This window comes from Spermophilus citellus, assembly GCF_964194105.1.
Source record: "Spermophilus citellus genome assembly, chromosome: 17".
Lineage (NCBI taxonomy): Eukaryota > Metazoa > Chordata > Mammalia > Rodentia > Sciuridae > Spermophilus > Spermophilus citellus.
In genome coordinates, this window is record NC_138199.1 from 61,759,100 (window position 1) to 61,882,942 (window position 123,843).

Here is a 123,843-nt window from a genome sequence, read left to right on the forward strand (position 1 = left end):
CCAGCTGGTTAGCTGGTATTTTGTTGAGGATTTTTGCATCTGTGTTCATGACATGTTGGGCTGCAATTCTTTAGTACTTTTAAAATGCATATCGCTTATCCTCTCTAAAGAGTCTATAAATAAAGGATAGTAGAATTAATCTGACATTATTACCCTATGTACATATATGATTATATGACTGATGTGATTCTACAACATGTACAGCCTGAAGAATGAGAACTTATACTTCGTTTATGTATGATGTGTCAAAATGCATTCTACTGTCATGTATAACTAATTAGAACAAATAATTTTTTAAAAGTCCATTTGCTTAAAATTGCCTTTTGACCTCAAAATGTGACATGGCTTCAAAACATAAGCCCAAATAGTCCTAATAAAATTGTAATTATCCTCCCATTTTAAAAAGAGTCTATAAATAACCTAAGTGCTGAGACCAGGTCTTTTATTTTTGTAAACATCCCCAATCTACTTACCTTCCATCCCCAACTTCCCCACTTCCCACTCCTATTTATTATATATATATATTAGTGGAATAAAGTAATTTTTTACCAGTTCATTAAGAATTTTTTTTTAATTTGGTAGTACTAGGAATTGAACCTAGGGGCTACACCCCCAGCACTTTTTACTTTTTGAGACTAGGTCTCACTAAATTGCTCATACTGATCTCTACTGTAGTCTACCTGCCTCAGCCCCCTAAGTAGCTGAGATTATAGGCATGAGCCACCACAGAAAGCAAGTATCAAACTACTAATGTGTGAGAATAATGTTGGGTTCAGAGTGTGTGCTGATCAACAGAATGTGGAGGCTTACCAAATCCTGAATAACTGTAGTTTGGGGTTCTAAAGTTATTCATGAGTTACTTTGTTATGTATTCATTCCACACCCCCCGAAACCACCAAAGATGTTCTTAGTTAGGATAAGTTAAGATTCAGTTATTTTATCAATAACAGAAAATTTCTACAAAATCGTGACCTAAGATGTGAGAGAGAATTTTACTTCTCTCTCACATTCAAAGCTTGAGAGACAGTCACTCCAGAGCTGATACTATGTGCCAAGAGGCAGGAGACAGTGTTCTTGTTTTATTGGTCCACTGGCTTTCATCCCAGTGGTGTTTAAGGATGGTATATCAGAGTCGTCTTCAGACAAAAATCCCTCCAAAATTTTTCAAAGTGTGCCCCACAGGTCCTCTTATTCACATAATAGGGTTTCTAAGAAGTTTATGGTCTTTGCCCTTTAGCAGAAGTCCAAGGTAAAGAGAGTCATGTATCTCAAAATGATTTGTGAGTCACATTTCTACATGCATGAAGCAGGCTGAGAAAACTATTCAGGTGCAAATATAAACTACCTTTCATGAAAGAAAGATGACTTAGAGGGTAAAACCAAGAGTCAAGGGTGAAACCACCATAAAGAATTACTCCCAGATTTTGAAGGAGGACTGCAAGCCTGTAACCAAGTGGATTTCAGAATTTGCTACCGACCAGTAACTTCTGTACACCATCTTTTCTTTTTCTACCTGTTGGAACAGGAGCTTCTAGCAATTGTCCCATATGCCCTATCACTTTATATTGGTTATTGTAGGAGAGGAACATACAATTTTTTCTTTAGTCCACTTCAGATTGATGAGTATGTACTTAAGTAGCTGTACATAAGTAATTATACCCAAGAAACTTCATCTGCCCCTGCCCTATTTAGAGGAAAAGAGTCTAAACTTTTTTTTTTTTTTTTGGTACTGAGGATTGAACTCAGGGGCATTCGACCACTGAGCCACATCCCCAGCCCTATTTTGAATTTTATTTAGAGACAGGGCCTCACTGAGTTGCTGAGCACCTCGCCATTGCTGAGCCTGGCTTTGAACTCACAATTCTCCTGTCTCAGCCTTCTGAATTGCTGAGATTACAGGCATGCACCACTGTACCCAGTAAGAGTCTAAACTTTTTTGAGTTAATACTATAATGGAGTAACATCTTGAGGCCATAAGACTGGTGAGTTTATTTTGTATGTGGGAGAACTATAAATAATTTGTGGACAGTGACAGTTTTAAATATATCCAAAAATACTTGCTGCTGTTAAAAAAAACACAAACTTAGTGGCTTAAACAATGCAAATTTGTTATCTTAGCATTTGTGGAGGTCAGAAGTTCAAAACTGGTCCTACAGGGCTAAAGTCAAAAACTGAAATCCTTCTGGAGGCTGTAGAGAAGTATTCCTTATCTTTTCCAACTTCTACAAGCTATCTGCATGCCTTGACTTCTGGCCATATCACTCTGACCTGCTTTTATCATCTATCTCCTATGCTGATTCTTTTACTCTGACCCATAAGGACCTTTGTGATTACTTTGAACCTACTTAGACAATCCAAGATAATCTCCTTATCTCAAGATCATTAATTATATCAATAAAGTTCTTTATTCCATGCATGGATTCTGGGGGATAGGAAGTGTATACAATGATTCTGTCCACAGTGTTCCTCCTTCTATAGGTAGCATCCCCTTAAAGATTGGCTGGTAGCAAGTTACTTATAATGAAGTACATCAAAAGTGATGGGGTGACACTTATAAAAAGTAAGTTATGACTTAAAAACTAAGTCATAAAAAAAGTGTGGCTTCCTCCTTGCTCTCCTTTGGATACTCACTCTCAGAGAAAACAGAGTGAACATGTCATGCAAACACCCAAGTGTTCCTATGAAGATATCCAACCACCATTTGGATATTGGCCTATTGCCAATAGCCAGCATGGAAATGATGCCTCCTGCCAACAGCCATCAGAGTAAACCATCTTAGAAAAATATTCTCCAGCCCTTTTGAGACTTCAGTTGACTTGCAGTCCTAGTCAACAGTTTGATCTCAGCCTCATGAGAGCTTCTGAGTCAGAACTATCCAACTAAGCCATCACTGAGTTCCTAACTGCAGAAGCTATATAACAATGTTTGTTAAATTGTGAGGTAATGCTGTTTGCAATACAGCAATAGATAGATAACTGATATAATTCCCTAGGTCACATCTTGCTCCATCATGATTGCTTAAGTTCTAGCTATTAGCTCTAAATTCCACCTTCAGGAAGAAGGAAAGGGAGAAGAAAGCCATGTTTCTGCCCTTAAATGGCATTATTGGAAGTTTCATGCACCTCTTCCACTTAAATCTCGTTGTCTATGAGCTGGACATGGCACATCGAGCTGCAAGAGAGACCTAGAAGGAGAAAGCATATACTGGGCTACTTATCAATCCTTGTCACAACGGTGATTGTAAGAATCAGGAAAAGCAAAAAAAAAAAAAAAAAAAAAAAAAAGAATCAGGAAAAGCAAAGTCCAGCCTACACCCATCAACATTTTTCTTTTTTTTTTCCTTAACTAGATATTTCCATTGGCCTTCAAAGCGATAGTTACCCACCCATTACTATGACCTCTCCAAAGAATCATGCCAATTATGCATGAGTCACTGGAAAACCCAGCTAACACATTAGGTAAAACACAATTAATTGTGAAACTTTTTCCTGTATTATGTAAAGGCTCTTAAATTTTCTAAGTGCTGCTTTCTGTATGCATTGTCAGAAAATACAGAACTGACGACAAGTGCTTCCTCTATGCAAGAGGTTGGAGGAGCTTCACAATGACATTAACAGCTTCAAGGACGGCAAACACAATCCTGACCTCTCAATCTCCCTTTGTCATACAAACTGTTTTTAGGAAGCCACATGGAGTAGAGTTTTGAATTTTTATTTACTAATATACTTAACCCTAATCACAAATATCTAAGATTGTCTTCTTTGCATATATTAGCCAAATTAAACAAATTGGGAATATATATTTTCAGAAATATACTGTATTAAAAATCAAATAGAAATATTTTTAAATGGCTTAACTTGCAAAGCATATATTATCATTCCGTTATATCAGTGTGAAAACTGAGTGCTCTGTAATTACCAATCTGCTTGTAATTGGCCCCAATGGTCATTAGATGGCTCTATTACTGTAGAGTTCAGATAACAGAGGCCCAGAGCTAAAGTATTACAAATGTGTTTGACATGCAAGAGTCAGGAAAAGCAGAGTCCAGCTAACATCCTTGCACATCTTTCTTTTTTCTCACAAGGTCTCCACTTCTATCCATTTAGTTGCCTGTGACTAAGATATAAATTTAAAAATCTCACAAGATTTCAACATAAAAGGATTAGGTCTATATTCATATAATCTTTTTATAATGTTGTTCATTGTGTTACTTTCAAAATGTATATTATGTAAGAAATTTAAGACTCAAAGGCAAAAGTGATGGGAGTGTTTTGTAAAGTTGTTCAATCCCACACTGTCAGTGATCAATAAATTGTAAATAGCAGAAATGAAGTTATAAATTCTACCATCTTATTTTGGCATCCTATAGGATGATAATATTAATAATTAGATTTTAATCCCAACTCTTGTGAATAAATTCTGTGATAGCCTGCAGTTTGATACACAAAAGAAGTTTTCTTAGGTGCCTTCCAAGTATGCTGTTAGTTTTTGTTGTTACAAGATTCCAATCTATTACCGCTTTTAGTTTTTTCATGGAAATATGTGGCTTTGAATGAACTCAAGAAGCCAAAATCACTTAACTTGAAAAATGGATCAAAAGTAGAATTTCATTTTGTGTGGGTGAATATTTGGTTTTCTGAATCAACCAGCCAAGGTATTTTCTTAACAGTATAGTGACTGAGCTTTCTATAACCTTCTTTCTAGATCTGTTCTCAAACATAAGCATGTAGCCGAATCATTAAAACACAGATTGCTGAGTCCCACATTCAGATTTTTTGATTTAGTACAGCCATGAGCTGCATACCACATCTTGGTCAATGACCAACAGTATATATGACAGTGGTTCCATAAGATTATAATAGAGCTAAAAAATTCCTGCCACCTAGTGACATCATAACCATAATAATGTTGTAGAATAACACATTAGTTATATGTAAACAAATCTAATATACTGCCAAAGTAGCACGTAGATTATTAAGTACATATTCTGTATTAGGTACAAAACACTTAATGATGATAAAGTACTGTTATTAGTTAATGTATCAACTCTACTATGTATTTTATCATTATTTTAGAGTATACTCCTACATTGACTGTAAAATACAGTGCCATGTTACATTGGTAGTAGCCTCATATATCTTGTGTTTACTATGTGTCCTTTTTTTTGGTACCAGGGATGATTGAACCCAGGGACACTTAACCACTGAGCCACATCCCCAGCCCTTTTTGAGACCAGGTCTTATTGAATTGCTTAAAGCCTCACTAAATTGCTGAGGTTGGCTTTGAACCTGCGATCCTCCTACCTCAGCCCCCTGAGCTGCTGGGATTACAGGAGTGCACCACCACATCTGGCTCAATATTCATGTCTCACAAGTTTCCAGGTGATACTGATGTGGCTGGTCCTGGGACCACACTTTGACACCCAATACTTGAAGTAAAATTTGGACATGTAAATGGCCCTATAAATAATTTGCCATCAAGCCTTTATTGTTCATGTTTCCCACAAAGGAAGCATGACAATCTGTTCTGTTGAGGTTGTTGAGGTTGAGGTTGTTGCACAACTTCCTAAATAATGTCAATTTTTTAAAAAGTACTCGAAACTGTTAGAACAAACTCTTAGTAATAGCCTATTCATTTTGAAAATATTATTGTCTAAAGAAAAGCTCTGGGGGCTGGGGATGTGGCTTAAGCGGTAGCGCGCTCGCCTGGCATGCGTGCGGCTTGGATTCGATCCTCAGCACCACATACAAAGATGTTGTGTCCGCCAAAAACTAGAAAATAAATATTAAAACTTTCTCTCTCTCTCTCTCTCTCTCTCTCTCTCTCTCTCTCTCTCTTTAAAAAGAAAAGCAAGGCCCTGGGTCCTGACGGAAACTTCAGTTTACATAGTACTCGTCATTCTGTTACACTTGGAAGCATGCTTACTCTAAAATAATCATTTGTGAGGCAATGACACTTATTCTTTTTTAACCAGAGGAAACAGAAATAACAACACAGGAAGCACTGGACAGCCTTAGGCCAGTTCTTTTTGGAAAACACATTTAATTCACTGTTGCACAACTCAGAGGAGGTGGTGAGGAAGTCAGGAAGGCATTTAAGTAATTTCAGGAAACTTAACAAACAGAAGTGTCTGGACAGTCTAGGAAGGACTGAGAGGTAAAGAACTGACTCCTGATACAGCAACTTGTCAGGAATGTTCAGTTTTCCAACTCTTGTCCACAGACCCTGAGACCGAACATAAAATTACCCCCAAAAGAGCTGGGTACAACCCCTTTGCACTATATTGTCTGATGCCAAAATACTATTTAGATGTTCACCCGATGCCAAAACTAACCCCTAGTCTCCATCTGGCAAACAAGCAACACGGGTCTTCAAGGCCTACAAGCCTTGTCCCAGAAGCTCACACAAGAGTTCACAATATTTTTCATCCTTGGGATACACTGCCTTCCTCCTTCCATAGGGTTTCTTCATGTAAACCATCCTATCTAAAGAAAATGTCCCACTATTACTCTCATAAAATCTGTCTTGATAGCCAAAGGTTATCACAATTAACTTCAGAACTTCTTGGATTTGTGATCATCCTTCTCTTCCCTTATTTGTCCCTCTACATATTCCCATCTCTTACTGTGAGGGTAATTTACCAGTGAGAAAGGGCTCAGTCATCAGCCTCATTAGTAATTTCAAGGCTTATTCTCAGTGTTAACATCTGGATCAGCTACTTCTTATTGATATGCAAAATAACTAAGAAATAATAACTAAGTGAAACTTAAGTGCTACATCAGGAGACATACCTGCTAACAAAAGTTGGAGAAAGGGTTCTGAGATAAGATAGAATGAGGATGAGATTCTCATTGAGAAGAATGATAGGGATTAACATCTATCCTTCCCAAAGCCAGGGCTCTCAGATCTTCCAACTAAAAAGCAAACTCTAGCAACATCCCTCAGTTTTGTTGTTGTTTTTGTTTGTTTGTTTTGCTGTGCTTGGTATCAAACCTAGGGTCTCACACATGCTAGACAAGGGCTCTACCACTGAACTGCACCCCAGTCCCATCCCACACCCACAGAATTTTGACTTCATGTTTAATACCATTAAGATTCTGGCATCTCAGAATGTTACATTGGGCCTTCATGGTTGGCTTGTCCAAATCCATACTTTTTACTACTAGAGAACTGAGCCCTGGGGAGAAGAAAGTGGCTTGCCCTAATTAGCATTAAAGGTTCCTTATCTGTGACACCGAATACAGGACTCAAATTTTCTGCTTATAAATCTTTACCCGTTTCTAGGGTGCTAAGACCAGTTTTCATGTGGGGTAAAAGTCAACACCAATGAAGCAACTGCTTTTGCTGGGACAAGAGAACAGTCCTTCTCCCTCAGGAAAGGTCCAGCATGTCCATACATCTATTCCCACAGGCTCCCAAGAATTGAGGGTCCTTATAGACCCAGCAACTGGGCAGCAAATTCCTATGAATGATGCCAAATGGGTGTGTCTGCTTCCCACTCATGTCTGCATGGCTTTTTATACTTTCCTTCTTTGTCATCAAATAAAATTACAAATATAAAGTAAGAATGTTTATAGACATGTCCCTTTAGAGTAAGCAAACCTCATCATGATTTCAGGTGCTCCCACGAACAAAATAAAATAAAATTGCACTTGTGACCTCTCAGATTAAAGACTGAGTTAAAATGAGGCTGTCCTTCCTGTAGGAATAGAGGCCACACAAGCTGATACAACTGGCCCATTGTGCCATCCTGGCACTTAGGTTCAATAGACTCATGGGAATGACTTCTTCACAAGACACCCATGAGGTAGGTAAATGCAGCCACCCCTGTGGGTGGATGTAGCACACAGAGGCCCGGGCTTAGGTTGTGGAGGTGCCTCGGACGTGGAGCAGAGGTCTGAAGGGGAGGACCTCTGGTGCTCACCATAGCACCCGCCATTGGTCATGAGAGAAGTCTCCAGTACGCAGCAAATATCTACCACAGCCAGGGTGTGGAAATGGGAGGAAAAGAGAAGGGGCTGGTCTAAGGATGACATTTCTGAACAAACCTCCAGCGCAGAGTTGCCAGGGAGTCAAATCTAAAGGGTCGTGATTATGAACTAGGGAAAGCTGGCACATCCCCCAGGCCATGCAGGACCCTGAGTGGCCCTGCCTTCCTCACTCTCATCAGGTCAACGTATATTAGGTGGCAAGGACTTCCCTTTCAAGAGAACCACAGCTGATCCAGGTGGTGGCAGAAGGCACAGGAAGCTCTCCCCTGACTCTCCCTTCAGCCTGAGGGAAATGTAAGGACACAGAGACACAGGTGACAAAAACCGGGCTGCATGGGCCAGCAGTTCCTGAGAGTCAGACCCGATGCCATAAAATTACAAACTCAGGACAGAGCCGGGGCTTAGCATCCCTTTCTCTGAAATGAGAAGCCTCAGCCCTGCCCTTTTCTTGAGGGAGAATGGCCTACTAAGGAGAGCTGGCTTCTCACTGAGGTAATGAAGAACAGCTGCTCAGCTCCACGTCACCCTCAAGCTAAGCAGGACACATCCCTGCAGGAGGCATTGGAGAACAAAGGCCGAGGAGCTGTGCTCTGGGGACACATCACACGTTTTAAATTAAACATTTCCCCACGTGTAACACACACACACACACACACACACACACACACACACACGCACAAATACTGACATTCTCCCAGCCCACCCCACTCCAAGCCCCAAATCCCACCCCACAAATACTGTCCTCTGTAAACATGATGGCAGAGACGCCCACAATCCTGGCATAGTCTGATAATGATCTGATGATGACGTCTTGTCATTAAGTGCCCCGATAGGTGATATTGGTGAAGGTGGACGTGGCCTCTTTATACAGTGGGTTGTTGGCCTGTGGAGAGAAGAGGAGAGTGAGTGTCACACAGTCAGTTCCGGGGTCCTCTCATGTCCCAAAGGCTTCAATTTCACCTGAGAGGTTTGCCCAAGACACCCTTCTCTGGCCTAGACTGGATGAAACAGGCTAGTGCTCATTTTACTCACACTTTCACTTTTAGAATGGGAATGGGCAGGAAATGAGAGGAGGAAAAATGATGTGGCCACCTTGTGGCTGTTTTTAAAGGGTTAAAATCAGTCCAGCACTTTTTTTTTTTTTTGGAGGCCCATCATTCTTTGACAATCCCAAAACCTTCTAGAATAGCTTTCACCCAAATCTGTCCTGTTTTCTCCTCTCACCCTACTCTTTCTTTTGTTTTTCTCCCCTTTTTCTTTCGCTGTGACAGTGCCAGCCAATGTGAGGCAGAGAGAGAAATGTAGTGGTTGATGGGTGAAGGTCAGAACACAGAGGACTGCTTTGGCTGAAATAATTCTTAATTTGTTTTCATCTCTTCAATGATTACCTACAAAACTGTCATATTATCAGGGAAAAATAAGCCCCTCACTGGGTTTCTCAAATTATTTTCCAACAAAAAAATGACAAAACCCATGAAGTTAGGCAGTTCTTTCTCTTTTTTTTTCTTTTTTCCCCCCTTTGGCATTAGAAAGTGAACCCAGAGACACCTTACAACTGAGCTACATCCCAGCCCTTTTTATTTCTTATTTTGAAACAGGGAGTCACTAAATTGTTGAGGGTCTCTCACTAACTTATTAAGGCTGGCCTTAAACTTGTGATCCTCCTGCTTCAGCCCCCCGATTGCTAGGATTATAAGTGCACACCACTGCACCTGGCTAAGTAGTTCTTAATGGTAACTGCAAGAAGCCCAGCACATTCTTCTGTCCTTTGGAGACTCAGCATGCTCTGTATGCTCTTAACAGAAACATCCAAGGTTCTTGGAACTATTGGGTACAAAGTCCTGGGATCACCACCAAATGGGATCAAACTTTTGGCCTAACCCTGGACATTTAAGGAATCAAATGTCATGTAAAAGGTCCAGAAAATAGTTAAGATATGGAAGATGAACCAAAGGAGAATACAGTAAAATTAGTATATAAAAAGTTCTCAATAAATGCTTGTTTGATTGGCTTAAATCAAGATAAACAACAGGGACCATAAAGAGCCTGATTTGGAAACTACCATTTCATCATTTGGGAGCAAAGAAGAGAATGAGGTAGATTGATGTCCTGCCACTATTCTTAAGTGGCTGACCCCAAAAGGAAGTCCTATAGTTACCTAATTCCCTCCCACAATCAGACAAGCACTGAACTCCCTTGCACTCAGTTCTCTTACTTATAAAATGGGAACACTAACACTCCCCACCACAAAGGTTGTTTCAGGGATGAAATAAGCTAATATATAAAAAAGCATTTAGAACAGTTCCTGGCACATGGCAAACCCTCAGTCAGTGTTAGCTATTCTCTTTTTTTCTATTTGTTTTTAATGCTTTGGACTTCAATACTATATAATGTATTATTGTTCTCAATATAGGTTTGTCTTGTCTCCCTCAATTGAAGAGTAAGTTTCTTTTCCATTTCTTTACACTGTTGGAGCAGAGCTGGGTCCTATTTGTTCTATCAGTACTCAAGACATGGCCCATGGTCACCGTGTGGTAGAGGATCCGGTAGTTTTCAGGAAGCTTAAAGACAACAGTGAGACCATCTCCCAGTTTCCAGAACAGAGGATAATCCGAAAACTGCAGTACTGGATGACCCTGGCCACTCTGAACAGCTGCTGTTCCCACTTCAGGTTCTCGAACCAAAGACTCAAGAAAATGCCCAGCCCAACCCAGCCTCTTACTGTGTCCCATTTTGCTCTGGCTCGTTCTTCCTCAAATTTAGCAAACTCTTTCCGGTCGTGGATGGTGATGAGAAGCTTCCAGATGAGCAGAGTAGCAAGGCCGATGAGCAGAATAGCCCCCATCACTGACAGCAGGACCACAAGGATGTCCGGACCCTTGGGACACTCTGCAAGGAAGAAGCAGAGAGCAGGAACCACTTGAACTGGCCATGAATGTAAGACCTTGAGTGTTATTTTTTTTTTTTTTTTTAAAGAGAGGGTGAGAGAGGAGAGAGAGAGAGAGAGGAGAGAGAGAGAGAGAGAGAACTCTTCTAATATCTATTTTTTCTAGTTCTCGGCGGACACAACATCTTTGTTGGTATGTGGTGCTGAGGATCGAACCCGGGCGGCACGCTTGCCAGGCGAGCGCGCTACCGCTTGAGCCACATCCCCAGCCCATTGAGTGTTATTTCAGAGGAACAATGCACTGGAAACGCCTCTGAAGGAAACAGGACAGTTTTAAAACAAATTCATTGTTTGTTTGTTTGTTTTTAAGGGAGCAATCTTTAGGGGGGTAATAAGCTGTCCTGAGTGGTTTAAATCTGAGCTCTCAAGCTGGTCACTCCTGCACAAAATCTAGACCACCTGATATGGGTTAACCAACTGTTTTTTTGTGTTTTTTTTTTTTTAATTGATTCTGCTGGGTTTGGTGGCACATGCCTATATTCCCAGCAGAATCAGGAGGCTGAGGCAGGAGATTGTGAGTTCAAAGCCAGCCTCAGCAACTTAGTGAGGCCCTAAGCAACTCAGCAAGATCCTGTCTTTAAGTAAAATACAAAAAGGGCTGGGGATGTGGCTCAGTAGTTAAGTGCCCCTGAGTTCAATCCCTAGTACAAAAAAAAAAATCCATTTGGCCACTATGGGTGTAGCCCAGTGGTAGAGTACTCCACAAGGCCCTGGATTCTATCCCCAGGCCCACACACAACAAAAAGAGAAAAAAAAAGAATCAAAAGATTTGGAAACTCTAGAACAATATCCCTATGAAGTGGCCACCAACTACAGCTGAGAGCAGTTGCTCCTTTTACCTGGGACACAGTGTTTTCTATTTGTGAGAGTCCTCACCACTCTCCCATTTCTTCCCTAAACAGAGGCAAAGTGTGACTTGTCCTTGTGTCTGTACCACTGTGCACTCTGGATTTAAATCCTGGCTTAACACACTGTACGATGTGACATTCAGTAACTAATTTTTCTGGATGTCTGTTTTCTATTTTCTTTGTCTTTAAAATGGAGAAAGTATTCACATTCCCTTTTAGGGGTGGGTGGGTGGGGTACTAGGGACTGAACCCAGAGCCTTGCACAGGACAGGCAAGTGCTCTACCAATGAACTACACCCCAACCCTTCAAACTCAATTTTAAAAATTGCAAAGAGTAATAATTAAATGAAATATATTTAAAGAACTGAAAGCAATGCCTGGCTCACAATAAATAGTAGGGGCCATTATTACCAGTGTTCTTCTTATACCCAGCGTTTTTATTTATTTGCTAACTGAGCCCCGGTAGACATTAGTGTCTGTTAATTGTGGTTTAGATATTTATATCCTTAAGGGCGATGAACCTTTTTAGCATGCTTAGAGACCAGGAAGCCTGCCAGCCACGATAATCTTAAAGGTTCTTTCTCAAAATATTTAGTCATCCAGAATCCTACCCCATTGTAAGCTGACTTCCTGTTCAGCCCCAGTCAATAACCAAAGCAGACAGAGGTCCGTCATCCCTCTGAGGGTCAGCTGATTATCCTCTGCAGATCACTGCTCCCATAAACTGCAGGTGTCTGACAAATGACCTCACTCTGGAACCTCAAGTGTTATGAAACCAGGTGTCTGTATGTACGGGTACTGATGAGTCTGGAGAGGAAGTCACACCCACTTTCCACACTGTCTCCCACCTTCTTCTCTAAACATACACTCTATGCTCACCACACATTACACAAACACAACCACTACCACAAACCAAGTTGGTCCTTTTCCAAACCACCAAGTTACACCCTATCTATAATTAAAGGGACGCCTGGAGAGAGGCTGCGAGGTTCCAGCGTCTGAATTCCCAGGAGTGAAGGGCCCCAGTTTTTCTGGGAAAAGCAATTATGAATTCCCTGGAAGAATGGAGTAGGGCTGACCTTCAAACCCCAAGGTGAAATCTCTTCCTTCTGCATGTTAGTCTGGGCAGGACAGGTAGAATCCCGGGAGGTATTCAGGTGAGATCAATCTGTTACTCATCTGTCCCAACAGGGGTATGTGGCTTCCCAGAAGCAGAAGACAAGATCAGGTGGTCTCTGAAAGGCACCTCCAGCTGCAGCAACAGCCCCAGATTGAGTGACCCAAGGTCAGAGGAGTCTGGGTAGGGTTGGCAGGTTTAACAAACAAAATTATAGGAAGCCCAGATAAATTTTATTTTCAGATAAACAAGGAGTTAGTTTTAAGGGTAAGTATGTACCAAACAGCGCCTGGAACGTACTGTATTTTATCTGGAAACTATCCGGGAATGAACAGGCCCCAGCTCAGGAGCCCGTTCCACATGGCCATTCCCCACATGGCCAATGCCTAGCCATGTGACATACTCCCTTTTACTGCCCTGCCAGGGCTCAGCCCTTCAAAGAGAGCATCTGAGAGGCCATGAGAAAGAGATATCTCCTACTATCCTCTGGGAACCCAGCTGCTACAACCTCCCCAAAGTTGGAGTCCCTAGAAATAATTGGGGCTGGGGCTAAGAGGAGAAGCAGAGCCAGGACAAACAGAGAGGAAATGAGGGGCCCATATTCTTTTTATTTTACTTAATTTTTGTTTTGCTCTTTTTAGATATACATGACAATAGAGTGTATTTTGACATATTATACTAGAGTCCCTTATCCTAACGTGGAGGAGTGGGTCTCCTGACAGGGCACCAGCATTACCATCATCTCTATTCCCCACAACCTGAGGCAGTAGATTGCAGTCTCAAAATCCCAAGCCAAATGATTTGGATAAATGATTCATCAAAAGTACCAGCCAAGACAGGTGTACAAAGAGATGAGATAATGTTAGACCCAAAAGCAAAGACACAATGCCCTTCTGAAATTAGTAGGGACAAAATCGCAGCTAGGGTGGGTGGGATGGCGTGAGGAAATCGTGGTCAAACCAGTCCACCCCTGCTGGCTCCTGGACACATCCCCAGACTCTCCTCTCTCCTTCCTCATGTCAACTGCCCTTGAAGTGGCTAAATAAAATTAAGGTTATGCCCTTTCTTGACCTTCCTTTTCCCATATAAAGGGCAAAAGCTCTGGGAAGGGCTAGTGGACAACATTCCAAACAGGACACCATGCATTCCTCCACCCATGGACATAGCAACGCCCTGGGTGACGTAGATGTGGCAGCTCTTTCCTAAGGAAGGGAGACCTGGGGTAGCTCCTCCAGACTTTCCTGCCTCCTTTTTCAAACCACCTCATTTTCTTCCCTCCCCAAGCAGCCAAAATTCTGGTTAGCAGATATCAAGATGTACATACACTCACTTTTCCTCTAGGAATAATCAAACCTAGAAAATCATTCAAAACCTCTTTATTAACTAACTTCTTGGTAGATGTACAGGGATATAGCAATAGATAAGACAGGCATGGTTTGTGTATCCGCACAGCATATGATCTGAGCAGATGAGCTGATTAAAGAAGCAATTTAATTCTAGTGAAATGAAGGCCCTTCTAAGGAAGCACAGATGCTATGCGAGTCAAACAGAAGAACCAAACCTAGTCAGCAATATGGAGGCCAGGGGAGGACTGAGAAGGCTTCTTGGGGGAAGTGGTGAGCCTAAAGCAAGAGGCTCTCAAATATTGGGGTGTAGCCCAATTGCCAGGAACACTAACAGCACAGAGGTGTGGTTTGTGGAAGTAAGACAGGGCTCAGGACTGTTCTTTGTTGCTGGGGATTGAACCCAAAGTCTCACACATGCTAGGTAAGTACTTTATTACTAAGTTATGACCCCAGCACTGGGTTTTTTTTTTAAACAGGAAAATATGCTAAAGTTTGAGAACCCCTGCTCGTGGACCAAGGGCTAGCAAACAATATAACCCATGAGCCAAATGCAACTATCAACTCTCTCTGTAAATACAGCCATGACCACTTCACAGAATAAATATGAATGGCCAATAAATACATGAAAAAATGTCCAACATCTCCAGCAATTAGAGAAATACAAATCAAAACTACACCGAGATTCCATCTCACTCCAGTCAGAATGACAACAATCAAGAATATAAGTAACAATAAGTGTTGGTGAGGATGTGGGGGAAACGTACACTCATACATTGCTAGTGGGATTGAAAATTGGTGCAACCGATAGGAAGGGCAGCAGAATACAATAGACACTAGTATGGCTGTATGTATAAACGTGGCTGTAAAACCAATGTGATACTGTAATCTGTACATGTGGAAAAATAAGAATTCATACTCCATTTGAATCAAATGTATGATATGTCAAGATCATTGTAATGTTTTGAGCAACTAATAAAAAAATTTTAAAAAAAAAAGAAAATTGGTGCAACCACACTGGAAAGTATCCTCAGGAAACCTGGAATAGAACCATTAGACCCAGTTATCCCACTCGTCAGTACATACCCAAAGGACTTCAAAGCAACATACTACAGTGACACAGTCACATCAATGTTTATAGCAGCCCAATTCACAATACCTAACCTATTGAACCAACCTTCATGCCTTTCAACAGATGAGTGGATAAAGAAAATATGGTATATATACACAATGGAATACTACTCAGCCATAAAAAAGAATGACTTTATGACTTTTGCCATAGATCTGGAGACTATCATGCTAAGTGTAACAAGCCAATCTCCAAAAACCAAAGGTCAAAAGTTCTCTCTGATATGTGGATGCTAATACACAACAGGGGGTGAAGAGAAGAATAGAATTTCATTGGATTAGACAAAGGGGAATGAAGGGAAGGGAGAAGGATAAGAATAGGAAAGACAGTAGAATGAATTAGACATAACTTTCCTATGTTCATATATGAATACACCACTAGTGAAACTTCATTCTTGTGGCACAACCACAAGAATGGGATCCTAATTAAAATAAATTATGTACTCTATGAATGTACAATATGTCAAAATACACTCTACTATCATGTATATCTAAAAAGAACAAATAAAAATATATAGCCATTGTCCACAAGTTTACAGAATATCTATGGCTGCTTTCCTGCTATAATAGCAGGGCTGAGTAGCCACAGCAGAGACCATATGGCCCTTGAAACCTAAAATATTTTGGTCCTTTGCAGAAAAAAAAATTCTGGTCCTTTGTCTAAAAGATGATTTGAAGAAATTCTTACAGCTATGAATATCAGGATACCAACTGATTCAAGTTCAGCCTTCCAAGGTTGTTCCTTCGTTCTAGTGTTTGCGCAGCCTCCACCATTAACAGTCCTATCCCACTGCAATGACGTTATTGATTTCCATGCCTGTCTCCCCCATGGCCTGCGAGTACCACATCTGCCTATTTACTGTTAGTTTCAGCACCTAGCATAGTATCCAGTATATAGTAAGTATTCCAAATTATTTTCTAATGATTCATATCTTAATCTGTTGTTTAAGGGCAAAGAAGGTATATGGTTTGGATATGCTTTGAGTGTGTCCCTGAAGCATTCATGTGCTAAAAGCTTGGTTCCCAACATGGGAATATTGAAGTGCTGGAACCTGTAAGAGATAGGTCAAAGTAGTTAGGTCATTGGGAGCATTGCCCTTGCAAGGGATTAATGTAGTTCTCACTGGACCCCCATTCGTTCCCAGCCTGGGTGAGGGTATAGTTCAATGATAGAACACGGGCTTAGCACATGGCCCTGGGTTCAACAGTCAGCATTCACCATGTGGTGATGTAGCCCAGGGGGTCCTCACCAGAGGATGAACTGATGAAACCACTGATCTTGGACTTCTAGCCTCCAAAATGAACCAAATGAAACCTCTCCTCTTCATACATTTCTCAGCCTCAGGTATTTTCTTTATAGCAGTAGAAAATGGATGAAGACAGAGGCCATGATGGTGGTAAGGTGAAGCAAACAAATCCAACTGTTGGGTGGTAATCAACCTGTGGTTGGTCTGGTTATGGCAGGGTGGACTCCTCCTACTTCCAAAGGGTCTTGAGAGCAAGCAGTATTTTTAATCTTTTCGGTGTTCAATGCAGCCTTGAGTCAGTGCCAGAAACCTATCACTATATCCTGCCATAACATGGTAGGATTAGTGCCTCCCACCGTCAGGCCTTCCTCTTATAGCAGCAGGCAGGGTACTCATTGCAGCTGTCCTCAGTAGAACTTATGCCATGTGCTATAAAGTTCTAGAATCTAAATTCCTTATTTCTTGACCTTATTGCCTCCAAAAATGCAATGATAGGACTGCAGATGTACCTCAGTGATAGAACACCGGCCTAGCATGCATGAGGCCCTGGGTTCCGTCCCCAAAACTGAGGGGAAAAAATAGTCACGACATATTTTGTTCCTTGATGACATCCAAACCCACCTTCTTCCTCTCCTTACCCACCTTCTTATCTTTCTGTCTCCTCAATTAGAAAGTCACTTTCTTGCTGATACTTATGTTTATACATCCCCTCACCAGGGTGACAAACTCTCACATCACTTTTAAAGCCAGGTTTAACCTGTTCAGTTTAAGAGGAGTGGTGGGTAGAAATTCCTGCCTAAGATTGTTCTCTCTCCTGGGGGGTAAAGAAAGGACTTCAGGAGTCACTCACCTGGCTCTTCTACCACATACAGGATGGACTTTCCACTAGAGTCTTCATAGTACTGGAACCTGACGACGCAATCTTCCTCATTCTTGTAGGTACAGTTGACTGCATCCTTGCCAGTGTCCTCTGGGGAAGGGAGAGGAGAATATGGAAGAATGAAAAACAAGTCAATTCCTAGAAGATGACAGATTTCAAGACCTCTGCCACAGGACTTCTAGAAGAACATGTGACAGGAAACCCTGTGTCTGATATTAGGCCAGATGCCTAGGTTCAAGATAGCCGGCATGCCTGGCAGTTGCCACTCACTGACCCTCACGGATGTATTTTGTCCCTCAAGGGCCCTTATTGGTTCTTATTCCTTCCTCTGGAAGGGACATGACATAATAACATTATACATTTTGATTCAAATCCTGGCTCCGCTTCCTACCAGCCATGTGATCTTGGGTAAGTTATTTGACCTAACTCATTCTCTCTTTCTTCATCTATCTATAAAAGGGAGATGATCTCCCCACCTTACAGAGTTGGTGGAGAATTTTATGCATAAAATAAACAGACCTTAACATACAGTAGGCATTTCCTCCCTTCTCTTTCTCTGCTTGCTCAATAATTCTCCATAGTTTGTTTACACAGCCCTTTTAGCTCTTCCATGTCTGTTTCTGATCTAGTGTGCCTCCCACAGTGTGTCATTTAACTCTCCAACCTGTTATTCTGTTGGTGACACTACGGTTACCCTCCACCAGTTGCACTACATCCTATACTGAGGAACCAGATGGGCAAAACTGATACACCATGAAATTAAGCAAATGTGCCAAGATTCCCACTGCAAATAAGTGATGGAGAGGGACTAGAACATGAGTCTAAAAATACATTCCAGTGGACCTGAAGTCAACAGGCCATCAGTACTGGTACCACAGCACAAAGGAAAGAGTAAACCTTTCAGGATTTAGTTCTCAATGCATTTCTCCCTTGTGTGGGCAAGTTAATTTTCTTGAGACTCAGTTTACTCATTCACAAAATAAAGGTAACAATAGTACTATAGTTCTACTTCATTAGGTTTGGAGAAAAATATGTAATGAATGAGTAGGAAAGAGGCTTTTTTTAAATTTTCATAAGTTATAAAATTCATATAGGTAAGCACTTACCCTTATGATGATTATGGTGACAAAGGAGGTGGGTAAAGAAATGCTTATCAACTAATGCCCACCTGGTCTAGATGATAAAAATACCTTGACATCTTAGCATACCCTTCCTCTGGGCTAATTATAGAAGTATAGCCCCCTCTAGAAGAAAACTCCCTCTTCAAACTCAATCCCCAAATCACCAACCTCACCCCAGCCCACTTCTGATATTAATCAAAAGGTTCAGAGATCTCACTCTTTTCCATAACACTCCCACCCAAAGCTGACTGCCTGGCCATCTCACAACGGATCTCACTAAAAACGAATTTCCTGCCCTTGTGGGCGATTGTTATCTTCAGAGAGATGGCATCTCCCTAGCACCACCTAGTGCCTCCCGGCCCAGATAACCCCCACATCAGCTGTGCTGACAGCAGCAAAGATCATCTTTAAAATCAAGATGAAGTAAAAGAAAAATAACTGCAGGCAAGAATTTTGCTCCCTGCTGTGTTCATATTTCTGTCTTATCTCTGGGGAGCTCCAGAAAGCCAGAAGTAGGGCTTCAGGATAAAGAGATTTGGGTAATGACCATCAGGGTGAAGGTTTTCCTCCAAACAAGCCTGAGTATTGCTTAACTTTTAATAAAGTGAACTAGCCTACTAGGCTAAGATGAGGCCCACCATAGGCAACCACTTCCCAAGTGTGTGCCTCTGGTTTTTTATCTTTAAGTAGAGTACATTATCTTTCTTTCTTTGGGGATGGGGTGAAGTTAGGGTTGTCCAATTTATACACCCTTTACAAGTTACGCACAGGTTTTTGCTGGGTCTGTGTGCTTCAGGAATCAGAAAGGGGCACTCTGGAGGGGTCAGAGGAGGTCTCTCAAGAAAGTTAGACTTCATTTCATGCCTGCTGTGCATCAGGCCTGCATGACCAGTTCTTGAAGCAGGAATTACTCTTCCATGTTACAGATGGGAGTTGGGCAGGTTCTGAGATTGAAGTGAAAACATTCAGAACCCAGACGAGTGAGACTCTGAGGCCTGCTGAACTTACTAAGCTCTTTCACAGACTCAATCTCATCGCGGCAGTAACGGGTGCAGGTATTTTCCTCCTGTAGGATTCCCCGGTCAAACTTCTTACACTCCACACATTCCCTAAAGGAGAGAGGACGCAGCGATTAAAGCAAGGCAGCAGCAAGCTGAGGCATGTCCCAGTCCACCTCTGACCTCTACGTACCCAGAAAGCGGCTCCTCAGTTTAAAAAATTTAATAACACAACACACACACACACACACACACACACACACACACACACACACACACTGTAAAATCATCCTAAGGCCCCAAATAGTCAAGTGTGGAGTTCAGGAGTAAAGGTGTCCTCCTCACCCACAGGCTCCTCATCCGCAGCCAGAGGTCCCCGGGTCCCTTGTTAAACTTCATGTACCAATCAGGATATGTGAGCCCTACACACTTCTGGGAACTTTAAAGTCAAAACTTGTCACAAAACTGGGGGGCCCAGGACAAAATGAAATTATTGTTCAAAAATTACGAAGAACTGTGACAGAAGAACATGCAAAGGCCCTACTAAGCATGGGGCCCTGTATAGCTGCACAGTGCACGCCCAATACTCCAGCCCTGCTTAAAGTGGTAAGAAGACTGGCAGAGCTTCGGACTTGGGGCTTCCTCTGACCCACAAACAGGTGAAGTGTGTACTGGCGAGTTGCCCCTGTCGCACAGTGTCCTCCCCAATTCCAGCCTCTGCAACTCCTATAGAATCAGAACATCAGCACTGGAATGTTCCAGAGAATATCTGGCTTAGCCTTCCTTTCTGAATTTGGGAGTGTTCGAGATGCCACCCTAGGAGAGAGTTTGCTCCAACTAGAATCCAGCTAGTGCTACTTTGGCCCCTTGCTGTTGGCTCTACCTCCAACTCCCCATAGTTTTCATTGGAAAGAGGAGAGAAGCCATTTGACAGGAGCAAACTCTTCTTCCTAAAGCTTCAGTGAGTAAGAGGTAGAACTTTAAGACCTTAAGAGTTGAGGATTCTAGTCCAGGGGACCCTCTCCCCACTCCCAGCCTCCCAAATCTCTCCAAACTGCCCACTCACTTTTTAAAGGTGCAGGCATCCGGGCAAGTGGGACATTTCTCACAAGTGTCCCCATAGGAGCCTGGCTGGATGCAGATGCAGCTGCCACATTCACACTTGCCCCGGCCGCTGCACAGAAGCCCATTGCTGGACATGCAGGTGTCAGTACGGGTGGTGCAGTTGCAGTAGTAGCCAGTCCAGTCGGAGTCACACAGGCAGTCCCCGCAGCTGCACTGGCCATGCCCTGAAAGCAGACAGCCCAAGAGGGTGGATCAGCTAGTGACTGTCCCACTCCCGTGGCAGCCTGCCACACACTTCCATTCTGCTCTCCCAGCCAGACAGATAATAATCCTCCAGGTCAGCAGGGAACTGGCCCCATATCAGGGGAACCCTACTCCACGGGGACACACTCTCCAGATGTTCCAAGGTGTGGAAGGTCTTGGTCTGAATCCCTACAGGACAAAGGAGTCTCAGGAGCTGAGTTTCCCAAGCCTCCTACCTTCCTCTTGCCCTTGTATGAGGACAAGGCAGATCTTCAGCCTTGAGAACTGGCACAGCACTGAGCCATAGCTTGCACCCACAGAGAGTACCCAGGATCCTGGATGATGTGGCCTGAGACAGCAAAGTGACCCTCAGGCCCCAAACTCTCTCCCTTTGATCTGGCATAGACTGCTCCTCTCTCCAACCAGACCTTTATCATCATTGTCTTCTCCCAGCTGGGTTAGACACCCACATAGGCTCTGATTTGAATGAGCTGGTCCCTCCCACTAACAACTCAGCCACAGATGTCCGTTATTCTTTTTCTCAAATTGGCTACGTGCCACCTTGCCAGGTGAGCAGCTGCGATCTGAGAGCGCATAGCCAAGACAGGAAAACCTCAACACAGGGGCCATGGAGGACAGGGAAGGGAAGATACACAGAGTGCCCCAATACATGGGGGCATGGGGTGGGGCATCCAAGGGGCAGACAGAAGGTACCAAGAGCCCATGGAGTCGGCAATGGAGTTAAGTCAGCAGAAAGAACAGATGTAGCCTACCTCACAGCCTGCTGAGGTCTGGAGTTCTTAACTAAATCCCACAAAAAGACAGCAGAGAACAAAAGAAGATGAACGAAAAAAAAGAGAGATTTTCCTAAGGACAGCAGTATGGACGATCATTAGCAATGACCTTGCATAGCCCAGCGGCCTTCACCAAGCCTCTGCTGGCTCATCTTTGTTCCTCCTCTGCCCTCAAAAGTTGCAGAATATTCTCCACAATAAATTGTTTTTGAGTTGTACACACAGTTCAACTGTCCCTAACATCACCAACACAACTTGTCCTTCTTATCCTGGTCCTCTTCTCAATTCAGAATATGGTGTCTTGGCAGTGAAGGAGGGAAGCCTTGGAAAGCATTTAGACAAAAGAACTGCATCTGTGTTCCAAACCGACCAAGGAAGTAAGTATTTCCAGTAGGAACAAGCGCCAAAAATAACCACTACAAGGATAATAATGCCCAAGAACACTTGTTGAGCATTTAATATGGGTCAAGTTCTTCAATATGTTATCCTATTCATTTCTTATAACCCTGTAGGACCAAAGAGGTTAAGTAACCTGTCCAAGGCCACACAACTTGTAAATAGCAGGAGCAGGGCTCATATTGAAATCACTCTGACTTTAGGTCCCAAGTACTTAGCCTCTGTGCAATATCATAAGTAATGACTTTCCCTTTTTATATTCATATAGTCTTTCTAGAAGTCTGCTGTAACATACAGAGAAAGTGGCTTGAACAGTAAGAGATGGAGTCCAACTGGTTAAATTTGACCAGTTGATTCTGATAAGTGGATGCTGATCCATAATGGGGGGACATGGGAAAGATGGAGGAACTTTGATGGGGCAAAATGGAGGGCAGGGTGGGGAAGGGACATGGGGGTGGGAAAGATGGTGGAATGAGATGGACATCATTACCCTACATGCATGTATGACTGCGCATATGGTGCAACTCTATATCTTGTACAACCACAGAAACGTAAAGTTGTGCTGCAATTGTGTACAATGAATTAAGATGCATTCTGCTGTCTTATACACCTAAATAAAACAAATTTTAAAAAATTCTACCAGTTGAGGAAGAACAGACAAGTCCAGTAACTGGGCTTGACACCAGTGAGAAAATTCTAGATGAGAACATTTTAGGAATTCACATTTACTGAACTATTTGAGTGGATGTCACAAGAAGGGAGTTTCTCACTGCTGTGTTTATGGGCCTCGTTGAAGATGTTTCCATCCCTGGTTCCTAGCGTGGTCCCATCCCTAGGTAACTCTAATCATCTCCCTCTCCAGGTCATCCTCAATTCAATCCACCCTTCCTCTATAGCCATGATTCTCCTTCTTTAAAGCATCGTTTCTCAAACTTGGTGCTTTTTGTTTTGAGGGACTGTCCTGTACCTTGTACGATGTTTAGCATCCTTGGACTTACAAAGGCTCCATCCTGCCTAAAGGATTAAGTCCAACTTTTTAGCAAACACCCATGACTTTGACAGTGAGCACCACAAACTTCATCCACCTGACCTTTCCACACATTAGCCAACACACAGAGATACTCATTTTCTCCACTATCCTCATTTCCTTGTGTTTCTGTTCAGGCTGTTCCCTCTTCCTAGCTGCTCTTTCACCCTGTGACCTTTACCAAATTCCCCCTCACTCTCAAAGGCCCAACTCAAATCTTTACTCACTCAACAACTTTTTTCTGATCTCCTCAGACAGAATAAACCGTCTGCTCCTGGGTTCTCCCAGCAAATCTACCTCTATTTCTATCCTTATTTTATGCCCATTTGCTTTCCTGTTTCTTTCTAAATGGTGAGCTCCTTGATGGGAGGGAATAGGCCAAATTAATTTTTCTAGTTACAGTGATTATCATGAAATCTGTTACAGAGCAGGCACACCATTAATGTTTGGTCACTTATCCATTCATTTATTCAGCAAATAGTTATCAAGTTCATACCACATGGTGGGCACTGGAGATTCAGAAGTGAATAAAGCCAAGTCCCTTCTATCATGGAGCTTACAACGTAGCCAAATTTCTGGAAAACCCATGCATATCAACCAAGAGATGCTCTGTGTTATATTATTACAGTATTGCAAAGAGCTCTCAGCCCTGGTGGGGAGAACTATTGTCCTCTCTACTGAGGGTAGGAATGGGAGGGAGCCTGGGGTCAGGGGTCAGTCTGCTTGAAGGCAATCCTTAACTCAGAATCATTGACTGCATCCCCCTGATTGTCATTTCATAAGACTTTAAAAGTTGGCTCCTAAACCCCACATAAGGTGACTCATTCTCCAGCATTCTCAATCAGGAAGAAGCGTGATAAAAATCCGATTGTTAATCAGAGAAAAGGCAGGAGCAAAGGGGAAGTAACTTGAACTGCTCTGGAAGCCACATCACTGTGTGAGTAGGTGGCCCCAAGGAGTTGGAGGAGGGATGGTACTGGGCCTGAGCTAGCTGGCACCAATTCTTCCAGTGAACCCAGGGGGTGCAACCAGTGTCTCTTGGCCGCTGTGGGTCCCTTTGCCCATGACCCCACCACCACCCTCTAGAAACCACATCAGCATTCAAGATTCAAACACACCAAAAATAAATAAATACATAAAGAAACAAAATACGACTCAGCCACCTCTTTGCAGCCTTGGAAATAAAGGCGTGTTTCCCGGGAAGGATGGATGGGGAACAGAAGCCCCCCTCTGGCCAGCTGCCACGTATGTCTGGAGGTGTGGGCTGGCAGAAGGGGAAAGTAGACAGCCTCTGAGTCTTGAGGTTGGGTTCCCTCGAAGGACAGCGTGTGGTGAAGATTCTTGTTCAAGCAACTCACTGAGGGAGTGGAGGGGAGGCAGGATGTAGTCTAGGGCAAGAGGCAAAAGCCAGCAGAAATATTGTCTCAGACAGAGACTGCCTTCAGTCTGAGCCCACTGTGGGCTCTGGAGCATGAATGGCACCACACAGCCAGGCCCACCTTGAGGCAAAGGGACTGGCCTTGCCCAATGCCTGAGGGCAAGGCCGTTCCTGTGGGTCCAGGGCCAGGCTATGGAGAAAGGACAGCTGTGGGCTATCATCACAGCAGCTACCTCACAGCAGCTGGGGGAGGGGTGTGACAGCCAGCAGAGTGAGGCCCCATAGCGTCCACTCTGCCTTGCTTTTGGCTATGGCTCCTGGACTGGGGAAAGACCGACACCACAGTGGCTTGGCCTTACTCAGAGGCCTCGGCCTCCTCAGAAACCCTGGGCCCACAGTGTTTCCTTTGTGAGGCAAAACAAAGTGATCTTTGACAAGACGAGGTGCAGGGCCAGCCAGGGAGTGAGGCTGGGAGTGGAAGTGGGCAGTCAGAGCCAGCGGGCTGACCCCAAGCCCTGGCAGAATCAGCCCTTGAAAGGCAACCACAGTGTGGTAATGTCACAGGATTGGCACCCCTCCAACAGACAGACGAGCCAGGGTTCACAGGAAAGTCAGAGGAGGGAGACAGATGAGAAATGAGTGGAAGAGAGGAAGGTAGGGAGGAAGGAAGAGAGCAGGGGAGCAGGAAGGAGCAAGTGTTTCAGGTCAGAGGGAATGTGATCACTCTCCCTGCGTAGCTGGACTTCCGGCTGACTCATTGTTCCACTCCGGTATGACCCAACCTTCCTTTGAGACTTAGCACACGTCCCAGGCCTCCCCTATCCACAGGGAGTCTCCCCAGGGTGGAGTCCTATGGGGTAGACTTCTGTAAGACTCCCCCAGGACAACCGACCTCCGCCAGATTCTGCCTCATGCTGTGAACTAGGCCTAGGTATGTTAATGAAGCACAAAGCTCTTATTAACACCTCTCTACCCTGCACCAGGGCAGCACAAAACCTGCTCATGGAGGGTGCCTGATAGACCCGAGCTCATAATGTAGGAAGTGGAAAAGAACCTTGAGGGCTGGGGCTGTGACTCAGTGGGTACTGGCCTGGCATGTGTGAGGCTCTGGGTTCAATCCCCAACACACACAAAAAAAAAAGAACCTTGAGGGAAAGGATGCACTCCCCGATGTGTAAGGCAGAGGTGCTGAGAGTGGGCAACTCCGCAGACCATTCCTATGGTAGGGAGGGAGCAGGCCAGGAAACCAGCTGCCATGATCAGTGGCCAGGCACTAGGAAAATGGCCAGGTCACATCAGTCCTGCCTCATGAGCCCCTGCTTGTAGCAAAGAACAGGCCACAGAGCCAACAGCTCAGGTAAGGGACAAGGACAAGCTGGAGTATAGCTCTGAGAGGTCAGGAATCATGCATGACCCTTATTCACCCGTGTGGACCAAGTGCTGAGACACAGAGCAGGTGCAGGATGAACATGTGCCCCTGAGTCCTGTCACTAAGGATGTGATGACAGCACGGCAGGGTCCAGATGTGAGGCTGGCCAGGCACCTGACACCCTGGCAAGAAGTGGTAGAGGGAGGCTGCTGAGGCCACCTGGGGTTCCCTGACGGATTAGACCGCAGTGCACGGGGACGAGCTCTTCTTGCATCCACTTGGCAGGAACCAGGGCTTCTGACCCAGGCAGCTTTCTTTTGTGGCTTCCGTGGGGCCATCAGCCAAAGGAAACACACTCTGACTGGAATCCCTCTCACAGCGCCTCACACCAGACCAGGACCCAGAAGAGTAGCGGGCGTGCCCCTAGCAGGCCCTCTGCAGGCCTCTCCGGCACCAAACCCCCGGCTCTCAGTTCCAACCTTCTCCCCTTGGATCTCCCACCCCAAACTTGCCCATTTCCTTTGGTATTTTAAAAATGATGTAAGTACTGTTAAATAGTAAAATGAGCTGAGGTTCCTGCCTCACCCCCTAGTTTAAATTGCCATTATGGCAGGTGCGATGGCGCACGCCTATAATCCCAGTGGTTCAGGAGGCTAAGACAGGAGGACCACGAGTTCAAAGCAGCCTCAGCAAAAGCTAAGCAATTCAGGGAGATCCTGTCTCTAAATAAAATACAAAATAGGGCTGGGGATGTGGCTCAGTGGCCAAGTTCTTCTGAGTTCAATTCCTGGTACCCCCTAAAAAATTTGCCATTATGTGTTTTCATTTTGTGTACCTGATCTCTCTCTCCACAGGCCCCCCAATCTCTCTAATGTTGGTATCATTTTCCTCCAAGCCCTCTCTCAGATTTTATTGCCATAGTAGGGGAAATATTGTTTCAACTTTAGTCAGAAAGGCAATTATCAAGAATACAAATAATACCGTGTTGGTAAGGATGTAGGGGGAAAAGGAACACTCATATACTGTTGATAGAACTGCATATTAGTGCAACCACTCTGGAAAGCAGTATGGAGATACCTCAAAAAACTAGGAATGGAACCACCATATGACCCAGCTATCCCACTCCTTGGTATATGCCTAAAAGATCTAAAATTAGCACATTATAGGGATGCAGCCACATCAAAGTTATAGCAGCACAATTCACAACAGCTAAGCTATGGAACCAACCTAGGTACCCGTCAATAGTCAATAGATGAATGGATTTTAAAAAGATGTTGTTTACATACAAAATGGAGTATTACTCAGTCATAAAGAAGAATGAACTTATAGCATTTCCTGGAAAATGGACAGACCTGAAGTACATTGTGCTAAGTGAAATAAGCCAGACCCAGAATGTTTTCTCTGATATGCAGAAGCTGTTCCAAAATAAGCAGGGAGTGGGGGGCAAAAGAAAAGGAAAGAGTTCCATCAAAATAGAAGAAAGATCAGTGGAGTAGAGGAAGGAGATTGAGACAGAGGGAGAAGGGATAGGATAAGCAAAGAACAGGGAAATAAATCCCACCTAAATTTCCTATGTACCTATATGAATACACCTCAGTGAATCTCACCATTATGTATCTCCACAAGGCACTAATTTTAAAAAATAAACTATAGTTAAATAGCAGAAGCATCAGTACAATAGAAGAAAAACAATGGGAAAAGGAGGGGAGAAAGGGGGACTGAATTAGGGCAAATTATAATCCATGCTTTTATAATTATGCCAAAATGAAATCTAATGTGATATATAACTAAAAAGAACCAATAGATAAATAAAAAAGAAAAGGAGTCTTTTTTATGTTTCTAGGGCATGTGAAGAATGGCACAGATTATTCTTTCTAATCAGGCTTTTTTTAAGGGCCAATGTTAATGTTAAATTGAGCATCTGTGTCAATTAGTTCAGCTGGTTAAACTCCAATGCAGATGAAGCCAGTCTGGGTCATGGATCATCACAGGAAGCAACTATAATCCCTATGTTCAACTGGCCATAAAAACATACCCATAAACTAGTTCCAGCCAATTTGAAAATGTCTGCAGTTTGTCCATTGCAAAAAAGGATTAAATCAAGATAAAAATCCATCTCCAGAGCTCAAGGAAAAACTCAGACTGCTCATTTGCCATCTAAAAGTGTTGTCAGCATATCTACAAATAAAGTTTAACTTCTAGCTGGACAAGTACCCCAAGAATGGTCTTTAAGGCAATGAGAAACAGTTTGAGATTATTTGCAGGCCTCAAGATTTTAATGAATTTTGTAGTGAGGACAATTCAGCACTCAGCAGGTAGAAGGACTCAAAATGATAAACTCCATATTTGTACCCAGGAACTCTCCTATGGTGACCCTATCCAGTAGAACTTTCTGTCCTGTTGAAATGTTTTATATCTATGGAGTCAAATACAATCACCACTAGCCTACCGACAAAAGAACTAAATATATTTTCAGACTCAGTTAATTTGAATGGCCTAGTGTAGCTAGTGGCTACCATGTTGAACAGTGTAGATCTGGCATCAAAAAAATAATAGTAAAGGGCTGGGGCTGGGGCTGGGGCTCAAGGTAGAGCACTTGCCTGGCACGTGTGAGGCACTGGGTTCGATTCTCAGCAACACATATAAATAAATAAATAAATAAATAAAGGTCTATCAACAACTAAAAAAAATTTTTTAAAGTAATAGTAAGGAAACAAAAACAAAAGCAACAACACTGGTAACAAAACTGGTCTAATATTTAACAAGAAAGAGCATACTATCTTCCAGATATTGTCCTAAGTATATTAGTTCATTAAATATGCTACAGTGTCTTGCATATACCAAGTCTCTTGGAATACTAAAAATTTAATTATCATCACTCGGTGATTTGGGGGGAGGGGGGCGGGCAGGAAAAAAGTGTTAGTCCTTATACTCAAAAAGATTAGGACCTTAAAATATTTCCAGAGTAGGCAGAGGAAAGAAAAGAACAGAAATATATATATCTTTACCTTGAAGTTCCTCCACTTTCCTACCCTATTCCAGGAAGGAGAGAAACCCTAGAAGCAGAGGATGGTTTAGGTTTCTTGTATTCTACAAGGAAAGAAAAGATCAATTTGCCTCTCTTCCTCCTGGGTTCTTTGGCCATTGGGGTGGAAGACTACCATCTGCGCAGCTCTGCCCACCCTCGCCTGTCTCGGGAGCCACCAGCACGTGTGCAAGTTTGGCCACGCTGCTTCGTGGGCACGTGGCGGGGCCGGACTTCAACTCACCTGAGCACATCTCCCCCTTGTAGCGGACACAGGAGAAATCATCGCATTCGCAGTACTTGCCGGTGATCTTGCCAAAGTCACTGCTGTGGCAGACACACTGGCCACAGAGGCACTCGCCCCGCTGGCTGCAGATGGGCTGTCCCTCCTTGGGGCTGCACTCATCCTGCTGAGAAGGGCGGTAGTCCTCTTCCGAGCACTCGCAGTGGGACCCCAGCCAACCAGGCCCACAGCGGCACACCCCACACTCGAAGGTCCCATTGCCATTGTTGCAGTGGCGGCTGTAAGGCTCAGCTTGGGCCTGGCAGGTGCAGTCACAATCGAAGGTGACCTGGACGGTGAGGCTGTCCTTGAAGCCCACAGGTTTGATGGTGAAGGACTTCTCCTTCTCCTGGGGGCAGCCTCGAACCTTGGCCTCAATGCTGAAGCTCACCTGGATGGAAAGCCAGACCGGATTCAGATATAAGTATCCCAGTTAACACTCAAGCCCCGGAAGAGAAGAAGTGTGTGTGTGTGTGTGTGTGTGTGTGTGTGTGTGTGTGTCCTGCCAAGGAGTACCCAGATTGGGTGTCTAATCCTCCTGTGATCTGGAGTTCCTCAGCCTTCCCAACACCAACGTCCCGCAAAGCAAAACCAAGAACACAGGGTAGTTGTGCCATTGTGACATATCTGGCTAAACACAGTCACATAATATCAGCAAGGCACACAAAGCACAATTGTGCAGCACACAGTGTCACAGAGTAGTCAGTCATAAGCTGAAGATCTACTGTTCAATTTTCATATAATATTTCATAACTGGCCAAAATTTCTTATATGGGGTATATGCACATGTGCCTAGAAAACCCAATGATAGAAAGATCAATATATAGATCTATAGAAAGATGGGTAGATCAGAAGATCTATTTCCTTCTCTTCCTTCTTCCCCTCCCCTTGGACAGAAGCAAAGGAGAACCAACCAATAAGGAAAAATATGGAGGGGCAGAATGAACATCTGCATCCTCAAATTCCATGAGGGCAGGAATTTTTCCTGTTCCATTTGCTGTTAAACCTTCAGCAGCTAGAACAATGCCTGGCACATAGTTAGGCACATAAAAATTCATAGACAATATTGTCATTTTACATTGTAGAGAAAAGAAAGGTATTACCTTGGAGGAATCTGGAAGTTGGATAGAGTTTGAAGGTAAAGAAATATTTTTGATTTGCAATCAAATGTGCATATACAGACGGACCAAAATGGAAGTTCTTGGAAACCCTGGCAGGGAAGTTCACTTAGCAGATGAAGAAAGCTTAGGCGACAGAAACTTCAGAGGAAAAGCTTGGCAGCTCCAGCACATCTCATTTGTAATAACCTTCAGGAAGAAGGTACCAAAAAGAAGGAGCTAGGATGCCCACAGACACTCCAGGGCTCAGGCCAGGGTCAGAGCTGCATCTTCAGCCTTGCCCAGCCCACCTCACCGTATCTCCAATCTTGAGTCCCACACAAGACTTAAGGCCTGGGATGACCTCATTGTTGAGGCAGGTGGCATTGAAGGATAGAGACAACTCCTCAGGGAGGTCACGCACTTCCAGCTCTACTTTAGAGCGGATTTTCTGAGCAGAAAAGAACAAAAGAAATGAGCTGAAAGGAAATGGGCAAGTGCCAATTTCATCCCAAGCAAAATTTACTGGGTGGCCTTGAACTTACCCTGGCAGTGCCAGGTGCTGAGGTTAGCGTGGCAGCTACTGGAGCACCCTGGGAGCCTATTTCCTGCTCTATTTCCTGCCCAGGAATCTCCTCCCTCTTTCTGTCCCCACTTGTGTCCAGATAAATCTGGGTAAAATCTAAATCAGCCACACCCTTCTGAAGGCCTCAAAGGCATACAATAAAGAAATGTCAAAATGGGTCATCTTGGGTAGTAGCACTTTTCTGCCTAATTTTGCTTTCCATTACTGGAGATTGAACCCAAGGTCTTGCACATGCTAGGCAAGTGTTCTAACACTAAGCTACACCCCCAGTCATTTTTTATTTTAATTGAGACAGGGTCTCCCTAAGTTGTCCAGGCTGACCCCAAACTGCCTTGGCCTCCCAAATATCTGGAATTATAGGCATGTGCCACTGTGCCCAGCCTCTATCTGATTTTTTTGTCACTCTTACCCTGCCCATGTTTCAGATCCCTCTTTTCTCTGTTGTTGGACCTAAGCTGTGCCCCACTCAGCACCCCACAATTGCTTCTCCATCTAATCCCCCTCACTATCCCCTTCCACCTTCTTTTAGCTCTTTACTCATTGTCCCCACTCCTCCCTGCCTCTCTCAGAGGCTGCATCCCTCCCAGGTTGGTCATCCCCTGGCCTCTGGGAGCACAAGAAGAAGGCAGTTTGGCTTCATGGTGGACTGGCAGCCAGGACTCCCAAATCTGAGTCCTGCTGCATAGCAAGCCAAATCAAGTGGCCAAGTGGCAGGTCATTCCCAGCACAAGATACTTACCCCGTAAGCATCCACAATGAGCTGGAGGACATTGCTCGAATCAGTGGACAGAACCCCCACTGTGGTCCCTGGGATGAGCTCACTATAGTTCTAGAAAGAAAGGTAAAGATATCCAGAGTTTACTGAAGGAAAGGAGGGATCTCCTAAAGCACCACCCCCCAAATCAGACTGATTCTTAAAATGAAAATTGAAGAAAAGTATAGGATATTTAATTTGTCACTTCCAGAAATATATCTAGCAATTTTTAAGGCCTGAGCAAAATTATAGGAAATCCTCCTACTCCTCATCTCATTGAATTGCCTCCCCTCCATCAGATCAAACATTAACACACACTAATAGGTTGGAGGTTGGAGGGGAAAGGCCACAGAGAGGAATCTTAAGCTTCTGAGGAGTGGTTTGAAGAAAGATCTTTCCTTATTGGGTCCCCAGTTGACAGTACCATAGGCTAGCTCCCAATAACAGGACCGTCCATCACAGGGTCCACTCCACAGAGCCCCAGAGGCACAGTTACCTGGTAGAGATGGACTACATTTTCAGTCACTGCAAAGATCAAATTGATGTTTTTCTCAGATAGTTTCTCAGTCATCAGCCCCAGAGAGGGATAATCCTGGAAAGGGGGAAGGACGTGGAGGTTAATGAAGATGTCTCACATACTCAATGGATTCTATGCCTTTGAACTTGGCTGACTTAGGCTGTGACCAAGACTTTTTTACTCCACAGGCAAAGAGAGATGCTTCTGTGTTTGGATATGGTTAGAGTATGTCCCTCGAGATTTCATGTGTTGAAATTTGATTCCATCGTGAGGTATTAATAAGGTGGAAACTTAATCCAACTGTGTGTGGTGTTTAGAGGTAGGTAAGGGCCTTTGGGAGAAAATGAGGATTAGGGTGGAGCCCCCCATGATTAAATCCTGGTGGCTTTATAAGAAGAGAAAGATCAGAAGAGACACATACATACTTGTGCTCTCTGACCCTTGAGATATGACTCTCTGCACTGCTCGGGACTCTGCCAGCAGGAAGACCATCCCCAGATATGGCACCTCCAGAACCACTAGCCCAAATAAACCTCTTTGCTTTATGATTTACTAATATATAAGCAAGAAGGATAAAGTAGCAGCACAAACCTAGCTGTGAGCTCCAGAGTTAAATGAAGGTGACATCAAAGCTAAGCACCTCTTTTCTTCTTACTCAAACTTAATGCAGCAAAACCATAAACTAACTCCCTGGGGTCGGCCCTGGGTTAGGCCTGATCTTGGAGCAATGGACAAACACCTTCACCTGGCTCTCATGATCCTTCACCATGTGGTCTCAGCCTTTCTTTCTAAACATTGCTCACCTCCAATCCACTTCCACTCAAGCTTGACCTGGGCCACGCTTCCTTCCACCTGGAATGGCCTTCTTTTTAGTAACCCACCTCCTTCCTTAGGAACTAGCTCGAGGCCCACCTTCTCCAGGAGGCCTTCCTTGACCATCCCAGCTCTTGATGAGCTTTTTTTCCTTTGGATACCGGTAGCCTTTATTGACTACGCCACCCATTTTGCATTCATCATGCATTTTGTGTTATTAATAAATATATATGTCCTTGCCTTTCAACTAAACCAAAAACTACTAAGAGTAGGATCTTGGGATAGTTTTTATGTCCCTCAGCTCCAGTTCCCTGCATAGAGTAGTGTCAAAGGTGGCTGACTCGCCCATTGCCTAGTGGTACTTGACTTGGATATGGCTGACACCAAGGACCTCCAGCCACACTGGTGAGGGGGTGAAGTGTGAACATATCCATGGGCTCCTACACCCTGTAGGGAGCTCATGAGATCATCCTGTTCAGTCTCCTGCCTTTACACAGGGGTATACCTGTAAGCTACCTGATAAGACAGTTGCTCATTAATAAATTTAGAGATGAAGAAGTATCAGGATTCTGAGCATCAGCATATTTATCTTATGGTTTACAATGATTTCTCCTGTTTCAATTTAAACATGTTTCCTCTTATTTAATGAATTGTGCATAGTTAATTACTAAAACATTTTTTAAAAAGTGTAAGAAGACTTCTTGCATATCAGCTCAGTCATCCACAGCCCTTCTTTTCTTCAAGCTAATGACTTTAAGCCCTTTAATGTTTCCTTATAGGACTAGCTCTCTGTGTTTTTGATTTTTTTTTTTTGTCTCTTTTTCCTCTGTCTTCTCCCAATAACCCCAAATGAACATGGTTTCCAAAACGGGGGCTCATCTGCACAGAGCAGGAGGGGAAGACCTGTTTTCCAGCTAGGCCCATGAGAGTCCTTTGGATACATTCTGGATGCCATGGTGCTGCCGCTGGTGCTGATGACAGGGGAAGCAGTGGGGACGCTGACCCAGTCAAGGCTCTGTCATGGTTGCAGGCTGTACTCTGGAGGGGGATGTCCAGCTGACAGGAGGCAGGAGCTGGGGAACTGCTCACTGCCCAGAAGAAGGGCTGTCATTTTCCTATTCACACAAGGACTCTGCCTGGGTTAGGACAGCCATAATAGATAGGGACCATGGGTGGTGCCAGACATCTCACCATGGTAGTGGAGGCAGAGTAATGGTTGTCAGTGCCAACATGACACTGCCCATCATTGGGCTGGACGATGCCTGCCAGCCTTCCATCCAGTGCTATGTGGGTCTTGGCATCAGTGGTAAAAACCAGCAAATGGGATGCATCATTCCTCCAGCCAATTTTTTCCTGTTAAAAAAAAAAAAAACAGGTAAAAGAGCAAAGCAATTTCAGCCATATCATTGATAGAGAAACAAGATCTAAGGACCTCCCTGCCTGACAAGTCATCTTGGAGAAGGACCTCAGCCCTATCCCTTGGAATCCAAGTTAGAGCTTCCTAATTCAGAAATTTCTTAGGAAAATAAATAATTTCATAACTGATTAATTCAAACAGCCAAATGACTCCCTCTTCAACTCCAAACATAACTCTTCCACTGATAGTCATGTTACCCACCTACAGCTGGGCTGGGCTAGAAGAAATTCCATCTGAACATCTACCCACATTGCTGAGGTTAAGTTAACTCAGCCTTGATTTTGAAAGAATACCAGAGAAGGTAAGATGTTCTCCCCAGAAAACAACTGGAACCAGTGAGGTTCAAAGAGTTCTCTCTTCTGGTCAAGGAGTAAATATAAGCAGGAACTGCATACCAGGAGCAACTTATTACTCATACTGTGCAAAGTTCAGCCCAGTTCTTATCTCAGATTGCACCAGAAATCCCCAGGGTGAGCCACTTCCCCACTTTGATCTGTGCCAACCACGATTGGCACCCAAACCCTCCAAACTCACATCACAAACTGTAGCCTGCATGATGGCATCAAAGCCACCCTCTGGGGCATCTCGGTTCCGTGACACACTCTGCTTCTTCACTTCCTCATTGAAGCGGGTTACCTGGTCTGTTAGTGTCAACACGTGTTTGTAGCCAAACATAGGCAAACAGGCATTCTTCATACTGAGAAGGAACAAGAGATAATGTAAGCAGACACCCTGAAGGAAAAAGGCAGCAAGAAATTGGAAGGGAAAGAGAATGGGACAAATATGGATTGTGGTATGCCCAGGCCAGTTTCACACAATCACAATTGCCCAGACAGATCAGATGCCAACTCTCTCATTTCAACCTCATCTTCAGCTAGCCTCGCAGAAAAGACAGTGAGCTGTGAAACCAGACTGCCTGAGTTCAAATCCCAGCTTCTCCACTTACTAGTCATGCAAACGTCAACATACCCCTCTAATCCTAACCCAGGAAACCAGGGACATGATAGCACGTATCTCATAAGAGCTGTTGTGAAGAGTAAGCAAGTAAGAATTTAGGCCAGAGTAAGGCTTGAGTTGTTGTTGCTGTGACCTTACAATCAACACTTCTCTATAGTAACTCTACAGCAAAAGTCCATCACAAAAGAAAGTTCCTAAACTATCAATAAGTTGATATATCATGTCCAGACAGGAACATTGCTGTCCCCAGACTAATAGTTTGCTTGTTTAATTAATAGATGATGTCTTTCCTGTAAAAAATACAACCCAGACAGAAGGTTAAAAGTGATAACAGTCCAGCACAGTGGCACACACCTGTAATCTTATCAGCTCAGGACGCTGAGGCAGGAGGATTGCAGGTTCAAAGTCAGCCTCAGCAACTTAGGGAGGCCCTGAACAACTTAACAAGACCCCGTCTCAAAATATAAAATAAAAAGGGATAGGTGTGTGGCTCAGTGCCCCTGGGTTCAATCCTTGGTATGGGGTAGGGGTGGAGAAACTTTATCATAAAACTTTGAAAACTAAAAAGCAAATTCACACCTTGTCAGGCACAGAGTAACCATCATTTTTAATTACCATAATACATGGATTTGCATAGTATTCACCAATAAAATAAGTCATTCCGCCATAAATTCAAGTGTGAAACCAGGGCTGGGGTGCTCAGTGATAGAGTGCTTGCCTAGCATGTACAAGACCTTAGATTTAATCCCCACCACCACACACACACACAAAAAAAAAAAAACCCTATTCATCAATTTATACCTTACTAAAGGGTTCAATATCTCTAGGATTTAATTTCTTGCATTTTAATCCTATAGAATCCATGCCCGCGATGACAACAATAAAAGCAAGCCTTCGGAAAGCATAACTCCTCTGCTTACTTATCCACGAATTTCCCTCTGCTTTGGACCTCACTGCTTTCCCATTCTCTTTCCTCCTATATATTTGTGGCAAAGACCAAGAAGTTGATGAATTTTCTTTCTAGGTCCCCAACTAGCCTTGGACTCTATTGGCACAATACTCCAGATCCACAGGCTAACCCGTGTGTCAGATGGGAAAACTAAAGTAGAAAGGAGCTATGGGTTGGCCAGAAGGCAGCCGACAAAGCAACCCTAGAGCTAGAAATGGGAACCAGGACTTGGACCTGCCTGGGACAAAGGGGGAGGGGTGCTTCCCTGGTTTCTGGAGGAGAGACTTACTCATAACAGGGGTTTTTGAGGGCTTCTGGTGGGGAGATGTACATGTATGGTGACACAGGCTTGTCCACAAAGGCCCCGAAACCAATCCGCAGGTTACTGGTGAGCTTGCGCATTTGGGAGGCCAGCTTGGTACCCAGGTTCTGGATACTCCACAGATCATCTTTCATGGAGTAAGACAGGTCCATTAGGTAGTAGATGTCTACAGGATAATCCTCCACCTGCCGCACTTGGATGGAGAAATTCTTCGAGTCATCTGGAAGCCATAAAGATATTAGTTTATCTCCTTTTCTTCCTCCAAGATTGAATAAGTAATTAAGCCACCGTTGGGAAAAAGTAACTGCTTCATCAACCAAACTTGAAAGCCCTGGTTCCTTCTCTCTTGTTTTACAATTATGTTCCTTTTTCAAACTCTTGACCCTCCTGTTTTTAAGTGTATGATTTTTAACCCTCTTAAAATTCTCATCTGTCTAATCCTTCGGATTCCAAGAGTCTATCATCCTGAGTCACAGGAGTTTGAGTAATTACCACACTCCAGAGTGTGTAAAAGACAGGAACTTTGTCCTACTCTTCTCTGAATCCATAGCACCTGACACATGCCTAGCACATAGTAAGTCTCTCTTAAATTCTTTATATATAGATATAGATATAGATAGATTTTTTTTAGTTGCTGATGGGCCGTTATTTATTTTATTTTATATGTGATGCTGAGAATCGAACCCAGTGCCTCACACATGCTAGGCAAGTGCTCTACCATTGAGCCACAACCCCAGCCCTCTCTTAAATTCTTATTAATTTAATCAGAAAGTCAAAGTCAGTGCTTTCAAAAAGCCTGTCTCCTAGCCTCATCCTCCTTCCTTCTGAAGGTCTTTTGTCCCTACTTTGTCTGTCCCATTCCTGTCTCTCTCCCCATGGAAAAGGGCCTCCCAAATTGCTTTCTCATTCTTCATCTCAGTCATACCTCAGCAGGGAATTACACGCTATGTAAAATGGGCCCTGGGGAGAACAAATGCTTTTTGAGCACCTGATATGTCAGAAAAGTTAAGTAACTTGCTCAAGGCTAAGTACCTAATAGGTGGTAGAGTTGAGATTCAAACTCAGATCTGCTGACTGAAACCCTAATACTTCCCATTGTCTTCCATTCTCCTACTTAGATCTTCCCTCACATGCTTCTCTTCCCACTCCACTCTGAGATACTCCCCCAAGATTTCCTGCTCAGACCTCCACCTCATGCCTTATGCCCACCTTTCTCAGGTTTCTTCTCAAAAATAAGCCCCATGCCTACCTGGCCGTAGCCGGAGGGCAATCCTCTGGGGACTGACTTGAGTAACCTGGGAGCCATCTCCGGAACCTTTGTCACTGAGAGGTCTGGCCTCCAGGACTTGGGCCTCACTGACAGGAAACTCGATGGACTCGGGGGCACAGTTATCCTTCAGCAGATTCTCCTTCAGGTTACAGCGGGGTGAGCCCAGAGGCAGGTCCTGTAAGACAGAAGCCCAAGAGGAAGCCCTATAAATCAGAGCCATGATGACTTAGACCTTATCCCATACTTTGGAGCTAAAACAGCGTAAAGGAACCAGCAAGGTCTTTCCTGGGATAGTCCCTAGGACCTAAATCAGCATAAATGAACTGGTACGGTACTTCCTAGGATAATCAGAAGGGAAACTGAGACATCAGAAGGGCTATTCATGGATTGGTAGCCAAGAAGCAAGCCAACAGATGACTTTGGACCAGCATTTTCCTGACTATAAAATACAACTCATTTGTGGGTCTCAAAATCAATGTAGTAAGTGGATCTCAATCATCATCTCATGAAATAAGATGCAATAGAATAAAATAAGAAAAACAAAAGTATATAAATTGTAAAAGTTAAGTGTTATTTCATGAAACTTTTACTTCTTAGGAAATGAGTTATAACAACTATAACAAATAATAATATGAAATGTATTTCTTTCTGTAGGTAAAGATCAAAACCATTTGGAAGTTGGGAGACCATGAAAGCAAGGCTGTGTGTGTCCTGTTCCCTCTCTGTTCCCAACATGCAACCCAGGTCTAACAACAAAGGTGGGGAGGTAGTGAAGCATAAAGGACAACAGCCCAGGAGTAGGCTGGCTGAGACTAAACCTCAGCATTGCTACTTACTAACTGGTTACTAGAGGGAGTCACCTAAACACTCCCAGTCTAGTTTCCTCAACTGTAACACAAATAGCCCTTTCTTGGTACATAGGGCAGTCAAAACCCTGGAGAGTAGAATGGTGGCTGCCAGGAGCTAGGGTGGGGTGGCTATGGGAAGTTGCTGTTAGATGAGTACAGAGTTTCTGTTTTTTCTTGACAAAAAGAATTATGGAGTTGCTAGGAACTCAGGGGTAGCTCAGCGGTAGAGCGCTCGCCTAATACATGCAAGGCACTGGGTTCGATCCTCAGCACCACATAAAAATAAATAAAATAAAGGTATTGTGTTCAACTACAAACAAGAAAAATTTTTTTTTAGTTTTCAGCGGACACAACATCTTTGTTTGTATGTGGTGCTGAGGATCGAACCCGGGCCGCACGCATGCCAGGCAAGCGCGCTACTGCTTGAGCCACTTCCCCAGACCAAGAAAAATATTTTTTTAAAAAAATTATGGAGATGGATGATGGTGACAATTTCACAATATTGTGAATGTATGTAATACCATGGAACTGTACACTTGAAATGGTTAAGATGGTAAATCCTGTTATGTGCATTTTACCACAATAAAAATTACTTTTTAGAACAAATAATTAAAATAGTAGTCGTTTCTTCCTCAAAGGGATGTCACCTGGGACTAAATAAGACGATGCATGCAGTAAGTGCTCCGTAAGTGTCAGCTACTATTATGAGATGCTTCATTAATTATTCCTGGATAAATTAATTATAAATAAAATCCATACATTTGGGAAATAGTATAATGCCAGTCTGCTGACCAGATCCTGTCCTATCACCTTCCTCCTTCAACCTGGACAAAGAACAAATTAAACCCCTTCCAGAAACCCACATTTGTATCTCGTTGCCCTGTGGGACCCTGGGTGCATTTACACCTAAGTATTGAATGGAGGACACGCTATACTAGAAAGACTACCAAAAACCAGGAAGCAGGCTCCGTCTTAGGTCTACCACGAGTTGACCATGAGACCTCAGATGAGTCATTTTGAGCCCCAGTTTCCTCACCTAACCCAACAGAGAAGGTAGACAATTTTTCAGTCCCTTTAGCCAGCACTGTGTGGGCATATGTCCATGAAGTCTCCTTGCCAGCTCAAAGGGACCTACCAGAAAACTAGTAAACCCATCTCTGTGTGATAATAGCCCTTCTGGAAAAGACAGAAGGCAACATGGCACCACCAGTATCCATGTGCACCTGCACAACTCTGTTGCAACCCTATAGTATAGAACACCCAATCCAAAAGTACGAATGATACCATACAGGGGAGACAAAGGGGATAACACGCAAAGGGAAAATTAACAGGATCTATAAGGCCCTGTTGCATTCGGGGCTCAGACTTTGGAATCAAATTTGGATTCAAATCTGCTGGGCCAGTGCCAGCACTAATAAACCTGCTTCCTGGATGAAAATCTTGATGTCCCTTCTCTCTATAAGAATCCAACAACCTGGACCTATTTCACAATGTATAGGCCTTCTGGGTCTCCTACCTACCCCTCACAACCACTTCTAAAAATCAGATGGATACCCCATACCAATATCCCAGAAAAGCTAGCGTTAATGTTAAGGTAGCTGGCGCTAATATCCACAAGAGACACAGCTCTGAGTTCAAGCAACAGTTTGTTGATGGAGAATATCTGCCAGGCTACCCTTCTGTAAGGCACAGCAGCCAGTCACTTGAATGGAGGTTTATATAACTTTTTTAAACATGAAATAAGAGCAAGCTAGAATTGACCTTGGGTGCAGGTGGTTGGGTAACAATAGATTTTTCTATTCAGGGACCCTTGGAAGGGAGAAAGGTTATGGGAACAGGGTATCTTAACTTCTTTTTCTTGGCAGCTTGTAAGTTTCAGTTTCAGGTTAAGATGGAGTCCTAGAACCAAAATGGAGTTACTAATGTCTAGAGACCAAGCAGTTAACATTTATTGATCACTTACGCAGGTACTGTGATGAGCACTTTACATAGATTATTGCAATCCCCCTGACGATTCTGTAATGCTGGAACTATTATATGTAATTTTACAAATGAGGAACCTGCGACCTGGAGGCTTCACAAATGAGGAACCCAATCTTACAAGTAAGAAATACAAAGTTGCAGAGCTAGGAAGGGGCACAACTGAGTTGCCAACTAGATTGTCTAGTTATCTTCATAAAACAAATTTTATTTAATTCTGTATAGAATGGGGATCAAGACAGAGCAGTAGGGGTGTGGAAGAGATGGTCCTAGGAGGAGCCACACCAGAGAATGCCCCAGGTAGGGAGCAGGATGCAAAACAGGGATGTGTGAGATATAGGGAAGAATGGGTAATGTCCTTCCTCCTTGGTCTGCTCATGAGATCTGGTGGCCATATCAGGAGTGGAACTGAGCCTCAGCAAACCACCATGCTCAAGAGTCAGCAGCCCAAACCTCCTGATGCTCAAAGTCCCTGTCCCTCTACCTCTCCAACCCAATCACTCAGATGGGCTGAAAACCCATCTGTGAAACCTGTGAAAAACTCTCTCCCAACCCTTCTCTCTCAGGAAATAGTCTCTTTCTTACAAAAACAAAACACACACACACACACACACACACACACACACACACCAAAAAAAAAAAACCCTACCCTTATTTCTGATTGCAGCTCCCCCACAAAGCCCTGAGAAAACCTTCCCCAAAAGGCAATGATTGGATCACCAAGATACCAAGGAAGCTGATCCCTTACAGGACAAGGCAGATGCTGGAGGAGAGATCTGGGGGTGGGGAGAGCAGAGAACTGAATGAGAACTGCAAGCCATCAAATGTCTTCAAGCTGCTTCAAGTGAAGAAGAGAATGTTCTTGAGGGAGGTTCTCTTACTCCCATTTTCTACGATGGCGGTCCTCATTAGAAGAGGCTCTCAAATGCAAAGACATGCTGAGGTCCTTAAAATTTAGTATGAATTTCCTTAGAAAAATAAACACGGGAAAACAAAAATGGTTTCCTACCCTCCCGCCCCTTGACATCAGAGGCCTGCTCATCGACCCAGCTCTCCCTGAGAGCCTCCGGTCCCTGGAGGACACCAGAGCAGTGACCTCAACACCCTTGAGCAACATTCCCTTCCTGAATATCCAGGCAGAGATGGTAGAAGGGATGTCTCCAGGTTACCTGGAGAGAAGACTAGAAAGAAGGCAGATATGAAAATTGCAGTTTCCAGTGGAACCAAATTTTATACAAAAAAGGGCAAAAATGGACAGGACCCAGGGAAGATGCTGAGCACAGAGGTGGGAGGTGTGGCTCCATGTGCTCTGTGAGCTGGTGAATTACTTTCCTTTCCTGGGAAGGTGACACATGCTTTTGGTACTATTCCCCATTAATCCTGTTTTGGAAATTGGGAAAGTACAGCATGAATAATTATTATGCTGTATATCACACAGGATTTGGTCAGGGGATAAAATAATTTTGTGAGCATGAAAGCCTTTCAGAATACAAATACCTCAATATAAGTCAAATACTCTCAAATCCTTTGGATATGGTTTAAACAAATAAAATTGAATAGAAGGTGACTCTTTTCTACAATTTCCATTGTAACTACTACTGTTTTTGCATATTCTCCTTAGAGAAAAGCAAGGGGCAACATGCCCTAGTACTTTCCTTCACTCCAGGGAACTACAAAAACATCTCCAATCCAAATAAATTAACATTGCCATCTTGCCTGGTTCATCTGGCAAAAACAAGAAATCACTTGAACATGCAGAGATGTACAGAGAGAAGAAAAAGAAGGAGAGGAGAAGGAAGACATTGAACTTTATAGTTGTGGGTATTCATACTTCCTTGTTTACAAGGAAAGAACTCTTAATTTTATCCCGTCATTGTTGATGTTTTTTTATAATAACAAGTTGAAGCAAAACTCTCAAGATGGACATTTATCCTCCAGGTTAAAAATAAGCAGAAAGAAAGAACAGCAAAGAAGTGAGAACAAAATTGTGTTTGTAACTAAAAAGAACCATAAAGAGTGGCCCATGCCTTTCCACAGCTGAAGAGAGGATAATAAGAAGGAAGTCCTACTGGAGTCTTCTATTTTTCTAGACCCAAACCTAACCTTCTTCTTTCACCCCTGGATGTCAGATTAAAAGGGAGCTGGTCCACCTCCCAGCATGTACTCAGGCCTACATACCAAGCACTAGTATTTCCTCCTGTGAAGTCCTTGCTTTAAGATGGATGGCCATCTTAAGTGACAGCCGCCATTTTAAGAAAAATTTTGCTTTCCCACCCAAGGGCCTTTCTGAGAAAACTCACCACTCCCTCATACCAACTCCACCCTTAACCTCTTGGCTCTAATCCCTGAGCCTACTCCATAAAAGCCCCGAACCCCAAGCCTGTTTTGCCTCTCTCCATCTATGGAGAGATAGCCTTTATTTGACAACACTGACAAATAAACTCTCGTGTGTATCTCTGCCTGGTCTCCGTCTTTCATTTGTCACTCGCCCATCTCCTGGTTCCTCGCTTTCCTTTCACCTCCACTTAGGGTTGCCAAATTTAGCAGATATTTGGGACATACTAATACTAACAATTAGTTGCTGTTTAATCCATATTTAATTGGGTGTTCTGTATTTGACTGGAAACCTCAATTCTGCCTCCATTCTCCTTGATCAACAATCAGTTCTTCTGATGAGCAATGTTTGTCCAACTTGCTACCATGACAACCCATTCTGGTGCAATAGGTCCAGGGTCCATCCGGCAAACCTTTATTTTTAACAAACACCTCAGGCAATTTTCACCACCAGGTGAGTTTGGAAAGGTGTAGGCATCGGCATGGTGCCACTGGGACCAAAATGACAACATGAATTTCTGCATGAAGCTGGCCTTTTGCTAGATGCACCACTAGGGAGAGCACACCACCCCAACCCCAACCCTCCAAGAACACACCCTATGCAGATGGGCCCAAAACACTACGCTCAAGCACGTTGGCTATGTTTTCCTATTACCCAGCCAAGCACTCGCTACACACCCAAGAGCTGCTGTCCTCTAAGGACCAAGGGAAAGCAGAGCCCAACCAGTTGTTTTTCCAGGCACTGCCAGCATAGCCCGGAACAGTCAAGGCATGGGGCGCAGAAGCACCAAGCTACACCCTCAGCCCCATCTTTGGCTGTGCAGGGGACAACACAGGCAAGGGTTACAGTCTTGGATTCCCATCTCTTTCCTCCCTGGCTGACACATTTTTGCATCACACTGGGGTCCTCCACCCTTTGCTGTAGTCATTCACTAAAGCTTTGTGCTCCTCTGCTTCCATTTATATTCCATCCTCATTAGTTTTCTCCATTCTTAGCTGTTCCCATTTCCTATTCCTGGGCTGGCCTAACCTCATACTTTGATCCTACCCTGCACACACCCCTTCCCCTGCCCCTGACTTCACCCAGCCTGCCTCAGAGGTCACCATGGTCACCCATAAATATTCCATATTTGCATCTCTGAAATCTGGTCACATGTTCTGAAGGCGGCACCTGGTCAGACCTCAACCCTGGGAAGATCAAGAAGAGTGAAAAATGGGAAGAAAAGGGGTACGGGACAGACTTTCCAAGAATGTTTCCTTTTTTTTTCCCCCTAGACTTTCTGGGGCAGAGCTGCCTGCCTTTTCTTTTGTGTTGGACTGAAAAGGAGGGAAGGAGGAGGAGGAAATGAGGGACACTAGGGCTTCTACCCCAGTCCTTCTCTGCTCTACCAGTTTTAGGCCATCCAACCCAAACCAGACACCTCTCTCTGCATTAGCTCCCACTTTCTTATTAAAAAAGCTTCATTTCACTTGAATCTAATGTATGAAACATGATATGTCAAGAGCTTTGTAATGTTTTGAACAACCAATAAAAAAAAATTAAAAAAAAAAAAAAAAGCTTCATTCATGGTGGTAACCGGAGGAAGGAGGAGAGGGCAGATGAGAGGGGAAGAAGCCACCTCAACACTTGAGCAGCCAGTTCTGCCCAGAGGGGAGGGGCACCTGAGGGGGTGGAGGAGAAGGACTCACCCTCCCCACACACCTCCCACTCCCAGCCCCAGGGAATGTTTCATTTACTAAATGAAGTCAATGTGGCCCAGATGTTGGGCAGCTGCCTCGGGAAGCAGTTCCCGTGCCTGACGGCACAGAGGCCAAAGCAGCATGTTGAGCTGGCCTCTGGGCTCTGGCAGCCTCCTCTTGGGGATAAACACAGCCTCCCAGCCCCCCCCCCCCCCCCCCCCGCAGCCTGCGTGGGAGGTTGCCTTTTTAGGAAAATCAGTGAATCAGGAAGAGAAGTAGACAGGGGGAATGAAAGGCCCAGTTAGAGCAATCTTAAAACAGTAGAGGGCAGGACAGAGGATGCCTCCCTCTGGTAGCTGAGTAGCAGCCAGGCCAGGAGCTCAGGTAACCACCTGCCAGTGGCCAGTGACTCAGCCTCAGACTCTGTAATGGCTGGGAATCTCTCCATCCAGGTCTACCTCTCCCCATCCCCAGCCTAGCCTGCTCCAAATTGCCAAGCCAGCCACAAACATAGCATTTGCTCAGACACACTCATTCCCTAGGGCCCCAGACACAACAAACCCTCCTCATAGACACAGCTAACCCTTTCCCATCACCCTCCCATCCTCACCAATGAGCCCAGCTCCTTCTCTCATTGACACCTAGGAGAGGGAAGAAAGGAGGGAAAGAAGAAAAAGAGGCCATCAGAGAGAAGAAGAGGAAAGAGCCTCCAACTAAATGCCCCACACATGAGCAAGATTCCTCTTCTATTTGCCTTTTTGAAGTTCTAGAAGAAAGAAAACAGTTACCCCTCCATATCTATACCCCTTCTGTCTCTCCTTTGGGACTTGAGGCCCCTCTTTCCTGGAATATCCCACCCCAACAAAAGGCAAGCAAAGGTGGTAAAAGGTAGCAATGGTTACAACCAAGCTAGAGGCTCAGCTGAACTGGCTGGGTGGGGGCTTCCCAGAGACTCTGGGTGGCACTCCCAGCCATGTTCCTGTAATGGCTCTTCAACATCCATCAGTGGGAAGGCTTCACCCCAGTCTTGCTCAGAAGGGTCTTGCTATGCATTTAGGAGAAAGGAGATAACCTAAGGAGTCTGTGTCTATGTCAGGGAAAACAAGGTACAGTGTCTGTTCCTCACCTCATCAGAGCACCAAGCACACACAGGACTCACAGCCAGACATTGCTGGCAGGAGCTCACACCTCTTGTGGCGCAGATGTTGGGCCCTGCAACACAGAGATAAGGGCATTAGTACCTGATTTGGCTCAATGAAGTAACCAGCCTGCCCTATCCTTCCCAACTTTCCCAAATACCCAGGTTCATAGACCTCAAGTGCACACACCTTACTCATTTCACAGGTTTTTACCAAACAGGCTATTGATAAGGAAGAAAGAGAATAAAGACTTAGGAGAAACTCATCTCCACCCTCAGCTGATGAGGTCACAGGGATAACAAGTGACGGGATGTGGCTGAGACATGGGTCCAAGTGTCTGATTACAACTGATGGAAAGGCTTTAATGAACAACTGGCTTGATGCCTACGTGGTGCAAATGAAAATACAAGGGCTCCATCCTCAGCACCATATAAAATAAATAAATAAAACAAAGTGGCAAGTGTCCTCTTCAATTACCCAAGTGATATTCACAGCCACAACACATCCCAGAGGCACTAACATTAAGCATAGCCTAAGTGTGGTGGGAACAGGGAGGGCAGGGTGACTTTAGTGGCAGTGTCCCATTGGCCTGCTAGAAGAAAGCAAATCTGAAAACTTCTTAAGCTTCCTGTGAGGATGGCCCTAGGCCTCAGCCTAAGCAACTCCATTTTAAAAACTCCAGTTTGAAACCTGCAGTCTCCCCAGGCACACCCACAGAGCCCTCCAGTATGGCCTCAAACAAGTGACTTCCCCTCACCCTGATAAACAGAGTGAAGCCCCTGGCAGGCTGTCTTCGCCTGGTAAGAAGAAAAGGTGAGAAGATCAGGGTAGAGACCACCAGACCAGATGTTTCTGACCCCAGGGTAAATGATGTCACTGAGAAATCCAGTGGTAGCTGATAAGGATTGTAAAGGGGGTCAAAAAAAACCCAAATTTAGTATAAATGATAGAACAAATGAACAGGGATTCAGCCAGCTGAAACAAGGATGCACTCAAGCTGCAGAGCCTGATGAGGACCTGACACCCCATCATTTGTCATCATTCCTGAGCCTCTGCGTGATCCTCACCGCTTTTAAACTCTACCGCCTCGTCTGGACCTTGGTGAGAGCTGCAACTTCTCCCTATGACCCTCTCCTCAACGGGTCATCCACTCCACACCAGGAAAAGCCTGCCTTGGTTCTGGACCTGGTCACTGTGGTCTGAGTGAGTGTGCATCTGCTGGCATAAAGCTTAAGGCTTAAGACTTTTTTTTTTTAGCATGCAAAGGAGATGTCTGTCATTAGCTTATCATGATTAAGTGTATTTTGCAGTGCTTAGAATTAATCTAGAATTGTTTGCTGTGAATTGATTATGTCTATTGCAGTGCCTAGCATTAAGGATTGTCGTTTTCTTGATTAAGAACCTATAGAGTGAAACTGTATTGAGTAATTTGAGTGAATAAAGCATTAAAAAGGGCAGAAGTGCGGGGACATTCTTTAGTTCTCCCCTTAACTGCATACGTCACAATTTTGCCCCCTCGCGACACTTCCCATATACACGTATTTTGGAATCCAAGCATGAAATGCTCCAGAGAACTATAGAAATGTCAAGAAAAAATCAACTGGTCAGAACTGGAAGATCATGGAATTGGGGCATTGGAAGTAAGGCCTGTGCTTGAATTCCAAATGTTCTTTGTACTATAGCTTTGGGCAACCTGCCTATTCTCTACAAAATGATATATCTGCCTCACAGGATTTGTCTAAGAATTTGGTGAGCCAAGGGGTACCCGAAAAGATACCATTCTAGTGTGAACAGTCCTCAGACTGACAAAGGACAGGGGAAAGCCTGGGGATGGGGGTGAGGAGTGGGGACAGCAAGGAGCACGAAAATATCCCTGAGAAACCCAGCCAGGAAGCAAAACCCAGGCATCTGCTTGTGCAGAAGCTGCCATGCTCCCTGCTCCTCAGCTCAGCCTCCCTGGCCTCAGCCAACTAAACCCCTCTTCTTGCGGGGACTCCAGGGAGGCCTTTTCCAGTGTAAGACACAGAATGAGGAAGGCCCATTCCTCCCTAGATCAAAGAAAGATCCATTCAGTTATCCTGACCATTTCATTATCCAGGTTTCTAAAGGGCCTTCTTTGCCCCCAGCTGTAAAGACCAGCAAGTCTGTGTCTTGGGGAAATTGACCCCAGTGAGTACTTTTCCATTATCTCCAAAGCTTCTCACCAGACAAAATCGCCCAATCTATTTTATTATAGTGTGACAAAATGGCCCAATCTATTTTATTATATTATAATCTATTTCTATTGATCGAGACACTTTACAACTCTGTGAGAGTATCGGGTATCCAATGACAATGTAAATGATTTTTTATGAGAAACAACCTGTATGATTCTTACCCAACAAAAATGCAAATAATTTCTGTCTAGGAGAAAAGGTAACCTTCAAACATTAGGATTTACAGCTTTGTAGGGCTGGGTTTGTAGCTCAATGGTACAGCGCTTGCCTAGCATGTGTGAGGCACTGGGCTCCATCCTCAGCACCATATAAAATAAATAAATAAAACAAAGGTATTGTGTTCATTTACAACTTAAAAAAAATTTTTTTAAGATTTACTGCTTTGTAAACAGTGGCCAATTCTGAATCTATGAGCCATAATTCATTCCCACCTTTCTTTGACCAAGTATTAATCTCTCTTCCTTGAATTTTCATTTCAAATAGTCCTAATATTTTACTGGTTCTCTCTTTAATTAAGCTAAATAAATCTTTGACATGCATTTACTTTCTATTTATATTAGAATTATATATTTAACTCTTTGAAATTTACACTAATCATGCTTACCATGTGCAAGACCCTGGGTTCAATCCCAACATAGAGAGAAGAAGAAAATTACACTTTATCAGTATTTGTAGGGCCTCACTAGGAGCAAAGGGATCTAACAGAAGGGTGCATGGGCCATCAGAAGACTGTGATCCTGAGTTACCTGCTAATAGTGTGGCCTTAGGTGAGTCATTTAACTCCTCTCAGCCTTATTTTTCTCAACTCTAGTATTACTACCACATTATTATTATTATTTTTCTCATCTTAATGACACTGCCACCCAACATATTTAGGTTCCCTTCAGGCCTGCCCTAGCCTGCCCAGACAGGACCCAGTCCGTGTTCAAAGATGTTCAGTAAATATATATAAAGGTATTACACTACATCAGTTTTATTTGTTTTGGTTTTTTTTTTTGTTGTTGTTGTTGTTGTTGTTGTTTTGGTTTTTTTTAAAGAGAGAGTGAGAGAGGGAGAGAGAGAAAGAGAGAGAGAGAATTTTAATTTTTTTTTTTTTTTTTTTTTTTTTTAGTTATTGGCGGACACAACATCTTTGTTGGTATGTGGTGCTGAGAATCGAACCCGGGCCGCACGCATGCCAGGCGAGCGCGCTACCGCTTGAGCCACATCCCCAGCCCCTTGTTTTGTTTTTAAGCAAATGAATTCATTTCTCAAAATTACTCATAGAATTCTAAATGGGTCCCTCATTCAATTTAGACCTTCACTGTTCTCCACAAAATGTGGAATCCTTGAAGTAACTCCTAGAAACTCCAGGTTTCTTCATAACCTGAGTCTAACAAACTTCAAGGGCCTTTCTTAATCCTAAAATTCAACAAGAGGGATGCTGGTATAAGCCCATGAGTAACTTCTAGAGCTCTATCTCTGCTTGACTACAAACTTAGCATGTATACCTCGGACTGTGGGTGGAAATTATGGCCTGGGTTCCAGGCCTGGCCCTAAAACATCAAGGTCACCTCTAAGGTGGGGTATCCCTCAGCCAGACAAAAAGCTGTAATGGAAAAAAGGAAACTAATCTTCCCAGAGCCATAGTCAGGATATCTCAATCTTCAGAACCAACAAGGCAACCCAAGGCTTCTCCCTGCCAGGGGCTGCCTGGCCAAGTCTGGGCCTCCCAGTTGCTCTCTCCCTGGGCAGATGTGGACATAGCCCCTCTTTATTGTTCTATCAGAAGAGTTCAGAAAGGAGCCTCGCCTGAACTATTTTAGGTATCTCTCTTCCTTTTGGGAATTGCCATGAGGACTGGCATCCAAGAAATAATTCTGGATATAAATGCTGAGGAGGTTCCCGAGGAGAAACCCAAAGCAACTGCAGAGAGTCGAAAGGCAGAAGAGAAGCGTGGGCAGCATGGGAAGCGTGGGCACTATCAGATTGTTTTTGGAAACTTTTCCCAGTCTGTCCATGTATCCAGCCATTCATTCTCAAGTTAGCATTTCCCTAGGAGTCCTTGATTCATAGCCACAAAAGAAAGCCTTGCCAGATGTGAAATACAAAACAGCAGGCCCCTCCTAGTGTATGAGTCGTCCCTGACCCCAGATGAGGAGCTGAGCTGCTGGGATTTGGTCTTTAGGAAGTCATGCCTTGGAGTCATGGTTACCCACTCCCCTTTATCCCTTGTTTTTAATGAATCACAGGTTGATTTCATGAGAACCAATGATCCTTCCATGATCTCCCCAACCAAGTCCTGCCACTTAGGGCAGGTTCCTGGAATGCAGTGGTTCAAAGTGACTGACTCACATCAGAAGTCTCCAAGCTGGGCCCATGCTGATTCAAGGAGCTGCTGCTCCGAGAACACCCTGCCAAACTGAACAATGAGCAAGGAGTCTGAACCTACGTTTTCAGTCATTCATAAAAGCCTGTGTTCCTGTTCAGCCTCTGGGGCCCAGACATGGCCCTCGGAGAGAAGTGGGGATCTTCATCACAATGTCATTGAAAAGGATGGACAACTGCAACAGCCTCTTTCCTCTGACAGTTTAGCCAGAGCAGGAAAACAGCTGGACTGGGCCTGGTCTTCACGAGATAGTTGTAAGAATTAAAAGAACCTGGAATATAGCTGAGCATAACAGCTGGCACACAGAAAATGCTCAATAAATGCTGTTGCCATTGTTTTTATTGTTGCTGTTTTTATCCTTAGTCTCAAGCTATTCAGGACAAATGAATGTTTTTATTTTTTCCTTGAAGATATTATTTTATAGAACACTAGACACAAAGCCAAGTACGCCCCAAACAGAGGGGGCAGGGGTGAGAACGTGGAGCAGAAAGTATCAGGCTCGGGTCAAATGACCAACTATCAGATCTGGCTTCTACATGGAGTTAGGAATATCAGCATTCAAAAATCCAATCTAGGAGAGACGGCCAAGAAAAGAAGGCCAATAGAAAAGGTAGGCAAGGCCAGCCAAGATGTTTGCCTGGAAAGTAGAAGTCGAAGGCTGTGGTTTGGCACATCAGCCTGGTTCACAGAACCAGAGCAGAGTCAGAGGGTGGGAAAAATAGAGAAAAAAAAGGAAACAAGGAAGGGAGTTGGAACCAGTGGAAGTCATATGCGTCAACGAGGCTATTTCGGGGACATGGTGTCCAATCAAACAGGATGCAAGAACAGGCCACCCTGATGAGGCCAGGGGACTTCAGAGAGGGCCAAGTTAGAATGAACAGTGTTTAGAGGGCAGTGTTTAGATGTCCACAGTCTATGGACATCTCTCTCACTGTCTATTGGAGGGGAATTCTGGCCTGGATCCTCAGCCCTGCCACTGACCTTTGGTCAATTCCCAGTAAGGTCCATGGGTGATTCAATACCTGATCTTCCATTGCAGTCACCTGGCTGGGTGACTCATGGAAGAACAAAATTTCTCGTGCTAACTGCCCTATGTGTGCACAAGTGGTTTCTATAAAGCATATTTCAAAGGAAACCTACTTTTGTTCCTTTCTTAAAGGTAGCAGTAGTTCAGTAACCCAAGGAAGGGGGAAGGAGAAAAAAGATGGAATTCAAGACAATGCACACCTCTGTGCTCTGAGCAAAAGCTCCAGGAAGCATCGCCCAAAGCATAAGTAATCCAAACTGCCACATTTCACCGAATCTAAGATTATGGGTTTCAGAGATTCTAAACTTTTGAAAAAATAAAGTGCAGCCAGGCGCCCTGTAATCCCAGGGGCTCGGGAGGCTGGAGCAGGTGGATTGCAAATTCAAAGCCAGCCTCAGCAACTTAGCAAGACCCTGTCTCAAAATAAAGTAAACAGAACTGGGGATGTAGTTCAGTGTTACAGCGCTTGCCTAGGATGCTTGAGGCCCTAGATCAATCCCGAGTATAGCAACAACGACAACAACAAGACCCCATGACCATCAAAAGGTAAAACTGCCTGGCCTTTCAAGAATAGGTAGGTAGGAATAGGTGCACATCTCAGTGGTAAAGCACTTGCCTAGCATGTTCGGAGCCCTGGGTTCGATTCCCAATACCACAGGAAAAAAGCAATGCATCAGAGTCAATTAAATACGGTATTTAACTTTGGAAAACATTTGTGATAATTTGCCTCCACCAATATTAAAATTGCTATGGATTGAATTATACTCTAAAAGATTTGTATGTCCTAATCCCCAGTGCGCAGAATTGAGAAATAGGGGCTTTGCAGAGGTAATCAATGAGATAATTAAAGTAGGCACTAATCCAATATGTCCTTATAAGATGAAAGAAATGTCATGTGAAAACAGAGACAGAGAGAATGGTGGCATGTGACAACAGAGGCATATTACAGGTGGCAGTTAAGGAACACCAATGATTGCAGCCACCATCAGAAACTATGAATAGACAAGGAAAGATTTTTTTTAAGAGAGAGAGAGAGAGAGAGAGAGAGAGAGAGACAGAGAATTTTAATATTTACTTTTCGGCGGACACAACATCTTTGTTGGTATGTGGTGCTGAGGATCAAACCCGGGCCGCACGCATGCCAGGTGAGCGCGCTACCGCTTGAGCCACATCCCCAGCCCCGACAAGGAAAGATTTTACCCAGAGTCTCAGAAAACATGGCCTTGCTAACACCTTGATTTCAGGTATCTATCCTCCAGAGAGAATAAATTTCTGTTGTTTTCAGACATCCGATTTGTGGTACTTTGTTACCAAATCCCTAAGAACCTAACAGAATGGATTTTCATTTCCTTAATATTGTATGACATAATTTTGAAAAGTAGTGCCCTGAAATAAGTCAGCCTGGACTGAAAACTTTGCTATATTTAATCAGCAAAATGGTTACTTTAGCCTTATACCTTTCTTTATATATATATATATATATATATATATATATATATATATATATATATATTTTTTTTTTAAGAGAGAGAGAGAATTGTTTTTAATATTTATTTTTCAGTTCTTGGCGGACACAACATCTTTGTTCGTATGTGGTGCTGAGGATCGAACCCGGGCCACACGCATGCCAGGCGAGCGCGCTACCGTTTGAGCCACATCCCCAGTCCCAGCCTTATACTTTTCTACCAATATATCTCAGTGGTGTCAGCATTCACTGATTCTTTTATTCCCTGCAACATCTGCCTATACCAGGGACTCTCCTGGGCGCTGGAGGCACACTGATGAACTAACAAAGCCTTCATTCTTGTGAAGCTTATATGTTGTGAGAAAATTGCTAACAAAAACATACACAGCACTTCTGTCACATATAACTAATTAGAACAAATTTTTTATTAAATACTAAAATAAACCCATAACAATAAAAAAATCATAATTTCAAACAGTGGCAAAAGCTTAAAGAAAATAAAGCAGGATAAATGAATAGCAAACAAGGAGGGGATGGCATCAGGAAGGCCTCTCCAACAAGTTCACATTCCAAAATGATGTTAAAGAGTGAACCGTGGGAAGTTCTAGGGGACTAGCACTCCAGAAGGAACCGAAACCCAGTGCTGGGTGGACCTCAGCCTTTTGAAGAAACAGCAGGAAGAGAAGTAGAGGAGGAGAAGGCAGAGAGGAGGGTGGAGAAGCAGGGATCGGAACACTTAAAAGCCACAAACCAGGGAAGCGCAGGTGGTCTTCAGTCTCTACACATCCTTCAGTGAGAGCCACCAGAGGGATTTGAGCATAAGTGAGCAGAAAAAGCTCAGCCTGGCTGCTGAGTGGAGGACAGACAGCAGGCAGGCCAGAAGGCAAAGAGACCAATAAGGACATCATTAAGATAATCCAGACAACAGATGGCAGTAGTCTGGACTTGAATGGTAGTGGAGTGGATGAAGTGATCAGATGCTGGACGTGTTCTAAGGACTTGATGAAAGAGGCCACTTGGGGTAAGAGGGAAGGACAGGAAGGACTTTGGCTTAAGCAAGTGGATGCCCTTTGGACAAGGCTCAAATGTTTTGACTACTGTGCCATCCCCTTTCACTGACCCTTCAGCCAGTAGGCTCTGTCCTTATAAATGAAGCCAGATCATGTCTAGTTATTGCCTCTGACGGGGTTAATTAGATAGTCATGTGCCAAAGACTACCTAAAGCCCATCCTTGGGCAGAGTCCCATCTTGTGAATGGCTGTGGTCTAAAATACACAAGCAGCCTGGAGAAACTGAATGAGGCAGGGGCGGTTAAACAATGGGCATGGTGATGTGGTAAGAAAAGCTTGAAGACCAGCAGGAGACCAGGGGTGTCCTTCCCACTGGCCCTATGACCCCAGGCTTGTCCCTGAATCTCTCTGCTGCTCTCTCTGAGGCCCAGTCACATCTCTATTCAAGAATTTGTAACCACTGGGGCTGGGGTTGTATAGTTCAGTGATACAGCAATTGCCTAGCATGTGTGAGACACTGGGTTTGATTCTCAGCACCACATGTAAATAATTTTTAAAACAAAAAGGTCCATCGACAACTAAAAAAAAAAAAAAAAAGAATCCGTAACTTCTCCCTAGTGTTTATCAGATTTAACCCTGCCACATCAGCCAAGCTAGATGCCCTTCAATAGATGAATGGATATAAAAAAATTACACAATGGAATATTACTCAGCAAGCAATAAAAGAGAATAGAATCATGGCATTTGCAGATAAATGGATGGAGTTAAAGAAGATAATGCTAAGTGAAGTTAGCCAATCCCCCCCAAAAAACAAATGCTGAATATTTTCTTTGATATAAGGAGGCTGATTCATAGTGGGATAGGGAGAGGAAGCATGGGAGGAATAGATGAACTCTAGATAGGGCAGAGGAGTAGGAGGGGAAGGGAGGGGGCATGGGATAATTAATGATGGTTGAATGTGATGATCATTATTATCCAATAATGAAGACACAAATTGGTGTGAGTGTACTATGTAAAAACCAGAGATATGAAAGATTGAGCTCTATATATGTAATAAGAATTGTAATGCATTCCATTGTTATATAAATATAAATAAATAAATTTTTAAAAAAAGAATTGTAATGCATTCTGCTCTCATAAATAAATAAATAAATGTCCATCGGCAAGTAAAACATTAAAAAAAGAGAGAGAGAATTTGTAACTCCTCCCTAATATTTATCAGGTTTAACCCTGCCACATCAGCCAAGTCTGGAGACCTCAACAGTTGTTTCCTTTACTCTGTGCTCCCAAATATGGGCACAATGCTTGCCACATGAGTTCTTAGGATTAAATGAGGTAATGTGTGTGAAAGAGCAATTTATAGTAGATGCTCAATAAATGTCCAGTTCCCTCCCCCTTATCTTTAGTCACTTCTTGCACCAGGAATGTCCATCTTCCCCTCTCCACCTCAGTGTCAGACAAGAGAGGATACTTGTCTCAGACAGGATGTAAGGAAGAAATCAGGAGACAGGAGCGCTCAGGGCTAGATCCCACACAATCCCAAGAGATCTAGGGGAAACGCCTTTACCTCTCAGGAATTTCCTTTCTGCTTTTCTATAAGACAAACCAAGTTGGATTAGATGACCTTGAATGTTGGCCCCTGAAGTATGCAGTCTTTCAAACACCAGAAACATCAACATGTTGACTGGTACTCTAGGAGGCCTAGCATCCCAAGGTCCAAGCCCCCTTACACCATGCACAAGGGGCCATTTCTTCCTAATGGCATTACTGACATCTGAAATGTTGCATTTTAGAGTTCTGGAAATTTTTATTAGCACCAGCCCCACCTCCCATCTGACTCATGCGGAATATGAAAGAGGCAGGCCGTACCAAGCTCGGTTTAAGGCCCAGCCCAGCAGAACCCTGTAGGGGACCTTGGCATCCAGCTTTCCAGCTCTGGGATCTTCCTCCCCAGCTCATGTCTCATGAGTCAGAACAGCAGGCAGCAGTGCTGTCACCAGCCCTAACTGCCAGCCAGTCTTGGGAGGAAGGCAAACTGGTTTGATTGTTTTAGAAGACAATTTGTCAACATCCAAAATTTAAAATTTAAAATGACCATGCTAGGCTACTCGGAAGCTACTGGGAAGACCGAAGCAGAAAGATTACTCGAGCCCAAGAGTTCAAGACCAGTCTGGGCAACAGAGGAAAAAAAAAAAAAAAAGTTGCAAGTGTGACTCAGTGGTAGGTCACTTGCCTTGGGTTCAACTGCTAAATAAGTAAATAAATAAATATCCATGCCTTTTGACCCAGCAACTTTAGTTCAAGTAGTTCAGTCTGTAGAAAAATTTAAACTAAGGTGCATAATAAACGAATAAGGTTAGATCCCTGCAACTTTATCTGTAACAGCAAATAATACTTCATCTATAGTCATTGGGAATGACTCCACTGACTGCCAACAGGAAGTTGGTTAAATAAATTCTGATACAGCCCTATAAGAGTCTGCCTCTGACTAAAATTATATATCTCTTAGAATAAATAATGGAAAGTCATATACTGACATAAAAAAGATGCCTAGAATATATTATTAAATGTCAGTGATCCTATTGTTATCTCTAAGAATGACATTATAAGAAACTTGTATTTTCTAAATTACTATATATCTTCTTTTTTTAGTTGTAAATGGACACAATATCTTTAAATATATATATATATTAGTTGCTGACAGACCTTTATTTTTTATTTATTTATATGCGGTGTGAAGAATCGAACCCAGTGCCTCACACATGCCAGGCAAGTGTGCTACCTCTGAGCCCCAGCCCCAGCCCCAGCCCCTGGACATAATATCTTTTTATGTGTTTGTCTTTATTTTATTTTTATGTGGTGCTAAGGATCGAACCCAGTGCCTCACATATGTGAGGCAAGCACTATATCACTGAGCTACATCCCCAGCTCTTTTTATCTTTTGTGAAGGTCTCACTAAGTTGTTGTCTCCCTGTCCAGACTGGCTTCCAACTTGGGGTCCTCCTGCTTCAGCCTCCCGGTAGCTAGAATTACAGGCATGCCGCCACCGTCCCCAGCTCTACAGGATCATATTTCTGTACTGCCTTTTTTTTTTTTTTTTTTTTTTGCAAGACAGAAACTTTTATTTCCAGAAATTGTGGATAAGTAACAAGTCAAATTTAAACCTTCTATTTGAAAGATGGGCAGGGAGGGGGATATACCAATGTCACTTAAGTAGAAATTCCTACAATGAGCAAAAGTTGCTCAGAAGCCAGTATGACCTTTAATGTTTTGTCACCCTGAAAGATCTATCCTGCTGTACAGGAATTTCTGAAGAAAAGCACAACCTACTCAACTGGGTCACAAAAGTTAAGCAGTGTCACTTATGGCATTTTGGGGTTTTTTTATTTTCTAACCCCCAGGCTGAAATACTGTCACTGTCCTACTCTATTCTCTCTCCCACACTTCATCTTATGAAACACCCATGCCATCTAAATGTTCTCTTGTTCTAACCAAAAGGCGTTCTGCAACATAAGCCAGGTCTGCTGTGAGGCTAGAAGACAGCCAGCCAGGATTCCAGGATTCCAGGATTCCAAAGCACAGGGACGCTAGAAGTAGCATATTAAGTCAGCCACAGGCCAAGATCTTGGAATATTTTCTCTGCTGGAAATATTTCCCAAACCTGGCTGGTCTGCCCTAGAAGGGGACTCTTGCATGTGCCTCCAGGAGTGCTTGTGAAGGTGATGTGATATCAGAAAGGCTTGAAAAGCAACATGGGAATATCAAACCTATTTAAATTGTTCTGGTTAAAATATTCAAATCCAGAGTAACACTGAGAGACATAAGAGGAGAAATGTGTGCAGAAATGGTTCAATTCACCTGCGTGAGTCAATCATATTTGGTAAGTGGGTGGAACTAGAAGTGAAGCAGTGAGCTGGGGGGGGGGGGGGGGACAACAATCAAACAGAGTCAACTCAAAGTTCACATGAACTGATGAGCCTCAGTTTGTACTCCTGCAAGATAATGACACAGTGCCATGCTTAATGTGCCATGCTGCCTCTGGTCTCCTTATGAGGAAGTAGTGAAGGACCCAATATTTCAGTGCTTTTCAGTGGTAATTTCAACTCTGTGGCTCCAGCTCCTAGACAGTAGTACTCTGATTCTGTCTTGTCCTTCTTTTGAACTTTTCCCACTCTTCCCTGGTTTGGGTGGTTCTTTCTCCTTCTTGGTTTTATTCGGCATGGCTAGTGCGGGCCGCCGCCGCCGCTCCTGCCCCGGCCGCCGCCTGACCCCGCCGCAGCAGAGCCCCCGCCCCGGCCGTCGCGCCGCCCCGGGCCGCCACTGCCGCCGCCGCCGCCGCCCGGGGACTGAGTCGTTCGCTCGCTCTCGCTTCCCCTTTTCCAGGCTCTCAGAGGCGGCGGCGGCGGCGTCTCTCCCGGCCTTTTTTTTTTTTTTTAACAAGCTGAATTACTTTTGTAAATTAAAAGAAAATTAAAGCTAGTTTTAAATGACCTCTGGTCTGCCTCCTTTCTGCATTGCCATTCATTAGCGCAGGCTCCCTCCCGGAGTCTGCTAGGTGTTCTACGGTGCCTTTGGCATCCAAACCCCAGAGCCTCTTGGAACCCCAAAATTAGGTTGGAACAAGAGGATGAATTCTGGGGGACAGGGTGAATGGGAAGATTCTGAATAAAGGATACGAAATTTCAGTTAGACACAAGGAATACTTCAAGAAATCTACTGTGCAACATCGTGAGTAGTTAATAACTGCTCATTTACCTAAAAGAGCAGATTTGAAGTGTTCTCAGCACAGATAAATGGTAAGTACATGCGGTAATGCATGTGTTAGGCAGCTTGATTTAGCCATTCCATGATGTGTACATGTTCCGAAACATGTCGTGCATCACAAACATGCAATTCTTGTTTAATAATAATAATGGATAGAAAAGAATGAAAAAGAAAAGAAGAGTAAACTTTGACAGCCTGCTTCCACAGCCTTCAGGAACCTCCCAGAGGCTGGTCTGTTCCCAACTTTGGAAGCTCCAGGAGGAAGATACCAAGCTCCCCTCTACCTCAGAGGATCTGGTCCAACACTTCTGAGGCAGACAGAAATATGATACTGTAGAGCTGGGGACAGTGGCACAAGCTCCTGGGAGGCTGAAGCAGGAGGATCCAAGTTGGAAAGTCTAATTTGGAGCCATCCTGTGTGGTGGCTAATGGAAGGATTTAGAACCATCAGTGGATCTCACAGAACTAGGTTTCTGCTACCCAAAAATCCCATTAGCAAAGAGATTTTGGGTAACTACAGGGACTTTTAAAGTGACTATTGAATATGCCTTTTGCTAAACTTCTGGAGTCCTCTCTAATGCAGGACTCCTCTCCCCGCGCCCTAAAGAAACCCTTACATGAAATTCCAAGTTGCTAATCAGTTGAAGAAGGAACTGCTCCAGTCGGAGGAAGGAACAAGAACAAACAGAAGACTCTCCTTCATCTCCTCCTTCACTTGCTTTGCAGCCCCTGAGACTCCAAGACAGAGGCCTAGAGGGAAGATGACTTGTCAGCCAGCAAGTTCATGAAAAGGCCTGCAGAGCCATGAATCAGACGTAGGGTCTTAAATTCCAGACTCACACTTCTTTTTCCTGAGGTTGTTGGTTTTTTTGTTGTTGTTTTTTCCCCCCATATAAAAGGAAGTGGCATAGAACACAAGTTTAGGTAAAAGAGCACAAGCATGCACACATGAGCACGGTACACACAAGGGGACCTGTCTGAGTGGAACACACCATCTGGTTAATTATAATTAGCAAGCTGATTCTCCCTCTTTTGACTTTCTTAGGATTCCCATGCAGGGCTGGGGCTGGGGCTCAGAGGGAGAGCACTTGCCTAGCACATGGAAGCACTGGGTTCGATCCTCGACACCACATAAAATAAATAAGATAAAAGGATTCACATGCATCACTTCATCTTTCTCTCCTTGAGTGTTTGAACGTCTTCACTAACCAAACAAAGAAAATGAACTACTGAAATAAAAAAACAGGGAGGGACAGCAACATTAATGTTTATAGCAGCTCAATTCACAATAGCTAAGCTATGGAATCAACCTAGGTGCCCTTCAACAGATGAATGCATAAAGAAAATGTGATATATATATATATATACACACACACACACACACACACACACACACACACACACACACACATATACACACAATGGAATATTACTCAGCCATAAAGAAGAATGAAATAATGACATTTGCTGGTAAATGGATGGAAATGGAGACTATCATGCTAAGTCAATACCAAAAAAAAAACAAAAGCTAAATGTTCTCTCTGATATGCAGATGCTAACATACAATAAGGGGGAGGAGAATAGAAGTTCATTGGATTAGACAAAGGGGAATGAAGTGAAGGGAAGGGGGATGGGAATAGAAACGACAGCAGAATGAACTGGACATGACTTTACTGTGTTCATATATGCATACACCACCAGTGAAACTCCACATCATGTACAACCACAAGAATAGAAAGTTAAAGTCCATGTATAATATGTCAAAATACACTCTACTGTCATGTATAACTAAAAAGAACAAATAAACTTTAAAAAAATAAAATATAAGGGAGAAAAGAGGGAGGGAGGGAGGAGTCTCTTTGTGGAAGACTTCTAGTGGGTTGTTTCTTTGGAGATGCAGTCAAATATTTAAAAAGGTAAAATAGTTCCAGGTTTATTTTACAAATTTTGGCTCTAAGAATCATGACATATTGTCTTTGGCCACAAAATATCTGTTGCTGTTAGGACTAAGAATTATAATACTGTTTGTTGCTGCAAAATTCTCATCTTTAACTATTTGGCAGCTGGAAAATCTAAGGACTTAATCATGGCCCAAATGCAACTATCCAATTAGAAAATATACAGAATGAAAGCAGAACTGCACCTCCAAGGTTTCATGGGCCTAGCTCCACTGATTTAGGGATAACTGTCCCAACACCTGAGGCAGCTGGAATAGCCTGGGGTAACCTCTAGAGTTACCTATACTTGCAACAACATGGATGAATCACAAACACATGACAATAAGTGAAAGAAGCCAGACTTGAAAGGCTACCCACTCTATGATTTCATTTAAATAACATTCTGTAAAACACAACTGTAGGGACAGGAAACAGATCAGTGATGGCCAGTTACTAGGTTGAAGATAGGAAACTGATTATAGGGCAGCTGAAGAAACTTTTTAGAGTGATGAAAATATTCTGCATCTTGATTTTGGTGATAATTTCTTGACTGCATGCAATTGTCAAAATGCATAGAACTGCACACCTAAAAAAGGGAGGGGGTGGATTTTACAGCATATAAACAATACCTTCATAAATCTAATGTCTTTTTAAAAATCAGTGTTTCTGAGGATACTGTGTGCATAGAGAGAAAGGTGCAGTTTACCATCTTTGCAGGACAGTCCCAAGTTTCAATAAATGCCAGCAGTTTACACAGAGAGAACAGGTGGTTTCCGTAGACAGTGTCATTTCTCTGCTCCCTGCTCATTTCCACTAGTGACCTGAACTGCAGCGGCACACTGCTCTTGCCACTCAGGGAGGACCAAGGTTCAGGAAAAGAAAGACGCAGCATGGGGTGAAGCAGCAGGCTGAGGAAGCCAAGCAATTTATCCCCGAAGCTGCCCAGTCACTCCCCCAGTTAATTATCTGTCTGCTGATTCAGGAGTTGTGGTTCCTGTGGGCACGTCTCCCGGCCACTCCTGCCAACAAGGGCAGGATTCCTGGGGCTGGGAGGGGATGATAACCAGAGATCTTGAGTGGGATGGGGAGCTGTACAGGAAGAATTCCTATCGGGAACTTCTGGAGTCATATCCAGGTCCCCCCACTCACACTGTCGCCTCCTGGTCCCATCTTAGGATGGCCCCAGGAAACCTCTACCCTTCTCACCTTTCTCTCACACTCACAAGTCTGAGGGGAGTAAAGAAGAATGCTGCCTTCTTCGGGGATCCCCGCAAAAGAGGGAAAAAGGCAGACATTTCACCCGGGGTTCCCTGAGTTTCCAGCACCCTCTGATTAGAGGTCCAAATAGTGCACTAGTACAGAGGTCCAAACATTAAAGAACTTATGGTATCTTAGCACGCAGGGGACACAGCTCATTGGTACAGTGTGTGTTCAGCATGCAACAAGGCGCTGGGTTCAATCCTCAGCCATGCACACACACACACACACACACACACACACACACACACGCACACGCGCGCGCACGCACACGCGCACACACACACACACACACGCACACACACCAAATACCTCCAGAATGTCCAAGTGGAGCACTAGAGGATATTTTATGAATGAATGAAAGTATTTAAATATTGGGTTTCTTAAAGTGAACCACATCACCTCTAGATGTCTTTTCATAGCATTCCCTAGATACTCATTTCGCTGCCTGTGTGCCAGGCACTGCACACAATGTTCAACAAAATAGGCGTGTCCCTCTCCTCGTTGAGACTGAAGCCTTGTGAACACTTTCTACCTTCCTCTCTTCCCAAAGACAGACTTGAAGTTTGCTCCTGGATAAAGCAGGTGTCTGGACCTCTCTCCTTGGCCTCACCCATGCATTCTTGATGGACCAGAGGAGCTGAAATATGCCGTGCCACCAAAGAGGAATGGGTTGAAATAAGAGGGACCCCCTGTCAAATAGGTATGAAAAAGGGACCCCGTCAGTCTCATGCTAGAAGCCCATATTGCACTCATGCATGAAACCGCAACAGCTCTTTCCTCCAATGTATGCATGGTAGATAACCATGGATAAGAAGAATAATGACAACAGTATTGCCATCTATTAAATACTTATTTTGTGCCTTTGTCTACATTAATTCTGCATAATAACCATAGAAGTATTGCTTTCTCTACTTTACAGATGAGGAAACTGAGGACCTTTGAGATTAAGAAATTCATCTAAGGTCACATGGCCAATCAGAGGGAAAGTCAAGAATTAAACCTACATCCTACTTGCTTAAACCATAGCTGTCCCTTCCCCTAGCTAACAAGCCTTTCTCCCAAGTCTCTGCAGGCCCGGATGATTCCTACAGAGGGCTCCAGTTGGAGAGTTTCTAGGATACAAATTTGAAAGAGAAATAAGCACCCCAGCCCAGAACTAGTTAGGCTAGAACAGAACTCGAAATATGAGGAAGCCACTGAATCGAATTTCTTATGTAAGAGATCATCTTTGCAGATAAAATCTGAAACCAGGCTCAGTGGTAGAGTGCCTACCCAGCATGCACGAGGCACTGGGTTCAAACCCCAGTACTGAAAAAAAAAAAAAAAAAAAAACCTCAGTGTTACCCCTAGAACCTCTTTTCTCCCCATACCAGAACCTCTTACTCTGAGCAGCCTCTCTGTTCCACTCCCACCCCTTTCTGTACCCCATTCTGTATCCCTTCAATACTGTGTGTTCTAATACTACTGTCCTCCTCTCATCCCACCATCTGCTTCACCAGGGATCTAATAATGTCTTCCACCAACACTGGGGTAGAAGATGGAACTATAACAAAAAATGCTTTTACAGGCGACTGATGCTCTGGAAGGCTGTCTCTAGAGTCCCTACTCTTAAACACTGCTTAGACTTAGGTATGAATGTGCAGTGTCCTGTGTGGATCATTACAACTGTGTGAGCCAGATCCACATGAGTTAGGAGAGAGGGAGGGAAAGACAAAAAAAAAAAAGATACATACTCTTCATCTTCACTAACATTGAGCCACACTCTGTGCTAGGCACAATCTTATGTCTCCTCACTATTTTCTTCTAAAAATATAAAGATTATGCTCACAAGTGAATTTAGAAAGCTGTGGATATAAAAATAATATGGCAAAATGTTTAGATGTATTCCATATCTCAAAATAACTAAGAGAGGAGTTGGAAGGTTCCCAGCACAAAGAAATGCTAATTACCTTGATTGGATCATTTCACATCATATACAAGTACAGTGTACATAAACATACACAATTTTATTCTGTGTCAGTTTAACAATTTAGAATAGTAAATTTTTAAATGTTTTAAGTTTATGAAAACAGTCAATTGTGAGGTGACCTGTGGATTTCTCCATCTCCCCATCAACAGCCAGCAGCAGCAGACCTAGGCTCTAACATCTCCAGGACAGAGTGCTGAAAATTCTGATTTCTGTTCAATGTTCATCAGGCTGTTCTCTACAGCTAGAGATCATCTCTGCCACATGGAAGCTTCAGCGGTAACAATTTTAAATGCCCCTCCACAGAACCACCTCAAGTCCGGGGAAACATCCTTGTCCTATCCAGAATCTATATATGTCTACATCTACATAGAAGAGTTTTGAAGGCAGTCACCAAAATATTTTTGAATAGTTTATATTTGAAATGGACTTAATAAACCTTCCCCTTTAAAAAAAGAAAAGAAAAACTCCCACCTGCAGGGTCTAATTTGTTTATGAGTACTACTGTATTATTTTGAAGTACATATGTGCACTCTTGTGTGTCCTCTGCAGTAGGGGAAGCCGCAGCTCACCGAGCCAGGGTTTCTCCACCTTCAGCAAAATCACCAAGGGCTCCCAACACCAAGGCCAAGGCTGACTGCTGGGGCAGCTAACGGTGTGAGCAGCAGCAGAAGAAACGAGGCCAGGGATCCGAGCCTCCCCGGAGCGCCTCTCCGCATACCCTAGAGACTTTTGGGGTGGGAGGTCTGTACCAGAATCAGCAGCACTGCTGCCACCCAGAGACACGCGAGGGAGCAGAGCCTTCATGCTGCTCCCAAACCATCCCATGGGGGTGCCGCTAAATTTAAAAAGTTGGTAGGGGCGCGGGGCGGCGGTGTGTGTGTGGGGGGGGGGGTGTTACACGGAGAAAGAGGAATTGGCAAGCCAGTGCGCGCGTACTCTGGCAGAGGCTCTTCCCTCTACCAACGCGGGAACAGTCCCATCCAGCCTGCGCTACTTCTGAATTGCTACCACCCGCAACGTGCGCAACTCCAGCTGAACGCAGGGCTCAGTGATGCGAACCCGCGCGGCACATACAGAGGCCGCCCAGGGAAGGCGCCCCACTGGCTGAAGACAGGCCCCCAAGCACCAGGGACCTCTCTCTCTCTCTCTCGGCCCTGCCATCACCAGGCCAGGAAGGTCCTCAGCTCCGGGATCCGACGACCCCGCGCACTCAGACTGCAGAAACTCGTTACCCGCCCTCCCGGGTCTGCAAATCAGACACTGGTGCGGGACCCCGAGATCTGCGTCCTGTGGCGCTGGTGCCTCACTCACCTCCGACGCCCACGCCGACGCCCGCCAGCGCCCCCAGCGCCAGCAGAGCTGCCCAGAGCGGCCGGGGCCGCGGCCACCGCCGCGCTTGCATGGTGTCCTCCGCCGCTGCCGCGCTCTGCCCACCCCACAGCTAAACGCGAGGTCCGCGGCTGCTTTTCCCGCAGCTACAGGGGAGGGGACGCGGTGGGTGGGACGCAACGGGGCGGGACGTGGACTCGCGCTTCCTCCCCTTGGGCCCTTTTCTGGACCCTAAGCCTGAAAGAGGGCGGTGGGAAACCGCGGCTCTTCCCTGGAGGCCTCGCCTCCGCCCACGAGGATCCGCCTGTCAGCTAACTAGGCGAGGCGGCGCCGGGAGGGGGTCGCGAGCGCATCCCGGTCCCAGAGGTCGGTGCCTGGACTCTTGGTATGCTCAGAAAGGCCAGGAGCCTGTGGCCGCTCACTGGACATTTCTAGTCCCACCTCCTCGGGGACACCCACGGGGCAATGTCACCTGGATTCCTGGGGCGCTTTTTCTTAGTATTTCGAATATCATTCATTCGCGCTTTCATTCATTCAATTGCCAAACTTCTGTTGAATGACTTTTCTGCACCTGTTCAATCCTTTATTATTCACTGAATTTCCCCGCCTTGGGTTAGTTTGGTTTTCTGGTAGAGTGTAAGCGCCTTGAAGACGTGTTAAGCGGAGATGGGCCCATGAAGTGTTTCTCTCTACAAATGCTATTGTGTGTGTGTGTGTGTGTGTGTGTGTGTATTGTTTAATAAATGTTTCAGGACACGGTCATTTTATTTTCAACAAACTCCAACTCGTAGTCTTTAAAGCTTTATTATACTTTCCTCAAAAAGCCACCTTCTCACTCCCCTTTCCATCCCTTACCCCAATTCCTCCTCTAGGGTCCTTGGATCTTCCCCCAGCTAGAAACCTATAGAAGTTCAAGAAGGGTAAAATACCAGAGCTGAAAGCACAAGGTCATCAGAAAGTGGCTCTGCAGCCTACTAGAATAAGCAGCTCCGGTGGTGATAAAAACAAGACCTGAGCCTCTCTAGCTCCTGAGCATGCTGTAGCCTGACAACTGCCCCTGACCCATCTCCCACCCATAGCCCAAGAAGATACTTCTCATTCCCAAACTTTCCATACCTTTCTATCTGACTGATTTTCCTTCCTTTTTCCACTTGGAAAATTCCACTTGTCTTTCAAAACATTTCAAATGTCATCTCTTCCATGAAGTCTAGTCTGATCTCCTCGCTCTTCTAGCCCAACCCTCTGCAAAGGTGGGCATTTCCTCCTGGGACCTCTCAAACACTAGTTTACACCTTAGTAGAATACACACAGCAGAAGTGACACTAGCAATTTACAAGGAAGCTGGGGAAGAGCCAGCCAACCAAAAGGAAGCTGAACACTGACCTGTGCTTTGAGACTCCAGCTCCCATCTACTTCCTCTGGCTGCAAAGAGCCTCTAGGCCAGAAGTCATTTCAATTGGGTGTTGTTGAAGTCCTGGAGTAAGATCCAGGTAACACCTAGTTAACCTCTGCCTTTGATATTTACTTATTCGCTCAATTTCCATATATATAACCAATAACCAGTCACCTAAATGGCTCCAGTCTAGCCCTACTGGCACCAAACACTCCTGGTGGGCACTGGCCTCAGCAAATATGCTAAGTCCCCAGCCTTAGAGCAAACCTCAGCAAGCCTGTCATGGCCATGTAAGTGACTCCTCAAGAAGTCCCCAGCCCCAGGGAAAGGAAGGAGCTAGTCATTCACATTTATATTTGTTTATATTTAGTATAATAATTGATGATTCTCTTTACATCCACCATTTTTTAAAAATCTGTTCCAATCTTTTTCTCTTTTTCTGCTTTCTTTGCGGATAATTCATTTTTCCCCTCTGCTGACTTTCTAGCTACATCTCTTCCCTGTGAGACATGTGTGCATATACATGTGTGTATTCTCTAGGGATCACATTAGTATTATAACTTAGTTTGAATTAGAAGTGTGAATTAATATACATGAATCGGTATTATACCATTTCATGTAACATATAAGAAACTTATATCTATCAAATTTTATTAACACAATCCCATCCTCTATACTAATATCATATATTTAACTTCTAAATACATAATTTACAATATAATATTTACAATATAATATTGCTTCTTAACAAATTAAAGAAAGCAGGCACAGTGGTGAATACCTGTCATCCCAGTTACTCAAAAGACCAAGGCGAGAACATCATAAATTTTAAGCCAGCCTCAGCAATTCAGTGAGATCCTGTCTCAAAATAAAAAATAAAAAGAACTGGGGATGTAGCTCTGCAGTAGAGCACTCCTGGGTTCAATCTCTAGTACCACACTCACAAAAAATAAATAAGGAGATTTAAAAAAAATAGCTTTCGAATTTTACCCACATATTTACCATTTCTGCTGTTCTGTATTCCATCTTTTAATTCCGAGTTTCTATCTGGAGTAATTTCCCTTCTGCCTGAAGAACTCCTTAAATTTAACAAATCTTGAAAAGAATCTATCCTTGAAACAAATATGCTCAGCCTTCCTTGGTTTCACCCTCATTTTCATGATATTTCTTAGAAATAGATTTTTAGATTGACAGGGATTTTTTTTTAAGACTGTAAAGATGAGGCTCCCCCATTTTCTGGCCTCCATTGTCTCTTTTGAGAAATTTCCCACTATTGACATTGACATTCTTTTTTTTTTTTTTTTAGCCATCAATAGACCTTTATTTTATTTATTAATATGCAGTGCTGAGAATTGAACCCAGTGCCTCACGCATTCCAGGCAAGCGCTCTACCACTTAGCCACAAACCCAGCCCCCACCATTGACATTCTTGTTGCTTGTCTTCTCCCTAATATGTTTTTTACTTTTTACTTTTAAATTATTTACACTTTCAGAAAAGTTTCAAAATACAAAATACCAAATAAAATTCCTTTATATGCCTTTCACCCAGCTTCCCATAATGATCATATCTTATACTACAACATCATAATTATCAAATACAGAAAAAATAGCAGTAATTCAACACTAATTGAACTAATCTAGTTACAGAAGTTGGATTTTGCCAGTTTTCCCAGTAATGACATTTTTCTGGTCCAGAATCCAATCCAGGATTCTCTATTGTATTTAGTCACCATGTCTCCTTAGTCTCCTTTAATTTGTAACATTGCCTCATCTTTCTTTTTCTTTTTTTCCCTCCCTCCCTCCCTCCTTCCCCGCTTTCTAGCCACAGTTGAGTGGACAAAGGTGTGCATGTGCTATAATCTTGGTCAATCATAGCTTCTTTCCAGGACCCTGAATTGGAAGAACATCCTTGTTCTGGATATTAGGATCTGCACGGTGGGAACTTAAAAGCTGCAGCTGCCAAAAAGGCTAAGGAGAGGGCAGCCATTTGAGATCACAGTGAAAGCATTGAAGGTCAAGGTGAAAGCAAGTGCAAATAAAAGCCCAGAGGCAGAAAAAAAAAACTCAGCATTCAAAATTAAGGCAGTCCAGTGTAGGATGGCCAAAAAGATGGTGGAGGGAGGTGGCAAAGTCTCACTCTTTCTCTTTTATCACTCTTGAAAAATGAAGACAGTTATTTTGCAATATGGCCCTTAGTTTTAGGTTTGTCTGTGTCATTTTGGACAACACCACCACAAAAATGATGCTGTATGTTCTCAGCACATCTAGTTAGGGGTACTTGATATTGACATATCTTATTAGTTATAAGGTTAACCTTGATTATATACTTAAGGTGGTGTCTACCATATTTATGTTCACAAAGAAACTACCATTTTTCTCCTTGCCACTAATACACATTTTATGGGAAGTTACTTTATTCTGTGCAAATACCTTGTTTCTCTTCATAATTTCACCCACAAATCTTAGCACCCATCAGTTGCTTCTTAACTACAATAGCTACCACCACGGTGTATGATTAATAGCAATTTTCTCCTCCTTTTATTCCTTCTACAGGTTTTAATTGCTATTCCAAGTAAGAAAGAGCTACTCATCCCTTGCCATTTTAAAAATTGATGTATTTATATTGTTATGAACTCATGGATATTTACTTTATTCCATGGGTTATAATCCAATACTATCATGACTTTGTTGCTTAAATTGTCCCAGATGTCTACCTAGCTATTTTCATAGGGTTTTTTCTTTGTTTTTGTTTTGTTTTGTTTTTTCAGCAGTTTAAATATAAAGTTACTAGGTGTTGTTTTCTTTGTATGTAACTGTTTGGGTCTTGGTGAGACTTTGGGTACCTAAATTTCCCCCACAAATAGGAAAAGTATCCTAAAGCATATGCCTATATTATTTAAGAAGAATCTAATTGTCTTTTTATTGATTGCCTTTTGAAAAATTGCTGTTGGAAAATAATGTACACATAGGATTTAGGGCACAGATAGGAAAAATTTAACCATTGTTCCTTCAAATATTTTTTTCTGCTCATTTTCTCCCTCCTTACCTGCTGAACTCCAATTACAAATATTTTAGAATACTTGATATTATCCCATTGACGGCTGAAACCCTGTTTTGTTTTGGTGTCAGAATTTGAACCCAAGTCCTTGCACATGCTAGGCAAGTGCTCTACCACTGAACTCCATTCTCGGTCCTACAGAGTCCTGAGTGAATGCTTAGTCATTTTTCAGTTTTTTAAAAATATATTCTATTTCCTGGCCAGGTGCAGTGGCTCACACCTGTAATCCCAGTGGATTGGGAGGCTGAGGCAGGAGGACTACAAGTTCAAAGCCAGCCTCAGCAATGATGAGACACTAAGCAACTCAGTGAGACCCTGTCTTTAAATAAAATGCAAAATAGGGCTGGGGATGTGACTCAGTGGTCAAGTACCCCTGAGTTCAATCACCGGTATCTACCCCCAAAAAATTTTTTTTGTCTTGAACATTGAATATCTGTTGATATCTCTTCAAGTGTTCTAATCCTTTCTTTTGTAGTCTCTACTATTCTCTAAAGCCTATCAGGGAATTTTCATTTCAGACTTTGTACTATTTAAATTCTAGAATTTCCTGCTGGGTCTCTGTTATGCTTTCAATTTTTCTGCTGATATTCCTCATCTCTTTAACCATTATGTCTATATTTTCCTTTAAGTTCTTAGATATGTCTATAGTGGCTGCTTAAAAACACCCGTCAGCTAATTCTGGTTCTGTTTCTCATGGGCCTGTTTCTCATGATTACCTTGTTGTTGTTGTTGCTGTTGTTGTTGTTGTTGTTGTTGTTTTCAAAATTCCGAGTTCCATTTTCCTGTTTCTTCACATATATAGTAAGATTAGGCTATATGCTGAACATTGTAAATTGTTCACCAGAGTTTATGCTGTCTTCCCTTAAAAGGTATTAAGCTTTTTTTAGGCAGTTAATTATTGGCAGATTTTTTTGTAGTTGTGGATGGACAGAATGTTTTTATTTTATTTGTTGATATTTTTTTTATGTGGGGCTGAGGATCCAACCCAGTGTCTCGCATGTGCTAGGCAAACACTCTGCCACCGAAACACAACCCCAAGCCCCTACAGATGTTTTTAATCTAGTCAGGCTTCACTTTACTCTTTTTCAAAACTGGTCTTAAAATTTTATCCTTACTCTTAAGGTATAATTGGTTTTGCTTTTGTTTCTAATTTAAATTTCAAATTTTTCAAAAGAATATTCATGCAGAGGAAACATACAGAATCTATTTCTTTGCTCAAATATCATTTCAAGTTAACAATAATGTTTAATATACTTTATTTTTAGAGCAATTTTATAGTCAAAGTGAAATTAAGTGGGGGGAAAATATATATATATATATATATATATATATATATATATATACATACATATATCTCCCCTGCCCCACACATGGATAGCTTTCCCCATTATTAACGTGAGAGTGGCACATTTGTTACAAATGATGAATCTACAATGACACATCATTGTCACTCCAAGTGTATGGTTTATTTTAGGATTCACTCTTGGTGGTATACAGTCTAAGGGTTTGGACAAATGTACTATATATAACATGTGTGCACCACTATAGTATCACACTGAGTAGTTTTACTGCCCTCATTTATGCTCTCTCCATCCACCTCTGGAAACCACTGCTCTCTTTACTGTCTCTATAATGTCTCCCTTTCAGATTGTCATAGAGTTGGGATCATATAGTATATGCCCTTTTTAAACTGGATTCTTTCACTTGGTAATACCCATTTAAGTTTCCTCAGTGTCTTTTCATAGCTTGATAGCTTTGATTGAAATTATCCCTTTATCTAGATGTAGCGCAGTTTACTTATCCATTCACCTGCTGAAGGACATCTTGGTTGCTTCCAAGTTCTGCAATTGTAAATAAAACTACTTTAAACATCCATGTGCAGGTTTTTGGGTGAATATGAGTGTTCTGGAATTTGATTACAATAAGAGGTGCGTAGTAGCATCTCACTGTTGTCTTTGTTTCCATTTCCGTAGTACTATATGATGGGGAGCATCTTTTCACAGGCTTATTTGCTATCTGTATCTCTTCAGAGTGTGCTCACTTTGGGGCACTTCACCACTACATCACATCTCCAGTCCTTTTAATATTTTATTTTGAGATGGAGTCTTGCTATGTTACTGAGGGCCTTGCTAAGTTGCTAAGGCTGGCCTCAAACATCCTGTGGGGTTTTTGTTTGTTTGTTTGTTTTACTTGGGAACATGGTCCTTATTCCTAAGGTATGGGCTTTCTGTGGAATCATCTGAGTACCTGGTTGCTCAGTGAGATCCCTTCACTCTGGCCAGGCTGAAACCCAAACATTTGAAACCCAAAGCCATGTGCAACCTCGGGTACTCTGTTCAGCTGTCACTTGCACCCTGAAAAGCCTTAGAGAATATCCCTTGCACAGACAACCAGTCCCCCAGTTGAAAAGGCCTGGCCAACTTCTAAGAGCTCAGTCCTCCCTAAAAGACTTCCCCTCATTCAGCTTCCAATCTACCTTTCTTCTGCTCAATAAGACCATCACGCGCTACTTAGGCTTCACCTCCCTGCATTGCAATCCAGAAAGTTCCCCAAGAAGAAAGCTGGACTAATATGGATTTGCTTCATGTGTTTCCCTTCCCTCGAGGATTATAGTTTCACTCTATTGTTCAGTGCCTAAAAGTGATTCCTCAAATAGTTTGTTAAATTGTATTGTTACCAGGAAAATGACGGAACTAGTGACCATTATGTTAAATGAAATAAGTTGTATGTTCTCTCTCATTTGGAAGACAGAGAGGAAAAATGGGGGAGGATAAAGAGGAAAAATGGGGGAGGATCTCATGAAAATCAAAAGGAAATCAGTAGAGGAAAGGGCCCAAGGGGGGAAGTGGGGAGAGAGGAGGAAGGTGCTGGGAGTGATACTGGCCAATTATTGTGTATTGTATACATGCATGAATATGTACCAGCAAATCCCATTAGTATGTACAGTTATAATGCACCAATTTAAAAAAGTGAGAAAAAATTTTTAAATAAATTGTATTGTTATTTATTAGTTATGAGCAGGTCCCACACCAGTCACTTTGTCATAGCCTGAGGCAGAGATTCTGTAACCATTTATTTGAGACACTGTGAGTGCAGGGACTTATCTTTAGATTCATTAGCAATCCTTAGTAACTAAAAGAATCTCTTTCTTTCTTTCTTTTATCTTTTTTAGCAGCATTTGATAGTTAAATTTTTTCCCCAAGTGCTAGGGATGGAACCCCAGGTCCTGGCACATGCTAGGCAAATGATCTACCACTGAGCCACATTCCCAGCCCTCTTTATTTAAAGATAGGATCTTGCTAAGTTGCTGAAGGCCTTGCTAAATTGCCAAGGCTGACCTTGAACTTGTGAGCCTCCTGCTTCAGCCTCCTAAGTAGCTGGGATTACAGGAGTGTGCTACTATGTGGCACACTTGACAATTTTAATGAACTATCAATTCCAATGTGAGATGTGAGTGTCCATCCTGTGGTTTGATCTAGAGCCAGGCACCCAGCAGATAAGACCATGGAGGGGTGTCCAGTGTATGACAGAGGCCTGCTTCTTCCTCATGATCCCTTTAAAAGGCAAGAGTCCACCATGAGGTCCCTTACCCAGCATTAGCCAGGCTGATCCCAAATAAGCATCTTTTCCTGTGCTGTCAACAATGTTCCGTCCTCACTGGGCAGCCCCTACTCGTATTCAGTTCTGCAACATCACAACTGGAAGTTGGAAGAACCACGTTTGTGGCCATTTCTTGGACTTCTTGTCTTTTTTTTTTTTTTTTTTGATACCTTGGATTGAACCTGGGGCACTTCACCACAATGTCACATCTCCAGTCCTTTTAATATTTTATTTTGAGACGGAGTCTTGTTAAGTTGCTGAGGGCCTTGCTAAATTGCTAAGGCTGGCCTCAAACTTGTGGTACTCCTGTCTCAGCCTCCTGAGTCACTGGGATTAAACTTATGTGCCATACACCTGGTGGACTTCTTGCCTTTAAGATCATCCTCTACAAAAAGTCAGAAGGTCCAGATTTAGGTCCTTGCCCTATCTTTGATTAAATGACCTTGAAAAAGTCTCCAAATACTCTACACTGATTTGCACTATCTGGAAAAACAAAAACCAAAAACCTGTTTCCTGCCCTCTCTGTGCCCTTGGTCTCACTGCACCCGCTCCCAGCACACACCCAGTTATGTGGTGCCATGAGACCATGGATAGGAAAGCCCTTTGGAACCAGAAATGCACAACGAAGTGTATTCTTTTTATTGTTATTATTTGTGGAGAAATTTCAGATCTCTCTAAGGAAGTCCATTCCTCTGATTAAGGAGACGTAGTATAGTGTAGCATATTGGCTCAGAATCTTCTCCTCCTACACATTTGGCAGGAGTTCTTCTTCTGTCCATTGAGAGAGAGATGAACCGGCTGTTTCTTTGGCTCACAGGAGAATAGGCTTTTCAGAGTCCACGCTGACTGAAAACGGCATAGCTTAGAACCTCTGGGCTCTGAGAAGCTATTTTAGAAAGTGCCCTTAGATTTTATCAAGGGGTTGTGAGGGATGAGCTCAGCCATCAACATTCAATCACAGGCATGAAGTGGGCACATGTGTGGACTGTGACAGGTGCTGCCTGGGACCCTAAGAGGCCCTGTCCTCCCAGAGCTGGAGCCTGGTTGGACCTGGGACAGTCAACTTCAGTCCTACAGTGAAACTGCCACTTCTCCCTCATCCTCAGGGGAGCCAGTCCTTTCCCTGCTGAGAAGAAAAAGCAAGAGCCCAAGGACTTCCCGTTCCAGTGTGGCATACCAGGTACTGCCTGGACAAGCCTGGACTCAAGCTCTGATCACAGAGAACACCACCCGGCTGCTCATATCTCATCTCAGACCAATCCATATCCCACTGCAACCCAGAGCCTGGGAGATGCTTCATTTTGATAATGGGGCTTTGGCTTGACTTCCAGCCCCAAATTCCTGTTCCAGTATCTCTCTAAATCCCTAGTTGCTCTCCTTGGGCCCCTGCTCCAATTAATCCAAATTTGCCAGTGGGCTCCAGGCATGTATTTCCAACCTCTCAGGCACTCTTTATTGCCTTGTCAAGAGACAGACTAGTGAACTGGGTGCAGTGGCACATGCCTTTAACCCCAGTGATTCAGGAGCCTGAAGTAGAAAGATGACAAGTTCAAGGCTAGCCTCAGCAACTTAGTGAGGTCCTAAGCAACTTAGGAAAACCCTGTCTCACAATAAAAAATAAAAAGGACTGGGGATGTAGCTCAGTGGCAAAGTACCAGAGAGAAAGAAGGAGGAAGAGAGAGAGATAAAGACAGACAGACAGACAGAAAGAAAGATAAAGACAGGCTAATATAAGATGGCCATAATTTTAATTTTAGCTTCACCATTTGCAAGCTGAGTGACCTTGGAAAGTTACTTAATTACCCTAAGCCTCTGTTTCCTCATCTGTCAATGGGAGTTAAATTAATGTAATTCACTTAGCTATTTAACTGGCATGTAGTAAGTGTTTAATAAATATGAGCCATTTTCCCCCTTAAGACAAACTCATTTATGCTTGCTATAGTTTAGATATGGTTTAGATCATCTGGTTATGATCTAATTGTGTCCCCGCCCAAAGGTTCACGTGTTAAAGGGTGGCACTATTGGGAGATGGACCTTTAAGAGGTAGAGCCTAGTGGGAGGTCCTTAAGTCACAGGGGGCATAAGGTATTTCACATGTGACCCCTTGGTAGTTCTGTGACCCCTTTGGTAGCTCTCCCTGAGAGAGTTGTTATAAAAGGAGCAAGCCTGACCCCCACCCAGCTCTCTGCTTCTGACTAGAGATGTGTTCACTCCATTGCCATCCACCATTCATCAGGAGGCCCTCACCAGAACTGAGCTGCTGTGAGTGCTATGCCTTTGAATCTCCAGAACTTCCATCTACATAAACATTTTCTCTTTACAAAGTTAGTAGCTTCAGGAATTTTCTTATAGTGATGAAAAGCTGACTGATACAATGCTGGATTCTCAGACTATTGCCAAACTCTGCACATAAGTGAGGACTCCAATTGCTTCACCTATCACTAGATCACTACTTCTCCCCAGCCCATGTCTGCTGAATTGAGACAGAAGGATGTTGTAGGCTATGACAACATCCTTACCAGACAAACTGACCATCCTTTGTCAGCTTCTGAGTCAGGACCCCTGCCTCTATACCATATCATGATTAGATCTAGTGGCTGTTCCTCCATTTTAAGTACTCCTGCTAGGAAAAGTCCTAGCTTGTCCCAAATTCGAAGTATTAGAGTCCTTATCCTTTCTGAACCTAGGGACAAAGTTTCTTCATTTAAAAATCCCTGGATGAGTTTCAGGAGATCTGTGAACTACTCTCCTAACATGCAAAAATTTATGCGTATTTTTTTCTTTTCTTTTCTTTCTTTCTCTTTTTTTTTTTTTTTTTTTTTTTGAACAAGGACTTGAACCCAGGGGTGCTTTATCACTGAGCTATATCTCCATCCCTTTTTATTTATTCAGCTTTATTATATTCATTCATATTTATGTGGTGCTAAGGATTGAACCCAGGGCTCACACATGCTAGGTAAGTACTCTACCACTGAGCCACAACCCTAGCCCCCCTTTTTTATTTTTTATTTTGATACAAGATCTTACTAAGTTGCTTAGGGCCTCACTAAGTTGCTGAGGCTGGACTCAAACTTGTGATCCTCCCACCTCAGCCTCCTGTGTTTCTGAGATTATAGACTTGTGCCACCAAGCCTGGCTATCATGTGCATTTTTCTATGAAATGGTTCTTAGTTTTCACTAACTTCTTTTTTTGTTTGTTTGTTCTAATTTGTTATACATGACTGCAGAATGCATATTAATTCATAGTACACAAGTGGAGCACAATTTTTTATTTCTCCGGTTGTATACAAGATAGAGTCACACCATTCATCTCTGTATTCATGTACCCTGGTCTGTGAACCCAAGGGTTAAGAACAACTGCAGCAGAGGAATCCTCGGTCTAGAACCCTCTGAGGACAGAAGGCCTCTGGGCCCCTGAGCACTCAGGGAGGCCCTCATTGTAGCCACTCCTCTCAGTCTTCACTATGTCCTGCCACTCGCCATCTTATCTGTAGAAGCAGGACCTAGTCCATGGGTTCCCCAATCCCTCAACACATCTACTCACCAAAGTTACATCCAGGGGTGGGAGTAGAGTTTAGTTCAGTGGTCGAGCACTTGCCCACCATCACAAGACCCAGGGTTTGATCCTCCACACTGGGGGTGGGGGGACTTACCTCCATAGGTCTCCTCCGGGCAGGAACAGCCTCCTCGCCCCAGCCCCACTTCTCAGCATGATCTGCTGATCCAGGTCCTCTTCCCTAGAGTTTCTCTAAGGGTGGGAACTAGAAATATGAGAGTACCTACCATAAACCACCCTCTACACAATCCCTTAATCCTCATAATAATTCATCTTGTAGAGGTAGAAATTGAGGGTTGGAGGAGTGAAAGGACAATTATTATAATTGTTATTGTTCTATTAGTTGCCATTTATTTTGCAGCTACTAGGTGTAATATACTATGCTAAGCATTTGTTTCATACTACCTTTTTTTTAAAAAAAGTTAACAAAAAATAGACAGGGGAATCCTGACTGTACATGTAAAAAAACAGAGGCTCAGAGAGATAATTAGCTTGAGAGCACTCAGGTAGTTAATGGCAAAGATAGGATTCAAAAATAGGTCTGTCGGAAAAAAATAGGTCTGTCTGACTCAAATGAAATGACCCACTGTCTCCCCTTCCTGTAATGTAGGTGCAGGATGCCGGACCCCCCCAAATGTGTCAAGTCAGCATTACTGAGTTAACGAGGATAAAAGACTCATTTAAGATAAACTCTAGGATTTCTTATTTTCTGAGATATGATTGGGAAATTCATAAAGATTTTATTTTTAGTTGTCCCTTCAGCCCAAGCCAAGTTCAGAAATTCTGTGCCACTTGCCCGAGAAGTCACCCAGGCTGGGTCATTCCTCCCTTCCCACCCCCCAGGGCTGCTCTATTTCCAGGTCTTGACCACTTCCTGTCTTGGCTATTCTAAGAAGTCACCAGCTATGCCTAGCTGGATCCTGATACAGCACCGGAAAAAACTGAACACTGGACCAAGGTCTAGGCAAAACAGATGGCCCCTGGGATTCAGCTTTTCCCTAAAAGGATGACAAAGAGTGAAATGACTGTGAGCTGGGGGTTCATCAGCTACAGGCCTCACTTCCCCAAGGCCCTGGCAGCTTCCAGCCCAAGAAGATCTGCAGTGCTAGGCCCTGGCCTAGAAGCCCTGAGGAAGGAATGGAAGGGGAGAGTTCTCCCTCCTTCCCTGCCTCTCTGGTCCTCTTTCCACCCTCCCTTCCCTCTACTTCTTGCCCTGCTCTTCTCTCGGTGGGCTCAGACTCCAGTGAAAACCACAAAGGCAGTGTTCCCTACCCCCAGGCAGTTGCTCTGAACTGCCATTCATCTGTCTTCCTCACCCTGTGTCTTGGGTCCTTCCCTAGGAGCCCTCAACCTTCACACCCACTCCTTGAACGCTCAGTGGATGAAGTATGAGGTAGAACCTTCAAACTAGGACTAGTGAATGTCCTGTTTTCTAGAGCTTCCCTTTCCTCAGATCATAAAATAAACATGTTTCTTATTGTCTAAAAATTCTACTAAAGCAGTACATTGAACAAAATTTAAGCTAAGAAAACAAGAGTGGTGACAGCTTTGTAGCTAACATTTACTGAGGGCCAGGTGCTATGCTAAATGTTTCCTAATGCTAAATTACCTTGGAAAATTCTCATACCACCCCTTAAGGAGACAGGTATTGCTTGTAGTCCCATTTTACAGATGAGGACACTGAAATAAAGAGAGGGAGTCACTTGCCCAAGGTCACTCACTGGTAAACTGCACTCTTCAGTCCCAAAGCCTGGTGTTCTGGTTTAGAGCCTGAACACTCAATAACCAAGCTCACTAGGAGCTTTCAAGGCCCACTCCCCAAAACCTGATTACTAATGGACATTTGTAACTGTATCAGCACTGTATCACGTGACTATTTATGCTCTTTGAGGTAAGGGACAGAACTCTCAAAGTCCCTCAAAAACTAATTGTAGTATTGCAGAAAATGGAGGAGAAGCCTCATGATAGAATCATCATGAAATTAGTTACATAGATTATAAGACACATGTCCCAGCCCTATTTACATGTGGCAATTTTTTTTAATTATACTTTTTCATCAAGATGTTTAATGGGGCTGGGATTGTGGCTCAGAGGTAGAGTGCTCGCCTACCATGCATGAAACACTGGGTTCCATCCTCAGTACCACATAACAATTTTTTAAAAAGATATTTTTAAAAAATACGTATTTTGTAGATCTAAATAATCTGTGCTCCACCCCTCCCTGGGGAGGGTGGATTTAGTAACATGTACACCTAAGCTGCAAATCAAAGAGAGACTCACCGTCTTCCCTCTCGAGGCAACATGCCCCCCCAACATGCCCCCCCTCCACTTTTCTTTTGTTTGTTTTTTAAGGAGAGAGAGAGAATCTTTTTTTTTTAATGCCTTTATTTTTATGTGGTGCTGAGGATCAAACCTGGGTCCTGCCGGTGCCAGGTAAGTGCTCTACCGCTGAGCCACAATCCCAGCCCCAGGTTGGTTGGTTTTTATTTTTTTGTTTTGTTTCTTTTCACCTGCAGGCAAGTTTGTACTAAGGGAGCTGGATGCTGTGGTCTCTCCTTCCTGTGCATTCCTAGCATCAGGATGTTTGGTAGCCAGAATGGCAACAGGAGAGCCAAATAAAGACCCGCTTCAAAGGGAGGAAGGGGAGCAAAAGAAATCAGGGTCCTCGAAGATGGAAAGGGCTCTGGAGCATTCTCACCTCCTTCACTTCAAAAGGAAACTGAAGCTGGGCACAGTGATCCCAGCAACTTGGGAGGCTGAAACAGGAAGATCCCAAGTTCAAGGCCAGCCTGGGCAATTTGTCAGACTTTGTCTCAAAATAAAAAATAAATAAATAAATAAATAAAAAAGGAGAGAGAGAAATTGTCCTGAAATGAGAAAGTGACTTAACAGAGTGACAAGCTTGACTGGCGGTGAAGGAGAACCAGGCAGCGTTCCCTTTCTGTCCCATGGCATTGGGAGGAGAGGACTGGGAAGGGACCAAGGAAAGCAAATGGCTATAGGATGCGGTGCTGAGGACCAGGCTTAGACAGTGAGCAGACGCGGCTCTGATTCCTGACACTTCCACCCACTCTCTGTGTGCTCCCGTGGGAGTTCCTTAACCTCTCTCTGCCTCAGTTTCCTCATCTGTGGGGTGGGGACAGTCACAGGTAACCCATAAGGAATAGGTGGGAAGAGTAAAGGAACAATGCACACCGTGCCCTCGAACGGGCAGCGCAGCAGTGGGAGTCCCTATTATTATCAGCATTAATTCTCTCTCCATTTGCTGTTTTAGTTTCATCCAAGAATAATAGTTCTATTTTCCTTCTTTTGCTGGGGCTGTTTCCTCTGTTTAGAATACTCTCCTCCTCCACAGAGCTCCGTGTTGGTACTTAACTCTGCTGCAGTGTTTCAAGAGCTTTCCATGTATCGATGCTCATTTGATACACATGATACTGAATGAGGGCAGTACTACCATTATTCTCAATTTATAGATTAGAAATCTGAGGCTTGAGCTGGTCACAGTGGAGCATGTCTGTAATCCCAGCTCCTCGGGAGGCTGAGACTAGAGGATAACAAGAGCGAGGCCAGCCTGGGCAATTTAAAATAAATAAAATTTTAAAAGGGCTGGGATATAGCTCAACAGTAGAGTGTTCACCCAGCACGTGTGAAGCTCTAAATTCAATCCCCAGGACTAAATTAAAAAAATCGAAGCCTGAAGAAGTTAAAAAATTTGCTCAAGACCACATACCTGTCAAGTACAAACTACATTTTTTTTTTTGAGTGAGGTCTTGCTATGTTGCCCAAGTTGTCTTTGAACTTGTGGGCTGAAGCAATCTTCCTGCCCCAGCCTCCAAGTGCTCGAACTACAGACACATATCATGACATCCATCTATTACTTGTTTTGCCGGGCGGAGGATGGAAAGCGAGCCTTGCCCATGCTATGCAGGTGCTCTACCTCTGAGCTACCCTCCCCCAGGGAGATTACAGTCTATACCACTGCTCTCCTGCTCCTGTGAGTGTGTCTGTCACTCCCAGCCTTTGGGGCTATGGTTTAAATGGCAGCTTTCTCCTTCTCCAAGAAGCTTCCTCTGATCTCCCAACAGGTCCTCCTTAAAAATGTCTCCACTGCTCTGTTATTATCTATCATACAGGATCTGCCTTCTACTTGATATTTTTTATTTGTGTACAGTACATGTCTTAACTTCCCTATGAGACTCCATATTCCTTAATGGCAAGAAGTAGATCCTACCTAATTTTATGAACCCCAAAGCCCTGTAAATACGTCAGCTTCCATTGTAAGAAACAAGACATCGGCATAATATCACAAAGATTAAAGGCCAATGTGGCTCAGTGGTACATTCCATGATACCCAAGGCCTAGGATCCATCCACAGCACCATTTAAAAAGAAAAGAGAGAAAAAAAAGGAAGGAGGGGAGAGAGGGGGAAGAGGAGAGGAGAAGGAAGAAAAAGGAAAGAAATATAATTCAAAACAAGACCAGCAATAAAATACATTAAGTAAATGACTGAAACTAACTACACAAGAATTCTCTCCACCTTCCAACTGGTAACCAAGGTTTTTAATGCTGTATCTCTGGTCCCTAGCCTTTTTCCTTAACACATAGGGCACTGAGGCAATTAAGAGTAGAATGTGGGATGGAAGAAGAGGTAGAGCCAAGGAGGCAATTATTTGACGCTCCTCTGATGCCTCAGGACAAGGAAATCAAGATCAACACAGCCAGATGTGCTGTTTCAGTTCTCAGGTGCCAAAACCAAAGTGTCCTATGTCACAAGAGAACATCCTCTACTCCCAGTCACTACTATGACCATGGTACTCACTTATGAAAAGACACTTCTGTCCCTAACAACAAATACCATATAAGATTTAGATTTATATAAATGCTAAATGACTAAAGGATTTTAGAAAGTACATATAACCTTTTTGGAGTATGAACAAAAATTTGAGAAGAGTATCATTTTCATTAGACAATGGATTCCATTCTAAAGAAAAATTAAACTGGTAGGAGAGGGTACATGTGAGTGCTGACCATTAAGAAGATAACCAGGGAACAGCTTGTGGTGGTACACGCCTGTAGTCCCAGCTGCTCAGGAGGCTGAGGCAGGAGGATCACAAAGTTTGAGGCCAGCCTCAGCAACTTAGCAAGGCCTTGTCTCTAAATAAAAAATAAAAAGGGCTAGGGATATGGCTCAGTGGTTAAGCTCCCCTATGTTCAATCCCCCGTACCAAAAAAAAAAAAAAAAGATAAACAGGGGAATGGGATGCAGCTCAGTGGTAGAGTTCTTGCCTTGTATGCATGAGACTCTGGGTTCCATTCTCAGTACCACAAAAAAAATACAAATAAAGAAGATGGGCAGTGACCACACCTATTTGAGGAAGGAAGCCCAGTAAAAGCTATTAGAACCTGATAAAGGAAGACTGAAGAAGTGACCACACTGTGCACCCTCACTCTAATTGGGGGATCCAGGCCCTATGGAGATCCAGCAAGGTCTGGAACAATATTCAGAGGAGTTTGTGTATGAGTATGGAACAGCAAATTCCACCATTATGTATAACTATAATGTACTAATAAAAATATGGAGGGGACAAGATTCAGAGGAATTTGGTGGTAATACTTATGCCACTAAAAGTGGGACCACAGGAGAAATTTTAAAAAATAACTTCTGTGTGCCCCCAGGAAATGGCAAGGAAGGGGTGGAAGTTAAGAGTCCTGAAAGAACGAGATGAGTTGCCTCCCATGGCAGCCTGGGAGGAAGAGGGTCTCACCAGATGCAATGTCAAAACATTCAGGGCAAAGATAAACAGAATCCCACAAAGACTCTAAACAGAAGTTCTTAACCTTTTTTGGATCGCTGACCCTTTGGAAAATATGATAAGTGCAAACTCTCTTCTTGGAAAAAGAGCATAAATATGCCTAACAAGAGTCTTTTATGGTTAAGAACCTCTGTTGTGATCACAAAAGGAATGAATGGTGCTCTAAAGTGAAATTCTAACAGTGTAATCTGCAAACAAACAAGTGAGGAAACAGGTGAGGAAGGGGAGTTGGAGATGGAGCTGAGGAAAGAGAATTCTGTGAGGTTCTTTTATATAATATATGGGAAGAGGGACAGCTCAGTGTTACTTGCAGAGTTGTGACAAGGAGCTGTGAAAAAAAGGCCAAGAAGGCCTAAGTACAAAATGAAGTTTAAAAAAGAAAATTTTAAATGTTAAAACCAACAAAAATAATTCAGAGCCAGAACAAAAAGAGCACAGCCCTTGGCAATATGACATTAGCAGGACTCCTCCAAACTCCATTTTGACCTTAGTTTCATCTTTCCTGTCAAGGAGGATTACTTTCAGACTCTAAAATATAAAAATGCATTACTTAGAGGAAACTGAGACCCAAGATAGGACAAATTCAAGAGCAAGTGGCCATATCAAATGAATTTAAGAATCTTGGCCTAAAACAAGCATGGGCTGGGACATCTTGGCTGAGAAAAGAGGAAGTACTAACTTTTTTCTTTTCTTTTCTTTTCTTTTTGGCACCAGGGATCAAACCCAGGGTCTCGTACATGCTAGGCAAGTGCTCTTCCAATGAGTTACACCCCCAGCTGGAAATACCAACTTCTAGCCCAGGGAACAGTCTTTGATATTTACTGGGTCTCATTGGAAGAGAGAACCAGAACAGCTGATGGAAACCTCAGGGATGTAGATGTCAGAGCCATACCAGAAAAAATATAGTACTGCTCAGCATTTTTCTCAAGCAGAATGGTCTACTTCAGGAGGTAATACATCCCACGTCATGCTAGGTACGCAAGAGAATGCTGATAATCATCATATAGGGCTTTGATGGGAGGGTTTGAACTAGAAGTCTCTTCCGTCCCCAAAAGCCTATGCTTCTATAGTCCAACAAGATTAAGAGAGAGTAGAATGAGCACTTTCCCAGCTGTCTTCAAAGTTTTTTAACTTCTCTTCCCTACCTCTGAGTTGCTGCAATTGCACCAGTGTGTGGCTCTCACCTTCCTCCCTCTTTCTTCCCTCCTCTTTGCCTCATGTCCCATTCCCCATAACTTTTTCCCCATCTTCTTCTATTCTTTATTTCTTTTTACCCAAGTGGCAAAGAGGAAGTCACCTGTGTCTCCAAACTAGAATCCCTGTCCCTGGGTTCTTGTCCATTTATATTCCATCCAAGCTTGCCACACCTCCTCCCCAGAGCATCCTCCCCAGGTCCTTGGTCTTATTTCATCTTTTAGCAGAGTATAGTATAAACCTTTTCCTTAGGTAGAATATGAACTCCAAAAGGGAGAGGCCATGGGTGACATTGTTTTCTATAGCCTAAAGCACCTACTAAAATAAAATAAATACATAAAAACATCTGGCAGGGCTAGGGATGTGGCTCAGTAGTAAAGTGTTTGCTTAGCATTCATGAGGCCCTGGGTTCCAGCCTCAGCACCACAAAAATAATTAATTAATTAATTAATGTTAAAACTTACATCTAGGCCGGGCATGGTGGTACATGCCTGTAATCCCAGCAGCTCAGGAGGCTGAGGCAGGAGGATCACAAGTTCAAGCCAGCCTCAGCAACTTAGTGAGGCCCTAAGCAACTCAGGGATACTCTGTCTCTAAATAAAATATAAAAAGGACTGAGGATGTGGCTCACTGCCCCTGGGTTGAAATCCTTGGTACCAAAAAAAAAAAAAAAAAAAAAAAAATCTTATATCTAAAGCTTGTGCACTCAATAATTCTTTTGAATTAATGCCTCCCACCACTTAATGTTCTAAACACATATATGCAATAAGGATAAAAACAAATGAACTAAAGCCAAATTTAGCAAAAGAGAGTTAATGAGTTCTTATGATCAGTATCAGAGCTGGAAGGAACACACACAGATATGGTCTAATTAATTCCCTCAGTTTGCAACCTGTGGAACTGAGGCCAAGTGGGTATGGGGTTTGTGACTTAGAAGTGGGCCAGACGCCAGTAATCCACATGTCCACAGCAGTGTCCTCTCTATGACCCTCATTGCAAAGCCTTCGAGGGGATACTGAAGCAAGCTAACTAATTGCCATGAGTCTTTGAAAAGTAAACAAAGCCCCCATTTGTCTGAAGCCATGGAGATAAACTAAGTGATTTCTGAAGCTTCCTTCTAGTCCAGGCTGAGAATCAGTTTTGCACTGATTCTCATAACACTGTGTGAGCCCATGCTTGGGCGTCCTGTTGGAAGAACACTGTTGCAGGTGTGCCATCTCGTGGCAGGAGGTGTACATTGCACCTCCAGCCATCTCCACCAACCATGGACCTTAAATGCCCTCTAGTAATCAGAGTTCTTACAGGATACCAAACACACGGTGGCACTGTGCTAAACACTATGATTTCATGATGCTGGAAGTCTCCAAGGTCTCCTCTGGCTCTGATATCTTCTCATTAATTAGTGATGGCCACAATTTATTCTCCTTAACACAGTCACCAGATTGGAACTGAAGATGTCAGGAGTACTAACTGTGGCAATGGGGAAACCTCTAGGGAAGGTGTGAGCCTGACTTGGATCTTGAAGAGTCAGAATAATTTTAACAGGCAGGAAAAGGAATACACAAGAAAGAGAAATGAGATGAATAAAGAGGTCGTGGGGCAAGGATACAGGGGGAGAAGGAGACAGCACAAGGGAGCTAATGGATGGAGCTCAAGTGGCTGCAGTAAATGGTGCTCCTAGCAGATGAGGGCAGATAAATAAAGGTTTAGAAATGACCCTCTCGACCATAGGAACATTTGTAAGTCCTAATTGGGGAATTGATTTGATGAAAATGGTATTTTAGCAATTTTAATACATCATGCTAGTACCTTCAACTGGAAAGGAAGATCTAGAAGAATTGAGAATTGAGTTTTTTTGTCATTATTCTTATTTAAAATTCTTAAGCAGGGGCAGTAACTCCCAACTCATAGGCTGCTAGGAGAAGATGGTATATAACACGCATAGCATAGTGACTGGCACGTAGTAGGTGTTTAGTGATTTGATAATGCTCTTAATTATCATCTCTCTGAAATTTACCTGACATCAGGGGACCTCATTTCATGATCATCTTACCTCGAGGATCTGCTTTGCCCATTTTCTCTCCAAGGGTAGTAGAGGCTCTAGGCTCAATCTAGAGTTCAGGAGCCAGGACACACCCAGTGAACTTTAGTGGGGAGGTGGGAAAGGAGCAAGTGGGGAGGGGGCCAGAAGGGGCCTTGTCTGAATCTTATCTCCATTCTCTCCCTTGCTTATTCCCTCTGATAGTGGGAACTTTCCATGAAACTATCCATCCTCTCTTCCTGGAGCAGGCACCTTGCTCCCTAGCATGGGTTCACGGAGACTGGGGCAGTGAGGAAACTGAACCAGGATGGTGTTTAATGTCCCAGTCTCTGAGAGGCAGAGAATGAAGCCTAAATGCTTTGACAAGTGGACATATTTGTTAAAGAAAGGGAGGGAAGGAGGGAGGGGAGAAAATCTGTTGAGGCCCCAACTCTGAGGAGAAATCTTGGCATATCAAGTGGGGGAGGGTGGTGATTAAAGAAACAGTAGGCTGGTGGGGTAGCTCAGTGGTAGAATGCTTACCTGGTATGCACAAGGCTCTGGGTTCCATCCCAACACCACAAGAATGTTATACCAAAATAAGTTAAAAGCCAGGCATGGTGGCACCCACCTGTAATCCCAGCTGCTCGGAAAGCTGAGGCAGGAGGATCACGAGTTCAAAGCCAGCCTCAGCAACTTAGCAAGTCCCTAAGCAACTCAGTGAGACCCTGTCTCTAAATAAAATATAAAAAGGGCTGGGGATGTGGCTCAGTGGTTAAGCACCCCTGGATTCCATCCCCAGTACCAAAAAGATCTTTTTTGATAAGTAAATTAATGAAAAGGAGTGGTAAATAAGATTGAAAAAGAGCACTCAAAGAGAAAAGGGACAAATGAGAGAAGATTCAAAAGGCAGTTTGATATGTTGACAAAAATATATGTACATATGGGAATCAAGGGACCTGAGTTCGACTTCTACTAGCTGTGGCCTTGGGTGAGTCACTTTGCCTCTAAGAAACCATTGCCTTTTTTTTACAACTAGAAGTTCTGACTAAGTTAATAATCTTCTGGCTGTGCTCCATCCAAGGAGCCCGGTTAGAGGCTGCAAGAAGCCAAATGTAGCCCCTCACCTCCTCAACCAGAGCAGCTCTGTTCCCACCAGCTTTGTGCATTGACTTCCCCCGTGAGTATTCTCTTTGGTTTGTGTAAAAGGCTAAAAGGCTATAGAGCTAGAACAAAATTTGAGAAGAAACTAGAAGTAGTGGTACGTGCCTATGATCTCAGTTACTTGGGAAGCTGAGGCAGGAAAATCTTAAATTCAAGGCCAGCATAGCAACATAAGAAAACCCTAACTCCAGAAAAAAAAAAAAAAAGAAGAAGAAAACCATTGGACTCCATGACCCCCTCCCAATTATGGATATATGGATATATATACCCATGGATGGATACATATTACCCCTTCCCAACTCTGGATATATGATTGAACTGCTGTCTCCCAAAGCTAGTGCCCTTCCTCAAAGAAGAAAGAGATACACAAGAGCCTCCCTCTCTTCTCCCCAGCTGGATGAAATTCTGAGGACAAATTTGGATTCACAGTTTTCAGCTTCCCATAACACCAGCAGCTGTGCCTGGAATTCATAGACATTCTACAAAATTCTATGGCTGGGTGCCCAACAGGCAGGGCAACAGAAAGGCTGTGAGACATATCCACTCCACCCTGGGCAGTTTCAGGGGTGTAGGGACCCTCATAATGAGTCCCTGGGCTCCATTATGCACATTTCTTTTTTTTAAGAGAGAGAGAGATAGAGAGAATTTTAATATTTATTTTTTAGTTTTCAGTGGATACAACAACATCTTCGTTTGTATGTGGTGATGAGGATCGAACCCAGGCCGCTCGCATGCCAGGCGAGCGCGCTACCGCTTGAGCCACATCCCCAGCCCCACTATGAACATTTCTATCCATATACATCTTGAGCTTCCTCACAGCATCTTTCTCCTTCTTCTCAATCACTGGCTCATCTGTCCTTTTCTCACTTGTCTCTCCCCACACCCCATCCTTCTAACCTGAAGTCTGTGACCCTTTGATCTTGACCCTTTCCTGGATGGGGAGTTGGAGTCAGTGAGATGTTCAGAACAAGCAGGGCTGAGTCAGGGATCTGGGGCCTTGCACTCAGAGGAAGAGGCACCTCCAGAGCCCATATTAAGAAGCGAGGACCAAAGCTAAACCATGCTCTGTCCATACCATGGGGAATTCTTCAGCCTGAGGAAGGCAGGCAATTCTGACACATGATGCAGCTTGGATGAACACTGAGGATTTCAGGCTGGGTGGAAAGCCAGTCACAAAAGGGCAAATGCCACATGATTTTACTCATCTGGAGTAGTCAAATTTATAAAAACAGAAAGTAAGAGATGATTGCCAAGGAGTAGAGTGAGCAGGGAATGGGGAGTGTTGTTGTTGTTTGTTTATTTATTTATTTATTTATTTATTACTGATTCATGCTTATAAAATATTTTTTTATTATTATTAGTTGTTCAAACATTACAAATGTTTGTTTATTTTTAATAGTTTACTTTTAAAAAAATTTTTAGTTATTAATGGACCTTTATTTATTTTATTCATATATGGTGCTGAGAATCGAACCCAGCACCTCACACATGCTAGGCAAGCGTTCTACCACTGAGCCATAAGCCCAGCCCTGTGGGGAGTTGTTTAATAGGTACAGAGTTTCAGTTTGAGAAGATGAAAAAGTTCTGGAGATTGGTTACACAAACAATGTGAATATCCTTAACAGGGCTGAATTGTGTGTTGAAACTGGTTTAAGATGTTAGTTTTATGTTACGTAAGTTTTCAGTCCTGGGGATGGAACCCAGGGCCTTGCACTGGCGAGGCAAGTGCTCCACCACTGAGTCCACATTTTTTTTTCTTTTTTTAAGAAAGATTCCTTTGCAGAATCCCTGGCTAGCTCCTGGTGTCCCCCTTCCTGCTCCCCTGGGGAGGAGATAGATGGGTGGACAGCAAGCCTTGGGGGGAAGTGAAACTACTGGCTCCTCCTGGCAGATCCTTCCAAAGCTCTTGCTAATGTGTCTGACTCTAATATTTCTCCATCCATGGGCTTTTGGCCTGTCTCTCCCCAGATATGACTCATTTCACTGAGTAAACATGAAGCCTCGGGTGACGTCACGCACAGAGAGATTTCAATTAATTAGGTAAAAGAAAGAAAAGAAAACACTCAGAGACCGGTTAGAACCAGAGAACAAGCCCAACCTTGCCAGGGTGGCTTATTTACAGAAGGGGCCCTGGGCCTCAGGGTCCTGGGGTGTGGCGCAGTGGTAAGTCCAGGACTCCGGATGGGTTACTGGGGGCCTCTTGTTCACTCACTCTGGGATGGCTAAGGCACCTGAAAGAAAGTGCTAGATGGAAAGTGTGTGCCACCCTCCCATACTCATAGCCTCACATCACTGTCTGGTGACCCCACACCCAGGAGGAGCCCAGGGAAGGAAGTGAGGAGGAACAGGGTCAAGACCATTGGTCAGGGACTCTCCCTTCCACTTGGGAGGAGCTTTCTCATGCTCAGCCTATACAGGGAACCCCAGGCCTGAGAGACCCTGAGACAGGCAAGAAGATGTGACAATAGAGGTCAAGATGGGGGACAAGAGAAGGTGGGAGGCATGGTAGGGAGGAAATGAAGGGCCCAGGGGAGCAGTGGGGGGGGGCAGGCTGCTTTCACATCTCCAGCCCATTTGGTTCCTCTCCAGGGGTCAGACTTGAAGCAAAGACCTCTAGGGCACATGATATTGTCCCTAAGGCCCTTCAGGGACCCGGATGAGAGGCTGCACTCACCCTGGAGGAATCTGCTTCACCCAGACATGATGTGCTTGACAAAGGCTGGGAAGAAAATGAAAATCAGTTGTGGACTCAGCCCCCTCTCAGTCCTCATTTTCCTCTCCACCTCTTAACCCGCCTCCTCTTCCCACCTTTCAAACCTTCCCACCACCCTTTCCCCAGACTGAAATTCTTTCTCTTATTTGAGGGTTGGTGGGAAGGAGGTAGAAGAGGGGAGAGACTAAACTCTGTTGTGTCTGCTCTTTGTGCTGATCTTCAATACAAATGAAATGAACTACATTATCCCCCATGACCTTGAGAAAGATGCCAGCATTTCTGGCTACTCAGGTGAGATAACCAAGGCTCAGAAGATAAGTGACTTGACCAAAGTCCCACAGCTAGTGCATCACAGAGCTGTCTCCTAAATCCATGCTCCTTCCTTCCACCGGGATATTCACTCCCAGGACGGAAAAGAACACATTCACCTGGGAGTCCACCAAAGCTCATCTGAAGACACATCCTCCAACCCTGAGCCGTCAGCCAATCGTGCCCCCACCCGTCTTGGGCCCTGGGGAAGCAAAGCAGAAGCAATACCTTCGTAATTGATGCAACCATTGGCGTCCTCCTGCCCAGATAACAGCTGCTCCACCTCAGCCTCTGTCATCTTCTCTCCTGAAGTGGGGGTTGGGAAGTCGTGGGCTCTTACTTACAAATGTCACAGAAGACACAGAAAAAACCCAAGTGTCCCCTAAGACTGAAGGTCCAAGATTCTTGCATCTGGAAATGCCTCCTAACAAGTCTCTGGCAAAGGCTTTGGAGGGTGGGGCCAACAGCTTTAAGGCCCCGCCCACTCCCTGAAGCCTCTCCCCATTTCTACAACCTCCAGGGCCCATTGGCTGAGGAGAAGACAAGGACAGAAGATGGGGTCTCCCTCTCAGGCCTCAGGAGTAACCCCTGCTCTGCCACTACTCTCCTCTGCTAAACTCTGGTGCCTGCTGAGCAAACCCAGCTGGGGGAGGTTGTTCCTCAAGAGCCCAGGGAAAGAGGCTGGGTCAAGACGTAATCGCTGGGAACCCCCGCAACACAAGCCACCTTAGCCCTTCTCAGCCCTCCCGCCCTCCCACGAGGGCTTCACCTCTGCTCAGTTTGCATACCCAGGGTAGCAAGGACATGCCGAAGTTCAGCGCCCATGACCGTGCCATTGCTCTCCTTGTCAAAGACACGGAGCCCCTCCACGAAGTCCTCGTAGGTGCCCTGCTCCTTGTTGCGGGAGATGTGCTGCAGGATGGGCAAGAACGTCTCGAAGTCCAGCATCTTGGCATTCATCTCTTCCAGCAAGCATCAGGAAGGACAAAGGAAATGCCATAAGCAGGGAGTAGGCAGCCAAGCCGAGACCTCACCCCAGCCCTGGCAGCACCCAGAAATCGCCCTGGAGGGCGCCGAGCTGCCCACAGGAGCAGAGCAGGAGACTTGGGCCCAAGACAGTCTATTCCCAGGCAAAGAAGAAGAGCAGAAGAAAAAGGAACCTGACTCCACCCACATCTCAGAGTTCCAGGTGGCCACCTTGGCAGAGGAGCTGCAGATGGCAGCAGCAGGATTTGAGGAGCCCAAAAGGCCACACAGCCCAGGCCCCAGGGTTCATATTCACAATGTAGACTTTTTTTTTTTAACCAGAGATTGAACCTAGTGATGCTTTACCACTGAGATACACCCCCAATCCCTTTTTGTTTTTTATTTTGAGACAGGGCCTAAGTTGCTGAGGCTGGCTCTGAACTTGCAATCCTCCTGCCTCAGTCTCCCAAGCTGCTGGGATTACAGGCGTACACCACTGTGCCCAGCCCAGGTTATCTATTGACCTCTAAAAAGCTCTGATAATATGGGCAATCTCATAGCCCTTGGACACTTTCTTGCCCACAATATTTGCCCCCATCACTATTATCTTCAGTCAGAGGAGAAGGGGAAGAGGCCAGAACCAAGGGAGGCAGAGAGGACCAATCTGAGACCCAGGTACCCTCTAGAGACAGCCCACCCTTGCTAGTGCCCCTGCCCAGGTCCACCTGATCCCCTCAGCTCCACACCTTGAGGACAGGCTGTGTGCGTTTGGCGGTAGCTGTTAATTTCACTGCCAAACACAACAGTTGACATTTACAAATGGGACATATGTCCTTGCACCACTTTCTAAATTCTCACCAAAAAATCCACCAAGTTTTGGTTCAAAGGAGGGAAAGATGCTTCATTGTAGAGCTAATTTTGAATCTCCTCTAATTTACATTAAACAAATCATTTGCCAACTTCAGGGTTCTACCACTTATTAGGAACGACGTGTGATACGACTCACAACGTCACAGGACACAGTGCTGTGACAGACACTTCAACTAAAAGCTTCAGGGTTAGAGATAGTGGGTGACTAGTTATCTTATTTCCAGTCAGTGTTCCTGCCCATGCCATGTCCCTGACAGCTGGTGGGGAGGGGGTCAGAGGAAGACACTGAAGCAGTAGCAGGTCTCTCCTGCCCTCCATGAGCTCCCAGCCTCATGAGGGAACCAAGAGCAAGCACAGGCTCCATTCTTCAAGAGTCATCTAAGGCTAAGGTTTCTAGATAATTCTCACAATGGGACTCAGGTAACCTGGGTAGGGGAGTCTGGTCCTGAAGGGCTAAAGGGGAGGACAGAGAGTGAGACTGACAGGAGTTGAATCTGGACCAGGAGCTGCTGGGCAGTGCTGGGAGAGGTCAGCCAGGGGCCCACACTAACCTTCTGGCTTGGGCTTGCCCAACACACGCAGCACCTCAGCATTGGTGGGGTTCTGGCCCAAGGCCCGCAGCACATCCCCACACTGCGCATAAGTGATCTTCATCTCTCCACCTGGGGTCCGGTCAAACAACGAAAAGGCCTCTTTGAACTCTGTAGAGAGAAGAGTCAGCTATAGCCTGCTGGTCCCAAGAGAAGGCAGTGGCCAGGGTCTGCTCAGCCTCCACCCCACTGAATAACAGGTTAATGTGTGATTGAAATAAGCCAATATTTTCCTTTGGCCCCTGTCCCAGGCTCTCCTTGGAACCTGTCCCCACTCCATCTTCTGTCAACTAGAGTGGCAGCCTGGTGTCCAGTCCAGCCCTGGCCTGAACTGTCTCCTATCAGCCCATTGCTACACAATTTGAATATCTCCCCTGTCTCCACCCCTCCCACTACCTGTCCTTCCCTGGTGTAGCTGAGAGTCCTGACTGCTGAACAGAGAATTGAAATAGACCCAGCCTAGGAGTGAGGGTCCCTGGGTTTTCACCTCAGCTCTGGCTCACAGAGAAGGACAAGCCAGTTTGGGTCTCAGTTTTCTTGTGCAAACAAGAGGGTGATAGCTCTCCCTCACCACCCCTCCCCAGTGTCAACAGAGGTGGCAGGATGTGGAGGTACTTTGCTAAGTGATAATACCTGCTCAAGAATCAACTATTATCAGTACTGCCTGTTCCAGGCTAAAAGAGGACTCCTCATCCAGGTAAGGTGGCATTGGGACACAGTCAGACCACCTCAGCTCTGCCACTGATCCATATGCTGCTTGGGCAAATTGCAAACCTCTGTGGGTCCTCGATTTCTTAGCTTTAAGTAGGGATACAATGTCCACCTGAGCAGGTTGCTGACGGGATCACAAAGCACTCCAAGCATGGTGTCTTGCATGTGATAAGGGAATCCGTGAATGGTGGTCAACTATGTTTCCTAGTTCTAGAGGGAAGTCAGTACTATAAAGATGGACTCCTCAAGGCTAGCAGGGCAGGTGTCCAAGGGGCAAGGTCAAACTAAGGCACTCCTGGGACTTTTGCAAAGAGCCTTAATTCTTCATTAATCTGGATTCAACCAATTCATTAGTGTGGATCATTTGTACTGGGAGTGGCACTGAAGTTGATTTCCACAAAGCAGTGGTTTACTAAGCAGATTAACAGTATAAGCCAAGGAAGAATGTGTGAAGTTCTTAGAAGAAAAGCTGTTCTTAATCTTCTTCAAGTGCTTTAGAAACGCTTTTTTTCTTTAGAGGCTATATATGGATTATTTAGACATCATTCTACATATCAAAGCACATCCCCTGGATCTTTACTTACAACTCTTTATTAGACTTCATATGAACTCAAAATCAATAACTGAATTCAAATTCCATTTCTTTTCCTTATTATGACCTTGAGAAAGTGAACATTTAATCTCTTTTATTAATAGCACCTACTTCATAGGGTCTTTAAATTATATTTAGACCAGTTCTAGAATATAAGCAAATAAAATAATATATGTAAAAATCTTAACATAATTTACCAAAAAAACAATGCTGTTAGTATTACACAGTAACACAACACTGTTAGTATCATTTCACTGAGTTTTATCTCAACTTTATCATTTAACTTTTTGATCTTGGCCAAGTCACTTAATCTCTCTAAAACTTAGTTTCCTACTCTGTAAAAAGGAAATAACAACTCCTCACATCTTGTTATAAGAATTCAATTTCCTAATGTTTAAAATAATTAGCATGGTGTCTGCCACAAATTCAGGTTCAATAATTATTTAATAATTGAATCTGAACCCAGATATTTTGATCTTCTCCTAGTTCATTCAGAAAAGTGAAGTCAGACTTAACAAAAGAGAGAATTTCCTCATCTAAGAAGATATAGTGAACTGGGGTTGTGGCTCAGTTGTAGTGTGCTTGCCTAGCATGCATGACGCACTGGGTTCGATTCTCAGCACCACATATAAATAAGTAAAATAAAAGTCCATAAACAACTAAAAAATATATTTAAAAAATATATAGTGATATTTAATAGGAAAAACTGAATAATAAGAACAATTACTTAGGATTTCAGCACAGGCTTTGAGCTGATAATTTTGCATAGATTACTCATTAATCTTTTTAAAAAAATTATACTAAAAAAAAACTTACAATGTAGGCATTGTTATCTTCACTTATAAGCCAAATGCAGAGCAAATGCTCAGCATGGTTACTGAGCATCTATTAAGGAAGCCAAATAGAAATGGTGGAGAGAAAGGAGGAAGAGGAAGAGGCCTGCTTGCTGTGCCTGCACGAATGGTCCAACTGTACCTGGCCTGCTGGGAAGTCCACCAAGCACATACAAATCAAAGCTGAAGTTTGATTGTTACTAGGAAAAAACAAAGCCAGTGGCATTAGAGGTGATGCTCATGGGCCCAGAAAAGCCTTTCCTCAATAGTCTGCAGTAGTATAGTCAGTGCCTCCTAGAACAAGTGCAATGGTGACAATAACTTTCCAGAAGGAAAGTTATGGAAATATGTGGAGGGACCAGAGAAGGAATTCAAGAGTTAGAAATTAGTTCATATGAGAGGAAAAGCATAAAAGAAATTCAGGCCTTATCACCTAATAAACATAAAGCTAAGAAGGGGTTTGAGGGGCTGGGGTTGTGGCTCAGTGGTAGAGCACTCGCCTAGCAAGCACAGGGCTCTGGGTTCGATCCTTAGCACCACATAAAAATAAGTAAATAAAATAAAGGTAAAAAATAAATAAATAAAAACATGTTTCTCAACAATACTAGTCTTTAAAAAAAGGGGGGGTGACAACTATTTCCAAACAGATAGAGGGTAACTACAGAATGCTAAATAGTCACAGAATTTCTGAATTAAAAAGAACCAAGCCAGCAGCAGTGGCACATGTGTAATCCCAGTGACTTGGGAAGCTGAGGTAGGAGAATTGAAAGTTCAAGGCCAATCTGAGTAATTTAGCAAGATACTAAGCAAATTAGTGAGACCATGTCTCAAATTAAAAGATTAAATAGGGGGCCAGGGCTGTGGCTCAGTGGAAGAGCACTTGCCTGGCATGTGTGAGGCACTGGTTTCGATCCTCAGCACCACATAAAATAAATAAATATATAAATAAAATAATTTTTTAAAAAGATTGAAGTGAGCAATCCCCCTAATTTTAACAATCCCCCTGGCTTTAACAAAAATTTCCATTTGGGAAAAGAAAAATTTTATCACTAATTGATTTTCCAGTCCTCATTTGTGTTGTGGAGTTTGTATAATGCATAAGTATATATTTCATTAAAATGCACAAAAATTAACTTTAAGAATTCCACAGAACTCCGAACACTATTGACTGAAAGTGAATATCCACAGTAGAGTACAAAAACAGAGTGCAAACTTAGTGAGATCCTGTCTCAAAATAACAAATAAAAAGGGTTGGGGATATAGCTCAGCAGTAAAGTGCCCTTGGGTTCAATCCCCAGGACCAAAAAACAAAAACAAATAACAACAAAAAACAAATGCCAGTGTGATTCCATTCACTCATTCAAAATGCATATGCCAGTTCTCATGCTCTATTTGTGGGTAAGCTGCATCACTTTTTTGGAGGGCAATTTGGCAATAACTATCACAATTTAAAATGTGCATATCCTTTGACCCGCAGCTAGGAAGTTTTCCCTTACTGGAAATAACCCAAACATCTGTAAATGCAGTCCTGATAATTTTAGTGCATTTATGTATAAGTGTATATGTATATTTTATATATTTTTTTATTTTTTAATAAAATTATATGTAATTGAGGTCAGGGGATTGAAATCAGGGGTGCTATACCACTGAGTTATATTTCAAGTCCTTTTATTTTTTATTTTGAAGCAGACTCTCACCAAGTTGCCTAGGGTCTTGCTAAGTTGTTGAGGCCGGCCTTGAACTTTCAATCCTCCTGCCTCAGCCTCCCAAGTCACTGGAATTACACGTGCACACCACCACTGCCAGTATACATTTCATTCTTGAAACATCAGACCCCAACAAAAGAGGGACTAAGGGGTGAAAATCAGGTCAGAGGCTAGGAGATCTTGAAACTTAGCTTGAAGTTGTATTTAACAACACTTTATGTAAGATTGAGAAAACATAAATCATCTCCATCCAAGGTAGAGAAGAGTGCTTGATGGGATCGCAGATGAACTGGGGTTCCCACAGGTCACCATTGGCCCAGCAACCATAGTGGGTTAGCATCTCGACAGGCCTCATGATGGGGAGGGAAGCTAGTAACCTAAGGAGGGCTTTTCAATAACAGGAGCAGAAATGAGGGCTTCCAAATAACTTGGATAGCTCTTTAGGGTGGAGGGGAAAGGGCACTAACACTTGTTGAGCATCTGTTATGCTCTAGGCTGTCTAGCTGAACAATTAAGAATCCAGTTGCCGTCTACAGCCATGCCACCCTGAACATGCCCAATCTCATCTGATCTCAGAAGAATCAGGTTGCCTAGGTGTGAACCCTGCCCCACCACTGACTGATGAGTGAGACTGGACAACCCCCCCCCATACTCTCAGGGCCTCCATTTTATCACCTAGAAAATGGGGTTGGTAGTTACTACCATGTAGGGTTATAAGAATTGAACGAGTTAATCCATAGAAAGTGCCCTGGTCTGTGCCTTCTCGTCTTCCTCCAGAAAAAAAAAAATAAAAACGCAGCTGAGAGGGGAAAGTGGGGTTGTTCGTACTCACCTTCAATCTGGTCAGCACTGAAGTCTATCTGTGGAGAGGGAAAGAGAGGAGTGAGGGTACAGACTGTTAACAGCTTCCAAAGGGAAGCCTGGTCACCTCCAGCAGGAAGGAGATGCATGCCGAGTGTATGCCCCCAGCCTCCTGGTGCACAGGCCACACATAGTATACAGCCTCCAAACCTCTCTCAAGACCCAGAGGGAAACAGAAAGAAAAATCATGTAGATAACTCGAGAACCTACTCCCTATTGATAAACTCCTCATCCTGGCCACCCTTAAACTGCTCTCACATCTACCCTTCAGTCTCTCCCCATTCCACAGCCCTCTGACAAGCTGCAACTCCTCCTGCTTTGGGTGCCCACCCTTGGATTTACTTCCTTTTCTACTTGATCCACCTCCTTCAATGGAGCTTTCCCTCCCATCGCTGGTCACCACCCCAAACCCTCCTTCAGCACATTGCAATCTTAGACATTTTGGAACAGCAAGAGTCCTTTACATGGGCCTTTGTTGCTTTGTGATAGTTTTCTAGTCATTGTCTTCCATGTGTACCCTGTGTCCTTGAAGCCAGGGTTCCTGCAGGACAGAGATTTTGTTATTGCTCACTGAAATACCTGGTACATAGTAGCCACTCACAAAAATATTGGTTTAATACAGGAATAAATTTCAGATTCTCCCCTGTATTGTCCTTAAAGAAAAGAAGCTAGTAATACCATGTCCCTGAAATGCCCCTTTTAGTTCACAAGGACCTAGCCAAGCCCAGGGAACCATGAGAGTTGACCCAGGGCCAAATGCCTAAATAAGTATTACCGGGAAGACACCAACTTTCTCTCAGGCATGCTGAGATCTAGGGCAAGTTAGTGTTTTCTGTAGAAAGCTGCTTTCTTGCGTGTACACCAGGATAGCTGCTCCTTGGAATGCTGGTCATACAAGGGACAAAGCAAAGTAAATTAATGATATCACCGCATCTGTAGCCAAATATAAAGCCACACCCCTCCCTGAGAAAACTGGGGCGGAACTGAGGGCACCATGGAAAAGACATGTGTCACTCATCCAGCCGACCACCACTGTGAAGGTGCTGTGTGAGAGAGGAGGTACTGCTTGGTGAAGCGCAGTGAGGGACACAGGTGCTGCCTGTTCCACCTATTGCCACTGGCTTTCCCAACAAAGTCTTATGCATACAAGGTATTCCCAGGTATTTTCTTTGGCCTCTTGGCAACCTATCCTACTGCCCTGGCACAGCTGGGCCGTGGACCTGACACTCCCATGATGCCTAATTCAATGCTGAATAAATACAGAGGAGGAGTGTAGGAGGTTCCAAAAATGAATGGCAATGACCAGCCATGAGTCATGTTCACCAAGACCTGAAATGTCACCTCAGCATCCTTACCCATTTCATGGCATCCCACCCCGTCCAGCCCCTCCCCTCACCAGCAGCAGTGATTGCTACCCTGGAGCATCTTCGTCATGTGCCACTATTCCTAGTCCTAGTTCTGCAAGGAAACTAGGAATGGACTTTGCCAAATGTGGGTTTGGGGTAGTGGTGAGTATGTTAAATGGGATAAAGGATGCTCTGCATTAACTCTCTGAGAAAAAGGTATAGTAGGCCTTACTCTGCAATGCTTTAAGCCCAGGAAAAGTATGTAAGAGAAACTAGTATAAAAGCATGAAGTCTGGGAGCCGGGCATGGTGGTGCAATCCTGTAATCCCAGCAGCTTGCCTGCCTGAAGCAGGAGGATCGCAAGTTTGAGGCCAGCGTCAGCAATTTAGAGAGGCCCTAAGCAACTTAGTGAGACCCTATCTCAAATTCTTTAAGTTTGCTTCTTTAAAAAGTGGGAGGGGGGCTGGGGATGTGGCTCAAGCGGTAGCGCGCTCGCCTTGCATGCGTGCGGCCCGGGTTCGATCCTCAGCACCACATACCAACAAAGATGTTGTGTCCACCGAGAACTAAAAAATAAATATTAAAAATTCTTCTCTCTCTCTCTCTCTCTCTCTCTCTCTCTCTCTCTCTCTCTCTCTCTCTCTCCCCTCTCTCACTCTCTCTTAAAAAAAAAAGTGGGAGGGCAGTGGGGGATGTTTCTCAGTGGTTAAGCACCCCTGGGTCCAATCTCTGTTACCAAAAAATGAATAAGTAAATAAAAGCTGAAGTCTGGCTACACAGAACCACACACATTGGACTTAAGTTTACCTTTGCTTTCTCTTTGAGAAAAGTATCTTATAAACAAAGGCATTGGGTAAGTATAATAAAAGGAAAAAATGAATCTTGGGAAAGACACTGCTTTTCTTTTCCCCCATACTTTAGAGCAATTTCAAAAAACCACCAGAAAAGAGGACTGCAATAGGAAATTGGGAGAGGTGAGAGGATGGAGGGAAGTGATAGGCACAGGGAAGGGCCCCCATGATACCACCAGGCCACTCCCTCCCAGACACCAGGGACCAGGCCTGGCACTTTATCAGAATAAATCAAAGAAAGATGAGGAGGGTTCCTGAGGGGCGGATGGTGAGCTTCTCTTGCCAGTCTTCGTCCATAGTGACATATGACAGAGAAACCTTCAAATACTTTTAAGGTCATGTACTAAACTAGGTCTCGCCAGAGGAAGCCATAACCAAGCCCAGGAATGGGGCCACCGCCTCCACCCCCTGGTCAAGTCAGTTCTACTTAATTCCTGCCCCTTGTGGCTCAATCCCAAGGTCTTCGACAGATAATTGTAGGGCATTCCCTCCTGTGGATACTGGGAAATCTTGAGGAGGCCAGGGAGGGTCTAGAGCCCTGGACCTTGGGTTCTATTCCCATGGGTCACAGAACCTGGTCCTGAGCCTCTATTTTGACCTGACCCCTTGCACTCCCAGCCACTGCCCTAAAGCTGAGATCCCTGGGGGGCCTACCACTCCTTCGATGTTATTAATAGCTCCTCATACCAGTAGCCACTTGACCTCTCCAGTTCTGGTGTCATGACTTAAAATTTCTCCTCTCCAGAGGCTTCTGACCCCTCCCTCCTGTGCCCACCCCCTCCCAGTTCATTCCTTTGCAGCTGGGTCAGATAGCTAGGGGAGGCCTAAAATTACTAAGTCAGCCCAAGGGACCCATACCAGTTCCAGGGAGCATTCCAGATGAGGGAACAGGGTAGGGCAGGGAGGGGGTAGAGCTGTGGAGGCCAGAGGGAAGCAGGCCTGGCTCCTGGCAAGGTTAGAGAGGAGGTCTCAGCTGGGATGGGCCAGTCCGCAGCAAACTACAAATAGGGGCTCAGGCCACAAAAGGAGGAGCCCCTTTGGGCAGGGAAAGAGGAAAAGAAGGACCCAGGCTCTTCTTACTGTATCTACAGCCTTCCTTCCCACCCCATCAACCCTCTACAGGGTGTTTGTGAGTGAGGACTTTCCCAGACCTCCCGCACACTGGGAGCATCCTCCCGGACTGCAGACATCACTTACTCCTAGTTACACCGGCAGCTGTTGCTATGTGTCTGCTCCATAAAGATATCAAACCACCTCCAGGAAAGTCAGTTTCCTTTACTCTACTACGATGGCCCCCAAAGGCCTTTAAAAAGGTTGGATGGTTGACTGGTTATACCTCCCACCATTCTCAACTCTGCTGGGCAAATCTGAGATGCCAAACAGGACTTCCTTGGATGAAGTATCCTGTTCTTAAAGGAAAAAAGCCTATGGCCACAGACAGCCCTCAGCCTGAGTCTGATACTGGCTCCATTGGCCCTTGGGGCTGTGATCTCGGGCATGGACACCATAGTCCTCATGCCAGTCTGACCTCTGTGAGGGCTCTCTCTATGCTCCAGGACAAATAGAACCCTGAATATCATCCCACCCTCCTGAACTTCACTCACCTTTACACTCTTGGGGTCAAAGGCAGGTTCCTTGGGGGGCTCAGGAGCGGAAGCTGGGGCAGGGGCTGGAGCAGAAGCTGGGGCAGAGGCTGAGGCTGACTTGGCCGCCTCCTTCTTAGGTTCAGGCTTCTTGGGAGGCATCTTGTCTTGTTGGGATCTTCAGTGGAGGTGGGACCTAAGAAGGAACCAAGAGATGTGACTCCTGAGAGATGAGATAGGAGACCAGGCCGCCTCCCTCGGCTTTTATCCTGGGCAGGAGCCCCCACAGAGGGGCTGGGTGAGAGCAAGAGCAACTGCTGCTGGCTATAAAAGGAAGAAACACCAGCAGGGTACAGCTGACAACTGTGCATTGTCACCAGGTTTAGGGCCACCAGCCCCCTCACACACACACACACACACACTCACTCCTCGCAGCCTCCACCTCTGGGGCGGCTGACTCCTTCCCGCCAATTGGTGGAAACCCAGAGGGGCCAGGAAAACAGACCCTCTCAAAAATGCCAGAGCAGCCAGAGAGATGAGCTGACTTGAGCGGTTGATAACCCTCACACAAAGCCCAGGGGATGCGCAGCTTTTTTTAGCCCCTCCTGAGAAGAGGCAACCCCTGCACATTCCTTTTAAGCCAAGATCCTTTAAGCTGAGAGCCACTCTGTGCCCTCAGTTCTGCCCTGAGGCTCAACTCTCCCGGCATGGAGCCCTGAGGCAACAGCTGAGCCAGACAACCCTGCTGCCTCACACCCTCCCCATCCCAGGGGTGAAAGCCTCTGTTTTCTAGGGCGGCCATCCCAGAGCAGCTCCACAGACCTCAAGTCCCTAGGTCTACTACCTGCCTGCCCCCTCCATCCACGCACATTCATTCAGTGGGGATTGATCACTAAACCATGCCCAGAGGACCCCGTTGAGAAGCAGAAGGGCAGTAGAAAGTTAGGAGACTGGAGGTCAGAAAACGTAGGACTCAAGTCTTACTCTACTTCTCAGTCTGCAATCCTCCCCCCCACACCCCCGCCCGTGTGTGTGTGTGTGTGTGTGTGTGTGTGTGTGTGTGTGTGTTTTATGCTCACTCTGTGCCAGCCACAATTAAGCACTATTCATATAAAAACTCATTAAATCTTCACCATAATCCTACAAATACTATTTTTTACTCCCATTTTACACATGCAGAGATTGAGGCCAAAAATGAGGTGTGTCTGATTTGAAAGCATTTACTTGAATGATTTATATTATAGTCCCACTTATGTGGGGAGAGAAGCATACATGTTTGTGTGTTCATCAGAAAGATCAGGATGGATACGCCATCAACTGTCAACAGGAGACACCCCTGGGGACTTGGTGGTTGAGAATGAGAGGATGATGCCAATTTGCAGCTTTTTAAAATTTTTCACTTCCTATATTAATGGAAATTTTTATAACGAGCTCATACTATTTTTTTTGTTTTTAAAAAAACCTTTGAATGCCAATAAAATATTTTAGAAAAAAAATATCTACCACAAAGAACTGCTTTGAACAGAATCTTTAGTTTCTGTAAAATTCAGAGGAAAAAGAGGAATAAAGCTGAGAGAAGCAGAAAAGATACCTGGACTTTCCAGGACAGTTTCTCACCTGTAAGATTGGCAGAACCCCTGGAAGCTGGAGACCAGTCACTAGTCCAAACTGCCCCAGCCACTTTGCTTCTCTTGGCCTCAGTCTATCTCTAAAGTGAAGAGATAATCAGAAACTTTCAAAGAACATTCAACAGAAGCAATCCTAAAATTCCACAGACATGCTTCTAATTGCAAAGGACATGGGTCTAGGAGCTCCCTCTGCCACCGCCACTTCAAGCAGCTCCCCCTTGTGTGTTTTATACATGGGGATTCGCAGGATCATTTTCAAAGAAACAGTTTCAAGGTTTTAAATTTTTTAAATAACCACTAAATGAAATGTTCTCATATGACCCCAGTTTAAAAATCAATTTTAAAAACGAGTCATTCTAGTAATTCTAGAAAGAAGTATGATCCCTCAAAAGAGGGCTGGGAGGTTGTTCTTATCTTTTCTTTCCCTTAAAAAAAATATAGGTAGAAGCAAAATATTAAGTCTCCATGGAAATAGCACTATAAGGTGGGAATACTGAACGGGGCTCCAAGGGCACCCTAAGAAAGAGAGTGTGGAGCTCAGCAAAAGTGAGGTGCTAAGGAGGGAGCATGGCCGCCGAGGAGTAAGCAGCGACTCTAATGTCTCCGAACTAACGAGATCAAAAAGACCCTTTGGAACAGCGGCAGTCTTCACACTGAGGAACCTCTAGCAGAATTCCATGAAGAGGGGTCCTGCAGGGATCTGGGAGGTCTACTAGAAGTGTCGGTTTGTGGCCGCCGGGACTCGGGGCCTGGGGACTGCGGTACTTGCCGGAGTCAGGCCGTCGCCTCCCCGGCCCCTGGCGCCACTGGAGCCGCGAGCCATAAAGACACGGACCAGGCCTCGGTGCGGCTAGAAGCCGGGAACGCCGGGGGCGGAGAGAGCAAACAGGGCAGCGCATGCTGTAGAAACCGCGGCAGAGAGAGGCGTGGGAGCTCGAGGCAGAGATGCACCGGACAGAGCGAGCCAGCACCCCGCCATCATCCCGAAATAGCGAGAGGAGAAAGATGGCGGCGGGAAGTGAGTAAGCCCCTCCATGGTCCGTGCCCCGCACCACCGCGTCTGAAAAGCTGAGACAGACAGCTGCAACTCAGCATTAAGCTATCCGGCTGAGGCGGCTGGTCAGCCCTTCTCATTCCCCGGAGGTGGATGCCTGCCGGGCCTTCGTGGGTAGTGGCCGCAGGGTCCAGGCGGGGATTGGGTGACAGTGGGGACCCGCCCATGGCGTTGGTCGCCCGGCAGGGGGAGGCGAACTGTAGCCGTTTGCGGAGAACACCACTGAGGCGGAGGGCTGGCATGGCAGGACTGCAGCGGAGGAGATAACTTCATTGAAGCCTGCTGCAGCAGGTGTGTGGTCTCCTGGTTCTCCCTCCCCACGCATCAGGGAAACCTTAAGAGCCCCTCCCAGCTCTCCCGAGAATGCTATAGCCAGCCCGAGGGAGTCAGAGGTGGTGTGGGACTGCCGCTCCCGCCAGGGCTGGCTGCTGAGGTCTCTTGCACCAGCTACGGGGGTGTGGCTACCGGAGGGCAAGCAAAATTTGCTGAGGATTCTCAGCACCAAGCTCTACAAGCTTAGGGTCTGAGGGAATGGCAATCTGGAGGAGTGAGCCCAGTCGTTCATGAAAACAGGGCTCCCGGGAGCAGCAGACCTGGCCTGTAGTCAGTATTGTAGTGAGAGGGGCCTGGCTAGAGGAAAAGTGGAAGTGTTTGGACACAAGAGGAGGCCCTAGGCACTCAGGATTGGAGACTCGCCCAGTCTGGGAGGAGCTGCTGCACAGTGATTGGTTCCCGCGTACTGACGGGAAAGACTTGACCTGGGGGGCACAGCGCCACCTAGTGGAAGAGAAGTTAATCAAACTCTAAGACGGCATTTATTAGTCTTTTTTATTGTTGTTGTTGTTTTTTTTTTTTGTTTTGTTTTGTTTTTCTGATTGGGGGTTTTTCTTTCATCTTCATTTTTCTATCTTGTTTTTTCTTTCTTTTCTCTTTTTTTCTTCTTTCTCTTCTAATCTCAATTTTAATTTTTTTAATTATTATTAATATTTTTTTAAATTTTTGTTCTTTTTTAGTTCCTATTTCTTTCTTCTTTTGTCTTTTCATTTTTCTTATCCCCCCTTCCTTGATTTCTACCTGCCTACTCTCATTCTCCTTAGTGACTTCTTCCCTTCCCTTCTAATACCTTTCCTCCCTAGCATCAAATAAATTTATAGGAATAAACAGTAACCCAGCAGTCAACCAGAACAAGAAGCAACATGAGCAGCTTCAAGAAGCAAGGAAGAAGAGGAGTACAAGCAATGCAGGACAGCCTAAATATTCAGGAGGACCTAGAGTCATCAGAAAAATGGTCATATAAAGACCTCAAGGAACACCTTAGACAGATGGAATGGAACCTCAAAGAGGATACAAGACAGCAAATTCAAGCAGCGAAAGAACACATTGAGAATGAGTTACATAAACAGCTAAAAGAAGAAGTTAAGCATCTTTATAAGGAGATAGAGATTATAAAAAATAATCAAACAATAATTCTAGAAATGAAGGAAACGATAAACCAAATTAAAAACTCAATTGAGAGTATCACTAACAGAGTGGAACAAGTAGAAACCAGAACGTCAGATAATGAAGACAAAATATACCATCTTGAAAAGAGTCTAGCCAACTCAGAAAGGCTGGTAAAAAATCACGAGAAAATCATCCAAGAGTTATGCGATAACATAAAGAAACCAAACTTACGAGTCATCGGGATAGAGGAAGGTACAGAGATTCACACCAAGGGAATGAGAAACCTACTGAATGAAATAATTACAGAAAACTTTCCAGAAATAGAAAAGGAAACAGATATACAAATTGAAGATGCATACAGGACACCGAGCACACAAAATCACAGTAGACCAACGCCAAGACACATTGTTATGAAGATATCCAATATACAGAACAAAGAGAAAATATTAAAAGCTACAAGAGAAAGGAGACAGATTACATTTAGGGGTAAACCAATACGGTTAACAACGGACTTTTCATCACAGACACTGAAAGCAAGAAGGTCATGGAACAATGTATTTCAAACACTGAAAGACAATGGATGCCAACCAAGAATTCTGTATCCAGCAAAATTAAGCTTCAGGTATGACAACGAAATAAAGATCTTTCATGATAAACAAAAGTTAAAAGAATTTGCAGCCAGAAAACCTGCATTGCAAAGCATTTTGAGCAAAACACTACACGAGGAAGAAATGAAAAACAATAACCAAAACCATCAGTGGGAAGTGCCTCAGTAAAGACAGAGGGCGAGGGGAAAGATAATCACGGAGAAACAAACTAAATATTAAAAAAAAAAAAAGGATAACCATTCAAACATGGATGGAAGTTCAAACCATATATCAATAGTAACTCTGAATGTTAACGGCCTAAACTCTCCAATAAAGCGACATAGGCTGGTATTATGGATTAAAAAGACAAATCCAACAATATGCTGCCTCCAGGAGACACATCTGATTGGAAAAGACATACACAGGCTGAAGGTGAAAGGATGGAAAAAAATATACCACGCACACAGTTCTCGTAAGCAAGCAGGAGTGGCCATCCTCATATCGAATAAAATCGACTTCAAGACGAAGTTAATCAAAAGGGATAAAGAAGGTCATTATATACTGTTAAAAGGATCCATTCACCAACAAGACATAACAATTATCAATATTTATGCACCAAACAATGGTGCTGCGACATTCATAAAACAAACTCTCCTCAAGTTCAAGAATCAAATAGACCACAACACAATAATTATGGGTGACTTCAACACTCCTCTTTCACCGTTGGACAGATCCTCCAAACAAAAATTGAATAAAGAAACTATAGAACTCAATATCACAATCAACAACCTAGACTTAACTGACATATATAGAATATATCAACCATCATCAAATGGATATACCTTTTTCTCAGCAGCACATGGATCCTTCTCAAAAATAGACCATATATTATGCCATAGGGCAACCCTCAGTAAATATAAAGGGGTGGAGATAATACCATGCATTTTATCTGATCATAATGGAATGAAACTGGAAATCAATGATAAAAGAAGGAAGGAAAAATCCTACATCACATGGAAAATGAACAATATGTTACTGAATGATCAATGGGTTACAGAAGACATAAAGGAGGAAATTAAAAAATTCTTAGAGATAAATGAAAATACAGACACAACATATCAGAATCTATGGGACACAATGAAAGCAGTTTTAAGAGGAAAATTCATCGCCTGGTGGTCATCCCTCAAAAAAAGAAAAAACCAACAAATAAATGAGCTCACACTTCATCTCAAAGCCCTAGAAAAGGAAGAGCAAAACAACAGCAAATGTAGCAGAAGACTAGAAATAATTAAAATCAGAGCGGAAATCAATGAAATTGAAACAAAAGAAACTATTGAAAAAATTAACAAAACTAAAAGTTGGTTCTTCGAAAAAATAAATAAGATCGACAGACCTTTAGCCATGCTAACGAAGAGAAGAAGAGAGAGAACTCAAATTACTAACATACGGGATGAAAAAGGCAATATTACAACAGATCCTACAGAAATACAGAAGACAATTAGAAATTATTTTGAAAACCTATATTCCAACAAAATAGAAGATAGTGAAGACATCGATAAATTTCTTAAGTCATATGATTTGCCCAGACTGAGTCAGGAGGATACACACAATTTGAATAGACCAATATCAATGGATGAAATTGAAGAAGCCATCAAAAGACTACCAACCAAGAAAAGCCCAGGACCGGATGGATATACAGCGGAGTTTTACAAAACCTTTAAAGAAGAATTAAAACCAATACTTTTCAAGTTATTTCAGGAAATAGAAAAAGAGGGAGCTCTTCCAAATTCATTCTATGAGGCCAACATCACCCTGATTCCGAAACCAGACAAAGACGCCTCAAAGAAAGAAAACTACAGACCAATATCTCTAATGAACCTAGATGCAAAAATCCTCAATAAAATTCTGGCAAATCGAATACAAAAACACATCAAAAAAATTGTGCACCATGACCAAGTAGGATTCATCCCTGGGATGCAAGGATGGTTCAACATACGGAAATCAATAAATGTTATTCACCACATCAATAGACTTAAAGATAAGAACCATATGATCATCTCGATAGATGCAGAGAAAGCATTTGACAAAGTACAGCATCCCTTTATGTTCAAAACATTAGAAAAATTAGGGATAACAGGAACCTACCTTGACATTGTAAAAGCTATATATGCTAAGCCTCAGGCTAGCATCATTCTGAATGGACAAAAGTTGAAGGCATTCCCTCTAAAATCCGGAACAAGACAGGGATGCCCTCTATCTCCACTTCTATTCAATATAGTTCTCGAAACAATGGCCAGAGCAATTAGACAGACGAAAGAAATTAAAGGCATAAAAATTGGAAAAGAAGAACTTAAATTATCACTATTTGCAGATGACATGATTCTATACCTAGAAGACCCAAAAGGGTCTACAAAGAAACTACTAGAACTAATAAATGAATTCAGCAAAGTGGCAGGATATAAAATCAACACGCATAAATCAAAGGCATTTCTGTATATCAGCGACAAAACTTCGGAAACGGAAATGAGGAAAAACACTCCATTCACGATATCCTCAAAAAAAATAAAATACTTGGGAATTAACCTAACAAAAGAGGTGAAAGATTTATATAATGAAAACTACAGAACCCTAAAGAGAGAAGTTGATGAAGATCTTAGAAGATGGAAAAACATACCCTGTTCATGGATAGGCAGAACTAACATCATCAAAATGGCGATATTACCAAAAGTTCTCTATAGGTTTAATGCAATGCCAATCAAAATCCCAACGGCATATCTTGTAGAAATTGACAAAGCAATCATGAAATTCATATGGAACAATAAAAGACCCAGAATAGCAAAAGCAATTCTAAACAGGAAGTGTGAATCAGGCGGTATAGCAATACCAGATTTCAAACTATATTACAAAGCAATAGTGACAAAAACAGCATGGTACTGGTACCAAAACAGGCGGGTGGACCAATGGTATAGAATAGAGGACACAGAGACTAATCCACAAAGTTACAACTATCTTATATTTGATAAAGGGGCTAAAATCATGCAATGGAGGAAGGATAGCATCTTCAACAAATGGTGTTGGGAAAACTGGAAATCCATATGCAACAAAATGAAACTGAACCCCTTTCTCTCGCCATGCACAAAAGTTAACTCAAAATGGATCAAGGAACTTGATATCAAACCAGAGACTCTGCGTCTGATAGAAGACAAAGTTGGATCCGATCTACAAATTGTGGGGTCGGGCTCCAAATTCCTCAATAGGACACCCATAGCACAAGAGTTAACAACAAGAATCAACAAATGGGACTTAATTAAACTTAAAAGTTTTTTCTCAGCAAGAGAAACAATAAGAGAGGTAAACAGGGAGCCTACATCCTGGGAACAAATCTTTACTCCTCACACTTCAGATAGAGCCCTAATATCCAGAGTATACAAAGAACTCAAAAAATTAGACAATAAGATAACAAATAACCCAATCAACAAATGGGCCAAGGACCTGAACAGACACTTCTCAGAGGAGGATATACAATCAATCAATAAGTACATGAAAAAATGCTCACCATCTCTAGCAGTCAGAGAAATGCAAATCAAAACCACCCTAAGATACCATCTCACTCCAGTAAGATTGGCAGCCACTATGAAGTCAAACAACAACAAGTGCTGGAGAGGTTGTGGAGAAAAGGGTACACTTGTACATTGCTGGTGGGACTGCAAATTGGTGCGGCCAATTTGGAAAGCAGTTTGGAGATTCCTGGGAAAGATGGGAATGGAACCACCATTTGACCCTGCTATTGCCCTTCTTGGACTATTCCCTGAAGACCTTAAAAGAGCATGCTACAAGGATACTGCCACATCGATGTTCATAGCAGCACAATTCACAATTGCTAGACTGTGGAACCAACCCAGATGCCCCTCAGTAGATGAATGGATAAAAAAATGTGGCATCTATACACAATGGAGTACTATGCAGCAATAAAAAATGACAAAATCATAGAATTTGCAGGGAAATGGATGGCACTAGAGCAGATTATGCTTAGTGAAGCTAGCCAATCCCTAAAAAACAAATACCAAATGTCTTCTTTGATATAATGAGAGCAACTATGAACAGAGCAGGGAGGAAGAGTAGGAAGAAAAGATTAACATTAAACAGAGACATGAGATGGGAGGGAAAGGGTGAGAAAAGGGAAATTGCATGGAAATGAAGGGAGACCCTCATTGCTATACAAAATTACATACAAGAGGTTGTGAGGGAATGGGAAAATAAACAAGGAGAGAAATGAATTACAGTAGATGGGGTAGAGAGAGAAGTTGGGAGGGGAGGGGAGGGGGGATAGTAGGGGATAGGAAAGGTAGCAGAATACAACAATGACCAATAGGACATTATGTAAAATTGTGGAAGTGTAACCAATGTGACTCTGCAATCTGCATTTGGGGTAAAATTGGGGGTTCATAACCCACTTCAGTCCAATGTATGAAGTATGTTATGTCAAGAGCTTTGTAATGTTGTGAACAACCAATAAAAAAAAAAAAAAAAAAAAAGAAAGAGAGTGTGGACTTTGGAGGCAGACAGATCCCCTGAAGCCTGGATTTACTACTTCCTAATCTCAGGCTAAGAATCCTCATGACCTTTAAGTAAACATCTCCTTCTCAAGTTATGAAATTTATGAGAAATAACATGAGGCTCTGCAAACAACCCCTAGCACAAGAAAACAAGCATACAAGTTCATTTTTCTTTGCTTTCCCAGGCATTTAAAGCCATACGCGAACAGGCTGCTCAGATTTCCCTGAAGGAACTCCAGGAGAGGGGTCCACATGAAGGAGAGACAAAGTAAGGTGATAGTGGCCAAAAGGATTGGAAAGTGTGGATTTAGGATTGAGGGAAGGGTAGAAAGGAAAGGGAGAGGGGGCTGGGAGGCAGCTAGGAACCCAGGGTGTGAAATATTTGTGGCCCAGAAAGCATGTGGCATGTCCCTAGGGCCAGGCAGCCTGCCTTGTCAGTGGACACTCAAAGGAGGAGCCTGTCTGCCTGAAACCTCGGACCACAGGCGCCACAACGGGGAAGGAGAAGCTCTTCAAATCCGTTTCTGATTCTATTTTAGCAACCCCAGGAGGAAAAAAAAAAAGTGCCTGGCATTCGAGAAGCAACTAGGAAACAGTGGTTTCAAGGCAAGAGCTGTACATCTAGAGCATACACCAGACAGACACTGGCCTTGTTTTTATTGAAACTCATTAGAGTCCAGTAACTGGAGTCAGAGGTTTTACCTTCCTGTGCTCCTCATCTATTTACTGGTTGCTGACTTTGACCTTCAAGTCTCATCCATCTAGAGTCTCCTTCACAGTGTCCACAACCGAGACTTACCCCCAGTGCATGTTGGCCAATCAGAGAAAAGGAAAGAAGGAGATGCAGAGGTGTGAAGAGACAAGTATAGCAGTGCACACTGGCAGCCTGACAGCCACCTCTGGGAAGCATCTAGTGGTGCCTGGGCCAGTCGTTCCGGCCCAACTGCTGCCCTGGAAGGACTTCAAATCCAGTGGACTGAAAATGCAGGATAGAATTTCACACCAACAAGTTTATATCAGATGTCAAATTTGGAGACCAACGCACAGAGCACTGACATCAGTCCTTGTGTGGGCTGGGCTCGCAGATGCTCACCCCTCCTCCCTTCACTTCTAGCCACACAGGGCCTGTCCTGCCCTGAGAGCCATCCGTCAGTCTCCTGCCCAGGATCAAATGCTGCTGACAGCAGGCCTGGCTGCTAATGCCTTGCCCTTGTCATTTTCCCTCTCTTCTCCTCAGTTCTCTTAAGCCTGCACATTGCCAGACAATGCCTTGATCAACTCTCCATTAATGCATCCCCACACAGGACACTGGAAATAATTTGGGTTTTCCTGCGAGGCAGAGGTTAAGAGGGCCCACTCAGGAGCCAGACTGCCTGGATCGAAGTCCTGACTCAGTAACACAGGCAAGCTAGTTAATTTCTTCAAGCCTGTATTCTCATCTGTGAAATGAGACTGCTAATATAACTTCATAGAGTGGTCCCGAGGATTAAACAAGTGATTAACATGCCTGCCACTCCCTCTCCCAAGATCAAACAGAAAAATTACAAAGAGAAAATGCCAAGAAATTAGGAAAATAGTGAAGAACCTCTTGGGTAAAAGGGAGGGCCTCTAAACCAGGGTGTATGTGATAGAGGAGTAGCTTCAGTTTGGGGTAGGAAGTGGCCAGGAGTAGCTTTGCAAAGATTAAAAAAAAAGGAATTATTGGGATTCTGGTCCTTCTTTTCCTCTACTACCATCTTGGAACAAACAGTGCCACCTGCTTACCAGTATGACTCAAAACTGTGGTCCAGGTGTCAATAAGGTAATAACATCAAGGCATGAAAATGCACTGCGCTTGCAAGGAGTTGATAGAAACAGGTAGGAGGGAGGCAGCCTAACCTTGGACAGATATTTCCCCTCCTCAGCCCCTCTAAACTTCCAGGGCAGGAGAATTCAAGAAGGTCTTCCTCTTCAGGCTACTTCTCCCTGGGGAGGGTGGAGGTGAATTCCTAACACAAAGGAATTGGATCTGATTATTTAGGAGTCTCTGTGCCTAGGGCTCTCGGTTTTAGGGTTAAATTACCATCCTTACCCCCTTACCAGGACCCCCTGAGCTCAATGACACAGGTACACACTGTTGGCCAAAGCAACCTATATGCCCAAGGACAGCACAAGACAGGTGAGAAGCACAACTAACTCAAAGATACAACTTCCTTAATTACAGACTGTATATTACTAGCTATCTAGTAAATATAGGAAAACAAGGAAAATATCATAAGAGTTAGTGACTTTAATTGGACAGATGCATTTTGAAACTGATATGCTTTTGCTTCAAAGTCAATTTTTCTAAAATAAACGAAGCTGATTTGTCAATTTGTATGTAAATATGAAAGGAAAATAATTATTTTGGTACTTGATTCAGTTACTGGAAAGCTTTTAAGTATGCTTGAGAAAACTTAGGTATGTGAATCTAGTTTTTCAACAGTGAATTTTATGAAATCTAACTACAGATTAAGTACTTCTGATGAAAATTTAGAATCCAAATTGAGATATTATACTAAGAGTAAAGTGCTCGCTGGATTTTGAAGATTTAGTACAACAAGGAATTTAATCAATTTCATTAGTAATTTTTATATTGATTACATGTTAAAATGATGACATTTTGGGTACATTGGATGCTGGGTGAGGCAGCACACATCTGTAATTCCAGCTACTCAAAAGGCTGAAGCAGGGCTGGGGCTGGGGCTCAGAAGTAGAGTACTCGCCTAACATGTGTGAGGCACTGGCTTTGATCCTCAGCACCACATAAAAATAAAATAAAGGTATGTATCCACATACAACTAAAAAATAAATATTAAAAAAAAGGCTGAAGCAGGAGGAAGTTCAAGGCCAGGCTCAGCAACTTAGTGAGACCCTGTCTCAAAATAAAAATAAAAAGGGCTGAAGATGTGGCTCACTGGTTTAGTACCCCTTGGTTCAATCCCCTATACCAAACAAATAAATAAATACATATTAAAAATATCTGATGATTGTCTATGGTGGGCGTGATTTGGATAGATGGCTCAATGAGATAAAAGGGAATAAAGTTCTTATATAAGAGAGGCCTTAAATAGGGCTGGGGGTAATAAGATCATACTTGCCTAGTATGTACCAGGCCCTGGGTTCAACTCCCAGTACTGCCAAAAAAAAAAAAAAAAAAAAAAAAGCCTTACATGGAAAGGCCATAAGTCAGGAGAATGATTAACTCAATCCTCTGTGTATAAGATTCCTTCCCACCAAGGAAGAAAAGAAGCAAAGGATAACCTGGAGGCTCAGTCAGCCTTTAGACCCCAAAATTCAAAGGAGAGGGCAAAAAAGAAGGGCAAAAATGTCTCAAATTAAATTTCAAGGGCCACGGTATCACTGGCTGTCAGAGCTCTTTTTTTTATAACATTTGACCACTTTTTTTTATAATATTTATTTTTTAGTTACAGATGGACACAATATCTTTATTTTATTTTTATGTGGTGCTGAGGACAACCCAGTGCCTCACGCATAGTAGGCAAGCGCTCTACCCCTGAGCCACAACACCAGCCCAGTCAGAGCACTTTAAATCATCCCTTCAAAGTTCATTTCCTTGGCTGCCTGGGCAGAGGTGGAGAAAGTGCCCTAGGTTTGGCCTACTCACTCAACACTCCCTTTAAATGTCTGAAGCGCATTTCTGTGCTGCAATCAAGGGCATGCTGCCTAAAGATGCACACTAGAAGGCCCAACAATAGGAGGGTGAGAGTCAGCCTTAGGACACAAAGCAGAGGGCAGAAGGCAACACAGCTGATGTTTGCTGAAGTGATTTATTGTTGCAAAGCAGCAGAGAGCAAGTCAGATCATCTCCAGTCAACTGCATACTCCCAGACGTGCTGCCAGCCACAGGGGACTATAGAAGCCCAGAGCGGGTGACTTGCTTAAGGACACACTGTGTGGATCATTGCACAGCAGACCTGAGAATAGAACCCAGGACACCATACTAAGTCAACAAAGGAAGCTGGCAGAGCGAAGAAGGATTCACTCAGGATGAAGGCTGGCCCCTTGGGGGCAAGGAACCTAGGAAGCATCAATAAAAGTGATGGCCCTGGTGTTCACAGCACAGGTGGCTCTTGATAAGGAAAAAAGATACAAACCTTTAGAAGGCACTTTTTCCAGCATTTTGTGGAGGTGCTTTTTTTTATTTTTTATTTTTAGATGGACACAATACCTTTATTTTTATGTAGTACTGAGGATTGAACCCAGTGACTCACATGTGCTAGGTGAGTGCTCTACCACTGAGCCACAATCCTAGCTGGGATGTGCTTTTAATGCTAAAGGGAATTCTCTTTCATGGCTTCCCTCTCTACCAACTTCCTCTTTGGCTTCCTGAATTCTGACTTCCTCCCTAGCACCCAAGTGACTTCCCCATGGCCAGAGTTAGTGATCTTGTGTTGGGGCTTCTCTGCCACTGATCTCCTCCTTCTTTATCTCTTTTACTCACATTACTCTCATTCATTTGCTCAACTAACACTGAGCACCTATAGGGTGCTGAGTACTTTACTAAGATGAATAAGAGTCATCCTGGTCCCAAGAAGCTCACCATCTTGTGTGGAGGATGTAGACGTATAAGTACACAGTTTTAATAATGATGATGAATACACTTGTAAAGATTTTACAAGTTATTACATAAAAAATAATGCATTTAGTTCTGCCCAAAAAATCTATACAAGTCCCAAATTCATTTTCAAATTTTTAAAGCTTCACATTTTCAATTTTTTGGACATTTCTCACTGAAGCACTCCAAATTCAGTTCAATTGGTCCTCTGTATCCACGAGATCTTCATCCATGGATTCAAACAAGTGCAGATTGAAAACATTCGGGGGGGGGGGGGAACTGCATCTGTACTAAACAACTAACTCAACTACAGACTTTTCTTCCTGTCATTATTCCCTAAACAATTCAGTATGAAAACTATTTACATATTTCCACTATACTAGGTATTAATAGTAATCTACAGATGATTTTAAAGTATAAGGGAGGGTATATAAATACTATACCATTTCATATGAAGAACTTGAGCTCCACAGATTTTGGTATCTACCCAGCACCCTGGAACCAACTGTATTGATACTGAGAGACGACTTTATATTTTAAACCCCTCTTTCTCAAATTATATATTTGTGGCAAAACAACAAAGCCTATTCAAGGCAACTATGGTGTATACTCAAGATTGGAATATAATCAAGTCTGTTTATTGCTCTACAATGAGTCTGACTAGAACCTAGCTAGAAAAGGAAGAAACAAAGAACCTATCATTTGGTGGGCATCCTCTCTAGATGATGTGGTTATTTTCATCTAGAAAGCAAGCATATATGTCCTTCTAAGGAGAAAGAGACAATAGCCGGCACTATCATTCACTTTACTCCTTTGCTTTTAAGTCTGTGTATAGCAAGCTGCGCCTCTGGTTAGATTCTAAATGCCTTTAGGACAAAGAACTGGATAAAAATGTTTCTCACTTTAAATTAGTAACTCAGAACTGTTTTAATGTTCCAACTTTTTTTTTTTTTTTTTTTTTCAGATTCAAGGATAAGGGAAACAGGACTGTCTGGACTCTCTAGCAGCCACATTCACAGACCCTCAAAGCTCAGTCTCTTCTCCAGTTCACATAATCCTCAGCTGTTAGCATAATCTTTCTCAAATTCCCTTCTCATGAGGTCACTCTCCAGCTCAATCACTACCAGCCGCTCCCTAGGTCTATTTTATCAAGTCTAAAGTCACCAGCCTGGAACTCAAAGCTTTTTATCAACTGTCCCCAACACCACCATTTCAGCCTCTACTCAGTCACGCATATTTACTTTCTTTCAGTATCCTGCCATTCTTGTTTATTTCTCTCCCTGCATCTTCCAGCATGTATTAACCTTCTAACTTTGGACCAGTTAGAACATCTCAGAACTCACCTGAACCAAGATGCATTTTATTTTTTTGTTTTCTTTTGGGGTGTGTGTGTGGTACTGGGGATTGAACCTAGGACTTAAGATACACACACTCCCAACCTCAAGATACATTTTCTAAGTAAAGTTTATTAATCCTCAAGAAAAAAAGTCACAAAATCACCACAAATAAAGTCATTACAGAATCTTTATTCCTGGGGCTGGGGTTGTGGCTCAGTGGTAGAGTACTTGTCTAGCATGTGTGAGGCACTGGATTTGATTCTCAGCACCGCGTATAAATAAATAAAATAAAAATCCATCAACAACTAAAAAAATATTTGAAAAAAATCTTTATTCCTGCTTTTTGTGAGTACCACCATTCATGATCTCAGTCCCCTGACTTCCCTCATTCTGCTCTCCATTCCTTTTGGTGCTTTCTTGAGATTTTTTTCTTCTCATACAGGCCATGTCTCTTGCAAGTCTATGTTTGGATTCATTTTCCTTGCATAATCTAAGGAATCACAAATCATGCCAAAGCCATCTGTCTTGCCACCACCAAATGAGTTCTGAATCCAATACAAAGATGATATCCACTGTAGTTATGGACATTCTGGCAAGTTTTTCCCCAATTTCTGTTTTAGATGCTGTTGCCTTCCCAGGGTGAAGGACATTGATGACCATTTGTGTTTCAGTTAACTTTTTCATTGCTATGACCAAAAGATTTTGGTCTATAAGAATAACTATAAAGGACTGGAGCTGTGGCTCAGTGGTAGAGCGCTTGCCTAGCACATGTGAGGCACTCAGTTTGATTTTTAGCACCACATATAAATAAATAAAATAAATTGACAACTAAAATTTTTTTAAAAAGAATAACTATAATAATAACTTTAGAGGAGGATTAGTTATCTGGTGCTCACGATTTCAGAGGTCTTAGTCCACAGATGGCCAACTCCATTCATCAAGGCCTGAGGAAGGCAGAACATCATGATGGAACTGTATGACAAAGGACAGCAACTTGGGACATGGCACCAGGAATAAGAGAGTGAGAGACTCACCCCACCAAAGACAAAATATATACCCTAAAGGCACATCCCACAACGACCCACCTACTCCAGCTATATCCTACCTGCCTAGAGTTACCACACAGTCAGTCCCTATCAGAGGATCAATGCACTGATTAGGTTAAAGCTTCCATAAACCAATCATTTCACCTCTAAATTTTCTTGCATTGTCTCTCACATGAGCTTTTTGGGAACCCCTAATATCTTGTTTTTCCAAAGTAATTGGCTATGAACTTCCTGGTCCAGATGGTTGTTGTTCATGATAGCACCAAACCCTCAGGCAGCCAGGGAGGAAAAGATACCTTGACTTTAAATTGATTAAGGTTTTATTTGCCAGACAGCATGCTCCCTGGGTTCAGAAAGAAGGAGTCAATAAAGCATCAAGTAAGAGATGAAATTAAGTGGTCAATTCATTCAATCACAAGATATTCTAAAAGTATTTATAATATTTTAATAGATATATAGTATTTTCCCAGGTTGTTGTTGCACCTCAAACTGCAAGTTACAGCTACAATGGAGAATAAGTGCTCAGGTAAAAAGGAAGAGGCATTGAATTAGTATGTGCATATACAAGGAAAAAATGTATTATAGGTTTGGTACTATAACCTATCTGTAATGGGGACATAAGGACCCTGTTGTGTAAAGAAATACAATTCAAATTACAATACATACTATGAAAGAAAGAAAGAAAGAAAGAAAGAAAGAAAGAAAGAAAGAAAGAAAGAAAGAAAGAAAGATAGATACTGGAAGACATAATAATAGGGTAAAACTAAAAATCTAGATTAGTTAGGGAATATTCTGAGGACATGATATTGAGGCTGAGCTTGAAGGATGAATAGAATTTATCTGGTAAAAAATATGGGGAGAGGCTGGAATGGTGGCTCAGCAGTAGAACACTCGCCTAGCACATTCGGAGCCCTGGGTTTGATCCTCAGCACCAAATTTTAAAAAATAAATAAATAAAGATATTGTGTCTGACTACAACTAAAAAAAATATTAAAAAAATATGGGGAAAGTATTTCAGGAAGAAAACTAATTTATTAAGGTTTCCACTTTTTTTTTTAAGTTGTCAGGGTACCTTTATTTTATTTATATGTGATGCTGAGAATCGAACCCAGTGCCCCACACATGCTAGGCAAGCACTCTACCACTGAGCTACAACCCCAGCCCAAGGTTTCCACTTTAATTCCACTTAGTTGATATTTTTAAATCATCGTCTATATATTTGATACTTTTTAAAGAACAATAAAGGAAATATATGACTTGGTGCTTCCCATGTGGGATAAGACATAAATAGAATAATCAAAGTATTAATGTGGTCAAGTTGTTATAATGAAATACCATAGATGAGATGGCTTGAACAAGAGAAACTTATTTTCTCACAGTATCCATGATCAAGGTGCCAGTAAATTAGTTTTTGGTGAGAGCTTTCTTCTTGCTTTGTAGATGGTGGCCTCCTTGCCATATCCTCATGTGACCTTTCCTTGATGCACATGCACAGAGAGAGATTAAGCTGCCTGGTGCCTCTTTTCATAAGAACACTAATTCCTATGAGATCAGAGCCTCACCTTTATAACCTCATTTAACATTAATTATTTCCACAAGATCCCATGTCTAAATATAGTCACACTAGGGGTAGGGCTTCAACGTATCAATGCAGGGGACCACAAACATCCAGTCCATCTGAGTGTGGTGATGCACACCTATAATCCCAGCAACTCAGGAAGCTGAGGCAGGAAGATAGAAAGTCAGAGGCCTGCCTTGGCAACTTAGACCTTCTCTTAAAGTAAAACAATAAAATAAAAAGGATTGGGGATGTAGCTCAGTGGTAGAGCACTCATGGGGTCCATCCTTAGTACCACACATACACACTAAAAAATCTAGTCCCCAACACCCATCAATAAATAATAATAATAATAATAATAATAATAATATAAACAAAATTAGTTTGCAACAGTCCTCTGTATCTGCTGTTTTACTTTCCAAGGTTTCAGTTACCCACAATCAACTGTGGTCTGAAAATATCGAATAGAAATTCCAAGAATAAATAATTCATAAGTTTTAAATTACATGATCTTCTGAGAAGCATGATGAAATCTGATACATCCTGCTCAGGACATGAATCATCCTTTTGTCCAGTGTATACATACCATATATGCTACCTACCCAGAAGACACTTAGTGGCCAACTTGGTTGCAGTACCATAGTTCCTGTGTTCAAGAGGACCTTATTTTACTTAACGGTGGCCCCAAAACTCAAGAGGAGTGATACTGGCAATTCTGATATACCAAAGAGAAGCCACAAAGTCCTTCCTATAACTGAAAAAGTTAAATTTCTTAGTGTTCTAAGGAAAGAAATACACTGAGGTTGCTAAGATCTACATCAATAATAAGTATTCTGTCTGTGAAGTTGTGGAGAAGGAAAAAGAAATCCATACTAGCTTTCTTATACCTCAAACTGCAAGTTGCAACCACAATGGATAATAAGTGCTTAGATAAAAAGAAATAAGCATTAAATTAATATGTGTAGGTGGAGGAAAAAAGTGTTTTATAGGTTTGATACTATACACAGTTTTAAGCATCCACTGGGGTTTTTGGAGGCTATTCCCCATGAATAAGGGGGAATTACGATATTCTATTAATTCAAAGAAAGAATAATGAGTAATAAGTACCATGTGTGTATCAGGTGTGGCTTACAAAGCAGATAGGGTCTCTGCCCTGTGGAGCTTATAGGCAAATGAGAAGTGAACACAGTAAAGAGTGATGAGAGTCAAATGGCATGTCTGTAGCACTGGGCAATTGCAGGGACAGTCAACTTTCCAGTGCGTCAGGAAAGGTTTAGAAGAAGTATATTTGGGACAGAAGCAGAGACAGCTGGATGAAAAGTAGAATTAAGAGTGTCTTGGGCAGAGACATAAAGAAAGATGAAATTATGGTATTTGCCTGTAAATAGATAGAACTGGAGAACATTGTTTTAAGTGAAATAAGCCAGATTCAGAAAATCAAGTTCTAATATTTCCTTTCATATGTGGAATCTAGAGCAAAAAGATGGGGGGAAAAGGATGGAAGGGGGTGGGCTGGGGCTGGACTGGGGCTCAGTGGTAGAGCGCTCACCTTGCATGCGTGAGGCTCTGGGTTCGATCCTCAGCACCATATAAAAATAAAATAATAAAATAAAGATATAGTGCCAACCTATAACTAAAAAATAAATATTAAAAAATATATGGAAGGGGGGTATCAAATATCATAAAGATACAGGGAAGATCAATGAAATAGAAGAGGGAGGGAGGAGGGACGGAAAAGGAGAGAAAATATGGAATAAATTTGACAAAATTATACTACACACATGTGTAAATAAACCACAGTGAATTCCACTATAAGTAAATATATAAAATAAAAATATTCAAATAGATGAGTGAAAGGAATATCAGTAGAGTAGATAAAGGGTAATAGGGAGAGGGAGCAGGACAGAGAAAGGCATGGCACCAAGGACTGTGCCACAGTCTTGGCTGGGCACAGAATCACGAGCCACCACACAGCTTTGTAGATTCAAACAGCAATTCTTTATTCCCGAACTCACACCGGCCTCCACACAGGCTCCCGGGCAATCCCGTTCTCCTGCCGCCCAAATCACCTCCTCCACGAGGCTTTTCTCCAAATCAACTTTTAGAATCTCACGAGAGCTCAGGGAGCAGGAACGCCCTAATCCCGGCAGCAATAATCTTCAACCTCCAACTTCCCTAAAACCCATATAGTCTTAAACTGGGAACGCCTTAAATTTGACTTAAACCGGGAACGCCCTAAACCCAAGGAGCGGGATACTTCCTCAAACTGCAGGATACACCCTAATCCTGGATTCACCCTCGTCCTTGGGCAGGGTCACCTTACATGCAATGTCAACAGCGAAATTAACATGGGGTACGCTGGCAAGGAAATTTCCTACTTGGTAATGGCCCTCAGCAGGACTGAAATGGAAGAAATTAAATTCCATGCATGTATTCTTAATAAGAAGTATTCTGGAAGAGAGAACAGTATGTGCAAAGCCTCTGAGGCAAGAGTGGGTCAAGAAGTCCCACACAGCACCAGGCAGGGTGGCATATGCTAGTAATACCAATGACTCAGGAGGCAAGAGGATCACAAGTTCTAGGCCAGCCTTAGCAACTAAGCCATGCCCTAAGCAATTTAGTGAGACTCTGTCTCAAAAAAAAAAAAATCAAAAAGGTGGGGGGTGGGGATTGGGGTTGTGGCTCAGTGGTAGTGTGCTCGCCTAACATGAAGGAGGCACTGAGTTTGATCCTCAGCAACACATAAAAATAAGGTCAATAAAGTCCATCAACAACTAAAAAAAAAATTTTTAAAAAGGCTGGGGATGTAGCTCAGTGGTAAAACCCCTGGGTTTAATCACCAGTACACACACACACACACACACACACACACACACACACACACACAAAGAGTTTGGGAGAGGGGAGGTAAAGAAAGAAACATATACATATATATTGGTAGATCTTTTGTGACTAGATGTTGAGGTTATAGAGAATCAATATGCCACCCAAAGATACGCTACTTTGATGCATTAATTATTCATAGTTAAACACACTTGAAAAAGAGCAGATGTAAGAAGGACACTCTGACCTTCCTTTTTATTGTCCTTGTTTCCCCACCCCCCCCAGGGGTGGGGAGAACATATGTGACACTGGGGAACAACTCAGGGCCTCCCACACGCTAGGTAAGGAATCTACCACTGAGCTACACATCCAGGGCCTGACCTTCCTTTTTATTCTTGAAAGTAGGAGGTAAAATTCCCACGTGAAAGGTGCTCTCCCTATAGGAGAAAGATATACACCAGAGGCAGATTTGAGGCTGAAAGAAGTCTGTACAAGCCTTGTTAATATTTATTTTCCAAACACTCTTCTACCATTAACTGACCTAGCACATCCATTTTTTGTCTTGCCACATTTTCACAATTTACTCTTCTCTATCCAACCTAGTATGTAAGTGATGGACTCTGTTTCCTTGGGTCATCATTTTTCTTGTGACACGTCCCCTGTACGTGTAAAAATTACTAAATAAAATTTGTATGCTTTTCTCCTGGTAACCTGCCTATGTCAGCTTAAGCTCAACCTGAAACCCTAAGCGGGTAGAGGAGAAACTCTACCTCCTCTCCAGGGTTAAAGAAAATGACTGGTTTCTGGCTTGGGCAATGGAAAAGTTAATGATGTCTCAAACTGGAATAGGAATTTCAAGCCTGGAGAATGAAGGGTCAATTGTGAACAAGCCCTGTGACGCATCCGGATACAGATGTCCAGTCAGCAGTTAAGCATCTGGGTCTGGAGCTCTAAGAAGAGGTCCACCTAGAGAAAGGACATTTTTGGAATGATTTGTAAATAGGAAACAGAGGCCACAAAACTTGCCTAGGAAGAATGTGTAGGGTGAGAAGACAGTCTAGAACAGTCCCTTGAAGCACTCTAATGTAGGGGAACTGGAAGAGGGGCTGCAAAGGAGATACTAAGGAACAGGGCAGAGGAGCAAAAACCAGAATACTGTGTCATCAAATCCAAAAAAAGAGAATGAAGTGACCCAGAGGAAGGGTAGAGGAAGCCTCAATGTCAGGTAAGGAGGATATCAGGCCACATACACTAAGACAAAATGAGGGGTGCAAAGAGGACTAAAGGAATTCAGAAAATGAGTATACTTACTTTAAACAATGTTTCAATGAGGCCTGTACCTTGCCAATAATACCAATTCTAGCTTTTTGAATAGCTTCCCAAATGCCTCCAAATCTGATTGAACATGAAATAGATCAAGAAGCAGGCCAAGGAAAAGAAATATTTGCCATTTGAGGGATAATGCTTATTGTAATTCATCTCTACTCACCAGCTTAACATATTGGATACTGGATGACAGCAGGATGCCCAAGTGGTTACTAGATGGCATAGTTAAGTATGTCAAACAGGAACAGGCAGGAAGTAAAAATGCCCTAAAAGACTAAAAGATCTCGGGGCTGGTAGATCTCAGTGGTAGAGCACTCACCGAGCATGTATGCGGCCCTGGGTTTGATCCTCAGCACCACATAAAAATAAATAAGCAAAATAAAGGTTTTTGTCCATCTACAACTAAAAAAAAAATAAAATAAAAAGACTAAAATATCTCAACAGTCAGAAAAAAAATTCTTTTTTTTTTTTTTTTTTTGAGGGGAGAACAGGTGGAAAGCTTTAGGCAAATTCTAAGCTTGTAAGTCAAAGCACCAACCATCACAGAGTTTTAAAATGCTGACTCTAAATACATACACACGTTCACAGAAGTATCATTTTAATGCATTCTCTTGATAAAGCTCTACATTTGGGTTTACAAAAAAAATACAGCACAAAAACTGAGTCGGCAGCATGTTATACGAAAAAAAGAGCTCAGGTTGTAAAATAAACTAATTTGGCATGAGTAATATTGTGTTGCTGCTAGAGAACGTAAACACAACTTTAGTTTACTTTAATAGAGATATCCAGATAACAAAATTTTGTTCTACTGCATTCTGAATTATCAGGATAAATTTGGAATATTGTGTTCAGTTAAAAGGATCAAATTGTAAGAGTAATGTCTATTACCCATACCTTTTCTTTTCATTTCCACTAACAGATTCTCTCATCTCATATCTGGCATGATAGATC

General features: G+C 43.3%; 2 protein-coding genes across 4 annotated transcripts; both read right to left on the bottom strand.

Moving 5' to 3' along the window:
* Nucleotides 1–6,035: 6,035 nt before the first annotated feature.
* Nucleotides 6,036–65,818, bottom strand: LOC308635863 (integrin beta-3). The gene is made up of 15 exons (XM_081270669.1): nucleotides 65,191–65,818; nucleotides 45,851–45,936; nucleotides 37,862–38,057; nucleotides 36,580–36,832; nucleotides 34,919–35,081; nucleotides 34,159–34,320; nucleotides 32,134–32,229; nucleotides 31,623–31,712; nucleotides 30,609–30,748; nucleotides 29,162–29,586; nucleotides 20,687–20,909; nucleotides 19,631–19,731; nucleotides 17,472–17,591; nucleotides 10,714–10,880; nucleotides 6,036–8,874 (listed from the first exon to the last, which is right to left on the bottom strand). Exons 1-15 carry the CDS (start codon nucleotides 65,279–65,281, stop codon nucleotides 8,809–8,811), a joined length of 2,379 nt encoding a protein of 792 aa, XP_081126795.1. The 5' UTR covers nucleotides 65,282–65,818; the 3' UTR covers nucleotides 6,036–8,808.
* A 23,268-nt stretch (nucleotides 65,819–89,086) lies between these two features.
* LOC308636961 (myosin light chain 4-like) lies at nucleotides 89,087–111,021 on the bottom strand. Of its 3 annotated transcripts, none has more exons than XM_081272833.1 (8): nucleotides 111,005–111,021; nucleotides 100,959–101,133; nucleotides 97,129–97,156; nucleotides 92,416–92,565; nucleotides 90,817–90,990; nucleotides 90,257–90,334; nucleotides 89,681–89,725; nucleotides 89,087–89,237 (listed from the first exon to the last, which is right to left on the bottom strand). In XM_081272833.1, exons 2-7 carry the CDS (start codon nucleotides 101,097–101,099, stop codon nucleotides 89,697–89,699), a joined length of 600 nt encoding a protein of 199 aa, XP_081128959.1. In that variant the 5' UTR covers nucleotides 101,100–101,133; nucleotides 111,005–111,021; the 3' UTR covers nucleotides 89,087–89,237; nucleotides 89,681–89,696. The 3 variants fall into 3 exon arrangements, with proteins under 3 accessions (XP_081128959.1, XP_081128958.1, XP_081128957.1); XM_081272832.1 differs by lacking the exon at nucleotides 111,005–111,021 and adding an exon at nucleotides 102,555–102,635; XM_081272831.1 differs by lacking the exon at nucleotides 111,005–111,021 and having other exon boundaries at nucleotides 100,959–101,271.
* Nucleotides 111,022–123,843: the final 12,822 nt, after the last annotated feature.

Coding starts and splice junctions, on each gene's coding strand:
- LOC308635863 (XM_081270669.1), bottom strand. CDS start 65,281: ATGCAAGCGCGGCGGTGGCCGCGGCCCCGGCCGCTCTGGGCAGCTCTG. Junction 34,321..34,918: donor TGCAGGCTACAGTTTGTGAT/GTGAGTTTGGAG, acceptor TTTTTTTAACAG/GAAAAAATTGGCTGGAGGAA. Junction 31,713..32,133: donor ATGTAGTCCATCTCTACCAG/GTAACTGTGCCT, acceptor CTTTCTTTCTAG/AACTATAGTGAGCTCATCCC.
- LOC308636961 (XM_081272833.1), bottom strand. CDS start 101,099: ATGCCTCCCAAGAAGCCTGAACCTAAGAAGGAGGCGGCCAAGTCAGCC. Junction 97,157..100,958: donor TTGACCCCAAGAGTGTAAAG/GTGAGTGAAGTT, acceptor CCCTCTCCACAG/ATAGACTTCAGTGCTGACCA. Junction 89,726..90,256: donor TGGTTGCATCAATTACGAAG/GTATTGCTTCTG, acceptor TTTTCTTCCCAG/CCTTTGTCAAGCACATCATG.